This window comes from Octopus sinensis, linkage group LG23 (assembly GCF_006345805.1).
Source record: "Octopus sinensis linkage group LG23, ASM634580v1, whole genome shotgun sequence".
Classification (NCBI taxonomy): Eukaryota; Metazoa; Mollusca; class Cephalopoda; order Octopoda; family Octopodidae; genus Octopus; species Octopus sinensis.
The window spans coordinates 27,195,345-27,339,523 of record NC_043019.1 but is presented as its reverse complement, the minus strand read 5'-3'; the positions used below and the strand labels follow the sequence as shown (position 1 = coordinate 27,339,523).

The following is a 144,179-nucleotide window of genomic DNA, read 5'->3' as shown; positions in this document are numbered from 1 at the left end:
TCCTTCCTCCCTTCTTTCCTTTCTTTCTTTCTTTCTTTCTTTCATTCTTTCCGTTTTTCTTTCTTTCTTCCTGATCATCATTGTCTTTGTTGTCAATGTCTCCGTCATCTTTGTCGCTGTCGTCTTTGTCACCCTGTCTTCATTGCTGTCGTCCTCTCTTCTTCATCGTTGTCATCTTCGTCATTGTCTTTGTCATCTTCGTTGTCTTCTTCATTTTCTCCTTGAGAAGAAGAAAGACACATAAAACTAAAGATTGTTATAATGTTGTTGATGCAGGTTTTTTTTTTTCTTTTTATCCTTTTCACTCAGCATTCTGTATCAGAAATATTGTTTCTCATTTTCATCTTTTTCTCTCTGCAACTGAAAGGTATGTCCCAAACCCAGTGGGATGCTGTCTCCAAGCCGGTCTGTCCTCACATCTACTTCGCCAACGACTATACTGACTCCACCAGATTCGGCACCATCCAGGGGGCGTTTAGATCTGGACTCCGAGCAGCTGAGCACCTCATGCAAGGGTGCCATGGAAATGTCCCACACCCCAAAATGAGATATTTAAAGGAGCCGAAGGGATCAAGAAAAAGGGGTCAAGGAAAGAAGCAGCTCAGAGCAACTGTAAAGGTCAACAGAACCAAGAAAGAAGAACTATGAGCTATTGTTGATATTGTAGTATGAGGTGATGGCCAGAATTGGAACTTACTAGTTCTGTGTTATCTTTGTGAATTATGTTACTGATTATTTGATATGTAAATATCACCAATGTGTGTATATACATATATAGTGAATTTGTATGTGTGTATATATGTATATAAGGTGGCGAGCTGGCAGAATCGTTAGTACGCCGGACGGAATGCTTAGCGGTATTTCGTCTGTCTTCACATTCTAAGTTCAAATTCCACCGAGGTCGACTTTGTCTTTCATCCTTTCGGGGTCGATTAAATAAGTACCAGTTATGCACTGGGGTCGATATAATCGACTTAATCCGTTTGTCTGTCCTTGTTTGTCCTCTCTCCGTTTAGCCCCTTGTGGGTAGTACAGAAATAGGTATATATGTATATATATTAACTTTCTCTCTCTCTCAATATATAATCCTATTTTTGGATGGTGAAATTCAAAGCACATAATACTATAAATAAAAGCATGTAAGTATTGGGTGGAAAATTCCTCTTGGATAGAAAAAGACTAAAGCTGTCCCACGGGCAGCTTCCAACTTTTCTATCCGAAAGGTTTTTAACCCAATATTTATATGTTGTAAGGCGGTGAGCTGGCAGAAATGTTAGCATGCCGGGTGAAATGCTTAGCGGTCTTTATGCTCTGAGTTCAAATTCTTCCAAGGTCGACTTTACCTTTCATCCTTTCGAGGTTGATAAATTAAGTACCAATTGCATACTGGGGTTGATCTAATTGACTGACCCCTTCCCCCAAAATTTTGGGCCTTGTTCCTAGAATAGAAAAGAATATATGGTACCAAGATAAGGCGGTGAGCTGGCAGAAACGTTAGCATGCCAGACGAAATGCTTAGTGGTTTTTCATCTGTCTTTACATTCTGAGATCAAATTCCACTGAGGTCTACTTTACCTTCCATCCTTTTTGGGGTTGAGAAATTAAGTACCAGTTGCATACTGGGGTCAATCTAATTGACTGGCCTCCTCCCCCAAAATTTCGGGCCCTGCGCCTAGAGTAGAAAAGAATATTTATATGATGTTGTTTATAGCTTTCTTGGCTTCGTGTTTCACCATTCCCCAAAAAGACTTAGTTCACACTCTTCGGATTATAAATTCTTATGTCATCAACCACACACACACACACACACACATATATCTAGGATATGAGGACTTTACATGAGGATGACTCAAGCTAACAGGCATGTGTTCAGAGTGCTCAAATAGGTGTTGCACTAAAATTCCAGTTAGAGCAGCAATTGAAGTTGTGGTTGTGTGATTGTCTTGCTCAAGAAACAGCTGATGGTGGTTTCCCTTTGAGTCAGAAGGAATAGGCTAAAGTAGTGAGAAACAGCAATGAGGAAATTGCCTTTCCTCACTACTTTAACCCACATGTGTGTGTGTGTGTGTGTATATATATATATATATATATATATACACACATACAAATGAAAGAGAGTGGCCGGCTGCTGTCAGACCATTCAATCCATGCCGGCATGGAAGGTGGACATTAAATGATGATGATGAATACTTGCCTGAATATTTGCTTCAACAAATTCTGTCTGATGCAGGCAGGTAAGGAAAAAATGGGCATTAGGTGACGAAGATGATTTAAAAAAAAAACTTGTTGGCCTTGGAGGAAGGATCACTGCCCATAGCTTTTGCAGACCCTGCTAGACCAATAAGACAAATGCCATTAATGTTCTTTTTTGAACCTTTCTAACACTAACAGTTGCAAGGAGGAAATTTGAGAGGGTTGGTACTCTGGGAAAGAAGGCTAGGGTGTTGTGGTTAGTGTAGGGCCTGGGAATTTAGACCCAAGAAGGGAGTACCTGAATGGAGATTGTGCAGTCCCAGTTAGCTCTAAGGAGCAGGGGCCATTAGAGTTGTAGAAAAAAGCAGTAAGAGGAGGTAGTGTGTCTGTGAGCCAGAAACGGGGGCATATCATCTGTGAGTGATTTTTATGCCAAGCACTTGGATGACTCTTTTCTGGTTGCAGTTGAAGATATTTGAGTGCACTGTGGCCTCAACACTGTCTCAATATGATTAAGTCTGTTACATAAGTTTGCCTATAAAATAGAATATAAATAAATAAACATTCCAGTATTAAGACTTGTTTACATTCCTTTGTTTATCTAATAGATTGTTTACTACTAAACTGTATCAGGATGTTTTACATTATTTATTTATGTATAAAGACGGCGAGCTGGCAGAATTGTTAGCATGCTGGACGAAATGTTTAGCAGTATTTCATCTGTCCCTGTATTCTGAGTTCAAACTTCATTGAGGTCGACTTTGCCTTTCATCCTTTCGGGGGTTGATAAATTAAGTACCAGTGAAACACTGGGGTTGATGTAATCAATTTACCCCCTCCCCCAAAATTTCAGGCCTTGTGCCTTCAATAGAAAGGATTATGTTTATACCAGTATCCCTTAAACATGTATTGGTATCTGTGTTACATTCCTCAAGTATGTATCAAAATGTGCGTTGCATTCCTTAAATATGAATCACCGTCTGTGTTACATTCTTTAAATAGAATCTATACTTGTGTCACATTCCATAAATATGTATCAAAATCTGTGTTACATTCATTTGCTTGTCTCATACAATGTATCATTTATATTTTTCTAGAAATAAAGAAATCATCGTTTTTAATAAAGCTTCTACACCTATCTCTTGCTACTTTTCGCTTTATATGACATTAACCTTTTAGCTTTTAAACCAAAGTGTCCTGCCTGTTTTGTGTTCGAAGCAGTCAGATCCAGCCTCTCACTCCTACCCTAAAAATAAACTATTACATCATTGAAATTTCAAAGCTATGAGATAATACATAATTAATAAATTCAAAACAATGTGAATTACATAAACATTACATTCGACAGAATAAACTGAATGATAAAGGGTTAACCATTTAACCCTTTTGTTACTATATTTATTTTGAGATGCTCTGTGTTTCTTTCAATTACTTTAAGTATAACAAAGAATTTAGTAAAATAACTTAGTTATCATTCAGCTAGTGTTAGGAACATAAATTGTGACTAAGGTTTGGTGGAAGATTTTAATTCAAAACTTATGAAAACAAGACATTTGTATTCAGCGCCTGGGGTGGTTTCAGGTGGGTTGGTAACAAATGGGTTAAGAATTGTTTGTCTATTATATATTTTAACCCTTTCGTTACCATATTTCTGTTGGGATGTTCTGTGTTTCTTTCAATTAATTTTAAATATAACAAAGAATTTAGTAAAATAACTTAGTTATCATTAAGCTAGTGTTAGGAACATAAATTGTGACTAAGGTTTGGTGGAAGATTTTAATTCAAAACTTATGAAAACAAGACGTATATACTAAAGAGCCTGAGGCAGTTTCAGCCGGGTTGGTATCGAAAGGGTTAACATTTCAAGTGGCCATTTAGACCCAGCTCCAATGTTTTACCTGTTTTATATTCAAAGCAGATCCAGCCTCTCACACCTACCCTAACAATAAACAATCATATCATTGAAATTTTGATACTGTGAGATATTGCATGATTAATTCAGAACAATATGAATAAATAAGTGTTGCATTTGACAGTAAACTGAAAGCTGAAGGCTTAACTCTAGCATTTTAAGTGGCCATCCACATCCAACTCTAATGTTCTGCCTGTTCTATGTTCAAAGTAGTCAGATCCAGCCTTTCATACCTACCCTACATTGTCATTCTAAAAATATACAATTACATCATTGATGTCTTGAATCTACAAGATAATACTCTTTTACTTGTTTCAGTCATTTGACTGTGGCCATACTGGAGCACCGCCTTTAGTTGAGCAAATCGACCCCAGGATTTATTCTTTGTAAGCCTAGTACTTATTTTATCGGTCTCTTTTGCCGAACCGCTAAGTTACGGGGACGTAAACACACCAGCATCGGTTGTCAAGTGATGTTGGGGTGGGGGGGACAAACACACATACATATATATATACATATATACAACGGACTTTCAGTTTGCGTCTACCAAAACCACTCACAAGGCTTTGGTCGGGTCGAGGCTATAGTAGAAGACACTTGCCCAAGGTGCCATGCATTGGGACTGAACCCGGAACCATGTGGTTGGTAAGCAAGCTACTTACAACACAGCCACTCCTACGCCTATTAATGCATGATTAATTCAAAACAATGCGGGTAAATAATAAATATTACAACTGACAGCTAAAGGGTTAAATCAAGAAAAATACTTTTGTGTCTTAGGATTATTAACCTTATCAGGGTATCTTTTTTTCTCCAGAAATGTAAATAAACCCAATCTGTTTCTTAAACGAGGGACATATTCATACGGCACAGAATGTTTTCACCTCAATAAACGTCATTGATTGGTTGAAATTGCAGAAACTGAAGAAGAAAAAAACCAAATATCTTACAAACTATATAGAATTTTCTCAATAAAGCCAAGAAAAAAGATGTTTTATAAACACATTCTACCAGTATACGAAGTTTAAAAGTGTTTAGTTACGTGGAAATTAATTTTAAAAAACTGCCGGTCAAACCGAAAAGATCCCACATTAAAACGCACCACATAATTCTTTTTCAAAATTTCAAGTTTCATTTCGTGGATGCGATGTGTGTGAGGGCATACCTACACAAGTGTGCCCCTGCCGACTTGGTTTCAAAAGTACCAATTAAAAAAAAAAAAAAAATAATAATTATTGTTATTGACTTGGTTTCCTCATAACTCCCACTAAAATGAATATTCTTTAATGAAATATTCTACAGATATGTTCCTGATTATATCGGAATTTCTTGTGAAAAAGTTTTTTGTGGATGGGGAGAGGAGTTTCGAAAATTTACATGAGTCACTTTGTTTCCTCATAACTTTACGTAAAATGGATATTTTTTAATGAAATTGTTCTACAAATACCCTTCATGCGGTGTAGAATCTGATTATATCGGAATTTAATATGAAAAATAAAAAAACAAAATGGTGGGCTCTCACACATACATACTAACAAACATCACACCCCCGTTCGCGAGCATTTTAAAAAATATTCGTTTACTAAAATATTCATCATACAGCTATTACACTCTTTATTATTATTATTTCGGCGATCTTTCGTCTCTAGTAGACCTTTCCGTCGATTTCCGTAAAAAAGTTTTTTTTTTTTTTTTTTACATATGAGCTTGCGGGAACTTTTGAAGTAATATACATACATATACACATACACCGAGTAAAAAATTCCAGTTATCTCTTTCTTTTACACATTACTCTGTCTCTTCACACACACTAACAGAAGCACTTCACTTACACAACATACTGTCTGTCTCCCACACCCCATCAAACACGCACACATGTACATCAATGCTTCACATGCACGGTAACTTCAAAAGAACTTCCCTCGTCATACAATCGCTTTCTCTTAGTCTCTTTCGCTCTCATTACTTCAAAAGTTCCCGCAAGCCCATATGTAAAAAAAAAAAATTTTTTACGGAAAGGTCTACTAGAGACGAAAGATTGCCTGATTTTTTTTTGCTCAGGTCAAACACTAGAGTTTAAAGGTCATGGTCTGACGATGTGAATTTTCCGAGTCCTCTTCCCCACACCCCGTTCGCGAGCGCGCATTTTTTTTTTACATATTCGTTTACAGCAAGTTGTTTTACACCTATTACACTACTTTTTTTTTTTTGCTCAGGTCAAACCCTTTAGTCTGACCGAAAAAAAACACTACGTAGTGTAGTAGTAATACTACTACTACGCTAGGGTACCTGTAGAAAGTTGAATGTGATTTCGGAATATAACGAGGAAAAATTCAGATCTTTTCTAAAAGTTACGAGGGAAAAGCTCGGATCTTGTGAATTTTCCAAGTCCTCTCTCCACCCTCTTAGAAAAGATTTTCCCAACAAATTTCTTCGTAATCGCAATGTATGCCGTTTGAAAGGTATTTCTATAAAATTTAACTGAAAAAAAAAAAAACTCATTTTCCTAAAAGTTACGAGGGAAAACTCGGATCTTGGGAATTTTCCGAAGTCCTCTCGTTGCTTTGCGCGTATACTCTTTTACTTGTTTCAGTCATTTGACTGCGGCCATGCTGGAGCACCGCTTTTAGTCGAGCAAATCGACCCCGGGACTTATTCTTTGTAAGCCCAGTACTTATTCTATCGGTCTCTTTAGCCGAACCGCTAAGTGACGGGGACGTAAACACACCAGCATCGGTTGTCAAGCAATGCTAGGGGGACAAACACACACATATATATATACATATACGACAGGCTTCTTTCAGTTTCCGTCTACCAAATCCACTCACAAGGCATTGGTCGGCCCGGGGCTATAGCAGAAGACACTTGCCCAAGATGCCACGCAGTGGGACTGAACCCGGAACCATGTGGTTGGTTAGCAAGCTACTTACCACACAGCCACTCCTGTGTGGTATATCTATATAAGTATATTTATTTTTTTACATATTTGTTTCCTACACATTGTTTTATACCCATTCCAGTATATTTTTGGGATTTTCATTTCCGGGGCAAGATGTAAACATTAACCTTTTTTTTTCATATTCGTTTACTACATGTTTTACACCTATTACACTATATATATATTTTTTTTTGGTTGGGTCAAACACTTGAGTTTAACCTAAGTGGTCACTCGATATGTTAGAAATAGCTAAATTCAGTCAAATCATATTTACTGTCTAAAGAAAGACACATGTTGGATAATGTAGGTCTGCAAGCCTCTAAAATAAGGAATGGTCAGAGATGGAAGGCCGCTGACCATACATTTAGTCGATCAAGGATTAACCGGAGACAACATAACGATGATCCTGACGATCTGTTAAGAAATAAATTGGAAACGAAATACTGAAGTGTTACCTCCCTTGCAGTTGCTTAGAAACTAACTTACTGATGCTAACACCAGGTGGCGTTAGTAACTAACAACAAAAATATTTGAAAATGGCTTCGTTTGAATTTTCAGAAGAAGAAATAAGAAACGAACTTGCGCGATTTGGGATTAAGGATATCGACCAGAGTACTTTGCGTGAATTTCGAGAAGATATTCTAAATTTGATGAAAGAAAGTAGTTACAATTCACTTCAGAATGTTGATAAATCCACTACAATTTCCCCTTCTTCCAGTAACTCACCGGTCACTTGCCCAAACTTGTCTTCGTCGTCCCCTCCTGCACCCTTTTCTATAACTTCTCCAACGTTCACATCACCAGCTGCCGAGAACGTTGAAGATGCTAAGTCATATCTAACTCACACAGGTAATTATCGTTCTGTTAATTCCATGGAGCCGTCGTCTGTTACCGTTTCTCACAATCGGCCCCAGAATACAGTTGAAAGTTACGAACACGTTGCTTATAGAAGCTGTCAATTGTTCAACAGTGTCAATAAGGTGGATGGTCACTCGGGTATGACACTCAACCATCAATACACATACACTCAACAGCCACTGACTAATGAATCGGAAACGGAACATGAAAAGCAGGAGAATCTCCTTCGAACTTTCACCAGAACAAACGTTCCGCAGCCAAACCAGGTAAATAGTTTTGATCATCCCAAGAACAAAGAAAACGCTTGGTCTCGTCAAGTTGTGCCTTCGTCATCTTCCTCCTCCCTCTCATCACAAGTATCGGTCTCCAAACCATCACAAATCGCCTCCACCGACACCGAAAAACCTCCACTGCTAAACACTTTTGTTACCAAGAGGAAGGTGTCTCGCAAAGGCCCCGATGGTAAACGTTACATCGATGAAAGTGAATCTGTGTGTAGTATCAGTAGCACTAGTAGTAGTGTCTGTGGCAGTTGCTGTAGCAGTATCGCTGACCCCGCTGAGTACCAGAATCGTCTGAGTGAGATAACAAATAGAGACGGCTATTTCTATCCGAGATCTCCAAGTTCCTGCGATAGCCGGCCCAAGTCCACGATTATAGTTACTCCGACACCGCCGAGATTGAAGAAAAACAGGAAGACAGACCCCGTGAGTAGGTTCCATGAATTTCAGAACTACTGGGACCTGCACAAGCCTCCCGGTGAAAATAATCACAACGCCCTTCGGTGGAGCATTAAAGAGAAAATTGCCAAACACGACGTCATAGGAAGCCGTCCACGGAAAACTTTCGTGCCCAATAATTATGTGATACCTTCACAAAACCCGAGACATTCTCTTCGATGGCAGATACGGACTGATCTTGCCTATGGTGTCATGCCAACCGTCGCCAGTTACGACTACTGAGTACATTCTCTGTATGTGTGTAGTTTTACTTTTAATCAGTTCATTATTTTGTATGATTAGCTGTACAAATCAAGTTGTATATATGCTGATGTATGTATAAATTAACTTATGTATGGTCAAATTTTGTAAATGTCTCTAGATGTAGAAATATTATAGTCCTCACTAGAACGGACATACCCCTTCTCGCACTTATTTCAACCTGGTATTTACAGTTCTCTATTTATCAAATGAAATTATGCTTTAGCATTCTGCAACACAACACCATTTTAAACTGGCACACACAAATGTGTATATATATCTCTCTATGCATACACACACATTCTTTTGTTCTTTTACTTGTATCAGTCATCTGACTGCGGCCATGCTAGAGCATTGCCCTGAAGGGTTTTAGTTGTACAAATCGACCCCAGGACTTTGTTTTGAAAGCCTAATACTTATTCTTCTATTGGTCTCCTTCACTGAACCATGGGGATGTAAACACACCAACATTGGTTGTCAAGTAGTGATGGGAGGACAAACACACACACATATATTTACAAAGAGCCTTTTTCCAATTTCTGTCTGCCAACTCCACTCATGAGGCTTTGGTTGACCCGAGACTAGTAGAATACACTTGCCCAAGGTACCACGCAATGGGACTGAACCCAGACCCATGTGGTTGGGAAGCAAGTTTCTTATCACACAGCCAAGCCTATACACATACACACATTCTACTCACAAAGCATAGGCCAACATGAGGTTATTGTAATCAACACATGCCTCAGGTACCATGCAGTGGGACTGAATCTGTCGTGAACCAAGAACATATAATTGGACATTTATTTTATTCTTTGTAATTTGCTAACTTAACCAATTAAACTAATTAATTTCTTTTAATTCCACTTTCTCAATCAATGGTGGTCCTTCTATTTTTAACAACATATGACATTAATAAGCCTATATAAATGAAATGGTTACAGCCGAGGACTGAAACAGGCTGGTGGATTTGATAGTGTGTGTTTGTGTCTTCCCGTCTTAACATTCTGGGATGGTTGTAAATCAATGGTTCTGAACCAGGGGTCCATATGAGATTTTTGAGGGTCCAAGCAAGCAAAATAGTAAATTGAAGAGTCACAGTAATATTTTAAAGGTTCATGAAAAAATTGCTTTAGATAATTTATTGCAAGAAACAAATAAATTTTTTCCTCTGAAATTTTAAATCGTTCAACCTACGCAAGTGAATAACAAATTAAGGAATTTTGAAAGGAGTATCTATAAAATTAGTTTTAAAACATCTAATGGCTATGGGAGTGGAGTGCAGGTCCACCAGAATAAAATACTAATCAAAGGGGTCCATAGGTCAAAAGATGGTTGAGAATCACTGTTATAAATGATTGTCACAGTCATACAAGTAGTGTTACTGGTAATGGGGTAATGTTACCTTGCTTGGTTAACGGGTAATGGTTGGTGACAGGAATGGCATCCTACTGTAAAAGATTTGCCTCAATTAACTCCGTCCGACCCATGCAAGCATGGAAAAGTGGATATTAAAACGAGATGATGCTGATGCATCAATATTCTGGATCTCATATTGCGAAGATGCTGAATTTTGTGTTGGTCTTGATGATGATAATGATGATGACGATGGTAGTGGTGATTTCACTGGCATGTATCTTTCTGATTCTGAAATCATTGGAATCTGAAAAAGAATCCTTTAATATGGTCCTAGAGCTCATCTGTAGAGAGTTTCAAATGTAGCCAATGATTTAAAATTACAACAAGCTATTTTGATTAGTTTTCATAGATTGTTACTTATAAGCATTCCAAATATTTATTTTGTTTTCAACTGTTAATATGTGTGTGTGTGTAAATACGTATGTATGTGCTATTGAGTTGTTTCAACTCTTATTTCTAGCAATATTTGTGCTGATTAGATTCCTTGTTCAATGATGTATATATTTTTGCCTTTAGGTTATATAACTGTGAATTACCCACTCACATTATATTTATATATACATATATACATATGTATGTGGTAACAGAAAAATGAGAAAAATATAAGCTTGCTGTTTCCATCTGGAGAACATTTTTTAGTAACACTTGGATAACAGTTATAAAAGACATCTAATGACCTGAACACTTTCTTGAGAATGGATTAACTACTCTGCTCTTTCCTTATTTAAACTTTTGATTGACTTGGTTTAATAAATTTTTGTTGACTGTTGGACTTGTTTAATTTTTGCTTGTCATTTCATTGCTAATTTTTTTCTCAATGGTCACAGGTCCTATAGACAATTGCAGTGCCAGTCAAATTGATGGGTGTCCCAGACCAAAATTCTTTTCATAAAAGATTCAGTTTCTGTCTACCAAATCCACTCACAAGGATACTTGCTTAAAGTCCCTACACAGTGGGACTGAACCCAGAACCATGTGGTCGGAAAGCAAGCTTCTTATTTCTTTATTGCCCACAAGGGGCTAAACATAGTGGGACAAACAAAGGGGTTAAGTTGATTACATCGAACCCAGTGCGTAACTGGTACTTATTTAATCGACCCCGAAAGGATGAAAGGCAAAGTCAACCTTGGTGGAATTTGTACTCAGAATGTAACGGCAGACGAATACCTATTTCTTTACTACCCACAGAGAGGACAAACAAGAACAGACAAATGGATTAAGTCGATTATATCGACCTCAGTGCGTAACTGGTACTTATTTAATCGACCCTGAATGGATGAAGGGCAAAGTTGACCTCGGCGGAATTTGAACTCAGAACATAGTGGCAGACGAAGTACTGTTAAGCATTTCGCCTGGCATGCTGAAAAATTACTTGGCAGATAAAGGTAGCAGCAGTAAATTGATTTTGTAAAGTTGCAGCAATGGTATATTAGAAGGCCAAAAACAATTTTAAAAAAAAGAAGTTTTTCCTGAGTCATACAGATTCATAGAATTGGTTTCCTGGATTCTGTGGCATATATCTTCACAAGTTCATCACAGGATTACTCAATTTTCCCAGCTGAGTGGACAGGAGCAGTGTGAAATGAAGTGTTTTGCTCAAGAACACAATGTATTGCCTCGTCCAGGAATTGAAACCACAATCTTACACTCATGAGTCCAAGACTGGAACCACTAAGCCATTCACCTCCAAGAACAATGCAGTAAAATCTCCCACAGGGTTATTCTTTATTAAAATATTCTTTTATCTTTTACTTGTTTCATTCGTTAGGCAGTGGCCATGCTGGGGCACCGCCTTGAAGGGTATTGGTCAAACAAATTGACCCCCTGACTTATATTTTTTAAAGCCTGGTACTTATTCTATTGAAATCTTTTGCTGAACCACTAAGTTAAGGGGACATAAACACACCAACAACGGTTGTCAAGCGGTAGAGGTGGTGGTGGGCTGGTAGAATCGTTAGCTCGCCGGGCGAAATGCTTAGCGGTATTTCATCTGCTGTTACGTTCTGAGTTCAAATTCTGCCGAGGTCAACTTTGCCTTTCATCCTTTCTGGGGTTGATGTAATTGACTTAATCCGTTTGTCTGTCCTTGTTTAGCCCCTTGTGGGTAATAAAGAAATAGGTAGAGGTGGTGGTGGGGGACAGACACAAAGACATGCATGCACAGATCACCAGGTTCCAATGTGATTTGGCGTGGTTTCTACAGCTGGATGCCCTTCCTAGCTGTAGAAAAGGGGCATCCAGCAGACGAAACCGTGCCAAATCAGATTGGAACCTGGTGCAGTTCCCAGCTTACCAGTTTTCAGTCAAACCATCCAACTCATGCCAGCATGGAAAGCAGACATTAGATGATAACGATGATGATATATGTATACCTTGTGGTTGGGAAGCAAACTTCCTACTACACATTATTTATATTATTTACATTTGACGGATATTTGTCCTCATCTCCAGCCTTCACCAAGTGTCTTGGGGAAATTTCAAACCTGGGTTCTCATTCCTAAGGTATTTTTCTATGTTACTATTATTATTATTATTCAGTTCAAATTCCGCCAAGGTTGACTTTGCCCTTCATCCTTTTGAGGTCGATAAATAAAGTACCAGTTTCGCACTGGGGTCGATGTAATCAACTTAATCCCTTTGTCTGTCCTTGTTTGTCCCCTCTCTGTTTAGCCCCTTGTGGGCAATAAAGAAATATATTATTATTATTATTATTCAGGTTGCTGCTTGGAATCGAATTCGGAATCTTGGGGTTAGTAGCCCGTGCTCTTAACCACTATGCCATATGCCCATGTTAAGAGCGCGGGCTGCTAACCCCAAGCTTCAGAGTTCAATTCCAAGCAGTGAATTGAATAATAATAAAAATAACATGGAAAAATACCTTAGGAACGAGAACCCAGGTTTGAAATTTCCCCAAGACACCTGACAAAAGCTGGAGGGTATATCAGCCAAAACGTTGTGTTAACAACAAACAAGATGAGGACTGCCGGTGGCACGTAAAAAGCACCCACTACACTCATGGAGTGGTTGGTGTTAGGTAGGGCATCCAGCGGTAGAAACACTGCCAGATCAGACTGGAGCCTGGTGCAGCCCCCTGGCTTCCCAGACCCCGGTCAAACAGTCCAACCCATGCTAGCATGGAAAACAGTTAAACGATGATGATGTACATAATTCCTCATCTCTTAGATATAGAACTGTATTCCTACTACATAGCCACATTTTGTAGTGTTCCTAAAATTTCCACAACCTGTTTGAAAGACCAGGTGATCAAAAGTTCGTCTATTGTGTATGGGGTTATCTTTAGCTAATACTTGAATATTGGAGGCTGATTTAATTAGCCATATCTGTCCCTCATGTCTAAGGTCTTCTGTTTGTTAAAGACTTTAATATTACAAAGTTTTTAGCAATTAAACAATTAAGATGATACAGAAATAAAAACAAAGAGGTTGAGGTGGTGAAGTGGCAGGGAAGGTAATTAATTATTTAATTATTTACAAATAAAAAAGGTTTGTTTTTCTTATTTTGAGGCAGACTTGTTTTTGTTCTTGATGTTCTTTACAGCAGTTAAACCCTGTTTTTGTGACCAGAAAATGTAAGTCCATATGGTATGTATATACATGTGTGTATGAAGGTGTGAGAGTGTATATGTGTAGTGTGAGTGTGTGGTATCTCTTCTACTTGTTTCAGTCATTTGATTGTGGCCATGCTGGAGCATCGCCTCTAGTCGAGCAAATCGACCCCAGGACTTATTCTTTGTAAGCCTAGTACTTATTCTATCGGTCTCTTTTGCCGAACCATTAAGTTACGGGGATGTAAACACACCAGCATCGGTTGTCAAGCAATGTTGGGGGTACAAACACAAATACACAAACATACACACACATACATATATATATATATATATATATACATACGACTGGCTTCTTTCAATTTCTGTCTACCAAATCCACTCACAAGGCTTTGGTTGGCCCGAGGGTATAGTAGAAGACACTTGCCCAAGGTGCTACGCAGTGGGACTGAACCCGGAACCATGTGGTTCATAAGCAAGCTACTTACCACATAGCCACTCCTGCGCCTATGAGTATAGGCATGTGTATAGTTTATTTTTTTGCATTTTACTGTTTTCAGCAGTATTCTTGAGGACCTCACCAACTGTAACATGAATTGAAAGAGGTATACAGATATATACAAGCATACACACACTCACACACAGAGCCATACTCACACACACAGCCATACACGTTCATTCATCATATGTCCATAGAGACTGTACATAAAAAAATACTAAATCCTGATACCTGCAAATGTGCAACATTTGTTGCACACCCAAATTGAAAACGCAAAAGAAAAATAAAAAACAGGACAGTGGCATTGCAAGTGCACTCAGCCGTCCCATGCACACATGCATCAATGTCTTTCGGCTAGCAGGAGTCCAATGAATGTGTGTGTGTGTGTGCAATACAGTCTTACAAGACGTAGAGGTATGAGGTGAACACTAGTGACAGCCACAAGCCTTCACCTTCATACTTCGATATTTCTTGAGAATGACATTGGAATTATCATCAAAGTAGAGCACAGAGATGGCACTCAGTTTGGTAGGGGAACAGCAGGGCTTAGGCATTGTCTGAGATTTCACTGTATGAAGCAGAAGTTGTACAATGGCATGATTTGTGGCGTTCATGTTCAGACCGAGAGGAAATATGCAGTCGCCGTCGCAGTAGAATGCAGAGTAACCCTCAGGTGCAATGATCCAACTCTGCGGGGGAAAAAAAAGGAGAAAATAAAGAAAAAAGCAAATGAAGAAATAATTACGTCTTTTAATTGATTACTTACATAGGAAAGGGGTTATAAATTTGTGACACACACAGATTCGTGTACACTCAGATACACACATAGCTACATAGATGCACACAGCCACATATACACACACAAATACAGACATGCATAGATGCAAACACACACACAAACACACACGCACACAGATACATAGATACACATGCATACAGATATGTACACATATACATGCAGATGCATACATGTACAAACACAGATACATACACATACAGACATGCACACACACACACAGATACGTGCATGTACATATGATGGACTCGTTTAGTTTCTGTCGACCAATTTCACTCACAAAATATTGCTCAACCCATGGTTACGGTTCAGGATGCCAACTTGACAGCATCCATATGGTAGGACTGAACCCCTAAACCACATGGTTCCAAAGCAAAATTCTTAACCAGACAAGGACTTACACAGTATATCTTATATGAAATGTGGCAAGCTGGCAGAAATGTTAACATGCCGGGCGAAATGCTTCGCGGTATTTCGTCTGTTTTTATGTTCTGAGTTAAATTCTGTCGAGGTTGACTTTGCCTTTCATCCTTTTGGGGTCGATAAATTAAGTACCAGTTGCATAATAGGGTTGATCTAATCAACTGGGCCCCTCCCCCAAAATTTTGGGCCTTCTGCTTAGAGTCTTGTCAATGTAAAGCGGGTGAGCTGGCAGAAATGTTAACATGCCAGGCAAAATGCTTAGCAATATTTCATCTGTCTTTACGTTCTGAGTTCAAATTCTGCTGAGGTTGACTTTGCCTTTCATCTTTTTGGGGTTGATAAATTAAGTACCAGTGGCGTATTGGGATAAATCTAATCAACTGGCCCCCTCCCCCAAAATTTTGGGCCTTGTGCCTAGAGTAGAAAAACATATATCTTACCTGAACTGAAACATTCCTAATTTACAACATTACCTAAAGTATCTCTCCCACTAATTCAGGCAAGGAGGAGACGTGACAGAAACAAGAGAAACGAAAATGGTGAGGGACATTGTTCCTTCCCTACACAGACCCAAAATGCAGAGAGAAACAAAAGACTTACCTGCCAACCTAAAGCTTCAAAGTCAACATACATTGTGTTTCTTTGGCAGACTGGTCGTACATAACGTCCTAGAAGAGAACAGAGAGAGTGAAGCATGTAGAACAAAACATCAATATTCTTTTCTACTCTAAGTACAAGGCCTGAAATTTTTGGCAAGTGGGGGTCAGTCGATTACATTGACCCTGGTATGCAACTGGTACTTAATTTATCAACCCCGAAAGAATGAAAGGTAAAGTCGACCTCGGTGGAATTTGAACTCAGAACATAAAGACAGACGAAATACTGCTAAGCATTTCACCCAGCGTAATTAACATTTCTGCCAGTTCGCTGCTTTCGTTTACTCTAGGCACAAGGCCTGAAATTTTCGGGAAGGGGGCCAGTTGATTAGATTGACTCCAGTATGCAACTGGTACTTAATTTATCGACCCTGAAAGGATGAAAGGCAAATTCGACCTTGGTGAAATTTGAACTCAGAATGTAAAGACAGATGAAATACTGCTTAGCATTTCGCCCGGTGTGTAAACGTTTCTGCCAGCTCGCCTTATTATTATTGTCATCATCATCATCATCATTATCATTATTATTATTATTATTATTATTAACATTATTACATATTGCAATCAATCTTTGAATGAAACCTTTGGTACATAATGATTATTAGTGACTGCAGAATATTTTTAGTTCCACTGTAGTACATGTTATCATTGGGCCGCCACCTGACTTTTGTGACATGATTGTAACCGCAAAGCAGAACAGCAAAAGAAAATAAATAACTAACGTGTCCGTCTCCATGTTGATTGAGAATCATCGCGACGTGAAACTGCTGTACGAGTATCCATTTGCCGCCGTGCAGAACGTGTTCGTCGTACATGAAGCTGTCGACTCATCTTGAAAAAGCAGACCAAAAACGCCTGCTTATCGGGGTCTCCTCTATGTCCTACAATACCGATATGGTTGGGTCTTAATTCTTGACCTACAACAATGGAAAGAAAAGAGAAGAAAGTAAATATGGGTCAATAAATGGAACAGTAAATCAAAAGGAGAAATAAAGGGTAAGAGAAAAAGTTAAGGACTTTTAAAGTCCTTAACTGCAGTTAAGGACTTTTAAAGTCCTTAACTGCAGTTAAGGACTTTTAAAGCTCAACACTTTAGCATTTAAACTGGTCATGGCTGGCCTAAATATTCTGTCTGTTTTACATCCATCCCAACCAGATCTGGTCTCTCACACCTACTCTACAATGTCATTCTAAAGATAAACAATCACATCATAGGAATTTCGAAGCTATGAGATAATGCAGGATTAATACAAAATGATGAGAATAAATAAGCATTAGATTTGACAGAGAAATCTGAATGCCAACACATTCAATATAAGCTCTGGGAAAATTATATTTGAAACAAGAAAAGATAAAGATTTAAACGAACAATTTAGAAATATAAAGGAGTGTACAATTATTTTTAACAAACTCCCACACATGTTTAGAAATTGAAAACAGAAACAATTAAATAAAGTTTACCTTTGATTCACTCATGACCATTCTGTCTTTTTCTCTGATATTTTGTATTTAGTACAGTGTTATCCAATGTATCTTTTTTTCTTTTGTAAGATAGGAAGGTGTTATCTGAGGGAAATTTGGTTACTATTTCAAGCAAGTTGAGAGATCATATATAAGCTTGATCATTCGCTTTTATGGACAAATGAAAAAGCTGCGCACGTGTGTGTGTGTGTGTGTGTGTCGGGTGTGTGTGTGTGAGTGTTGTGTGGGTGAGTGTCGTGTGTGTGTGTGTGTGTCTCCCCCTCCATGCACATGTCTACCTCGGTTTCTCTCTCACTCTCTGTCTATGCAGATAGATTTTCAAAATAAAAGAAAGCATTAACTGCCTCTAAATTTAGAAGTGGCTGTGTGGCAAGAAATTTGCTTCTCAAACACAAGTTTCCAGGTTCAGTCCCACAGCATGGTACCTTGGGCAAGTGTTTTCTACTATAGTCCTGAGCCAACCAAAGCCTTGCGAATGGATTTGGTAGATGAAAGAAGCCCACTGTGTGTGTGTGTATTTGTTTGTATCCCACTCACCCATCACTTGACAATTGGTGTTAATTTGTTTATGACCCTGTGACTTGGTGGTTCAACAAAAAGAGAATGATAGAGTAAGTACCAGGCTTAAAAAATCATAAGTGTTGGGGTTGATTTTTTGGCTGAAACCCTTCAAAGGTGGTGCCCCCACCTGAGCAGCAGTTGAAAGATTGAAACATAAAAAATAAAAAGATGAACAAATAGGCACAGGAGTGGCTGTGTGGTAAGTAGCTTGTTTACCAACCACATGGTTCTGGGTTCAGTCCCACTGCGTGGCACCTTGGGTAAGTGTCTTCTACTATAGCCTCGGGCCGACCAAAGACTTGTGAGTGGATTTGGTAGACGGAAACTGAAAAGAAGCCCGTCGTATGTATGTATATATATATATATATGTATGTGTGTGTGTTTGTGTGTCTGTGTTTGTCCCCCTAGCATTGCTTAACAACTGATGCTGGTGTGTTTATGTCCCCGTTACTTAGCGGTTTGGCAAAAGAGACCGATAGAATAATTACTGGGCTTACAAAAAGAATAAGTCCCGGGGTTGAGTTGCTCGATTAAAGGCGGTGCTCCAGCATGGTCGCAGTCAAATGACTGAAACAAGTAAAAGAGAGTAAGGGTAAATAAAAGACCCCCCCCCACAAAAAATTTATGAAAATCCCACCTGTGCTCATGTCAGTGATTCTGAGAAAAAGACCCATATTGGAAGCTGGCATGATGGTCCAAGAGTCTGCAGCATTGGTAACATTCATTAAGATCCAGCCTTCAAAGTCAGAAGACACCAAATGATTGGTTTCAGGAACCAAAGTCTTGTCTCTGAAACAAAATAAAATTCTTTACTAAACACAAATGGTTGGAAGCAACGTTTTAAAGGAAGAACAAATGAGATGCTGTGATGTTCATGCCTTTCTTCTAATGAACAGTATTAGTAACATAAGGATATCAATCGTCTGGAAGCCGTTCAGCGACATGCAACCAAAAGAATACCCTCCATCAGGCATTTGCCATATTCTGAACGCCTTACTTCCCTGGGCATGGACACATTGAAACTCCGACATCTGGCAGCTAACTTGGCAGACACCCATAAAATTATCAACCATCTTACAAACAATAACTCTGAGCACCTTTTTGAACTCCACCCATCTAACACCCGTGGACATATTTACAAAGTCAGAAAACAGCACAGCTCCCATGACTTTAGGAAACATTTTTTCACGCTAAGAGTTGCTGAAGCATGGAACAAACTGCCGGCATCAGTTGTTAGTTGTCGGAGCACTGCATCCTTCAAAACTTCCATGCTTTCTGAGATTCGCCAACACTACACCTGATTTTCTCCCCTCCATACACACAGAGGCATGTATCTGACTCATACACTGTTTGCTTTCCAGACATTTGTACATTACTGCATATGCTTTATACGCACTTTCTGACAAGTTGTGGTGCACCTGAGCACTGTATACAATAATTTCATAAGGGAACTAGCATAAGCATATACATATATATACAACAAGCTTCTTTAAAATTAACTGAAACTCAGAGCATCTCAAAATAAATATGGTAAAGAAAGGGTTAAAGGAGAACCAACATATACACTCATACACTGCTATCATACAGACCTACCACATTATCCCAAATACACACAGCCACATACATACACTAATACTACCCTTCCTTTAGATGATAAGGCTCCACTGCACCCATCCCATTCCTTGTCTTCTAAGGAATCACAGGAGCCACAGGCCATGATATAGAAACTACATCAGCCTCTCTCTTTCACACAGTTACACACAAACATAAATATATGTAGCCAGCCACCCCGACACAGATAAACAAAACTACACACCCACACAGATACACAAAGCTATACACACATACAAACAAAACTACATACACAGATACACAAAGGTACACACACTCACTCACACAGATACACAAAGCTACATATAAACACACACACACATCTACACAGATAAACAAAACTACACACCCACACAGATACACAAAGCTATATACACATACATACACCCCTACACACATACAAACAAAACTACACACCCACACAGATACACAAAGCTATACACACACATACATACACCCCTACACATCCACACAGATAAAAAAGGCTATACACACATACATACACCCCTACACACATACAAACAAAACTACATACTCACACAGATACACAAAGCTACACACACACACACTCACACAGATACACAAAGCTACATACACACACACATCTACACAGATAAACAAAACTACACACCCACACAGATACACAAAGCTACACACACACACACACACTTTATGTTTTCCAATTATAATTTCAGACATGTCTTATTAATTAACATAGACATACTTTTACAGATGGAACTACAACAGCATGAAGCGCTGTCGCCAACACCACTGTCTACACTCACTTATAAAAACAATATCCAGGTTACTTCTGGAATGTACCAAACTTCCCAAGACACACCATTCCACAAGACTTAGTGGAAAATGAGAAAAGAAGAGCGAGGGGGGGACAGAGGATGGGTGGCAGCTGTCTGTCTTCCAAAGCCATATTTCTAATTTACTTTTTATACATTTTAGTTACTGGTTTCAGTCATTTGACTGCGGCCATGCTGAAGCACCGCCTTTAGTCGAGCAAATCGACCCCAGGACTTATTCTTTTTGTAAGCCCAGTACTTATTCTATCGGTCTCTTTTGCCGAACCGCTAAGTGACGGGGACGTAAACACACCAGCATCAGTTGTCAAGCAATGCTAGAGGGACAAACACAGACAAACATATACACACACATACATATATCATCATCATCATCATCATCGTTTAGCATCCGTTTTCCATGCTAGCATGGGTTGGACGGTTCAACTGGGGTCTGTGAAGCCGGAAGGCTTCATCAGGCCCAGTCAGATCTGGCAGTGTTTCTACGGCTGGATGCCCTTCCTAACGCCAACCACTCCGTGAGTGTAGTGGGTACTTTTTACGTGCCACCCGTATATATATATACGACAGGCTTCTTTCAGTTTCTGTCTACCAAATCCACTCACAAGGCTTTGGTCGGCCCGAGGCTATAGCAGAAGACACTTGCCCAAGATGCCACGCAGTGGGACTGAACCCGGAACCATGTGGTTGGTTAGCAAGCTACTTACCACACAGCCACTCCTGCGCCTGTTAGAAAATAATTAAGAATTTGAGGATGTTTGATAAAATAACATTATTATTATTACCTTTGGTGTTCAGGGAGATCATCGACAGTGGGGTTCCTTGATTATCCCTAGGAGTCATCCTGTATCAGGAGAACTACATCTCTATTATTGCCCCGCTTTTTTTTGTTAACCTTTGTATAACAGGTATATTTCCCTTCCTTTTCATTGTGTACTGGGTATACTTACTCTTTTTTGTTTTGCTTATTTATTTATTTTATTTATTTATTTTATCATTTCATTATATGTTAACCCCCGCACTTTGGAGTAAAGATTGTTTGCCAACATAACATGGCAGTCCTGGTTTAGGAGGAATGTTGCTGTAATTTAGCCCCAGGAGACATCGTCTCCAGCTGGCTATACGACACGATCTGTGTCCTTATATTTTTGAACAGATAAAGACACAGATCTATTTCTTTATTGCCCACAAGGGGCTAGACATAGAGGGGACAAACAAGGATAGACAAAGGGATTAAGTCAATTACATCGACCCCGAAAGGATGAAAGGCAAAGTCGACCTTGGCGGAATTTGAACTCAGAATGTAACGACAGACGAAATACAGCTATGCATTTCGCCCGGCGTGCTAACGTTTCTGCCAGCTCGCCGCCTAAGATAAGGACACAGATCGTGTCATATAGCCAGCCGGTGACGATGTCTCCTGGAACTAAATTACAGCAACATTCGTCCTAAACCAGGACTGCCATGTTATGCTGGCAAACAATCTTTACTCCAAAGTACTGTTGCTGAATATCTTACATTGTATTGTCCCCCTCACCCTCCACCCTGGTGCCAAATAAATAAAGCCATTATTATTATTATTATTATTATTATCATCATCATCATTGGTTTCAAATATTGGCACCAGGCCAGCAATTTTAGGGGAGGGGATGAGTCAATTACATTGACCTCAGAGCTTAACAGGTACATATTTTATCGACCCTGAAAGGATGAACAGCAAAGTCGACCACAGCCAAATTTGAACTCAGAACAAAAAGATGGGCGGAATGCCACTAAGCATTTTTCTCAGTGTGCTAACAATTCTGCCAGCTTGTCACCATCATCATTATTATTATTATTCCGTAGTTTTATTTTTATAGTGTGCTTTCACTTCACTACCGAGCGCAGCTCTGTGTGCCTTGGGTATGTGCTGTGATTTGTTGTGATGCTCTGATGGTTATTGTATGGAAAGTGCTCTGCGTAGGATGTGTGCAGTGCCTAGTAGTGCAATTTTCTGTATGATATATGTGTTTGTAAGTCCTGGTGTTTTTATTATTATTATTATTATTATCATCATTATTATCATTATTGTTATTATTATTATTATATTATTGTTATTATTATTATTATTATTATTATTATTGTTATTGTTGTTATTATTATTATTATTGTTATTGTTGTTATTATTATTATTATTATATTATTATTATTATATTATTATTATTATTATTATTATTATTATTATTATTAATTGACTCTGAAAGGACGAAAGGCAAAGTCAACCTCAGTGGAATTTGAACTCAGAATCTGAAACCAATATTAAAAATTTTAAGGCAGTGAGCTAGCAGAATTGTTAGAGCATTGGATAGAATGCTTCTTTTGTCTTTTTATGTTCAGTGTTCAAATTTTGCTAAGGCTTGATAAAATAAGTACAAGTCAAGCGTTAGAGGGTGGGGGGCGTCGATGTATTTGAGTTACCCCTCCCCTAAAAATTGCTGGTTTTGTGCCAAAATTAGAGAGAAATATTACAAATTTTAATCACATTAGCATATGTGAAAAAGTATTTTAAAACTTTGAAGTCATAAATAATTGGAAAGGATTTGTTTGTGGTGCTGCGAGGAAGGCAGAGATATTTTTAGACACAAGAAGAAACGAAAACTTGCATGTTGTGGAGACCGTTCTTAATCCCAGCAATATTAGGAAGGAAATGGTCCTAATTAATAAATTCAAAACTGCGTAATAAAATATTAATTAAAATAATAATAATGAGAATAATCATAATTTCTTTTATTTGCGAAGGATGAAGGGGACAATATAATGACACATGTAAAATGCGGGGGTTTATATATAATGAAATGATTAAGGAAAAAAAAAAAAGAAAGGATCTATACATGGTATACAATAAAACAAAGAAAGTAAGTATACATAGTATACAGCAGTAAAAAGAAAAAAAAAGGAGAAAAGGGGATGATAGTGATCTGGTCCTTTTGATACAGGAAGACCTTTAAGGATAATTGAGGAATCCCCATTGTCCAAGATTTTCCTGAACACTAAGGGCAGGTGCCCTCTTGAATTCCTTTCCTCTGACTCACAGGTTTACATTTAGAGTGGCACCATCCACTCTTAACATTTTCACAACTTTCTCACCCACCTTACACAAAATTCCTTCCAGGACAGCATCTCCTTCTCCACCTACACTTTCCATTTCAAGTGAAACTTGAAAATGTAAACACACCAACATCAAGCCAAATGAAATTGTAGTTGTGGCAGACACTGGTGTTATGCGACTGGCATGTAAAAGTACCCATTACGCTCTTGGAGTGGTTGGTATTGGGAAGGGTTTCCAGCTGTGGAAACCATGCCAAATCAGACTGGAGTCTGGTGCAGCCCCTTCAGTTTACAAGCCCTGGTCAAATCGTCCAACCCATGCCAGCATGGACAACGGACGCTTATTGATGATGATGATAATGATGATGATGATGGCAGGCTTCTTCAATTTCCATCCCAGTAAATACACTCACAAGGCTTTTGGTTGGCCTGAATCTATAATAGAAGACATTTGCCCAAAGTGAAGTGTGGTGAAGAAATTACTAAATCAGAAAAAAAAAAGGAAGCCTAAAAATGCCAAGCAAAAAAGAAAAAAAAAAGGGGGGGGGATAAAATCAAGAGTAAAAACAAAACCAAAAAGAAAAAGAAAAAAAACCCAAAGTAGGTCGTGGTCGGGGTCAGGGAAGAGTTCAGAAGCTTGAAAATGTTCATTGCTGACATCATGTGAAGTTAGTTAATGAATTGTGACAGATCAAAGAGTAAAAGATGGGTGCTGCAAGAAGACGAGAGGGAAGAGAAGGGAGGGAGGGAGGGTACGTGTGTGTGTGTGTGTGTGTGTGTGTGTGTGTGTGTCTGTGTGTGCGTGTGTGTGCATGCGTGTGTGTGTGTGTGTGTGTGTGTGTGTAGCTTGCTGGGGTTGGGTCTTTATGTAGGGGTTTATCTATATAAGTGTGCCTAGACATGTGTGGAAGTGAGGTGATAACAGGAGGAAATGATGAAGAGGAGAGAGGTGAGATAGATAGATAGATAGAGCGAGAGAGAGAGAGAGAGAGAGAGCTGTCTTAATCTATGTATGACATCTTCAAACAACCAAACTAAAAGTATGTACAGACATATCTAAGGAAAATGGTGGTGGTTGTGGTGGTGATGGTGGTGGTAGTAGTGATTATGGTGGTGATGGTGGTGGTTGTGGTAGTGATGGTGGTGGTGGTTGTGGTAGTGATGGTGGTGGTAGTAGTGGTGGTGGTGGTGATGGTGGTGGTGGTTGTGGTGGTGGTTGTGATGGTAATGGTGGTGGTGATGGCTCCAATAGAAATCAATGAAATCCACAAAAAGGGGCTTAGAGGGGGTAAAGATGGTGGGGTGAGGTGGGGATGGTGGAGGATATCAGAGAAGGAAGGAAACCAACTAAAACTGCTGAATATGCATGTGTGTGTGTGACTGTCAAAGTTGCTGAATAAGAGCAAATTTTTGACAAGTCTTGAATCAATAAATCAAATGTTATTATTGTTGTTGTTGTTTAACCCTAGGTTGATACTGGTGGAGCAAATCAATGATCATAGGATTTCCAGCTATGACCATCCTGTTTTAAGGTAAGATGGTCACCACTGGAATACCGATGAAGGAGCTTCTTTGTGGCTTCTAGATCTGCCCAAAACAGTAATCAAATTTCTCTTGCGATGAAATGAGGAAATAAAGAACCTCTCAAGTACTGGGGTACAATGTAATCAGCTGACCCCCCTCCCCTCAAAATTGTTGGTTTTGTGCCAAAATAAGAAACTTATATTGCTGAATTCAGTTTATTGAGAAATATACTTGCAAAGGTCTCCCTGACTGAAGCAGGTAGAGAAACCCCTAAATACTTAATACAACAATAATGATAATAATAATGATAATAATAATGATAACAATAACAATAATAATAATAATAATAATAATAATAATATAATAATAATAATAATAAAAATATTCAGACAAATACATAACAAAAACACCAGGACTTACAAACACATATAGCATACAGAGAATTGCACTACTAGGCACTGCACACATCCTACGCAGACACTTTCCATACAATAACCATCAGAGCATCACAACAAATCACAGCACATACCTAAGGCACACAGAGCTGCGCTCGGTAGTGAAGTGAAAGCACGCTATAAAAATAAAACTACTGAATAATAATAATAATAATAATGATGATGATGATGATGATGACGATGATAATAATACGGAAATTGTTGACAATGCATAGAAGTTGTTGCATTTAGGAACGGTCATTTTGCCAGTTTAGCCAAAAAAAAACACACGCACTATATATTTGGTGTTACTTTGCTTCAGCGTTATTTATTTTTTACATCAATCTTAATCTTATTTCGGCCAGAGTTCTTTCGTCACACTCCTGTGACCGCATCATCAGTGGTCCTTTGCTTTCTTCTTTCTTATTTGTGTGTCTCTCCTTACTAACCGTCAGCCATTTTGTATTTCTATTGTATGTGTCTTCATTTGCGCATGCATATATCTCTATGTGATATGAATAACGCTGAAGCAAAGTAACACCAAATATATAGTGTGTGTGTTTTTATTGGCTAAACTGGCAAAATGACCGTTCCTAAATACAACAATATCTGTTTCAACACACAATTTCACATAAAAAATCTTGCACAACAAATATATAAACGTAAAAATGCATAGAAGGCAAATACATAATGACTTTATCTGCCAAGAAAAGTGGGAGGCCGTGGACTTTTACAACTGGCAATAACAATGAAGATTGCTACAATTGGCCTAGACACCTACCTGAAAAATTCTGAGGACTGGAAGTTAAAACTTGTCTCAAAACATGAAAACAAGAAAGCATCATACTCAGTAACAAAACAGGCAAAGGAATATGTAAGTGAAATCCAAATACAACAAATTCCAGAATTAGATGTACTAGAAACAAGCACAGAAAAAGCTAAGACATTCTTACTGATAAATAGCAAGAAAAACCTCTCAATGACAAGTACCCAAAGAAAGCGAATAATACCGATGTTGGCAAAGCCCTTGCCCGTCAATGGCTAATGGCTTCTGGCTTAAAATCATTTACATTGACCCCAGTGTTCAGCTGGTACTTATTTTATCAAACCTGAACGGATGAAGGGCAAAGTTGACCTTGGTGGAATTTGAACTCAGAACATAAAGACGGACAGAATGCCTCTAAGCCTTTCGCCCAGCATGCCAACGATTTTGCCAGTTTGCAGATTTCAAATTCTGGTAGAAGGCCAGCAATTCTGGAGGAGGGGGTAAGTTGATTACATCAACCCCAGTACTTAACTGGTACCTATTTTATTGACAATAAAAAAATGAAAGGTGAAGTCAACCGTAGCGGAATTTGAACTCAGATGAAATGGACGAAATACTGCTTAGCAATTTGCCCAATTCTGTCAGCTTATGAACAATATTAGCATCTTCCCAACCTTTCAAGTTATCACCAGCCTCTCATGATTCTAGCATCAACAGGTGAAGGTATCTAATGGAATTTGTTGTATTTGGATTTCACTTATATATAAGGTGGTGAGCTGGCAGAAACGTTAGCACGCCGGGCGAAATGCTTAGCGGTATTTCGTCTGCATTACGTTGTGAGTTCAAATTCCGCCGAGGTCGACTTTGCCTTTCATCCTTTCGGGGTCGATAAATTAAGTACTAGTTACACACTGGGGTTGATGTAATCGACTTAATCCGTTTGTCTGTCCTTGTTTGTCCCCTCTGTGTTTAGCCCCTTGTGGGTAATAAAGAAATAGGTATCTAATGGGTTTATTTCCTCCATTTTCTCCCCACGCTTCTGCAAGTATTTTGTCCCTTCCTGGGACCTTTCTACCTGTGACTTGCCTGGTTGCAACCAATATACTTTCTCTACATTTGATGGCTCATTCTTCGATACGTCAACTGTGTGATATATCGCATTTTCCAAAGTTTACCAATTACTGTTTCTTGGTTCACTGATTAATTGCTGGAAGGGATCTGCAAAACGGTTTAATTACTTGTCCCCTTTTCTCAAAACATTGTCGATTCACCAGCTGAGCCACAACCCTCTTATGTACAACCTACAGTGCAACACAGAAGCTAGACACGCAACTGAAATTAGCAACACAATCTCTCTGTTTTCTCACCTTTCATCTTTCATCTTTTGCCTGTTTTGGGCATTAGGCTGTGGCCATGCTGGGATACCACCATGAAGAATTTTACTTGGAGGAGTCATAGTTATTCACACCACATTATGAAAATTTTGACACCACCCACTACTATTTGTAGGAGGTGGTATCAAATTTTAATGACCTTCCCTCCTGATGTAAATTAGAGGATTGCTTCCACACGAGTGAGTGTATATAAAAGTGGTGACATGAATCCAGTTCAAAAGATGATGGGTGTAGAACCGATGTCAATACTTACTGTTCATCAACTCCCTGTTGGATGGTAAACACCTCAATATGATAAGTTGTATGGCGACCACGCCTATCCTTGGCTTTGTACAACCTCAGTTCGGCCCCTGTCACTGTCTCTTGTGGGGACACTTCTCCAAAGTCAAAGAAGAAGGTTCGGTCCCTTTCATGGCGAAGGAAATGGATTTTGTGCACTGCAAATAATAATAATAATAACAATAAGAATGGTTTCAAATTTTGGCACAAAGCTAGCAGTTTTGGGGGAAAGGGGGCAAGGGACAGTCAATAACATTGACCTCCCCCAATGCTCAACTGGTACTTATTTTAATGACCCTGAAAAAAAAAAAAAGCGAAGTTGATCTTGGCAGGATTTGAACTGAGAACATAAAAAGCCAGAAGAAATGCTGTGTCTTCCACAACAGCCTGAAGCTGACCAAAGCTTTGTGACACAAGATTTGATAGAAGCAAATAGAAAGAAGGTTCCTTGTATACAAACACACACACAAACACAAACATGCCTGCTTTTATGTTCAGTTATAATAAAAACAATTTCACATTAATCTAATGGTTACTCTATACTTTTGTTGAGCACAAATTCATTATTCTTAATAAAGAATATGTAAAGTTCTATATATAAGAGATGAGGAATTATGTACATTATTTACATTCGCCGAATATTTGTCCTCATCTTGTTTGTTGTTGAATGTGCAGAATCTAAAATGCCATATCATTTGTCTAAGGTGTAGACAGATGAGATGTTGCGATGCTCATGCCTCTTTTTAGAGTATTAGTGATATTACTGAAATGCGATACCAACTAGAAACTGGAAACTGGACAACAGGTTTAGTTCACCAAGAACTGTGGGCAACAGACAGACACATTGACAGACAGACATACAAGCATCCACAAACACAGACACTTAGAAAGAGAGAGAGAGAGAGAGACTTATAGCTTTATGTATAATTAATTAACCCCATGGTGATATATATCTAACCATCTCTCTCTTTTTCTCTCTCTTTATATATATATATATAAATATAAATATAAATATAAATATATATATATATGAATATATAAATATATATATATATAAATATATATATGAATATAAATATAATATATATATATATAAAAATATACATAATAAATGTGTAAGATAGAGATCAATCAAAATGTACACACTATACACACAAACATGTGTGGGTCAGTGTGTATTCAGCTGTACCTCAGAAGCAGGAGTCATCAAAAGGCACCAAAACACATTTAGACAGACAGCAGGGTAATGAGAAGCATGCATCTTTAAGGGACACACACAACAAAAACAAAACAGAAACACACACACACAAACAACATGTAGATATATGCACATATACACACACAGTTTTATATATATACTAGCAGAATTGCCCGGCGATGCTCGGGGCTGAATTGCTTGAAAGTACTGTTAATGATTGCACTGAATTATGATGATTATTCAGGCAAATATTGATATAAGTTTACGGCGAATGAATGTATTTGTAAGTGTATAGAAAGCCATGTAAAGGGGTTCCTACCCCCTCGTAGAATGGTGTAAGAATTGAATGCGAGGTTGCCCTGAAAAGAGCCATGTTATTGTTCTCATAATTGTAAGAATTTGATAGTCGTGGAAGGCGGTGTAAAACGTTCGCAGGTGAATAGGGTCTCTTCGTTTTCCACGAACGGCAGCGGATGTGCTGTTACAAAACTTCATGCTGTGTTAAAAGAGAATGGATGCCCTATGTAGGCAAGAGGGGAATGAAGCATGGGTAAGTAAATATGGGTAATTTATAAAATATAGAACATGCATGTATATATATGTATGTATGCCTGTATATATGTACAAAATCCACTGAGAAGGCTTTTGTTGGTCTGAAGCTACAGCAGAAGACACATGCCAAGTCACCACACAGTGGGACTGAACGCAGGACCATGTGTTTGGAACGTAGTTTGTTACCACACAGCCACACCTGCCCCTATGTATGTGTGTGTGTGTGTGCGTATGGGTAGATATATTATGCATGTATATATGTGTACATATTACATGTACAACTATATATATACATCTACACATAAAATACAAAATACAAAGTTATATCTTGATATCGCTAGTGATAACAATACTCAAAATATATAACAGACTGGAATTGTAGGCCTGTCTCTTGCAATTTCGATCAATTGGATCTTGTCCTCCCTGTATATTTTAAAGGCAGCGAGCTGGCAGAATTGTTAGTACGTCGGGCGAAATGCTTAGCGGTATTTCGGCTGCCGTTACGTTGTAAGTTCAAATTCCGCCGAGGTCGACTTTGCCTTTCATCCTTTCGGGGTCGATAAATTAAGTACCAGTTACGTACTGAGTCGATATAATCGACTTAATACCTATGTCTGTCCATGTTTGTCTCCTCTATGTTTAGCACCTTGTGGGTAATAAAGAAATAGGTATTTCATTTTTCTTTATGTTCTGAGTTCAATTTCCACTGAGGTTGACTTTGCTTTTGATCCTTTTTAGATGAAACTTTTTTATAGGCTGGTATGGATCTTCTTTTGAAAAGAAACTAGATGGAGTTTGGTGAGAGAGTTTTGTTGTTATATTAAGTAAATCACTTGATAAACAAATGAGTTTTTGTGTGTGAGTGTATGGGGGTTATGAAAACATACAAAAGAGAAAACAAATGACAAAAACATCCAACAGGGTGAGATTTTGGCAAGGGAGATTTGCAAATTACAGTGAGTATATTGTGGAACTGTTTAATAGCATATGTAATTAATAAAAAATTAATTATAACGACATTTGGCAGTAAGCTACACCAAACACTGCTACCAACAGTCATGGCTTAATGATACATGATCACACACACACACGTACACACACACACACGAACACACACACACACACACACAAAGAGTGCGTGTGAAATTTCCTTACAAACTGGCAATATAAATTGGTGTTTATATTTAAAGAATTATAGATCACAGATGTTGAGGCAGTTTTTTGGGGCTTTGACTCTTTCTGGTCTATGTCAACTCCATTTTATTTTCTTAACCATCATCATCATTTAGCAATTGCTTTCCAAGCTGGCATAGGTTAGATGGTTTGGCTGGAACTGGTATGCCAAAGAGTTGCACCAGCCTCCAGTCTGATTTGGCATGGTTTCTATGGCTGGATGCCCTTCCTAACACCAACCACTCCAAGAATGTAATGAATACCTTTTATGTGTCACTGTCACAAGTGCCTTTTACGTGTCATTGGCGCTGTCCATGACAACAATTTCACTTGGCCTGACAAATCTTCTGAAGCACAGCAAACCGCCAGAGGTCTTGATCATTTGTCATTGCCTCTGTGGGACCTAACATCTGAAGGTCATGCTTCACCACTTTGTCCCATGTTTTTCCGGGTCTACAGTCATCCTCAACTATCGATGGTGTTACATTCCAAAACCTCCCACAGAAGTAATTAAAATTAAAAAAACTATAAATACCTATTGGCCACAGAAACCTGGATATACTGAGGAGCCTGTGATATAAATTCACATATATTGACTAGAAAAATCCATGATGTACTGAGGGCATGATAGGTGAACTGCGATGTACTGAGTGTGCTATAGGTGAACCGTGATATGGTGAGGGATTACTGTACCCCTTCCACAGGTTCCCCACACAATTAGTGATTGGCACTTTTTGATGCAGCTCTCCTTGTCCATAATCATTTTGAATATGAAATATTTACATCAGTTGTTTTCAACCTTTTTAAAATCCAGGCCAGGCCAGGTCCAAAACCTGGAATTTTTTTTTTTAGGGGGCTGCACCAAAAAATGTAAGACACAAGTCAAAGAAAAGGTTGCTTGAGAGCCATGAAAAGGTTGCTTGAGAGCCATGAAAAGGTTGCTTGAGGGCCATGAAAAGGTTGCTTGATGGCCATGAAATGGCTGCTAGAGGGCCATGAAAAGGTTGCTTGAGGGCCATGAAAAGGTTGCTTGAGGGCCATGAAAAGGATGCTTGAGGGCCACGAAATGGCTGCTAAGGACCACAAAAAGGATGTTTAAGGGCCATGAAAAGGTTGCTTGAGGGCCATGAAAAGGATGCTTGGGAGCCATGAAAAGGATGCTTGAGGGCCACGAAAAGGATGCTTGAGGGTTATGAAAAGGTTACTTGAGGGCCATGAAAAGGTTGCTTGAGGGCCATGAAAAGGTTGCTTTAGGGCCATATGCACCTTTGTCAGCTGTGATTGAAAACTGTTGATTTAAATATTTAGGTGCAGGCATGGCTGTATGGTAAGAAGTTTGCTTCCCCCCACTTCATGGTATTTTGAGGCAAGTGTCTTGTACAATAGTCCCTGGGCTGACCAAAGCCTTGTGAATAGATTTGGTAGAGGGAAACTGAAAGTAGACCTCTATGCTGACACTTGTTTACAACAATCACATGATGTCAAGGTGAGGATACAGCAATGCATGCACCCCACCCCATCATCATGGAGAACAGACATTAAAATGACGATGATGATGATGATGATGTTGATGGTGTGTGTGTGATGGTGAGCTGCGTAAAAGCACCCAGTACACTCTGTAAGGGGGTTGGCGCTAGGAAGGGCATCCAGCCATAGAAACCATACCAAAACAGACAGGGGGGGGGGGCTGAACAGCCCTTCAACTGGCCAGCTTCTGTCAAACTGTCCAACTCAGGCCAACATGGAAAACTGACATTAAACGATGATGATGATGTTGATGATGATGGTGATGATAATGGTGATGATGATGATGATGTTGATGTAATCCACTCAGAAAGCTTTGGTTAGCCTAGGGCTATATTAGAAAACACTTGCTCAAGGTGTCACTTCAGTGAGACTGAAGTCAGAAGCATGTGAGAAGCAAACTTCTGATCACTCAGTGACCCTTCCGTGTAAATATCATAACATATTTGTCTTTAGTAATCAGAACACGATCCTTAAGTGATATTCTGGCCATGATTATGGTGCCTTGCCTTCTGATATAAAGTGTCTAAGACTACCTTAACCCTTTTACTGTGGAAAGCAGATATCTCCACCCAAAATTTAATTATCCTTAACTGCAGGAAGCAGCTTTATATATCAATCTAAATTTTGTTGAAGAATGTCATATTTGAAACTATTTTCTGCTGAGGTATCCGTGTTAGCGGGGTGCAAAGAGCACCATACGAGTGATCGTTGACAGAGCGGCTAACCGGCTTCCATGCCAGTGGCACAAAAAAGGCACCATTTGAGTGTGATCTTTACTAGAGTCGCCTTATGGACACTTGTGCCCTGTGCTAGTAGGGTGCTAAGAGCACCATCCTAGCATGATCGTTGCCAGAGCGGCTAACTGGCTTCCGTGCCGGTAGCATGTAAAAGGCACCATTCGAGCGTGATTGTTACCAATGTCGCCTTACTGGCACTTGTGCCGGTAGCACGTGTAAAAATATTCGAGCGAGGACGTTGCCAGTACTGCCTGACAGGCCCTCGTGCCGGTGGCATGTAAAAGCACCCACTACACTCTCGGAGTGGTTGGCATTAGGAAGGGCATCCAGCTGTAGAAACTCTGCCAGATCAACATTGGAGCCTGGTGCAGCCATCTGGTTCGCCATTTCTCAGTCAAATTGTCCAACCCATTCTAGCATGGAAAGCAGACGTTAAACGATGATGATGTAAGTCAAGTTTATAGAGGCAATGTGACTTGCAGAAAATAACAATTCTATTTTTGGTAAATTTTTACTGGAATAACGACCATAAAATTTAATCTCACAGTTAAAGAGTTAACTAATATGTCTTCCCTCTTTTAAGCCTTTTGTTGCCATATTTCTGTAAACCCTTTTGATACCAGCCCGGTTGAAACTGGCTCTGGCTTTGTAGTACAAATGTCTTGTTTTCGTAAGTTTTGAATTAAAATCTTCCACCAAACCTTAGTCACAATTTATGTTCCTAACACTAGCTGAGTGATAACTAAGTTATTTTAATAAACTCTTTGTTATATTTAAAGTAATCGAAAGAAACACAGAGCGTCTCAAAATAAATACAGTAATGAAAGGGTTAAAATATGCAACTTCATCGAAAAGAATGAAGAATTTAAGAAAATAACTTTGACACAAATTAACCCGGTATTTGGAACATAAGATAAACATGAAATTTTGATGGAAGGTTTTAATTTGTGTCACGTTCAAACAGGAACTTTTGTATTATGGAACCGGAGCCAGTTTCAGACAGAGTTAGTATCAGAAAGGTTAAGATGACAAAGAGAGACTGGAGGAAAATTTGGCAGTGGCTACATAGAAGTTCTCACTTTGTCTGACAACACATGGCCTCTTTCTCTTGCTCTTGTCTTTGCGCATCAGTAAGTGGCATCCAACCAACCAACCAATATTTATGTTGGCTGTCTGCCTGCTTGATGGCAAATTAACCAAATTTACAGGATATAATTCCTCTACTTAGAGGTAATCTGAGAGAGAGGATATCCTCTACTGATGTTATATATGCAGTATGGGAGTATGTGTGTATGTGTGTGTGTGTGTGTGTGTGTGTATATATATATACTCTTTACTCTTTTACTTGTTTCAGTCATGTGACTGTGGCCATGCTGGAGCACCGCCTTTAGTTGAGCAAATCGACCCCAGGACTTATTCTTTGTAAGCCTAGTACTTATTCTATCGGTCTCTTTTGCTGAACTGCTAAGTGACGGGGACATAAACACACCATCAATTGTCAAGCGATGTTGGGGGGGACAAACACAGACACACAAACATATACACACACACACATACACACACACACACATATATATATATATATATATATATATATATACATGACAGGATTCTTTCAGTTTCCGTCTGCCAAATCCATTCACAAGGCTTTGGTCGGCCCAAGGCTATAGTAGAAGATACTTGCCCAAGGTGCCATCGACCCCAAGTGTTCAACTGGTACTTGTTTTATTGACCCCCAAAAAGACGAAAGGTCAAATCGACCTTGGCGGAATATGAACTCAGAGTGTAGCAACGGGAAAAATACCATTAAGCATCTTGAATAATAATAATAATAATAATAATAATAATGATAATAATAATAATAATAATAATAATAATAATAATAATAATGCTGAGATCCTCCTTGGTCATGACTGACCATGGGATTGCACCTAGAAAGTTAACCTCCCAGGCACAAGTCCATGCAAGGTTGTTTATGGAAGACCAGCAGTAGCCCATGCATACCAGCCTCTCCTCTCTATGCCACCAGTGTTATCAAAGGGAAAGGCAAAGGAGTCGATACAGCTTGGCACCTGTGACATCGCAACTCATTTCTACAGCTGAGTGAACTGGAGCAACATGAAATAAAGTGTCTTGCTCAAGAACACAACATGCAGCCCGGTCTGGGATTCGAACTAGCAATCTCACAATCGTAAGCTCGACGCTCTAACCACTGAGCCACGCACTTTCACTAATAATAATAATAATAATAATGATAATAATAATAATGATAATAATAATGAGTAAATACTCACCATGGTTGACAAAACTCATGATAACATCAGAACTGTTGAGTTTAGGCATTTCATTTTCTAAAGTTCTGCTGAAGAAGTGGGGGTGTTCATCCTCATCGTCGTCTTCAATGGATCCACTGGCACCTGAACCATGCAGCCTATTGTACAGATCGATCATGAAGCGGGGAGCAGAAGTCTCCTTACCGGGAGCCCGCGGTTTCGGTTTGTGGTGTAATCCCATCAAGGTGAGTATTTCTTGTTGAAATTCCTTCTTCACACGATGTGGGATCCGGCTGACCATCACAGACTGTTCCAGGCCATTGTCGGTGTAGAAGCCAGTATCATCCATTCGAGTGGTCCACACACAAGGAGGCCAACACAACAAACACGCCAGCAATACCAGACATAACAAGTGACTGGTATAGGCAAAGATGTCACCTGTCATCTTTTTCTTTTATATCTTGAATTTGGAAGACACCTGAATGAATAAATGATATTCTAATTACTTGCCATTCTTTTACACAGAAACTGTGTGCGCGCACAAACACAACACAATTATAATTATAAAAATAATAATGATAATAATAACAACACGAGCACACGGAGAGTGCAAACCTCCACCAAGGCAACACCAACGTCCTCTTAACGATTAGCCAGAGATGATTTTTAAAATGAGAATATCTGAAATAAACTCGGTTGCTCTTACAAATGAGAATATTAAAAAGGAACCCAACCACTTTCAAAAATTAAGTAAAAAAAACCCCAAAAAGCGGAAAAATAATCCAGAATCCTTGTCCGGTACAGAGTTGATCCCAAAACCTAATCAGTTCATACCAGTCATGAGGTCAAACATCCCTGAAAGTCTCATCCAAATCCACCCAATAGTTCTTGAGATATCTTGTTCACAGACAAACTAACAAACACGACTGAAAACAATACCTCCGCCTTCAGTCAAACTAAAGGATCTTGAATGGAGGTAATCGCTTGGTTAAAATTGCCGAAATGTTCGGACTTTCAGACGAAATATCTTACAAACTATAGAATTTTCTCAATAAAGCCAAGAAAAAAATGATGTTTTATAAACACATTCTACCAGTATACGAAGTTTAAAAGTGTTTAGTTAACTAGAAATTGTGTTGACATCTGCCGTTCAAAAGGAAAAGATCCAAACTAAATATTTTGAAAGCATTTAATATGCACATATGTCTGTATTTTTCCACATATTTAGAAAAGAAAAAATTCTGGAAAAAAATTTTACAAAGATTTTTGAAAATTTTTTCCTGAATCATAATCTCCGTATTTTTCCGCATATTTTGAAAAAAAAAAAAATCTGTAAAAAGTTAAAAATGAAGGAAATAAATGGGGGTGGGTTAGTAATTTAGAAATGTCGATTTTTGCCAATTTTTTTTTGCAGATTCGTATTCCCCATAGCCGAAATGGGGGGTTTGTGTCGAAAAAAAGTTTTAAAGAAGGATGTGGGGGAGGGGGAAACGAAAGTCTTGCCGCGGTCCGCCTCGGGCAGCACTTTTGGGTCTGCTGTAGGCAATGTGTTGTTTGTAGAGCCCAGGGGCGGCAAACTGAAGGGCGGTCACGGGTGGCACACACTCTAACTATGCCACTGCACTGACGAATTCGTTAACCCACCCTCATGAAAGCAACAGGTTGAGCTTTGATTAAAGCCAAAACAATTATTGATTATAAGTCACATAATTATGAATTCGCGAAAGTAGAGTCATTATTTTTATTAGTAAAGATACGTCCCAGCAAGATCCTAACGTATTGTAATTCGGCCCTGTTACTAAAAAGTTTCTCCGCTTAATAGAAAGAAATAGCGTTAAATTTTCAAATTTACCAAAATAAAATATAAACGATTTAAAATAAACATATCTTAATTGTTGTGTGAGAAAGTATATATATTCTGATGATAAAATAAAGTATCTTTCAAAAACATCCTAAATTTATAGACTATATCTTGTGTGTTTACGAAAAAAAACCAAAAACATTTTACAGAAATAAATTTTCCAGAGTGTGAATTACACGGTTCGTTATTAAGTATATCCCCCATCGCCCCCACCTTTTTTTCCGAACCAAAATAAAGGATTTGCAGCATATTAGGAGGTTAGGGTACTTGATTCCACGCAAAAAAAATCCGATTTTTTTTCTTAGTGAAAATCGTGCGGGTGTTAATCTGAAAATTTACCGAAATAGCAGTCGAATTCCTTTAAATCAAATCTTAACAGTCTTATAAAAAAGGAAACACTCGATACAAAACCCCTATTATAAAAGAACAGGGAAGTCGCGACTGGAAGGTTTTTGAGTATGGAGCTGACCTGGAACACCACCACCACCACCACCTTCCTATAAACCGTGAGACCCCTATCTCTTTATATTTAAACATTGTTACCACTCGAGAACTGACAAATTATTCCTAACACAAAGTTAGTCTTAGACTTCCCAAATTAAAACAGAAAAGGGCAGTGAAGTGGCTGAATCGGTGCGGTGAGCTGGCAGAATCGTTAGCACGCTGGACAAAATGCTTAGCAGTATTTCGCCTGTCGCTGCGTTCTGAGTTCAAATTCTGCCGAGGTCGACTTTGCCTTTCATCCTTTCGGGGTCGATTAAATAAGTACCAGTTACGCACTGAGGTCGATATAATCGACTTAATCCCGTGTGTCTGTCCTTGTTTGTCCACTCTATGTTTAGCCCCTTGTGGGTAGTGAAGAAATAAGTATTTCAGTTACGGCTCTTTACGTTCCGAGTTCAAATCCCATCGGTGTTAACTTCGTCTTTCATCGTTATGCGTTGGTCGACAAATAAGTACCAGTGAAGTACCGGCATTGATTATTATCCTACCCCGAAATGTGAGACGTTAGAAACCAACATCAAAAGTAGTTGGCACAAGGCCAACAATATTTTAAAGATGGGACTAAGTCGATTACATCGACTCCAGTATTCGTCTGGTACTTATTATATCGACTCCGAAAGGATGAAAGGAAAAGTCGACTTCGGCGGAATTTGAACTCAGAACATAAAGACGGACGAAATGCCGCTAAGCATTTTGTCCGGCGTGCTTACAATTCTGCTAAGTCGCTGCCATAACTACTTTTGATGTTATGGCAGCGACTTAGCAGAATTGTAAGCACGCCGGACAAAATGCTTAGCGGCATTTCGTCCGTCTTTATGTTCTGAGTTCAAATTCCGCCGAAGTCGACTTTTCCTTTCATCCTTTCGGAGTCGATATAATAAGTACCAGACGAATACTGGAGTCGATGTAATCGACTTAGTCCCATCTTTAAAATATTGTTGGCCTTGTGCCATAAGCTGAAATCAATATTAAAAGTAGCTATGAAGATAACATTTCGGACACCTGTATCTCGCAGTCGTGAGTTCGAATTCAACCCGAGCCATCATGGTAAGTCTTCTCAGTATAATCAAGACTACGTTAGCACGCCGGGCGAAATGCGTAGCCGTATTTCGTCTGCCGTTACGTTCTGAGTTCAAATTCCGCCGAGGTCGACTTTGCCTTTCATCCTTTCGGGGTCGATAAATTAAGTACCAGTTACGCACTGGGGTCGATGTAATCGACTTAATCCGTTTGTCTGTCCTTGTTTGTCCCCTCTGTGTTTAGCCCCTTGTGGGTAGTAAAGAAATAGTTATTGCCTGTCGTGTGTTTGTTTCTCTATAAACTCATTCTCACAGAATCTGACAGTTGTTATTTCTATGTACTCCATCATATTTTAACTACCTTTAATTGTCTTATCAATAAGGTGGTCTTTTAAACATTAGACACGCAAATCTTTCTATTTTTCTCCAATGTTTATCGTTTTAATCGTTGTCTTCTTTGCATAAATCTTTCAAATTATGGCAGAAGGCCAACAATTTTCGGAGAGGAAGTCGATTACTGATCCCAGTGCTTAATAGGTACTTTAGATTAGCGACCCGGACAGGACGAGAAGTAAAGTCTTTTTTACATAATAACCAGTAGGCGCAGGAGTGATTGTGTGGTAAGTAGCTTGCTTACCAACCACATGGTTCTGAGTTCAGTCCCATTGCGTGGCACCTTGGGCAAGTGTCTTCTACTATAGCCTCGGGCCAACCAAAGCCTTGTGAGACGGAAACTGAAAGAAACCCGTCGTATATATATAAGTATGTGTGTATATATGTTTGTCCCTCCAACATCGCTTGACAACCGATGCTTGTGTGTTACGTCCCCGTAACTTAGCGGTTCGGCAAAAGAGACCGATAGAATAAGTACTAGGCTTACAAAGAATAAGTCCTGGGGTCGATTTGCTCGACAAGTAAAAGAGTAAAGAGTATGGTAACCAATCTATATAGCAATCAGTAAATAAATATATATACAATATATATATATATTAAAAAATATATTGTTTTTCGCCAAAAAGTTTTGAGTTAAATCGTACAACTAGAGCGGTGTAGTAAGTAAAGATCTTTGTGGGAGAATAACAAAAGTTCACAGAGTGGAATGAAAATAGATTCATCTTAAATTCCTTAACCAGCAGGATATATATGTGTTGGCGCGTGTGTGCGGATCTCCGCCGTTCGCCGACAAATTACCTGCTCCTGAATTAATTTATAAGTGGCTGAGTATTCCACAGGCACATGTACTCTAATTGCAATTCTCCTATTGAATTAGAGGTATTAATCTACCCGATGGAATTCTATAGTTTCTGTCCATCCAATTTCAATCAGAGTATGAGTGGAGCCGAGGCAATGGAATCGAACCCGATATCTCGTGGTTGTGAAGCGAACTTCTTAACTATTGGGCCACACTGCAGCCTAAAGTTGTGTGTGTGTGTCAAAATATATACAGAGAGAGAGAGAGAGAGAGAGAGAATATATGTTTTTGTGTTTTATTCTTTAAAAAAAGCAACAAGTAAGGATTGTTTCAAGAATTTCCCGGTTCAATGTTTTTTCTTTCCCAGTGAAGTGTGACGAAGTTTCCAACTAAAAGCAACAACGAAATTTCAATGAAGTTGGAAAACAAAGATGATAATAATAACAAACATGATGCGAATGATGACAATTATAGACCGGTGACAGATATTGTTGTTTAGCCGCATAACTTTAAAGTCAGTCCATCCGTGTCCATCGCGTCTTTTTTAAAGCCTACATCATCAGATATGCCGTTGTCTTATTTGAAACAATCAGATTTGATTTGAGGGCGATCTGGCTACTATATTTTAGATCGACAGACCACGAGGGTTGGTTCTGGCTGTTGTTGTCGTTCTTGTGAATGAAAAGACACACATTTGCACAAAGTGTTGCACAAAGACATTTAAAAGATAAACAAATGTATTTAGTAAATATGTAGAAACTTCATACAGACCTACACATACATAAAGTTGTTGCTGTTGGAACACTTGTTATTGCAGCTGCACCTGTACCATCCACCAATGCGTCGTTATGTGATGCACCTTCGCACTTCTATATCAACAACTGAGCAGAACCAGCCTCGATTTCGACTCGGCTTTGATTGATTTACTTGTTTATTATTATTATTATTTAGTTTGTTGATGTTAGTGGTGATTATAATAGAAGGTAATATAGTACAGAGTGGGATGTAGAGGGGGAGGATGTGATATTCGTTCAGAAGAGGGTGCGATGTCGGGGGTAACAGTAATAGTAGTAAGAAGAATAGGAGTAATAGTAGGAGAAGATGTGTTATTAGAGGTGTTTGAAGGGTAACTAGCTTTAAGCGGGGTACCCTTGGTGACGGTAGGAACAGTAAGAGTAGGGGGTTATAACGGGAAGGATACTTAACGTGATGGTGGTGGTAGTGGTCACGAAGAGGCTGATCGGGAGTAGGAGTTAGTAGTCCTGAAATAAGGGGGGGGGGGTTGCAGAGCGGTGTAGTTGATAAAAGAGGTGGGGGGTGTTAATGATGGGTTAGAATAATTGGCGGGAATATACGGATATTTTATAGTAGAATTTTGTTGTTTTGAAAGAGTCATTTCGCCTATAATAACGATAATGGTTTCAATTTTTGATACAGGGCCAACAATTTTAGGGGATGGGTAAGTCGATTGTACATTGACCTCAGTACTCAACTGGTACTTTATTTTATCGACCCCGAAAGGATGAAAGGCAAAATCGACCTCGGCGGAATTTGAACTCAAAACGCTAAGGCGGACGAAATACCTATTTCTTTACTAGCCACAAGGGGCTAAACACAGAGAAGACAAACAAGGACAGACGAACGGATTAAGTCGATTATATCGACCCCCAGCGCGTAGCTGGTACTTATTTAATCGACCCCGAAAGAATGAAAGGCAAAGTCGACCTCGGCGGAATTTGAACTCATAACGTAGCGGCAGACGAAATACCTATTTCTTTATTACCCACAAGGGGCTAAACACAGAGGGGACAAACAAGGACAGACAAACGGATTAAGTCGATTACATGCGTAACTGGTACTTAATTTATCGACCCCCAAAAGGATGAAAGGCAAAGTCGACCTCGGCGGAATTTGAACTCAGAACGTAGCGGCAGACGAAATACCGCTAAGCATTTCACCCGCCGTGCTAACGTTTCTGCCAGCTCGCCGGTAAGCATTTTGGTCGGCGTGCCAATGATTCTGCTAGCTCAACGTCTTAGTAGAAGTTGTGGTGAAGATAAAGAATACGCACACCAGGCGGCCAGGTTTAGGGTTAGGGTTACGCTGAAAACGGGTGGTGTGCTTATTCTTTACCTCTGCCGAAGTTGTTACGTAGAGCTGTACTCCGCAACCTTTTTCCCACTCGCGGTACTCTTATATTCTTTTCAAAATTTGAGAGTACACCTGAACTAAAAATTTTTTCTAAAAGCAATGGCGGACTGGGTCTAAAAGTATTGGTTGCTAGGAGACTAAGCGGGCCCACCTGCAACTACAAGGGGGCCAACCCGCAACTACAATGATTGATTATAGTTTCAGCTCACGAGCTGTGGCCATGCTATCATTTAATTTTTTTTTTTAAGTATTTCAACTGTCTACAAACACAGCCAGGCTGAAATACCAGTGTGCCGCGGAGTACTGATGTTACTTGTTTCAATCATTGGACTGCGGCCATGCTGGGGTACTGCCTCGGTGGATTTTACTCGAACGAGTTAACTCCAGTACATATTATTTTCTTTATGAAGTCTGGTGTTTATTCAATCGCTCTTTTTTTGTCGAACTGGTGTTGGTTTGCTTACGAGGGTATAAACAAACCAACACCCCATTCTACCACTTTAGATATTAAGTCACGGATAATTTCCTTTTGAACGGCACTTTGTAACAATTTCTAGGTAACTAAAAAGTTTTAAACTTCGTATACTGGTAGAATGTGTTTATAAAACACCATTTTCTCTTGGTTTTATTGAGAAAATTCTATAGTTTGTAAGATATTTCGTCTGAAATTTCGAGCATTTCGGCAATTTTAACCAATCGATTACCTCCATTGAGCTAAAATCATTTGCTGCGTCTAAAACTGAGACAGCATCCTGTCACTAACCCTAAACCTAAATTTTTTTTCTTAATTGTTAAATTAATTTAATTGCTACGCGTGTAAAAAAAAAAACGTTTTTTTTACACGCGTAGCAATTAAATTAATTTAACAATTAAGAAAAAAATGTTTAGGGTTAGGGTGAGGTTTAGGGTTAGTGACAGGATGTTGTCTCAATTTTTAGACGCAGCAAATGATTTTAGCTCAATTAGAGGCGATTCATTGGTTAAAATTCGAAAAATTAAACTACGTTAAACAAACGAATTACAATTTTATCAAGAAAGCCAAGAGAAAAAAAATGTTTTATTTTGACACATTCTACTAGCATATGAAGTTTTAAAGTGTTTAGCTAACTAGAAATTGTGTGCCGTTCAAAAGGAAAATGTCCAAATATTAGATTCCAGAACTTGGTGCTCTACTCACCGAATACTTTAATCCCTTACTCTAAAGAGTTTTACTTTGAGATTTGAATGCAATACAGTGAATACACAAAAAAATAAAGACAACTAACATATTTCAGTTCTATATTTAAGAGATGAGGAATTATGTACATTATTTACAATTGACGGATATTTGTCCTCATCATGTTTGTTGTTAACACAACGTTTCGGCTGATATACCCTCCAGCCTTCATCAGGTGTCTTGGGGGAAATTTCGAACCTGGGTCCTCATTCCTAAGGTATTTTCGATGTTGTTGCTATTATTATTATTATTATTATTATTATTATTATTATTCAGGTCACTGCCTGGTATCGAACTCGGAATCTTGGGGTTAGTAGCCCGCGCTCTTAACCACTTAACCACTTCGCCATATGCCGAAACATTAATTTCGTTTTGATTGAGTTTGAGGATTTCGAGTTTAGTTTCATTGCAAAGTCTTTAATTAAATACATAAAAGCCCCTCAGCGCTATTCCACATCGGGTGAACGAGTTTACCAGTTCAATAGGTTAGTAGTCGGTTTCCAGTTGGTTTTCTTTCACTCACTAATCTATGTTTTTACGACGAGTTATAATCCTTTCTACTATAGCCACAAGGCCAGAATTTTTTTGGGTGAAAGAGGTAGTTGGTTATATTAATTCCAGTGTTCAACTGGTACTTATTTTATCGACCCCGAAAGGATGAAAAGCAAAGTCAATCTCGGTGGAATATGAACTATTTTTCTCTTCCTCATGCAAGCACGACGAGGCAAAGATTATGAGAGTTATCTCCCTTTAGCCTTTGATATTACGAATTTCCGGCTCCGTAAAACAGTATTCGAAACCTTTTGCTGTAGAAATCAAATATATCTACTCAAAATTTCATTACCGTTAACTGTGGAAAGCAGTTTTATCTTTTGTTGAGGAATATCATGTTTGAAACTATTTTTTGTTGAAATATGTCAAATCTATTGAAGCAATGTAACTTACACAAAAACCAGCTCTGATTATTTTGGTAGATATTTAGCATCATTTCTAGAATACTTTTGTGGTTAAAGGGTTAATTATTATTTAGTCAGGGAAAGTGGTTTCACACGCCCTTGTAGTCACGAAATCAATATGGCTGATATTTAGGTGGAATAACTGCAGCAGAAGGATAAGGTGGAGATTGCAGTGGATTGAGGGTTTAATATAATAAAATGAAATTATTGTATACAGTGCCCAGGTGCACCACAACTTGTCAGAAAGTGCGTATAAAGTGTATGCAGTAATGTACAAATGTCTGGAAAGCAAACAATGTATGAGTCAGATACATGCTTGTGTGTGTGTATGGAGGGTAGAAATTCAGATGTAGTGTTGGCGAATCTCAGAAAGCATGGAAGTTTTGAAGGATGCAGTGCTCCGACAACTAACAACCGATGCCGGCAGTTTGTTCCATGCTTCAGCAACTCTCAGCGTGAAAAAGAAATTTGAATAGTTTGGATAGAAAGCAGGATTGGAGACAAAATGGACGAAGGAAGGAGACGAGAGTATCAAAGGGAACGAAGGCTATTGTATTTGCGGTAGCAAGGACAAATGGAAGACACAACACATCTGTGGGCCAGAAGTTGCGGTGTGTTGATGGATGACTTCATGCTAAGCAGTTAGGGGGCATCTTTTGGATCTGTTCAAGAAGGTTCATATATGCTAGTGGCATGTAAAAAAACACCCATTACTCCCTTGAAGTGGTTGGCGTTGCAGAGGGAACTATTCATTGGATGAAGCATAGCTGTGACAAGTGTGAGAAGGCGGTGAGCTGGCAGAATCGTTAGCACGCCGGGCGAAATGCTTAGCAGTATTTCGTCTGCTGTTACGTTCTGAGTTCAAATTCCGCCGAGGTCGACTATGCCTTTCATCCTTTCGGGGTCGATAAATTAAGTACCAGTTACGCACTGGGGTCGATGTAATCGACTTAATCCGTTTGTCTGTCCTTGTTGTCCTCTCTGTGTTTAGCCCCTTGTGGGTAGTAAAGAAAAATAGCTGTGACAAGTGTATGCCAACTCTATTGAATGTTTGCCCCTGTGCTTTATTGATTGTCATAGAATAGGACAGACGAACCTGGAAACTGGGTCTGATGCAGAAGGAATGGAATGTTTGCATCTCTTGGAGTAAGTTTTATTCTTGGAATCAGTATTCTCATCTGATGCTTCGATGCTATGCTCATGGAGCTGAAGTACTTCCAAGCGAATTCAATTGCACAGACCTTGAGTTATAGAGACGTTTCTAAGAAGCATAATAATTGCTCCAACTTTTAATTCTGATCAAGGAAACATTCTTAGGTGAGTAAAAGCTTCAATGATATCAGTTTATGCTTTGAAAGATGTAGATAATTGTTTAAGAGATATTATGAATAGTGATAGCAGTTTAATCAGTTCTGGAAGTTCAAATTATTTTTCTTAGAGAATTCCCCAAATACTGGTGGTTGGTTTCCTTCTGCAGTAGTAATGGCAATGCTGCTGGCATTGTCATCAAGATGTGTGTGTGTGTGTGGGGGGGTGGAGAGAACTTCTGATATTTGGGGAGGTAGTAAAAGATGCTGCTGGAAAAGAGAACGAGAAGTTGATGGCTGAAGAAGTTGAACAGTTAAAAAAAAGAAAATAAAGAGAAATAAAACAAATTTTTTTTTTAATAACGACATTTATAAAAATATTTACATATTGGTATTAATTAATCAAACTGGATTTGTGTCGGAACCAGTTGAAAATGATTTCATTTGAAAAACAAAAATGGAAAGATATAACATATATAATCTTTTTTTAAAAAAAATATTTTGAAAATTACAAAAACATACAAAACTTGTGCTGTTGAATATATAATACATATATCTATATTATTATATATTATATATATATATAAAAATATATATATGTTATAATTTATATTATATATATAATATATATGTTATAATTTATATATATATAAAATATATATATGTTATAATTTATAATATATATATATATAGATATATATATATATATACACTTATTATATATAAAAAAATGTATGCTTATATATAATTAGATATAAAAATGTGTGTGTGTGTGTGTGTTTGTGAAGTACTTCTCCAAGTACTGCAAAGGTTCTCTGAGGATCGCCGTGTTGAAATTTCTGGATGCTAGCATGAAATCATAGTACAAGAGAAACTCTGAGCACTATTTTTGTATGTATTTAAAATACATACATACATATATATATATATATACATATACATATATATATATATACATATATATATATTATATATATATACACACACACACACACACATATATATGCGTGTTTGTGCGTGTGTGTAAATATGTATACATGCATATACTATGATGTACAAAGACACATACATTGTTGTGTATATTATATACAGGGTGGGCCAAAAGTCACGCACCAAAACATACATTTTATTTATATTATTATTATTATTATCATTATTCATTTTGCTCACCATTTATAAGTCATCCCTATTCTATTTATGTTATTCAATTTTTTAAAAAATGCGGCATGTCTTTGACAATTCCAGGGTTTTGCATGACTTTTGGCCCACGCTCTATAAACGTATAGTGACTCAAAAACTACCACAACCAATGCTTTCCCTTTTTAATAAAGGGACAGGCAACGAGCCTTTTAATTACTCAAAGATCCCAAAATATGTGTACAGACAATGTTCATAGTAAAAATATATATATCCCCTATTATAGCAGGACTGAAGTACAGTACATTTGCATGAGTATGTGCGTATGGGAATGCATAATAGATGTATGTAGATATATGTTTTTGTGTGTGTGTGTGTAGAAATATATTCTGTTGCCACAAACGTGTTAGGCTAACACTGTATTTGTTAAAATTTCTTCCCTTTGTGCTGTCTTTTTTTATTGTTCATTGTATTTCTGCAAGGTGTGCAAATATATATATATTACTCATACAAACATACATATATATATATGTGTGTGTGCTTGTATATTTACACAATACAAATACAATGAAGAATAGCTGAACAATACCGAAGAATACATATGCACGTATATTTACATAACGTAAATACAATGAACAATCAAAAAGGACATGGAAGATTATATATACATACATACATACATACAAATACACACACACACTGTACACATATAAACATATGTAAATCTTGGAAGTAGTAATGTCTGCTTTTGTGACCAATATTCAAAAATACATTTGTATGTTATATTTTATATATATATATATATATATATCTATATATATATATAATATATATGTATGTTTACACACACACACATACATATATTGTTACATTTTGTGTAGAAAAACTTTTTAATTAAGTTTTGGACGTGAATAAATCTCCACTCACTTCTTGGATTTTCAAATTACATATAATAATTATATAGATATAATTATAATTAAGGGTACTGAGAAACAGCACCTACATGCTAGAGATAGATGTCAAATGACTCTAAAAACCACTTCAAATTATACTCCATTAGCACACGTACCCTTAATTATATCTATATTAATTTTTACCTATGTGGTTTTTATTACATGCTGGCCACTGATAAGATCATTGATTGATTTTATCCTTAATTATGTGTGCATATATATATATATATATATATATGGTATGAGAGGTATTGGTGTCAGGTAACACTGAGTAAGTGCTATGGACAGACCATAATTAAGCTCCAGGTTTGATAATGATGTGAATGAGAAGTCCAACGTGGGTCGTGTATTAGCATGCATATATATAATAATTAACAGAATGAGATAAAAAAACTCAAAGCTGTGAATAGTTTTCAGAACATTTATAAGACTTTCTCTTTATAAATGTTCTGAAAACCATTGATAGCCTTGGTTTTTTTTATCTCATTCTCTTAATTATTATATATATATATATATATATATATGTACTTTATTTAAAAGCAGCAGAAATTCAACAAAACCTGTTACTTGGGAACGTGAAACTCTGAGTAACAGGTTTTGTTGAGTTTCTGCTGCTTTTAAATAAAGCATATTACTCTACCCCTGGTATTTGAGTACTCTTTTTTCCACCTTGTTTCACGTTTATGCGTTTACTCCGGTATATATATATATATATATATTACCAAGTAGTAACTGAATTGCATTGCTTAAAAGTAGACATGCCCCATATGAGGTATGTCTGGTCTATCAGTGTTTCGTCAAATTTAACTAATTGACTACAGACATGTTATGTGTGTGTGTGTGTGTAAGTCATGCAGGACTGAATCATTCACTGTTTAAGTCAAAAATAGAAGCACTGTAGAATGTAACGAGTCTTTTGTTTGTACACATTGTTTGTGTGTATGTGAGTATATATGTGGCCAGCAGGCCAGGTCTAATGAGTTGCCTGTATTGCCAAGTGCAAGACTAGATGCGAAACCAAAGGTAACTTTCTCACCAGCCATAGCCAACGACTACACACTACATAATATATGTGTGTGTGTGTGTGTGTATATATATATATATATATATATATATATATATATATAATAATAATATTAGGGAATAAATCCAAACTTACAGCGAAAAATTAGATTTAGGATTAAATCCAATTTTATAGTATAGATATATTATATTATATTATATTAAATTAGAGATAAAACCACTATTAGGCAAATCAAACAGTGAAAAACATAAGCCAATACATAAAATTAATTTAAAAATATAAAAGTTAAAATTAAAAAAAATTATTTAAATAATTTATACTTATAAATTTTAATAATCTTTTAAATTTTATATTTTTAAATAAATTTTTTGTATTGGCTTATGTTGTTCACTGTTTGATTTGCCTAATAGTGGTTTTATCTCTAATTTAATATAATATAATATAATATATTATATCTATACTATAAAATTGGATTTAATCCTAATCTAATTTTTCCCTGTAAGTTTGTGTGTGTGTGTGTGTGTGTGTAATTATAAGATCCAAGGATCTAAGCAGAGGAAGTTTTTAAGCTTCAAGCAGTCTGTGGTAGGTGTAATAAAATAATGTTCAGGAACATCAGAAATTTATTGGTGTCAATGTCTTTTCCCATATCAAAGTCTGATAAGGTGAAAAAAAAATTTTTATAGCTCACCGTTAGCAACTTTGGTTGCTATGAATGCAAATGAGGATCCATATTGTGGGAGTGGATCAGGTATAAAATTCAGGCTACATATGTCTCCTCACTAGCAGATTCCTCTGATGTAATAATTACTCAATAAGCTATCTCCTCATCAGGTTGAAGTTACCTGAATTGTATGAAGCTTACACTGTCGTTAAGGAATCCCAAGTTAACTCATTGAGGATATAATGTAACAACAATGTAACCTTCTTATAATTAAGGTATCCCTGGCCTGATGATTAGCTAGTGGAGTACCCCTCATTGAGTAATTATTACATCAGAGGATCTCCTAGCTAGGAGACATATGTAGCCTGGATTTTACCTACTCCACTCCCTCAATTTGGATCCTTAAATATATGTAAATACACACATACATGTATGTGAGTATGTATGTATATTTTATATATATATATATATATATAAACAGCAAATTGTTCCTGTGGTTTCTCAGTGAACATACTGGAGTGACTCTTACACTTAGGTATTGGCATTTGTTACACAGATAATATATCTCTCTACACAGCTCTGTGAATATTGAATACTTCAATTACTTTTTTCATCACTGTGTGTATGTCTGTCTGGCTATATATATATATATATATATTTGTGTGTGTATGTGTATATGTGCATGCAATCATTGTTGTTGCACAACTGAAGACTTGGTCTTTTGTGTTACTCTCTTTCTTCTAAATGCAGTTCAATGTTTGCTTATTATTTTTTTTCAATAATAATAATAATAATAATAATTATTATATTATCTTAGTCTATTGTTGCTGTTTGATCTATCAGCTTAGATCAATCAGATGTATGATGAAAAGCATTCCAGCTATGACCATCCTGTTTCATTTTTGGTTATCAATTTTCTCTTTCCCAGATGATATGGTGTGATACGAGGAAGATTGGTTACTGTTTCTAGCAGTTTGTGCAAACACATAGAGGGTCTCATGTTTGTCAAGAGTTTCTTTGATATTGTGTGCACATTGGTATGTGGGGATGTGTGTGATATATATATATACATATATATATTATATATATATATTATATATATGTATGTATGAAATCATGTGTATATGTTCATATGAGCATTTATGTGCTCACATACACATGTGTATATGTGGGTATATATATATATATTATGTATAGATACTAATATGCACACGGATGTTCATGGATGCACATAGATGCATTCATTTTGCATGCATATCTCTTTTTGTCTTTATTCGCTTGATGAAGGAAATTCACCACTGGCTTCAAGATGTTTGTTAAATTCTGGACTCATATTGGCATCGACCACCATGGCTGGGTTATCGGCCATGTAGTGGGCTCCCATGATTTCCTCGTATGAAGGCGGCGGGTCGCAGTAGGGCGGTGGCGATATAACGGATACACTTGGGTCGTGGTTGCTCGTTCGCTCGTCCCGACCGGACGGCATTCGTTTGACACAGTGGTAAGACAAGGCACCGCCGATGCAGAACAAGATGAAGCTGAGACCACAGAGAAATGTCCCCGTGAGGATGCTGCTTGGTGAAGTCTTTATTACCAATATAAGGATTCCTATGTTTATGAATATGGCTGTTGAAATAGAAAAGAAAAAGATTAAATTAGAATGAAATATTTTCAAGTAAGGAATGTTGATTTTTGTAGAAAAAAGGGAAAGAGATATTAGTTCAGTACATTGACCCCTCACCCCAGTACTAGACTGGTACCCTATTTTATTCCCCCCCCCCAAGGTGGTGGTAGGGGCATGAATGGCAAAATTGATGTTAACAGGTTTTAACCCTTTAGCATTTAAACCGTCCATATCCGGCCAAAAGTATTCTGCCTGTTTTATGTTCAAACTGGCCAGATCTGGTCTCTCACACCAACCCTACAATATCGTTTTAAAAATTAACAGAGGTAAGACAAGGCTGTGTGGTAAGTAGCTTGCTACCCAACCACATGGTACTGGGTTCAGTCCCACTGTGTGGCACCTTGGGCAAGTGTCTTCTACTATAGCCTCGGGACGACCAAAGCCTTGTGAGTGATTTGGTAGATGGAAACTGAAAGAAGCCTGTCGCATATATATATATGTACATGGGTGTGTATATGTTTGTGTGTCTGTGTTTGTCCCCCTAGCATTGCTTGATAACCGATGCTGGTGTGTTTATGTCCACGTCACTTAACGGTTCGGCAAAAGAGACCAATAGAATAAGTACTGGGCTTACAAAGAATAAGTCCCGGGGTCGATTTGCTCGACTAAAGGCGGTGCTCCAGCATGGCCGCAGTCAAATGACTGAAACAAGTAAAAGAGTAAAAGAGAGCTACCTCATCAAAATCTCATAGCTACAAGATAATGCATGATTAGTTCAAAACAATGTGAATAAAAAAAGCATTAATTTTGGCAGAATAATGCGAACACTAAAGGGTTAACCCTTCAGTATTCAGATTACTCAGTCAAATGTAATTCTGATTTATTCACATTGATTTCAGTTAATCCTGCCTAATCTTGTAACTGAGATTTCAATGGTGTGATTGCTTATGTTAGCATTTTATTGGCTAGTTTGGATATAAAACAGGTGGATTATTTTGGTTGGGCATGGCTGGTTTAAAGGCTAAAGGGTTAAGGGTTTCTTTGAAATGTAGATCCAGGAATGGCTGTGTGGTAAGAAGTTTGCTTCCCATTTGCATGGTTTCAGGTTCAATCTCACTGTGTTGCACCTTGGTAAAGTGACCAAAACCCTGAGGATAGATTTGGTAGATAGAAACTGAAAGAAGCCTATTGTGTGTGTTGTGAATCATAATCTTCATCATTTAAAATCCGTTTCCATGCTGGCATAGGTTGGATGGTATGACAAGAGCTAGTAAGGTTGGGAGCTGCACCATGTTCCATTGTCTGTTTTGGCGTGATTTCTACAGCTGGATGCCCTTCCTAAATCCAAGTAAGATGACAAAGAAAGAGTTTAGTTCATCTTCAATGATCAGTTACCATCGTTTCTGTAGCACCCTTTTTTAAAACCACTGCATGCCAAAGTTCCAGATGGAAAGTTACATCATATTTGTGGTTTTAAACACTAGAGTGGCATCTCGTCAGACTTGCATGAGAAGGTATGCTCTTATATTGTGCCACTGGCAATACTCTGTCTTTCTACCCTTCCAGGACCTTTGTGTATGTGTGCGTGTGTGTGTGTATGCATTTCTGTCTTCTTGTCTTGACATTGTGTGACAGATCTAAGTGTCACCATGTCTGGTCACGGGGGAATATTACCCTGCTTGGAAACAGATAAGGATTGGCAACAGGAAGAGCATCCAGCAGTAGAAAATCCACCTCAAATTCCCTCTCACCCATGCAAGATAATGATGATGATGATGTAGTTTTGAAATATTTGGTACAGTGTGGATGAGAATCAAGACAATAGAGTACCACAATGTACTCTACAATGTATGAGGGAGTTAAAGTAATAGAGTACCACTTTAGAGCCTCCCTAAGCAATTCCTCTTAATCCTAACTCATCAATTAGTTTCTTCTCTTTCGTTTTATATATATATATATATATATATATATATATATAAAATATTAGAAATATATATATATATATATATATACATAGGCGCAGGAGTGGCTGTGTGGTAAGTAGCTTGCTTACCAACCACATGGTTCCGGGTTCAGTCCCACTGCGTGGCACCTTGGGCAAGTGTCTTCTACTATAGCCTCGGCCGACCAAAGCCTTGTGAGTGGATTTGGTAGACGGAAACTGAAAGAAGCCTGTCGTATATATGTATATATATATATATATGTGTGTGCGTGTATATTTGTGTGTCTGTGTTTGTCCCCCTAGCATTGCTTGACAACCGATGCTGGTGTGTTTATGTCCCCATCACTTAGCGGTTCGGCAAAAGAGACCGATAGAATAAGTACTGGGCTTACAAAGTATAAGTCCTGGGGTCGAGTTGCTTGACTAAAGGCGATGCTCCAGCATGGCCGCAGTCAAATGACTGAAACAAGAAAAAGAGTAAAGAGTATATAATCATACACCTGTAACGGTACAATCCTTGCTGTTGTTTTTTCGTTTAGCCCCAGGTCAGTCCTGGTTGACCAGACTTATTTTACCAAGAATTAAAAAGGACAGTAAATGAACTATTACCACAAGGCAATTTCTCTGCTGTTGAGTGTTTGTCTAATTGAACCAGTCACCTTCAGCTGTGGTGAAGGGTGTGATCTGATGTTGTGCTGACCTACTTTTTGAAACCACAGAGATCGAGGTGGGACAAGGGAATGAGGTGATACAGGTTTTTTTTTTTCTTTCACTTGAGTGATAAAGACACGGCTGCGAGGTAAAATCATAATAATAATATTGATGATGATGATAATAATAATAATAATAATAATAATAATAATAATCATCATCATCATCATCATTCTGCTACATCTAGCACAATCACTCACACACTTATATATAGTAGATATCATAAACTCATAATCATTTGTCATTGCTGCCAAATAGAATATTTATTTTATAGTTTCCCATTAAAGTTACATACTCACATGCTCCACACACACACACACACGCGCGCAATAGTTTGTTATAACATTTAAAAAACAATATGTAAATATTTTTATTGCACTCCTGAATAAAGACAGGATTATCATTGTTACTACTACTACTACTCATAATAATGAGTTTCATATAAGGGGATATTAAAGGACATTTGCATTCATCATTGTCCATTAATTAACATCCTGTTTTCTGTGCTAGCATTGGTTGGACAGTTTGAAAGGAGTCGGCCGGCCAGCCGGAGAGCTGTCCAGAGCCCAGTTGTCTTTTGTGGCATGGTTTCTGCAGCTGGACGCCCTTCCTAACACCAACCACTTTACTCAGTCCCACCTCAATCTCTGTGGTTTCGTCTGGCTTTACGCTCACTCTGAGTTCAAATTCTGTCGAGGTCGACTTTGCCTTTCATCCTTTCGGGGTTGATAAATTAAGTACTAGTTGCATACTGAGGTCAATCTAATCGACTGCCCCCTCCCCAAAAGTCGACCTCAGCAGAATTTGAACTCAGAGCGTAAGCATTCCGGCTGGCATGCTAACGTTTCTGCCAGCTTGCTGCCTTACTAAGGATAAATATTACAAGATAACTCTAGTTTTCCAGACATTGATGGGTCTGGAACCCATTATAATCCACACCAGTTTACAAGCAGGGGCTACAAATTCCCAGTGTGTATGTGTGAGTTTGCTTTGATTTTATGTGACTGTTGTAAACGAATGTCACCATCACGCAAGCAGTGTCGTTTATTTTCAGTCTTCCATGAAAACATGTCTGGCCATGGAGAAACTTTGCCTTACTTAGAAACAGGTGAGGGTTGGCAACAGCAAGGGCATCCGGCTGCAGAAAAAATCCACCTCAACAAATTCCATCCGAACCACGAGTGCAGGGAAAAGTGGACATTAAACAATGACGATGATGAGGATGGTTTATTTATAACCCAGTTTCTTCAGCTCTAGATGGCAAACTAAAAACACTATTCAACATGTCTTCTCTCACCCCCCTCACCTGCTAGTACATCATGGATCCTTTCATAATCACTTTGTGTCATCTTACTGTGCCACATTCACACCCAACATAAACTAGATTAATGATATGACACATTTGAAATCTGTCTCCATTATATATCACAAACTTTCTATTTACCGGTTTGCAGTCATTTGTCTGGTTTAACAAGCTTACGTCAAATCACTTCAGCCCTCACCAACAAAAGCAGTCCACCTCTTCCCTCCCACCACGACCACCACTTCTACCTTTTGATGAATGATTTATACAACAGTTGAGTGGGTTGCTCAAGACATGCTAAGTAGGTAAGACACATTGGCTAATGTAGTCCAAGGTAGCCCTTAAAAGAAAGGATGGTCACAGCTGGAATACTCTCAATCATAGGAATGTTTGATTAAAGCAGTGGTTCCCAACCTTTTCACTACCAAGGACCCCTTTTATTTAAATGAGTTTTCTCATGGATCCCTTTTAAAAAAACCTGTCCTTATATATATATAATATATATATATATATATATATATATATATAGGTGTAGGAGTGGTTGTGTAGTAAGAAGCTTGCTTACCAACCACATGGCTCTGGGTTCAGTCCCACTGCGTGGCACCTTGGGCAAGTGTCTTCTACTATAGCCTTGGGTTGACCAAAGCCTTATGAGTGGATTTGGTCGATGGAAACTGAAACAAGCCTGTCTATATATAAAGCCTTATGAGTGGATTTGGTCGATGGAAACTGAAAGAAGCCTGTCTATATATATATATATATGTTTGTGTATCTATGTTTGTTCCCCGCCCCCCCTACCATCGCTTGACAAACAATGTTGGTGTGTTTATGTCCCCCATAACTTAGCAGTTCAGCAAAAGTTACTGATAGAATAAGTACTAGGCTTACAAAGAATAAGTCCTAGTGTTGATTTCTTCAACAAAAGGCAGTGCTCCAGCGTGACCGCAGTCAAATGACTGAAACAAATAACAGAATAAAAGAAAGAATAGCGGTTCGGCAAAAGAGACCGATAAAATAAGTACTAGGCTTACAAAGAATAAGTCCTGGGGTCGATTTGCTTGACTAAAGGCGGTGCTCCAGCATGGCCACAGTCAAATGACTGAAACAAGTAAAAGAGCATATATATATATATATATATATATATATATAAATAGATGTGTGTATTTTTCCCTTGTTAACAATTAAGCGGGAAAAATATATAAATAATTACCAGGGTAGCAAAAAATTACACAAGTAAAAAGGTTGTAGCTCCTTGTTTTCAAAGGTAGAAACTTCGGGTTTATGTGAAATATTTTATATAATATATATAAATAAATAAATGGAGTTAAACACAGGTGTTATTCAAATTCTTTTACTTCTGACACGTTTCGAAGATATCACTGGTATTATTCCAAAGGAATAAAATGGTGTAAAACAATGTAATCTTCTCTTCAGGGAAGTGAAGAAATGAAACTCGTCAATAAGACATTTTAACAGAAAATGATGGATTTGTATAGTGATTAATTGAACGTCATTAAGATTGTTTCAAAAAAATGTTATAGGATATAACGTCAAAGGTAGCCTATAGAAAGAGGAGGGATAAAGGAAAGAAAAACTAAATAAACGAGAAGTATATAACTATATGTATATTAAATGAAACCATATAGAATTGTGAAAAGAGATATCTAGTGAATGTGAAATGTAAGAAGAAAATTAATGTTTAAATTATATATAATGATAGATATCACTTATATGAACTAAAGGTGTGTTTCTGCCAATGTTACATCGGTATGCACGTTCTATAACCGTGTTTACAAGGGGAGTTTTAGAAAACAGAATAAAAAATACTTCAGAATTACAGAGAAGACAGAATTCCTTGCCTTTGTCATAAGGTATCAAGATTGAGAGAATCAACCAATCTAAATTAAATTGCTTATTGTGGTCTTTTAGTTCCCAAATTAATTTACTAAGCCCTGTACTGTTACGTTTATTCCTATCCCTAAATGTAGAGTAATGATTAGAAATTATTTTTGATAACTGAGATGTGCTTCTAATATTAAAAAAATACTTCATTACTAGTATTTCACTGGTACTTAATTTATTGATCCCGAAAGGATGAAAGGCAAAGTTGAACTCAGAACATAAGGATGGACAAAATGTCGCTAAGCATTTTGCTCAATGTGCTAACAATTCTGCCAGCTCACCCCCTTAATAATAATAATAATCAAGATGAAGAGTGCAATTTGATTGTAAGATATTTTATTAGTTGAACAACATTTCAATAGTATGTCTGTCTTTGTCAAGTTCAAAATAAGAAGTAATAAAAATTTTAAATTTCTATAATTTCACACAATGTAGTAGTTGTTTAGCCCCAGGTCAGTCCCTATCAAACAGGTCTATGATGGAAAGTGACACTCCTGTCTTATGCATATCTAGGACTACACATTCTAATGTGTCCAATTTGTTGTAGACTGAGCTGCCACATAGAAGATCTCTTACTGGCTCATTGTCAGTGTAGTTGGTGATGATTGTGGTGGTGGTGGTGGTGGTGGTGGCAGTAGTGATGGTGATAATGGTAGCGGTGGTGGTAGTAGTTGGTGGTGAGAATTATTGTGATGGTGGTGGCAGTAGTTGTGGTGATAGTAGAGGTGCTAGTGGTAGGTGTTGATTGGTAGCAGTAAACATACAGGTAGCAGTTGAACTAGTGTTGTTGTTGCTGTTGTAGTTATTAAACATTTAGTAAAAGTAACATTTAGGTCAACAGTTCTAATATAACAAGGTGGAAAATGTCATTAGCAAGATGCACACACACACACACACACGCACAGCAGAAGCTGTACACCTTTATTTCTACTTGACATTAGGTAAACCTCCACATGGTTGCTTGATTTGCTAGAAATAACAGCCAAATTTTCCTGCAATCTTAACCTACATTTAACCCTTTTGTTACCATATTTCTGTTGAAATACACTGTCTTTGTTTGAATTGACTTAGAAAATCATGAAGAATTTAGTAAAATAACTCATTAAGCTGGCTGTTGGAACATAAATTAACACAAAATTTTGATGGGAAGTTTTAGTATAGATCACTTTAACCCTTTTGTTACCATATTTCTGTTGAGTACCGATTGGGGCCGATGCCGGACCACCCCTGGCACCTGTGCAGCACCCACTACACTCGCGGAGTTGTTGGCATTAGGAAGGGCATCCAGCCATAGAAACTCTGCCAGATCAGACTGGAGCAGCCTCTGGCTTCCCAGACCCCGGTCGAACCGTCCAACCCGTGCTAGCGCGGAAAACGGACGTTAAACGATGATGATGATGATGATGATGATGATTTCTGTTGAGATACACTGCCTTTGTTTTCAATTAACTTAGAATGCAATCAAGTTAAGTCTTCGACTAGCCATACATATTGGAACAAATATCAGAATTCAGATAGTGACAGTGGGGCGATAGTAAAAACAAAAAGCTTGCGGTCTATACGCGAGGTTTTATGGTTCGCTCTTCCTTTTTCCCTTACAGTTAGAAATTTACCCAAGATGTTCTTTAGGATTCTGAAGGAGAATTTCTCAAAGGATCATAAATATTACAGTATCTGTAATAAGTCTTCTATTAAGTTCTATTTGGCAATGCCTAACTTAGTCTCTATTATTGTGTCCATTAATAGGAACAAATTAAATGGACAATGGCAAAAGAAATATTCCTCTGATATAGAACTGGTTAACTCAAACATGCCTGTAGTGAGTACTACAAACCATTTGCTCCCACTGGTCTCATCAAGCCCTGGTAGTGAAATATATGAAGAAATGCAGGAAGCCAATTAGGTAGTAGTGTCAGTATTAATAATAGGGTTAAGGATGGATCTGGTAAATTGTGCAATTGTAGAGACCCTGACATATGTCCCCTTAAGGGGTTCTGTCTCATGACTAATGTAGTATATAAATGCATGGTTAAAGAGGAGAATGGTTTGGATAAGTTATATAGGTAGTACAATAAATTTTAAGACAAGGTATTAGGACCCATATGAGTTCCTTTTCTAATGAAAGATACCGTTAACTCCATGAAACCATTATTATTTCATTCTTTATTGTCCACAAGGCGCTAAACATAGAGTGGACAAACAAGGACAGACAAAGGGATTAAGTCGATTACATCGACCCCAGTGCATAACTGGTACTTATTTAATCGACCCTGAAAAGATGAAAGGCAAAGTTAACCTTGGTGGAATTTGAACTCAGAACATAGTGGCAGACGAAATACTGTTAAGCATTTCGCCTGGCATGCTAACAATTCTATCAGCTCGCCGCCTTTGAAACCACTATTATTAACAATGTTGTTTTTGTGGTGGATGATAGAATTGGTGTTGTGCCAGAAAACTACTATGCGGTATACATGGTGAATGTTTATTAAGTATTGAGAGGTTAAATGCATTATTTTCTGACAAAACAACTTTCAACAAGACATGCTATCAAGCAACTGACACGAATAACCATTCCACCAACACTATCTACCAACTTACCCTAAAACACAGGCAACAGAAATGTTATATGATATAACTCACCTTACAACATATGTGTTACAAAACATTCTACTAAGTGCTCAATAAAAACAGCATTAAAATGAACTGCAGCTATGTGGAAAAGATGTTTTGTGTCATTATGAATCACAATGCAAAAATATTGCAAGCAAATGGTGCTGGCATGCAACTGCTAAATAAATAAGAATGTCATCTCCTAAAGAGCATCACTAAAAGAAAAGCATTGTATACTACGGTGCTGATGTCTTTCCCCACCATCAGAAACACATCAAGAAATTACAGAGCGCTTGCAGAACACGCTTTCAGAAGTTTCCTGCACTAGCTTAATAACTAATTCAATTATTGCCAACGAGAAAACTCCACAGTAACTTCTAAGTACATTTGGAAATCGAGAAACAAACCATGGACATTTCATGGCAGTTCTTCCCCAAGCCTTTTCTTTGTCTACAGATAAACTTTATAGAGCAATAAAAAAAATTTTTTTTGTCTTTTAAATTTTCAGTGTTAGAAAAGATATAACGATATTGCGGAAGTGAGGTATCAAATATCTCAGTAGACAATAATGGTTGCTAGGTAACAATCTATTCAATATTAAAATCCTTGTGTGCTAAGGAAAAGAAAAGCTGTTGCTGACTCAAGTGAGTTAACCAAGCATAAAATATGTCTGTTATATCAATAAACATCAATATGTATCAATAATTTATCAATAAATAATGAAACAGAGCAGTAACAAGGGCAGTGGAATGGGAGAAATGTAATGATACAAGTCTAAATGGCTTGTGGGTTAGAGAAGCTATTACATTACTTTAGCTACTAAGTTCAAATCCCGCCAAGGCCAACTTCATTCTTTATCCTTCAGTGAAGTACTAGGGTTAAATTAATTGTTTTTTACTCCTAAATTTGTGGCCTTGGCCTAAGACAGAAATAATATTATTTCTGTTAATATCCAAATTATTCATTCTGGTATGGCTGTGTGGTAAGAAGTTTGCTTCCCAACCACATGGTTCTGGGTTCAGTCCCACTATTGTAGCACCTTGAGCCAACCAAAGCCTTGTGAATGGATTTGGTAGAGGAAAACTGGGAAAAGCCCATCATATGTATGTGTGTGTGTATGTATATATATATAAATTTGTATGTGTCTGTGTCCATGTTTAGCCTTCGTCACTGCTTGGCAACCAGTGTTGGCATGTTTATGTCCTTGCAACTTAGTGGTTCAGCAAAAGAGACCAATAGAATAAGTACCAGGATTAAAAAATAGGTACTGGGGTTGATTCATTCAACTAAAAATTCTTCGAGGCAGTGCCCCAGCATGGCCTCAATCTAATGACTGAAACAAGTATACAACAAAAAAATAAAAGATTAAAGTGGGAGGTCATTGTTGGGTAGGCAGAGTTTCACTGTGTAAAAGTTGACTCAGCTCGTGAGGCCAGCATTGCTGCTGATGTTGTTCAGCCTCAGGTCAGCCCTGACCCAGTAGACCTAATACCAAAGGCATTCCAGTTGTGACCATCCCATCTTTTTGTCTATCAGGGACTACATTTTTCCAATGTATACATCCTTGTTTAGGATGTTAAGATTTCTCTGACAAATTCCAGTGACTCTTTTATAGACTCCCTCCACAGGGAATAACTAGCCCCAGTGAGTATACAGAAGTTCACCAACTGGTTTGGTATATTCCCTATTTCTAACCCTTTTGTTGCCATCTACCTGAAACTGTCCCTGGTTCTGATACAAGCTTCCTGTTTTAAAGTGATCTCAAAATTTCTCATTAAAATTTTACACCAATTTACATTCAATGGTATCAGGATGTTTTGCAGGATAATGGATTATCATTCTTTTCTTTTTCTTTTTCTTTTTACTTGTTTCAGTCATTTGACTGCGGCCATGCTGGAGCACCGCCTTTAATCGAGCAACTCGACCCTGGGACTTATTCTTTGAAAGCCCAGTACTTATTCTATCGGTTTCTTTTTGCCGAACCGCTAAGTGACGAGGACATAAACACACCAGCATCGGTTGTCAAGCAATGCTAGGGGGACAAACACAGACACACAAACACACACACATACATATATATATATATACATATATACAACGGGCTTCTTTCAGTTTCCGCCTACCAAATCCACTCACAAGGCTTTGGTAGGCCCGAGGCCATAGTAGAAGACACTTGCCCAAGGTGCCATGCAGTGGGACTGAACCCGGAACCATGTGGTTGGTTAGCAAGCTACTTACCACACAGCCACTCCTGCGCCTATTGGATTTTGTATCAATGACTACTCGGAATTTAGGACATGTTCTGTTGCTTGTATGATTTGGGAATGCCAGCTCAGACAATTTGACCATGTCACTTGATTTTCTGAGTTGGGCCCTGCTTACTGTGTTCTCTTCACTGTGGATCTGGCTGGGTTGACAGCTTGTGTTGGTTGCTCACAAGCTACATGGTCAAAGCAGATGAAGAGGTGTCTCTCAGAGATGGGGACTGATTGGGAATCTGCTTGATGGGTCACCTGGGAGGACCCAAGAAAATACCAACAAATAATGAATGCAGCAATATGCTGAAACAGCATATGCCCCCACCTATGTTAAAAAAAAAATCAGTTCAATAATGACAAATTATTTTACTATATTCTTCAGTATTTTTGAAATTATTTGAAAAAATACAGTAACAGGAGGCGCAGGAGTGGCTGTGTGGTAAGTAGCTTGCTTACCAACCACATAGTTCCAGGTTCAGTCCCACTGTGTGGCATCTTGGGCAAGTGTCTTCTACTATAGCCTCGGGCTGACCAAAGCCTTGTGAGTGGATTTGGTAGACGGAAACTGAAAGAAGCCTGTCGTATATATGTATATATATATGTGTATGTGTGTGTCTTTGTCCCCCTAGCATTGCTTGACAACTGATGCTGGTGTGTTTACGTCGCCGTCACTTAGCAGTTCAGCAAAAGCACCCGATAGAATAAGTACTGGATTTACAAAGAATAAGTCCTGGGGTCGATTTGCTCTACTAAAGGCGGTGCTCCAGCATGGCTGCAGTCAAATGACTGAAACAAGTAAAAGAGTAAAGAGTAGCAAAAGGATAAACCCTTTCGCATTCAGATTATTTTTGTCCAATGTAATGCTTATTTATTCACATTGTTTTGAATCAATCATGCAATGTCTTGTAGCTTTTTCACTAGGGTAAAACATGTTACCAAAAACACCTTATCAGCACGTCAGAACCCTAACTTGTGAGAAATATTACCCTTTAGCATTGAGATTAAATGTAAAGTTTATTCATTCACATTGTCTTGAACCATTCGTCCATTATCTTGTAGCTTCGAGGTTTTGATGATTTGATTATTAATTTTCAGAATGACATTGTAGGGTCAGCACGAGAAGCTAGATCTGGCCAGTTTGAACATAAAACAGACCAGATAGTTGGGTTAGATACAGCCAGGTTAATCTCGGGCCATATATCTCAGCACCTTCTACTGGGCACAATTCCAGCATGGCTCTGTGGCCTTTAGGTATCATTAGGATCTGTTCCTCTATTTTGATGTCCCCTGACAACATGTCACCTTAACCCAGTTTTGACCTCTCTCCTGCATCGCAATAAAATAATGCTAACCATAGCTCTATATCGTTTCTGATGTCTCTTATCCTCACTCTTGTATTTCATTCTCTGACCCATTAACCAGGAAACATGTGTATAGTCACTGATGTGTCGAATAGTTTCAGTAAGTGTTTTGGCTGAGACATCAGATTTAAAGGTACTGCAAATAGTTCCATATAACTTCTGCCTTTTTCTGTTGAGAGGACTCCTCTCAGTAAATTCTGGGAAGTTTGATATACTTCTGACGAAGGAAGACTTTGTCTCCATCCTTTTGTGAGTAGATGTTATACTGTCTTCATCAGTTTCTGCTAGACAAACCAACAGACATAAGTAAGATACATGACTATGTCTATCTCTCTGTCAATCTGTTACTCTCTCTCTCTCCTGTCAGTGTGTGTATTTTATTACACCTATTTTATATTATATAACATTTTTTGACGTTTTTCTTTACACTTAAATAAGATACAAAATCCTATGCAAGCTTGGAAATCTAAGCTGACATGTGCAACCTACACATACTGAATAGCACACAGCCATACACATGCGTTCATTCATTCATGCATGCGCAGCATACAAAAACAACATTGTCCCCATGACACAAAAGACAATATATTTAACCACCTTTACCACTCCTTCCCACACTTACCCACGAGGGCAGTGGCCTAGTTTGAGGAGCACTGGGATGGAACCTCTATTCCACTTAATGAAATTCAGTGAACTGTTAGTAGTTATGAATGCTGTCGGTTTCACATAAAACCACTATGTACTACAATTTACTAACAGGTGTCAAATCACCATTGAAGTCTTCTGAACACTCCTTGCTTTCATTTGTTAACCCAACAAATAATGTAAATCTTTATCTATTGAAATCAGCCTGACTATTCATCGTCATCATCATCATCATCGTTTAACATCTGCTTTCCATGCTAGCATGGGTTGGACGTATGACTGAGGGCTGGCGAACCAGATGGCTGCACCAGGCTTCAATCTTGATCTGGCAGAGTTTCTACAGCTGGATGCCCTTCCTAACGCCAACCACTCCGAGAGTGTAGTGGGTGCTTTTTACGTGCCACCAGCACAGGGCCAGTCAGGCAGCACTGGCAATGACCTCGCTCGAATCATTTACACATGCCACTGGCACGGGTGCCAGTAAGGCGATGCTGGTAACGATCACGCTCGAATGGTGTTTTTTACGTGCCACCAGCACGGAGGCCAGATAGCCGCTCTGGCAACGATCACACTCAGATGGTGCTCTTAATACCCTACTAGCATGGGGCTCGAGTGCCAGTAGTGCGACGCTGGTAACGATCACGCTCAAATGGTGCCTTTTAAGTGCCACTGGCATGGAAGCCGGTTAGCCGCTCTGTCAATGATCACACTCGCATGGTGCTCTTTGCACCCCGCTAGCACGGACGCCAGTCTGAATTTGATTTTGATTTTTGATTTTTGTAATCAAATTTACCCTGACAAACTTCTTGCCACCCTTAATACTTTACCATATCCAGCCAGAATAGTCTACCAGTTTTATGCTCAAACCAGCCGAATCTGGTTACTCACGACCATCGTAATGGTATTGGCATCAAAAACCTAATCACTACATTTATCAGAGTAAAACTTGTCTCAAAGCTGAACTGGAAAAATAAAGTGGAAAGAAAAAACAAAAACTCAGAAAATAAATATCCTTTTCTATTCTTGGCACAAGGCCCGAAATTTTGGGGGAGGGGGCAGTCGATTAGATTGACCTCAGTATGCAACTAGTACTTAATTTATCGACCCCGAAAGGATGAAAGGCAAAATCGACCTCAGCAGAATTTGAAATCAGAACGTAAAGACAGATGAAATACCACTAAGCATTTCACCCATTCTTCCAACATTCACCCATCTTTCAACAAACTTGCTGGGGCACCACTTTGAAGGCTTTAGTTGAACAAATCAACCCCCAGGACACTTTTTTTAAAGTCTGGTATTTATTCTATTGATGTCTTTTTGATGAACCACTAAGTTATGAGGACATAAACAGACCCACACTGGTAGTCAAGTGGTGGTGGGGGATAAACACAAGCACCCACAAATACAGAAAACAGGTGTCTTGCTATAGAAGAGGTACATGGTTACCAGGTGAGAGAGAGAGAGAGATAAAGGGAGAGGAAGAAAGAGATGACAAAACTATGGCTCACAAAACTGCCATTACATAGACAAATCTTGCAGCCAGGAATGAAAGCCCCTCACCCCCACTTGGCAGACAAGTATAGACTAGTGGTCTATTTAAAGCCAAACGCCTGCAACAGCCATTCTGAGTTCATTCAGGTGAGTGAATGATGAACAGGCAGGTGAAACAAGTAGAAAGTGGAGAATGTGGGGGAATCTATGTTAAACAACTTGTAATTAATAAAATAAAATGAGAAAAAGAATCAAACAAACACAGCAACAACCTTGTTGTGTCAATGTAACTTGATTAGGTGTTTGACTTTTAAGTCTGAACTCATGGCAGTCCGGTATCTGTTGGTTCAACGGCTGCCGTTCAAAAGCTCGTGAAAACCATGACAACTATCCTCACCCTTGTAAACTGAAATTAATACGTTCACGACTGATATTAAATCTACAGTTTTATATTTAACCCTTTAGCATTTAAACCAGCCATATCTGGCCCAAATATGCTTCCTGCTTTATGTTCTAACTGTCCAGATCAAGCCTATCACACCTACCCTTCAATGCCATTATAAAATATACAGTCACATCATCAAAATTTCAAAGCTGCAAAATAATGCAGGATTAATTAAAAACAATTTGAATGAAAAAGTGTTACCTTTGACAGAATAATCTGAATGCTAAAGGGTTAAGAGATGAGGAATTATTTACATTTGATGGATATTTGTCCTCATCCTGTCTGTTGTTAACACAATGTTTCGGCTGATATACTTGCAAAGTGGTTGGTGTTAGGAAGGGCATCCAGCTGTAAAAAACCCTACCAAAACACACCCAGGAGCCTGGGGTAGTTATCTACCTGGCCGGCTCCTGTCAACAACAAACAAGATGAGGACAAATGTCTGTCAAATGTAAATAATGTAAATAATGTAAATCTTTTGAAAGGACTCACATATTTTAATCCTTCATCTCGTAGTATAAACCTCCCTCCCACTTTGGGTTTGCAGTCTTGTATGCTGCATGACGACTTCACTAGAGATAGTGGACCCCTCCATGACCACTCCCCAAAATCCTCCAGTAGATGGTGTAAAGTAGTTGGTGTTTGGAAAGGTATCCAGCCATAGAAACCATGCAAAAGGTAGGCACAGGTGTGGCTGTGTGGTAAGAAGCCTGCTTCCCAACTACATGATTCCAGGTTCACTCTCACTGCTTGGCACCTTGGGCAAGTATCTTCTACTATGGCCCTGAGCCAACCAAAGACTTGTGAGTGGATTTGGTAGAGGAAACTGAAAGAAGCCTGTTGTGTATATATGTATGTATATGTGTGTTGTGTAAGTGTGTCTTTATGCATGTGTTAGTCTCCCACCACTGCTTGATAACAGGTGTTGGTTTGTCTACATCCCTGTAACTTAGCAGTTCTGTAAAAGAGGCTGATAGAATAAGTATCAGGCTTAAAAATAAAAAAAAACAGAAGTACTGGGGTAGATTTGTTCAACTAAACCCTTCAGTGTGGTGCCCCAGCATGGCCACAGTCAAATGACTAAAACAGAGATAGAAAAAAAATAATAAAATGAAAAAGAGTATGAAGCAGTTCTTGGACCCATTGGATCCTGCCTAAATCTACAACAGACGCCAGCAAAGAATATGGACATTAAATGAGAATCATGATGGTGATGAAAGAGTTGGAGCTTCTGTTTATTTTGGCGCTAAATCAAATGCTTTTCTTTCTTTTCTTTCTTCTACTTGTTTCAGTCATTTGACTGCGGCCATGCTGGAGCACTGCCTTTAGTCGAACAAATCGACCCCAAGACTTATTCTTTGTAAGCCTAGTACTTATTCTATTGGTCTCTTTTGCCGAACCGCTAAGTTACAGGGCCGTAAACACACCAGCATCGGTTGTCAAGCTATGTTGGGGGGACAAGCACACACACACACACACTATCAATCATCATTATCATCGTTTAGCGTCCGCTTTCCATGCTAGCATGGGTTGGATGGTTCAACTGGGGTCGCCAGAAGGCTGTACCAAGCCCAGTCTAATCTGGCAATGTTTCTATGGCTGGATGCCCTTCCTAACGCCAACCACTCCGTGAGTGTAGTGGGAGCGTTTTACGTGTCAGACGAGGCTGGCAAACGGCCACGATCAGATGGTGCTTTTTACGTGCCATATATACGACGGGCTTCTTTCAGTTTCTGTCTACCAAATCCACTCAAGGCTTTGGTCGGCCCGAAGCTATAGTAGAAGTCACTTGCCCAATGTGCCATGCAGTAGGACTGAACCCGGAACCATGTGGTTGGGAAGCAAGCTACTTACCACACAGCTACTGTTTCTTTTACGTAACACCCAGTGATTATATGTCAAAGACCACAACAGAAACATCAGTTTTCCTTTGAAGTCCTTGGCTAATGACCATCTTAAGATTTCATACTGGCAAACAGTGTACTTAAGATTATTTTCAGGATACAGAGATGAAATTTCATCAAAAGAAATGTAAATATTTGATATTTGCAAGCAGCATTTGGGAAAATGTGTTTTATAAATAAAAAATATTCACATGAATTGTATTAGTATGTTGCCATGTGAAAGCTATAAATACCTCGGTATTGATGAATGGGTATCATACAAAGGTACTGGGAATAAAACTGAAATTGACAAAGACTACAGAAAAAAAATCCACCCCATTAAACTGAAGCCTGAGAGACTGACATGAAATGACAGAGAAAAATTGATGTTGATCATCATCATCATCATCATCATTTAATGTCTGCTTTTGATGCTGGCATGGGTTGGATGGTTTGACTGAAGACTGGTAAGCCGGGGAGCTGCACAAGATTCCAATCTGATCTGGCATGGTTTCGATGGCTGGGTGCCTTTCCTAATGCCGACCACTCCAAGAGTGTAGTGGGTGCTTTTACATGTCACTGGCATGGGTTCCACTGAGGTGACACTGGCATTGGCCATGACTATGATCTCACTTGGTTTGACAGATATTCTCAAGCATGGTACATCACCAAAGGTCTTGGTCACCTGTCACTGCCTCCATGAGGCCCAACATGTGAACGGTGCTTTTTATGTGCCACTGGCATGGGTGCCAATCTCACAGCACTGGTATCAGTCATGACTGTGATTTCACTTGGCCGACATTGGCCACAATAGGCATCAATATTTCTCAGAGGTAGAAAAACTGAAGAAGCTTTAAACCATTTCATACAAACTTTGAGAATTACTTGTACAGTAGCTGCTAACATAGATTTGAGAACAGGAGGTACAGAAGATGCACTTGCACCCCCTAAAATTTTTTGTAGGTGCAGTGAAAATGCTTTGAACTTCCTGGGTTGGATCTGAGTTTCCACCTGCTAAGCAAATTCTGTTGTCACATTTATAACTATTAACCCTCAAGGGTAAAACAAAGTACCATAAACTTCTCCAGAAACATTCAGCACCCGATAATGACTTGGGTAACTAAAGAATTCCAAATCGGTTGGCCAGATCTGCCTTTAACCCTTTCACAGCAGAAATCAGATATATCCACTTGAAATTCCATTCTCCTTTACTGCAGAAAGCAGTTTTGTATACCTATTTCTTCACTACCCATAAGGGGCTAAACACAGAGCGGACAAACAAGGACAGACATAGGTATTAAGTCGATTACATCGACCCCAGTGCGTAACTGGTACTTAATTTATCGACCCCGAAAGGATGAAAGGCAAAGTCGACCTTGGCGGAATTTGAACTCACAACGTAACGCAGACGAAATACCGCTAAGCATTTCGCCCGGCGTACTAACGTTTCTGCCACATCGCCGCAGTTTTGTATACCGTCTTGTCTTTTGTTGAGGAGTGGGGCTATAGTAGAAGGCACTTGCCTATAGTATCACACAGTAGGACTGAACCCAGAACCATGTGACTGGGAAGCAAAATTCTTACGACACAGCCATACCCAAGTCTATATAAATTTCATATAATAATCTCCTGTGTTGAGTACATTGAAAAAAAGAAAACAAAAGGGATCTCAGTAGGAGATCCCCATCCAAATGAGAGGAAGATAGTATAGTTTGAAACATGATATAGATGGAGACAAGAATCATGTGGCAGGAGTCAGTGGCACATTGGATGAGAAGAAGCTGAACACATAACTTGTGTTCAACTCTACACCTGGGAATTAACAAAGATTATAGAGGAAATCAATACCATTAAACTTAAACCTGCTAGAATCGGATCATAAATCTTTACCTCAAAATTGGCACACCTGATTATGATCCTAACTGTTTAAAGTAGCTGTCTTGAAAAGCTAATCTTTTTAGACAAGGAATGCAACCAGCTAACCACAATTCTCAATATTTAATTGTAAGTAGAACTTTCAAAATATGCAAGTGCTGTCATGTTATCTAAATTGCTACATTTCAATGAGATTTATTTCTTAGTTAGAGAAGCAGCTTATATATATATATATATATATTAAAATTATAAGTATGTGAAAGAATGGAGTTGAACGACTAGTTAACAAATATCCTTTATTCTCGACATATGTTTCGAAGGCTGCATATTCCTAATTCCGAAGGAATAAGGAGTACATTATGCAGATTTCTCATCAGGAAAATCAAGGAACTTATGTCGACATCAAAATGCACAAAAAACTTTTAGCTGACTGCTCTCAAGGAGCCCATTCTTTCATATACTTATAATTTTAAAATATACATACAAATTTCCGCACGAAGACATTTGTCTCCCCTTCGTAAATATATAAGGACACAGTAAGTGTGTCGAAGCCGACAGGAAGCATCGATGTTCCCTAGGGCTAAACAGCAGTGGTGTAATCCCCTACTGTCACGTTGAGTTGACAGTATACAACCATTATATCGCCCCACCACCGTACATATCTCTATGAGATATTTAGAAATTTAATATTTCTGACATGTATATATATATATATATAATATATATATATATATATATATATATACACATACATATATATATGCATATACATATGTATGTATATGTATGTGTGTGTGTGTGTATATATATATATGCATATGTATATATATATGCATGTATATATATATATATGTGTGTGTGTGTGTGTGTGTATATAAGTAATAATAACAGGGTAATAAAGATTTTAGAAATTTTTACTACTAGTGGCCTAGCGTATAGAAAAATTAGTCAATAGACTAAATATTATTCATATAGAATACAGTGTACATTTAAACACATTAAGAGGTTTCCATCATAGGAATCCTTTACGCTAGAAAGAACAGCTAAAATCCAAACCACTCATTAGGGATAAATTCTCGAAGGGAATGAAATATAAAAACATTTACCATTTCTTTCCTGGACCATTTTTTCTGACTTATTTTAGTAAATAAAATTTTATTTACTATATATATATGGATAAAGAAAATGAGAAAGAGAGAGGTACTGACCTGTGATAATTTGCAAGAAGGAGGAGACCAGTCCTAGTTTTCTGGCAATTACAAGATGTTTGGTCCTCATCGGTCCCAGCAACACTAACCACATCAGCATGATGGCAATGAGCAGGATACCGAACCCTGCCCCAGCAACTTCAAACAGCCGTGTAAATACTAACCATGTAGGGGTCACTGAAAAATATAAATGGTGGTAGAAGTCAGAAACATAGGCTTGGGTGCAGGAGTCAATGCAGATGCTTTGAATGTCCTCCTGAAAAACTTCATGGTTAAAACCAATGAGCATAGAAACATTTTTGGATTGATTTAAGGCATTACTTTTCCATTATTGGATTTTTTCTGATTTGGTTGATGTACAAATATAATAATAATAATAATAATCATCATCATCATCATCATTTAGCGTCCGCTTTCCATGCTAGCATGGGTTGGACGGCTCAACTGGGGTCTGGGAGGCCAGAAGGCTGCACCAGGCCCAGTCTGATCTGGCAATGTTTCTACGGCTGGATGCCCTTCCTAACGCCAACCACTCCATGAGTGTAGTGGGTGCTTTTTACGTGCCACTGGCACAGGTGCCAGACGGGGCTGGCAAATGGCCACGGTTGGATGGTGCTTTCTACGTGCCACCAGCACGGGGGCCAGGCAAGGCTGGCAATGGCCACGATCGGATGGTGCTTTTTACGTGCCACCGGCACGGAGGCCTGTCGGGGCGGCGCTGGCAACGGCCACATTCGGATGGTTCGCTTACATGCCACCAGCACTGGTATCACAGCTCAATTTCCATTCGATTTCGAAATGATAGTGATAATTATTATTATTATAATTATTATTCCTGTTTGTAGCAAAAGAGATAGTATGGTGGACCCGTTTGAAAGGGTTAAAGACAGACACTTTCCTCTTTGGTCAAACCCTCATCAACTTATTCAAGTTTCACTTGAAAAGGAAGTTGAGAGTAGAGAGGAAAGTGTTGCTTTGTAGCAAGTTTGTTCAAAGGTGGGCGAATATTGGAAGGCTGGCCTGTGTGAAAGGACCAATTCTGAGTGTGCACCTGTAAAAAAAAAAAGAAAAAAAGGAGAAGGATTCTTGCTCTGTTGTTCAGGCACCCATGGCTTTTGTGAGTTTTTCCATGAGGACCTTAAAGTGCCTCCCCTATTGAGAGTTTAATTTATTTAATTTTTAAGTTATTTATATTGTGTACACATGAAAATCCATTGTCTCATCCTGTTTTTAGTCTTTTATGCTGTATGTCTTTTAATGTTTTATATGTCAGCCCTTGCGGCTAATATAAGAATTTATTATTATTATTATTATTATTATTATTATTATACCTGTGTCTAAAACAGCAAGCTGGCAGAATCATAAGTACACCAGGCAAAATGCTTAGCAGCATTTTGTCTGTCTTTACATTCTGAGTTCAAATTCTGCTGAGGCTGACTTTCAGGGTCAATAAATTAAGTACCAGTCAAGTACTGGTGTCAAAGTTATCAACTAGTCCCCTCCCTCAAAATTTCAGGCCTTGTGCTTTTAGTAGATAGGATTATTGTACCTCTGTTTAAGGTGGCGAGCTGGCAGAAAGGTTAGTCCACCGGACAAAATGCTTAGCAGTATTTTGTCTGTCTTTACATTCTGAGTTCAAATTCCACTGAAGTCAACTTTGCCTTTCATCCTTTCGGGGTCAATAAATTAAATACCAGCTGTGTACTGGGGTCGATCTAATCGACTGGGCCCCTTCCCATAAAAAATTTTTGGCCTTGTGATTGGATTTATCTGATTTGATTCATGTACAAATACAATAATAATAATCTTTTCTACTCTAGGAACAAGGCCCAAAATTTTTGGGGAGGGGACCAGTTGATTAGGTCGACCTCAGTATGCAACTGGTACTTTATTGACCACGAAAAGATGAAAGGCAAAGTCGATCTTGGTGGAATTTGAACTCAGAATGTAAAGACAGACAAAATACACCTAAGTATTTCACCTGATGTGCTAACGTTTCTGCCAGATTGCCACCTTACGACAATAATAATCTTTTCTACTCTAGGCACAAGGATGGAAATTTTGGGGGAGGAGGCCAGTCGATTAGATTGATCCCAGTCAACTTTGCCTTTCATCCTTTCGGGGTCGATAAATTAAGTACCAGTTACACACTGGGGTCGATATAATCAACTTAATCTGTTTGTCCTCTCTGTTTAGCCCCTTAAGGGTAGTAAAGAAATTGGTATTTTGTCTGCTGTTGCATTCTGAGTTCAAATTCCGCTGAGGTCAACTTTGCCTTTCATCCTTTCGGGGTGGATAAACTAAGTACTAGTTACGCACTGGGGTCGATGTAATCAACTTAATCCCTTTGTCTGTCTTTGTTTGTTCCCTCTATGTTTAGTCCCTTGTGGGCAATAAAGAAATAAGAAACATTGCCAGATCAGATTGGAGCCTGGTGCGGCCTCTTGGCTTGCCAGTCTTCAGTCAAACTGTCCAACCCATGCCAGCATGGAAAATGAACGTTAAACGATGATGATGGTACAAGAGCTGTATATGCACGCATGTGTATGTGTGTGTGTGTGTGTGTGTGTGTACTCGAGGTCAAAGACAAGGATACAAAAGAAACCGATGGAAGTCATTGTAACCATTCACTTATCACTAAGAACAAAACAAGCAGCATATGGGTTTGTATGGACATGTATGAGCGTATGTATTAATGCGTGTGTGCTTGCATATTTATGAGTATATGTATGTATACACACACACACTTGTCGACATACACACACGAGTGCTTACTAATAAATGTGGATGTATGTGTGTGTTAACCTAACGTGTTTAAGGTCATAAAGTATGACGTCAATGAAGTCTTTGTAATTGTCCACTTAAATTGTATATAATACAAATATATATATCTATATACATACACACATGTGTGTCTTTGTGTGTATGTATAAATGTGTACATATGTGAGTATGTATATATATATATATTTATGTGTATGCATATACATATATGTTTGTGTGTATGCATATATATATATATATATATATATATATATATGTTTGTGTGTGTATATATATATATATGTTTGTGTGTATGCATATATATATATATATATACATGTTTGTGTGTGTGTGTGTGTGAATGTATAAAGTAACCAAGGCGTTACAATGTGGCTCCATTGAAGTTATCTAGCCGACTTTGTGACTTTCTGGCTTAATGAGTTTATGATTAATTGAGAAAACATTAATTATTTGTGGAGACATTTATTTCAACAGTCAAGAACTTCAGACAAACAGGCAGGTGAGTATATAAGTGGAGACACAAATAGAGACACAGGTAGTTAGATAGAGAAATGGGTAGATAAATAGATATGTAGACAGGTAGATATATAGGTAGATAGATAGGTAGGTAGATTGGGAGAGAGAGAGAGATATATAGATAGATAGGTAGACATGTATATATATGTGTGTGTGTGTGTGTATATATATGTATGTATGTAGAGAGAGAGAGAGAGAGATAGATAGGTAAGTAGACACACACACACACACATGTATATATGAGAGAGGGAAAGAAAGAGAGAAGAAAGAGAGAGACTGGCAGGTTATGGAGAAAGAAAGGTAGATAGACAGACACAAATAAAGAGGTATGTAGACAGTATACATAGATATACACACGTACACACATGAGATCTTAGGTTATATATTCATACAAACACAGCTCGGTCACTTTGAATAAAGAATTTAAAGTGCACAGTCTTGGTGGTGTATAGGCACATGGCTCAGTGGTTAGACCATTGAGCTAATGATCGTGAGGTTGTGAGTTTGAATCCCGGACCGGGCTGTGTGTTGTGTTCTTGAGTAAGATACTTTATTTCATGTTGCTTCAGTTCACTCAGCTGTAGAAATGAGTTGCGACGTCACTGGTGCCAAGGTGTATTGGCCTTTGCTTTCCGATGGATAACACTGGTGGCATGGAGAGGGGAGGCCGGTATGCATGGGCGACTGCTGGTCTTCCATAAACAACTTTACCTGGACTTGTGCCTGGGAGGGTAACTTATTAGGTACAATTCCATGGTCAGTGATGACCGAAGGGGGTCTCAGCATGTATATATGTGTGTGTGTGTGTGTGTGTGTGTATATATATATATATTGGGTCCTCCCATAAATAATGTTTTTTATACTTCTTTTATTTTTCAAAATTAGGATTAAAGTTCTTTTTTTAATCTAAAATATACTCATTTTCTTCAGTGCCCTCCCATCTATCTGGTAGACTTGCAAGGCCCTCTTCCAAAATTCACTTGTCCATGATGAAAAATACTCCTCCATGGCCGTGTGGTTAGGGAGCTTGCTTCCTAGCTACATGGTTTCGGGTTCAGTCCCACTGCGTAGCACTTTGGGTAGGTGTCTTCCACTATAGCCTCGAGCCGACCAGAGCTTTGTGATTGAATTTGGTAGGTGGAAGTTACTGCCGTGTGTGTATATGTGCGTGTAGGTGCTTGTGCCTCTCCGAAAGAGAGAGAGAGGGAATACTGTTCTGATATTTACAGGATTCATATTTTTACCATCCAAACGATTTTGAAGACTGCAGAATAAATGATAATCAGATGGGGCAATCAGATGGTGAATACAGTGGATGGAGCCTTGTTTCCCATCCAAACTGCTCCAGCATTTGGAATGTCATCCTCGTTGTATGTGGCCAAGCATTATCCTGATGGAAGAACACCTTTTGTCTTGAAACTAGAGATGGTCATCTTTCTTTTGGTGCTGACTTAAGCTGCTCAAGCTGATCGTAGTAGATCTTTGTTACCGTTTGGTTTGGATTTAACGTTCCAAGTGGACTAAACCTTTCATATCCCACCAAACAGATAGCAACACCTTGCATCGGTGAAGACTTTCTTTTGTCTGAGGTGTTGGTGTTTCTTCTCTCCCTACCTACTGTCCTCAGTGCTTGACATTTTTATAGAGAACACACATCTCATCACAAGTCACTATTTGGTCCCAAGAAAGGTTCATTTGTGAGTTGTGACAGCAAAGAAGAGCACACTTCACTCTCTGCATGCGATTAGACTCGGAAAGTTTGTGAGGAACCCATTGACCCAATTTGCTGATTTTTCAAATGGTACACAGGTATCAATGAATTGTTGAATGACCAAATCCAAGCTTCTCTGCTAGTCCTCAACAGTTAAAATGGGATTTTGTTCCACCAGGGTTTTGCAGGACATCCTTGTTGAGCTCTACATATTTTCCAGGATGAGGCTCATCTAGGTTGTAGTTTCTGGCTTGGAATATCTGGACCCACCATTGCCACTGGCTTACACTTATTGTCCGATCCACATATACTGCATTAATATTCCTCACACTTTCTGTTGCATTGTTGCATTTATTGAACTCATAAAACAAAATATGCCAAATATGGTTCTTTGTCACTTCCATTATAGCTTCGAAAAATTAACTGTTAAAATCAAACTGCACTCTTCAAAACTTCCACTAAGAATAAGGTGAAGGTAAAATTACTACCTGCTTTTATAGAAAGTTGACGAAAGTAGTTTATCCCATTCCCCTCCAACTTTTAGTTCATGTGATTGAAAAAAAATCTGCATCACTTATGGGATGACCTTATATATATATATGTGTGTGTGTATATATATATATATATATATATTATATATATATATATATACTCTTTTACTTGTTTCAGTCATTTGACAGTGGCCATGCTGGAGCACTGCCTTTATTCAAGCAAATCAACCCCAGGTCTTATTCTTTTGTAAGCCTAGTACTTATTCTATCGGTCTCTTTTGCTGAACCTCTAAGTTACGGGGACGCAAACACACCAGTATTGGTTGTCAAGCGATGTTGGGGGGACAAACACAGACACACAAACACATATATATATTTATGTATATATATATATATATATATATATACAATGGGCTTCTTTCAGTTTCCGTCACCAAATCCACTCACATGGCTTTGGTCGGCCCGAGGCTATAGTAGAAGACACTTGCGCAAGGTGCCATGCAATGGGACTGAACCCGGAACCATGTGGTTGGTAAGCAAGCTACTTACCACACAGCCACTCTGCACCTTAATATATATATATATATATATATATATATATATATATATCTTAAGGTCCTAATAATAAGTAATCATAAAAAGCGTCTGAGAGGGTCCATCTGAGTAAACTGAGTAAAATGAAAATCAAAGGGGTCAGTAGGTAAAAAAATAGTTGAAAAACACCGTCTTAGAAGCATAATCTACTTTTCTTTTAGAACTGGCAAAGTGAGGCTGTAACTGCGTTCATTGATTCTTCAAAACATATCAGTTTTACCAAAGATCAATATGTTCTGCCTAGGATCCATCAATCTAGCTTTTGCTCATTGACCTCGTGGGACTTCTAATTTCTTTCACTCTACTGTTATTTCTACCTTCATGCCTGTGATTATACACGGTTATCGTCTTTTAACCTGTTTGTATGAAGTAATTACATTAATTAGGTTTACTCATTGCATTACTGCTGGGCAGCCAAGCCAAACACCCTCCCACATGTCAGATTGACACTGCTAACTTCTATCTTCAGATCCTTCGTTTAAAGCAGTGTTTCTCAACCGTTTTGTTTTGCCCATGGGCCTCATTCATTTTTGTTAGAACACAGAATACTGCATTATTAGCCAGGAGAGATTCTCCCAGATAGTGCTTGCATGAGAGGAGGATCTCTCAAAGCTGATAATGTGGTATTCTTATTTTTTTATGTCATAAAGGGGACAAACAAGGACAGACAAAGTGATTAGGTCGATTACATCGACCCCAGTGTGTAACTGATACTTAATTTATCGACCCCGAAAGGATGAAAGGCAAAGTCGACCTCGGCGGAATTTGAACTCAGAACATAACAGTAGATGAAATACCGATAAGCATTTCGCCCAGCATGCTAACATTTCTGCCATCTCGCCACCTTTGGTAAGTAGCTTTCTTACCAACCACACGGTTCCGGTGGCATGTGCTATAAGCCTTGGGCTGACCAAAGCCTTGAGAGTGGATTTGGTAGACAGAAACTGATAGAAGCCTGTCGTATATGTTTGTGTGTCTGTGTCTGTCCCTCCCCCACCATCACTTGACAACCGATGCTGGTGTGTTTACGTCCCCGTAACTTAGCAGTTCGACAGAAGAGACCAAAAGAATAAGTACTAGGCTTACAAAGAATAAGTCTCAGGGTTTGATTAGTTCGACTAAAGGCAGTGCTCCAGCATGGCCGCAGTCAAATGACTGAAACAAGTAAAAGAATATATATACTGGGTAAAATGCAAAATAGTTTAATGTAAAGTTAGTGAGAAGCATTACAATCAAGTTAAAATGGAAGATATCAATGACAGTAGCCCTGTGACATTTGACTTCTAATGTAGATACTTCACAGCTAGTGACTACAAAACCATCTTCACACATGAACACGTCCAACAATTCTTATACATGAATAGATCAGGTCAGGACAGTTAGTAACTGAAATATTTCTAACCTGATCTAAATTGATACGAATCTTTATGCTCAAGTGAGTTTTTGTTTTCATAAACAGAGTTACGTAGCTGCTCACTTAGCAAAACATCACATTTATTCATTGTCATTCCAGCAGATGACAAATCTAATAATATCTACATTAGTCTCTTTTTACCTAATCACGAAAACCTGATAGTTGTCTTGTTTCACCAACTAACAACGTGGCTATACAGACACGTGTCTACCTCCAGCTGAACCGACACAAAAATCACTGATTTTTATATAAATGTAATTAATACAAAACCCAACCCCAAAGACAAAAGTACAAAAAAACCCCCCCAAACAAACAGTTACAAGCAAAAACAAAGGATAAAGATCCTTTCTGAGTCATATAGATTCATAGGGCCAGTTTCCTGGATTTTTCTGGTGGTTATACTCCTCACTGGAAGGGGTGCCAGTCTGTTGCAGGATAACCTATTTTTGCCAGATGAGGAGATTGGGTTAATGTGAAGTGAAGTGCTTTGCTCAACACAATGCATTTCGCAGTTGAGAAATCAAAACCTCAGTCTTATGACCATGAGTCCAACACCCTAACCCAGTGGTTCCCAACCCTTTATTTAAATGAGTTTTCTCATGGGCCCCTTTTTAATATGCTTATCCTTGGGATGGATGCTTTGATTTTGTTCTGGTGCCTCGCTCTGTCGTATGCCACTATGAGGATTCACATCCCCAACGTAAAACTTATAATGTAATACATCTCCTTGAAGTAGTAATTGTATGCGGCTGAAGAAGGCTATAGACACACATTTACATCAATTATGCATTGTTATAAACCGTCTAATAAAGGCCCGAAACATATGTACCGCTAAATCCTTTGCATCATGTTTTTATTTTGATATATATATATATATATAATATATATATATATATATATATATATATACAGTTGCCATGATAGATCGGTAGCCACTACACACATTTTTTCTCTCTCCTTGTTCCTTTCTGTGGAAGAGCATAGACTCGAAATGTAAAAGACTTTTTTCAATTCCTGAGTGTTATACTAATACATCTGTTTGTTTTCTACACCACCTGTCTTCGTCTTTTTTGTGAATTCTCCCTATATATATATATGCGTAAATATGAAATTTTGAATTTAGTTCATGGACCCCAGTACTACCTTTGTGAACCACCAGGGGTTTGTGGACCCCAGGTTGGAACCCAGTGCCCTAACCTGTATGCCTTGAGTTCCCACCACAAATAAATGGAAAAAAGAATAAAGAAAAACCAACAAACTAACAAACATACCACATGCATTGTTCATACTTCTCAGCCAAATATAATTTTTATCTTAAAAAATTCATGCAATTTAATGATTCTTGCCTGCATGAAACTGCTTGGTATTAATTACATTATTAATAGGCATATGTTTATTACCCTTTATGTGTGCATGTATGTATATATTTTACTTTTTCTTTATATATATATTATCATGTGACCGACCAGACTATCAGATGTTGCTACACATCGCTGGTCACAATGCGTTCGCATTGTTTTTAGCCTTCGAATGACGCCACCCCACTGGCTAAGCAAGCAGGCCAACAGAAGAAAGAGTGAGAGAAAGAGTGGTAAAAGAGTACAGCAGGGATCACCACCCCCTGCAGGAGCCTTGTGGAGCTTTTAGGTGTTTTCACTCAATAAACACACACAACGCCCGGTCTGGGAATCGAAACCGCGATCCTACGACCACGAGTCCGCTGCCCTAACCACTGGGCCATTGCGCCTCCACTTATATATATATATATAAAGTAAAAGAGTCAAAAGGAAGAGTAAGTACGATTAGGCAGCTTTTTAATAACTAGAAATGTTTCGATACATACAGATCCTTGTATATACAGGATTTAAAGTTAAGTTTAAATTAAATTATTTAATGATTTACCTGTATAAGAAGATCTATATGTATCCCCTTTTACTTTTTATTTTCACACACGAGGAATATCTAAGACTAGAATTAGTAGCATACCATAAGAATACTACTGGCTATTTGGGAATTCTAAGGGTGAATGAGCTTTATTTGTACTCTTATATGTTCATAACAGAACACACCTCAACTGATTTTATATATATATATATATTACTGGGTAAAATGCAAAACAGTTACCTTCTCCTCTCCTTAGAGATTCCAGTCTTCATTCTCAATATCATCCCTTCCCACTTTATTTTCCCCTGATCACTCCTTTCTGTGCCACCTGTTATCTCCCCCTCTCCTCTGAGATAAATTTTGTGACTGCTATTATCTTACCTTTAACACCTTCTGTTATATTCCCATCAACATGTCATACCTACCCTCAACAGCCTCCTGCTGCTTTTGTGTCTCACTTACAACAGCCGTCCCTATGTACCTCTGACATCCAGCTCTGTCACTGTAGATCTCTCGTGCTCCCCCTCCTCTGTACATCATCTCTATATTTTCTGATCAATTTACAGATTTATTACACTGCTGCTCTCTTCTCTTCCTGTACGACATTTAATCACCTTCACTCCTTCCTGCACCAATCTTATCCTTTCACCCACTCACCCTGCCAACCATTCTGATATTTACCTTCGACCATGCCTCCACTCTTGTTCTATTGATTACATTTCCTTCTAAAACCATTTCTGCCCATTTGTCGCCCTTCTCTCACATTCTAATAAACTTACCCACATACCCACCCTTCCTGATTTTTTTTCTGTATTCTCTCACCTCATATTTTCAGAGTACATGGGCCAGATTAAGACCCATAGAGAACCTAAGCACTTAAAAGGTTTTGGCGCCCCCATATGTATCTACAGTAATCCCTCGCCATATCGTGGTTCACCTATCATGGTTTATTATTTAAGCTTATGTCGATTACTCCATGGTTTGTTTTGCATTTATAATAAAATAAAAATAATAATAAAAATACAGTACTGTTTCTACTTCATGTGATGGTTATGAATGAGTGTCACTGTTACACAAGTGATGGCCTTTGTGTTTACTCTTCTGTAAAACATGTCTGGTCATCAGGAAATATCACCTTACTTGGAAACAGATGAGAGTTGGTGACAGGAAGGGCATCTGGCCATAGAAAAATCCATCTCTGCAAATTCCATCTGCCTCGTGCAAGCATAAACAAGTAGATGTTGAAAAGGGGATTGATGGTGATATATCTCCCTCTATCATATATATATAAGAGGAATGGCCACTAGGTGGATTCCTAATATGCTAGAAGACACTAAATCGTCAAACCTTGAAGAAAATTTTCTTTGTGGTTAGACGATTTGGTGTCTTCCAGCATATTAGGAATCCACCTGGTGGTCATTCCTCTTATGTATGTCATATAATTTTCTTAATCTTTGGATTTTTTAAATATGCTAGGCCACTGGTTTAAATTGATATTTAACTAATAGTAATTTCTACTCTCATTATTTAACTTTTATCTATATATTTCTTTACTACCCACAAGGGGCTAAACACAGCAGAGACAAACAAGGACAGACAAATGGATTAAGTCGATTACATTGACCCCAGTGCGTAACTGGCACTTAATTTATCGACCCCGGAAGGATGAAAGGCAAAGTCGACCTCGGCGGAATTTGAACTCGGAACGTAACGGCAGACGAAATACGGCAACGCATTTCGCCTGGCGTGCTAACGTTTCTGCCACCTCTGTATATATATATATATATATATATATATATATATACACACACACACACACACAAATACACGAGGAGGTACCCAAAAGTAACCCATTGTGATTCAGGCTTCTGCTGCTAGAATCACTTGATGTGCCCCTCAGGCGTCAGTCTTCTGACCAGTGCCATTGACGGAGGGCACACTGCTACATGGTGCATTTTTGTTTTGCTGTGCTTCTCCACTGTTTGTCAATTTTTGTGATGGATGAAATAAAAGAACAGCGTGCTTCAGTGAAATTCTGTTTTCTGCTGGTGAAAACGGCAGCTGAGAGAGTTGTCATGCTTCAGACAGATAACAAGGGTGCTGCCATGAGAAAAACACAAGTTTACGAGTGCTTTTCATGCTTTAGAATGGTCACTTGTTGCTTGGAGACCTACCTCGTTCAGGATGATCCTGAACGAATGAAAACATCATGAAAATTCAAGAATTCAATAGGTGCAGGAGTGGCTGTGTGGTAAGTAGCTTGCTAACTAACCACATGGTTCCGGGTTCAGTCCCACTGCGTGGCATCTTGGGCAAGTGTCTTCTGCTATAGCCCTGGGACGACCAATGCCTTGTGAGTGGATTTGGTAGACAGAAACTGAAAGAAGCCTGTCGTATATATGTATGTATATATATATATATATGTATGTGTGTGTGTGTGTGTTCGTGTGTCTGTGTTTGTCCCCCTAGCATTGCTTGACAACCGATGCTGGCGTGCTTACGTCCCCGTCACTTAGCGGTTCAACAAAAGAGACCGATAAAATAAGTACTGGGCTTACAAAGAATAAGTCCCGGGGTCGATTTGCTCGACTAAAAGCGGTGCTCCAGCATAGCCGCAGTCAAATGACCGAAACAAGTAAAAGAGAGTAATTGATCTTGAAGGACCATCACCGAACAACTGACGAATTTGATGATATGACTGGTGTACCTCAAAGCCCCTGCAAAGGAATTGTGAATGAAAAAAGTTGCAGCAAAATTAGTGCCTTGCTTTGCTCATGGAATATCAAAAGCAGTCGTGACTGAATGTGTGTTGTGAACTGAAAGAACAGCTGGAAGTTGATGCAGACCCTTTTTTTCGAAGGTCATCACTGGAAACAGAAGCTGGTGCTATGGAATTTGCAGATGCGGAAGAGGTGAAGAAAGAAGAAAAACAGCAGAGGCATTAAAAGGCATCACTTTGCAAGAGTTCCAGCACTGCTTTGAACAGTGGAAAACGTGTCTAGGTTGATGCATTGCTTCAAATGGAGAATACTCTGAAGCTGATAAAAGTGTAAACATGTAAAACTAAGTGAATAAAATAATATTGCAAAATTCTAGTTTCTTTTGGGTACCTCTTCGAGTGTGTGTGTGCGCGTATATATATTATATATATATCTATATATATATATATATATAATATATATATATATAATATATATATATATATTATATATTATATATATATGTATATATATATATATCATCATCATCGTTTAACATCCGTTTTCCATGCTAGCATGGATTGGCCAGTTCGACCGGGGTCTGGGAAGCCAGGAGGCTGCACCAGGCTCCAGTCTGATCTGGCAGTGTTTCTACAGCTGGATGCCCTTCCTAACACCAACCACTCCATGAGTGTAGTGGGTGCTTTTTGCGTGCCACCGGCACAGATGTCAGGGGAGGCTGGCAACGGCCACGATCGGTTGGTGCTTTTTACGTGCCACCGGCACTGAAGCCACTCAAGGTGGTGCTGGCATCGACCACGTACGGATGGTGCTTTTTACGTGCCACCGGCTCAGGTACCAGGGGAGGCTGGAAATGGCCACGATCTGTTGCTGCTTTTTATGTGCCACCAGCACAGAAGCTAGTCAAGGTGGTGCTGGTATCGACCACGTATGGATGGTGCTTTTTACGTGCCAAGGGAGGCTGGCAATAGCCACGATCAGTTGGTGGTTTTTACGTGCCACCGACATGGAAGCCAGTCAAGGCGGCACTGGTATCGGCCACATACGGACGGTGCTTTTTATGTATCACCGGCATGGAAGCCAGTCAGGGCGGCACTGGTATCGGCCACATACAGACGGTGCTTTTTAGGTGCCAGAGTAGGCTGGCAACGGCCACAATCGGTTGGTGCTCTTTATGTGCCACCAGCACGGAAGCCAGTCAAGGCAGATATATATATATATAACTGGCACTTTATCAGTTATGATGATGAGGGTTTCAGTTGATCCGATCAATGGAACAGCTTGTTCATGAAATTGAAGTGCAAGTGGTTGAGTACACCACAAATATGCATACCCTTAATGTAGTTCTCAAGGAGATTCAGCGTGACACAGAATGTGACAAATCTGGCCCTTTGAAATACAGGTACAGCTTATTATTGCCAGTTGAGTGGATTGGAGCAACGTAAAATAAAGTGTCTTGCTCAAGGACAGAATGCACCTTCTGGAATCGAACTTACTCCCTTACGAGTGTGAGCTGAATGCCCTAACCACTAAGCCACATGGTTTCATATATATTTATGTGTGTGTGTGTGTGTGTGTTTTGGTTGTCTGAAGAAGGTTATGAAAGTTAAGAAAAAGCACACCTTTGATAAACTCGAAATTACAGCAGGTATATTATATAATTAAGTCTCTGCCTGTCCTGTTGCCTTATATGGAGTTTGCTGTTTTCTATGATTTATGGACCCTCCTCAGGTAACTTCCTTATCCCTGCATGACGCAGAGTATATTGCAATCGTCTGCCATATGAATTGCGCTTTATGGCTGCTCTCTTTGGCAGGGCCAGTTCTACAGCAATAAAATAATATAATATTACCTAAGTTACCCACTATGGTTCTCTGTAACCTTGGTTGCATAATATTATACATTCATACAGACATACTTATACACACACACAAGTGTATATATATGTATATATATATATGTATGTATGTGTATATATATATATATATATATACATACACACACATAGACACAAATATATATATACAGACACACATATACACACACATATATACATACAGACACAAATATATATACACACACACACACACATACAAATATATATATATATACATACACACACACATACAAATATATATATATACATACATACACACACACATACAAATATATATATATACATACATACACAAACATATATACACATACACACACAGACACAAATGTATACACACACACACACACACAAATATACACACACACATACACACACACAACATACACACACACACACATATATATATATATATATATATATTATATATATATATATACAGAGAGAGAGATAGATAGCATAGTTATATATGAACTAGCAGTATCGCCCGGCGTTGCTCAGGTTTGTAAGGGAAATAACTATAAAGCATTTTTAGAGAGTTATAGCCAAAAAATAGCAAAAAGATGGAAAAAAATGATGGTAAATTTTTTTTGAGATTTAAAAAAGGTGGAGTTGCGTCCCCTAGACAGTTTGCGGTTTGTGTTTCTAATTCTCGACCCCATGTCGAATTTATCGATTTTTTTCAGAACTGGGGGAACTTTTCAAAATTTTCGCTGCGTTAGTTTTGAATTATGACATTGGGCTATGTGTGTGTCAAGTTTCATCAGAATCGGTTGAAAGCCGTGGTCAGGGTGAGGGTACAAGCAAACAGACACACAGAAACACGCACAGACAAACTGCCGTTTATATATAGAGAGATAAGATAAAGCAACAGTCTGAAGGCCACCTTTTTAAAAGAAATAACATCGATCTTTTGGAGGTCAAACAAAGTCGAGAGACTCATGGACAGTTAAAGGAACTTGGCTAAATCTATTTTACTGGACACACTGACCTTCCTTATGAATCACACATCAAAGCACCCATCTCCATACCTTCAATGTTTCTCCTATTTTCTTTCATGTGTGTACATGTGCGTGTGTGTGTGTGTCTCTATCTCTCTCTCTCTTTCTCTCTCACAACCTAACAGGGGGAAAAGCAGAAATGCTAAGTTCTGAGTAGCAACTGAAGGAAGTCTCAACTATGAATAAATATATAAACTGCATTATATATATATATATAATATATATATATATATAATATATATATATACACATACATACACACACACACACACACACATACATACATACATAGAGTTCGTTTCCTCTTAGTAAATTCATCCACACACACACACACACACACACACACACACACACACAATCATAATTATCATCGTTGTTGTTTGACATTTGCTTTCCATGCTGGCATGGGTTGGACGGTTTGACATCGAGGTGGCTAGCAGGGAGTTGTCCAGACTTCAACTGTCTGTTGTAGCATGATTTCAACAGCTGGATGCCTTTCCTAATGCCATCCACTTAGCAGAGTGCGCTGGGTACCTTCCACATGCCACTGACAAGGGTGCATTAATACTGCACCAGCATGAGTGTGCATTAACACGGCAGTGGAACGCATGCATTAACACAGCAGTGGCACGCATGCATTAACACAGCATTGGCACAGCTGCTCTTTAAGTGGCACTGGCACCTGAAAGAACAAGCCTGTAAGAGTGGAAGACAGGGATTTTACTGAATCATACATACATTATCATCGTTTAACATCTGCTTTCCATGCTGGCATGGGTTGGACGGTTTAACTGAGGACTGGCAAGCCAGAAGGCTGCACCAGGCTCTAATCTGATCTGGCACAGTTTCTACAGCTAGATGCCCTTCCTAATGTGCGTGTGTTAGGCTTTCACTTAATACCCGCCAGCTCAATTTGATTCGTTCTCAGTCGAAAGACACCTGTTGTTGTTTCTTGTTGTTTGTATTCGTAATTGTGTACCATGTTCTCCGTTTTTTTGTCTTTGCTGTCGTACACATTCACTAGCTTTCTTACAAAGGGATCTAATGCTCTTAGCTTAGACTTTTTTGGGAGCAACCAGATCGAACCATCTTAAGTGTAACTGCCTAAAATGGTTATGACTTCTGGAACTTGACTGAGGAAAGAAAGCCCTGAATGACATGTCTATTTTTTTTGCCTATCCTTCTAATTGTTGTTTCTTTCTTGTCCGCCTTTGTAGTGTCTATCTGTTCTCTAATGCATTTTTGTCCCATTTTTATATTTGTATATATATAAATTTTATTTCATAATGAGATAAAAAACCAAGGCTGTGTAGATTTCAGAACATCCTCTCATGTCCGATGAAGGGAGATAATAAATATCCTGGAAACAGCTGTAAGACCTATCTATTATTGTTCTAAAATCTACAAAGCCTTGGTTTTTTATCTCTTTACAAAATAAAATTTTTATATACACACGTTGACATATGACCAATGTTGAACCTCTTATTCGCATAATCAAATCTGGAACTTAACTGCAGTCCATCTATAGCACTTATTCAGCATTACCTGAACCTTTGGCTCTCAACGACACCATTACCTCTCATAACCTATATATATATTGCCTTCGAAACACACTATGTCTGCTAGTGACAGCTGATGAAGGGGATTTTTCCTTGTGTAGCATGTCCTGTACCTCGTTTTTCTGCTGTACATAATGTTTTTCCCGTTTTCGTTTTCGTCCTCTTCCACGTCTCTGTCCTTCTGTTGTAACAAAATGGCTTTTCCGTTTTCGTTTCTGTTGATTTTTACGTCTTTTTGTGGTGTCCTGTACGTATATATATTTATATATGCATGTATATATACATGTAGATGTCGGTACGTACATATATGTTTGTATGTATGCATATATTTTATTTATTACACTATTGTCTGACAGCGCTTCGCGTCGGGTTTGTTTGAATTTTTCGATTTTTCGAATTTTCACTTCGTTCCGTCCCTTTCCTCCATGTTTGTTTTTTAGTTATAAATATATATATATATATATATATATATATATATATATATATATATATGTTAAGAAGGCGCATGGCTCAGTGGTTAGAGCGTCGAGCTTACGATCGTGAGGTTGTGAGCTCGAATCCCGGACCGGGCTGCGTGTTGTGTTCTTGAGCAAGACACTTTATTTCACGTTGCTCCAGTTCACTCAGCTGTAGAAATGAGTTGCGACGTCACAGGTGCCAAGCTGTATCGACCTTTGTCTTTCCCTTGGATAACACTGGTGACGTGGAGAGGGGAGGCTGGTATGAATGGGCGACTGCTGGTCTTCCATAAACAACCTTGCCCGGACTTGTGCCTCAGAGGGTAACTCTCTAGGTGCAAACCCATGGTCACTCATGACCGAAGGGGGTCTTTACCCTTTATATATATATATATATGAACACATACATGCATAAATTGTATATATATATGTTTTATCTTTTACTTGTTGCAGACATTAGGCTGCAGCCATGCTGGAGCACCATCTAAAAGAATTTTAGTCGAATGAATCAACCCCCGGACACATTTAAAAAAAAAAAATCCTGGCACTTATTTTCTTGGTTACTTTGCTGAACTGCTAAGTTACAGCAAAGCAAATACACCAACACCTCACGTGAAGCAGTAGGGGTTGGACAAACACCGACACACACACACACACATGATGGGCTTCTTTCAGTTTCCATTTACCAAATCCACTCACAAGGCTTTGATAGACACAAGGCTATAGTAGAAGACACTTGTTGAAGGTATTTCACAGTGGGGCTGAACCCGGAACCATGTGGTTGGGAAGCAAGCTTCTTACCACACATCCAACTATCAAAATTACTTACTCTTTTACTTGTTTCAGTCATCTGACTGCTGCCATGCTGGAGCACTGCCTTTAATCGAGTAACTCGACCCCAGGACTTATTCTTTGTAAGCCCAGTACTTATTCTATCGGTCTCTTTTGCTGAACCGCTAAGTAACGGAGACATAAACACACCAGCATCGGTTGTCAAGCAATGCTAGGGGGACAAACACACACACGCATATATAAATATACATATATATGACGGGCTTCTATCAGTTTCCGTCTACCAAATTCACTCACAAGACTTTGGTCGGCCCGAGGCTATAGTAGAAGGCACATGCCCAAGGTGCCACGCAGTGGGACTGAACCCGGAAATATGTGGTTGGTAAACAAGCTGCTTACCACACAGCCACTCCTGCACCTATAATACTCTTTATATAATTTCCTTCTTTCTTAACCACCCCCACCTTTCTAACCGGACTTCTCTTACGTTCTTGTATGCATCAATATGCATGCATACACACATTTCAAAAGTAAATAGACACCTCTCATTAGACTGTTTTATCTGTGTGGACACTACTCATTAGTATGACGACAAAATGGGTTAGATGCCAGTACCTCCTGACTGGCTCCTGTGCGGTGGCACATGAAAAGCACTATCTGAATGTGATTGATGCCAGGGCCACCTGACTGGCTCCTGTGCCAGTGCCACGTAAAAAGCACCATCCGAATGTGGACAATGCCAGGGCTGTCTGACTGGCCCTGTGCTGATGGTACATAAAAAGCACCATCCAAATGTGGCTGATGCCAGTGCTCCCTCATCGGCTCCTGTACCGGTGGCATGTAAAAAGCACCCACTACACTCTCAGAGTGGTTGGTGTCAAGAAGGGCATCCAGCTCTACAAAACCTTGCCAGATCAAGATTGGAGCCTGGTGCAGCCTCCTGGCTTGCTAGTCCTCAGTCAAACCGTCCAACCCATGCCAGCATGGAAAACAGACGTTAAATGATGATGATGATGATAGATTTTCATTAACCCGTTTCCTCGTGTTACTTAAAGTTCCATGGCCATGAAGAAACATGATCAGTTAATCAGACATATTGAGTCAAACTGCTCCCATTTAATAGTTTTCGCTCTCTCTCTCACACACACACATGTACACAGGCTCATGTATATAAACATACTCATGCATACACAGCAACAACAACATGCACACCAACCATGCTAAGACACCTTTCTTCCCTGTTCACCAAGTTATATAACCCAAGCATTTTTTTCTAATTGAAAGCCTTTAACAACATTTCAAAGGAACAAAGGTGTGAAGCGTGTGTGAATGTGTGTGCGAAGTGTGTGTAAGGTGTGTGGGGTTGAGAATAAAAGGAAACATCGAACAAGAAGAAAAATGTGAAACATCAATAAACAGTTTTTCCATGTGGTTTACCTTTTGGTGACACTTCCCACCCTAACACTACCCTTTCCACTGCTGCCACCTCCACCACCACTACCATCATCAGCCCCCCCACCAGTATCAGCTGTGCCACCACCACCACCACCATATTTATATATATTTATTATTAATAATAATAATAATAACAACAACTACAACTACAACAACATCGAAAAATACCTTAGGAATGAGAACCCAGGTTTGAAATCTCCCTAAGACACCAAGACATTCTAATCCCATGTCCGTAGTACCGGAACAGTGGCATCCCAATGCAGAGAAGTAATAGCTCAATCTGGAGAGACACCCTGATGTCCAAGCTATGCACCCAGTCAAGTAACATTACACCAGATGTCCTTCAAAGGATCCCCATTTCGGCTGCTTGTATTCATGATCATTCTCTTTCAGTCATTAATCAACTATTCATGGCCACAGGTAAGGATATGCACAAAAACCAAACTGAAGCTTGCAAGTTTGACTTTTTTTGTTTTGTTTTATGTTTAGGAGTGGTTGTGTGGTAAGTAGTTTGCTTACCAACCACATGGTTCTGGGTTCAGTCCCACTGCATGGCACCTTGGGCAAGTGTCTTCTATAGCCTCCGGCCGACCAAAGACTTGTGAGTAGATTTGGTAGACGGAAACTGAAAGAAGCCTGTCATATATATGTGTGTGTGTGTGTGCATGTATATGTTTGTCTTCCCTAACATCGCTTGACAACTGATGCTCGTGTGTTTACGTCCCTGTAACTTAGCAGTTCGGCAAAAGAGACCGATAGAATAAGTACTAGGCTTACAAAGAATAAGTCCTGGGGTAGATTTGCTCGACTAAAGGCGGTGCTCCAGCATGGCCACAGTCAAATGACTGAAACAAGTAAAAGAGTAAAAGAGGGTAACCTTTCCTTTTCTGAGGATCAAATATTGGAGATTAATAATTATTTGTTTTTTCTTGCAAATGTGTGTCTCTTAATTAGTTAATCTCTTAAATGACCTGTCAGCACAAATGACTCACCAACTCATCTCGTTTCATATAAAGTGGTACAAGGCTTGCTTTCTTTAAATCTTATATTTTTAGGAAGGTGCAAATAAGTTAATCAGGCAATGTGCTTTTATGTTCTGAGATCAAATCTCATGAAGGTATTATCATAAGAATGGATTATGGAGAAATCATTAATTGTTAAAGAATGGAGGATAATCCAACTATTTGATAATTATACTCAGTAGCTTTGGACTGGATTCTCTCTGGTTCTCATATCTTTTGCTTGTTATATATTTGTATGTAAGGCAGTGAACCGGCAGAATCATTAGCATGCTGGGCAAAATGCTTAGTGATTTTTTTCATCCGTCTTTATGTTCTGAGTTCAAATTCCACTGAGGTCAACTTTGCCTTTCATCCTTTCAACAGAGGTCGAACTAATCGACTGACCCCCACCTCCAAAATTTCAGGCCTTGTGCCTAGAGTAAAAAAGATGTTTGCATATGAGGGAAGAGTGTGTGTATGTCTGTGTGTGTGTGTGTGTGTGTGTATATATATGGCTTAGTGGTTAATGTGTTGCACTCAAGATTGTGAGGTCATGGTTTCAATTCTCAGACTGGGAATTGCATAGTGTTCTTGAGCAAAGCACTTAGTTTCATGTTGCTCTGCAGTCATTTTGTCATCTGACACATGGTGCACCTGTACCAGTAACATCGATTTGATGGAAGGGGTGAGCTTATGTGAAAACAAACATTTGATCACCATAAACATATCATCTGATCTGTGTAGTTGTCTTACCTCTAGGAAGAACATTATAAAAATGGACAACCAGATATGTATATATATATATTTATATAGCTTTCTATATATCTATCTCTACATACCTATCTCTCTCTCTCTCTCTCTCTCTCTCTCTATATATATATATATATATAATATATATATATATATTATTTAAAACAGTTTGATTCAGTTCTGTGCTACTTCAAGTTTCACAGACCCCTTATGGGAGCCCAACTCCTTCAGGTTTTTGGAATACCAAATGGGAGACATCCCAGAAGTCCAAAGTGGCTTCATGGATCTCTCCATTTGGCATTCCAGAAGCTTGAAGGAGTTGGGCTCTCATTGGAGGACTGCAAAACTTGATATAGCCTGAAACCAAATCAAACTGCTTTAAATAAACACATGTATTGAGTGCCTTTTTCTTTCATTTGATCATTCACTCGTATGTGTATATGTTCTTTTATTTGTGTATTTGTTTCAGTCATTTGACTGTAGCCATGCTGGAGCACTGCCTTTAGTCGAACAAATTGACACCAGGACCTTTTCTTTGTAAGCCTAGTACTTATTCTATTGGTCTCTTTTGCTGAACCACTATGTGACAGGAATGTAAACACGCTAATGTCGCTTGTCAAGCAATGGTGGTGGGGAACAAACACAGATACACAAACACACACACACATATATACACAAACACACATGACAGGCTTCTTTCAGTTTCCATCTATCAAATCCACTCACAAGGCTTTGGTCAGCCCGAGGCTATAGCAGAAGATACTTGCCCAAGGTGCCGCACAGTGAGACGAGAACCTGGAACCATGTGGTTGGTAAGCAAGCTACTTACCACACAGCCACTCTTATATGTGTGTGTGTGTGTGTGTGCACGTGTACGCATAAGGATGGATGTGTATGTGCACCTGTGTATGTAGATTGTGACTGGTGTGTGTAATCGGTGACTATAACTGTATAATTGAATCTAAATAAATGACATCAATTACTTTAGTAAAGTGAAACAATTGAATCCAATTGAGTTAACGACTTAAGAAGCTTTACCTGTGTGAATGGAGGGTGGCTTAATTCATTGTCTGACCTATGACACACACACTCACACACAAAACTGTTATTACAGCTCAGTGGTTGCTTTTTCTTAATCTGTAATTGTCAGGTATACTACACATGTACACATACACACATGCAAGCATACACATATACATACCTACGTAGTCATACACACACACACACGTACATATATATATATATATATATAATATATATATATATATATATATATGGAAGTGTATAAATATACATGCATGCATACATATATCCACATGCACAAATATGCACACACACATACTTTACACATGCAAGCAAACTTGCATATATATACATACATACACGCACGCACACACACATGTGCATATATATACACACACGCGTACTAAAGTACTTATTCATTGTGACTATGACACACTTAAAACCCATCAACACACATACACAAATGCATGTATTCACATATACACAAGCATTAATAGACATGTTCACTCACATCTACACACACACACACACACATTAATAGACATGCTCACTCCTATCTAAAAACACACACACATATATAAACACACACACCCACTCACTCGCGCGCACACACACATACACACACACACAATGTCAAAATTGTCCTGATAGCTATGTAAAGTATGACCTGCTCTGTCTAACAACCAAATCTCTCCCAGCAATTTCTCCACACACCTGAAATTAGGGGCCAATGCCAGACATAGATAACCTATTTTTTTTTGAGAAGCAGGTCACATAAGATTTAGCTCATTATCAACCAAACGTCACTACTAAACAAAGAAAAAAAAAACAAACAAAACAAATTCAAGGTAATTTTTTTTAAAGGTGTGCCATTCACAAAGCCCCATGGGCCACCGTTTGCCTTGGTGGGTCCAGGTCCGTACATTTTCAGATTTTTATGTTGCAGTACAACATATCACGATGACAAAAGCTGAATCACCATGGTTACAAACTAGATGCATCATTTTATCAGCACTCCCACCCCCACCCCACTATTAGTCTTTGCAGCCTTCTATAGTTGCTTACAAATATCGCATGAACATATATTGATTACAAAATACTTATTAGTTTCTTTGTTAATTAACAGCAATAACGTTATAGATTACTTAGCTTCTATAAACTGGTCTGTTTATTATTTTACCCTTTCGTTAGTGTATTTATTTTGAGATGCTCTGTGTTTCTTTCAATTATTTTAAATATAACAAAGTATCTAGTAAAAGAACTTAGTTATCATTCAGCTAGTGTTAGGAACATAAATTGTGAATAAGGTTTGGTGGAAGATTTTAATTCAGAACTTTGGAAAACAAAACATTTGTACTCAGAGCCAGAGGTGGTTTCAGGTGGGTTGGTATCAAAAGGGTTAATTTGCAGATTTTGTTTCACACAGTTGTTTGGACTTGTTAGAAATAGCAGTCAACTCTTGTAGAAATTGAAAACACATTTGACTGAATATCTTTAATCCTTTTGTTACCATATTTCTGTTGAGATGCGCTGTGTTTCTTTCAATTATTTTAAATATAAGAAAGAATTTAGTAAAAGAACTTAGTTATCATTCAGCTAGTGTTAGGAACATAAATTGTGACTAAGGTTTGGTGGAAGATTTTAATTCAGAACTTTTGAAAACAAAACATTTGCACTACATAGCCAGAGGTGGTTTCAGCTGGGCTGGTATTGAAAGGATTAATATGGCACCAACATGAGTGCTTTTAACCCTTTTGTTACCATATTTCTGTAGAGATGTTCTGTGTTTCTTTCTATTAATTTTGAATTTAACAAAGAATTTAGTAAAAAAACTTAGTTATCCTTAAGCTAGTGTTAGGAACATAAATTGTGACTAAGGTTTGGTGGAAGATTTTAATTCAAAACTTATGAAAACAAGACATTTGTACTCAGAGCCAGAGCCAGTTTCTGTCGGGTTCGTAATGAAAAGGTTAAAGGACAATTCTTTTATTAAAAAAAGATAAGGGAAGAATAATTTTAGAATAATTACAATTTAGGTTATATTTTTTAATGAATTTCTAGAATATGCAAGAGAGACCAAATTTGTTCTTAGATCAACTTACATGTGTAAATAACATGATTTAATGTCCATGTTACACAAAGGCATGGGTTGGACATATCTCTTTCTACTTCTCTCTTAATACACACAGATATAATATATAAACATACATTTATTTATACATAAACATATATACATATGCACGTATATGTTTGTGTATAGATATGAGTGTGTGTGTATATATATATATATATATGAACATATAACTGTGCATATGTGTATGCCTATACATACATACAATAATGTATAATATATATATACATACATGCATATATGTATAATATGTATATACACACACACACACACATATATACACTCACATATACATACATATAAATACACATATACCACACATATACATACAGGTACTTTTTGGTTATCTCACCCCCCATTAAAAAATTGGGTAACCCCCCCCCCATTTTATGAAAAATATCAGTACTTTTGGTTATTTCCCTCAGCTAAAAGAATTGTTTAACCCTTAATAAAACAAAGAAAGAAAAATTAATGAATTAACAAACATGAAAACAGAAAAAAAAAATAAAAAAGGAAAACTGAAAAGATTAAACATCTTATTGAATCTAACAACATTTTTATAAATCATACCATGCCTATTGAGGGGAACTAAAATCAACTATGTGTTGTAGTTTTGAATCAAAAGGATCTAACACATATACTCTCTTTTACTCTTTTACTTGTATCAGGTGTTTGACTGCGGCCATGCTGGAGCACCGCCTTTTAGTCGAGCAAATCGACCCTGGGAATTATTCTTTGTAAGCCCAGTACTTATTCTATCAGTCTCTTTTGCTGAACCGCTAAGTGACGGGGACGTAAACACACCAGCATCGGTTGTCAAGCAATGCTAGGGGGACAAACACAAACACACACACATACTCTTTTTTTACTTGTTTCAGTCAGTTGACTGCGGCCATGCTGGAGCACCGCCTTTTAGTCGAGCAAATCGACCCTGGGAATTATTCTTTGTAAGCCCAGTACTTATTCTATCAGTCTTTTTTGCCGAACTGCTAAGTGACGGGGACGTAAACACACCAGCATCGGTTGTCAAGCAATGCTAGGGGGACAAACACAAACACACACACATATATATATATATATATACATATATACGACAGGCTTCTTTCAGTTTCCGTCTACCAAATCCACTCACATGGCATTGGTCGGTCCGAGGCTATAGCAGAAGACACTTGCCCAAGATGCCACGCAGTAGGACTGAACCCGATACCATGTGGTTGGTTAGCAAGCTACTTACCACACAGCCACTCCTGCGCCTACGTATATATGTATCTATTATATAAAATCCTTTCTGTGTGTATGTGTGTGTGTCTTCTAGGATCTCGGGCATCCTCCATCCGATTGCGCTCAAATTTGACATGTAGATACCGAAGGTATCAGGGCATGTATATGTCTTGAAAAAATTACAAAAATTGATTCCAGGTGAGAATGCGATAGATAAAGCCGTGGGAACGTGCATTTGTAAACCAAGTACATCAGCTGTTGTGATCGATACTATGCGTACATGGGAAAAATGCATGTGCAGTTTGCGTAAAAAAAAGCCGGCTGGCTTGAAATAATGCCACAAAATGGGACGGTTGGACAAGTTGTTTTGAGAAAATTTGGTTTAAATGTTTGCCAACTCAGCACCATCCATTGGATGGGGTGGGGGTGGGGGGTTTGCTCGTATATATACATATATATATATATTTCTGTGAGAGTATATGTGTATGTGTATATATGTATATATATTTATGTGTATGTGTATATATATTTATGCATATGTGTATATATATATTTATGTGTATGTGTATATATGTATATATATTTATGTATCCTTCTTGTGACACTTGTGAAGACCTGTTGAGACAAGTGAAAATCAAAATCAAAACAAATCAAAATAGATGAACATTAATGGAATTTGTATCTTTGTGGTACCAGTGCCGGTGGCACACAAGAAAACCATCCGAACGTGGCCGTAGCCAGTACCGCATCGACTGGCCTCCGTGCTGTGGGCACGTAACAAACACCATCCGATCGTGGCCGTTCGCCAGCCTCATCTGGCACCTGTGTTGGTGGCACATAAAAACACCATCCGAGCGTGGCCGTCTGCCAGCCTCGTCTGGCACCTGTGTCGGTGGCACATAAAAAACACCATCCGAGCGTGGCCGTTCGCCAGCCTCGTCTGGCACCTGTGTCGGTGGCACATAAAATCACCCACTACACTCTCAAAGTGGTTGGCGTTAGGAAGGGCATCCAGCTGTAGAAACACTGCCAGATCTGACTGGCCTGGTGCAGCCTTCGGGCTCCCCAGACCCCAGTTGAACCGTCTAACCCATGCTAGCATGGAAAGCGGACGTTAAATGATGATGATGATGATGTATATGTGTATGAAGGAATTGTTGGACTGTAAAAAAATTAATTCAAGTGTTTATGTGTTATGAGCATTAGCCATTCAACTATATATCAATTACATTAAAAATTAAAAAAAAAACAACAAAATTATAATTATCAAAATAATTAAATAGAATTTACAACTATCGAAATATATTTCTATACACCTCAAATAATATCAATCCAAACTCGTTTATGTCTAAGACAATCTTTCGCTATTATAATAACATACAACAACAATATATATGTATATAATTAAGTATCAGGATCTTACTTAAACTAGAAATTGTAATAAAACATGTAAAAAGATATAAATGATAATTATACATTTAATATATAATAATTCTTATTTAAGTAACTTCTAATCTCATTACGTCTAAAAAAACTAGTAATATTTTGATATCCATTATTATAGCCTAAATCAATATCTATGGGTTATTTTTGTAGAAGTGTAGCTCTAAATTTATCTTCATATTTATTATGGAATTCTCCTTACGATAAATTAAATAAACAAAGAATTTTTTTTAAAGTTCTATTCATATTTATTGCAGAATTCTCCCTCCAATAAACAATAAATATAGAATACTTTTTATTAGTTACTATAAACAACTTTTTTTGTATCAATAACTTTAAATAAATAGAAGGGTTATATATTAAAAATATAATTATCATTTATATATAGTTTTAAAAGGGTTACTGTATTTTCTGACATACAAGTAGAATTTTTCAGACTAAAATTTACAACCAAAAAGAAGTAGGTCAACTTATAAACCAAGACAACTTTGGAGGACCAAAAATTCCATGTAAAATACAGGATTTAGAAAGATAATGACAATATTTGAACGTTTACACTATATACTGCCTTGACTTGTTTTCTGGAAAATACTGTACGCATGCATGAGCCAATGCAGGAAACCTCTAGACCAGTGGTTCTCAAACTGGGATCTGTGGTCCCCTAGGACCCTGCAAAGTGATTTTAGGGGATCACAACGGGACACTGAAGGATCATGAAACTGGGGTGACTCAAGACAGTTAAGTTTTAAAATTTCAAAACTTTACATTTTTTGCATGCTATTATACAATTTTTGCCATTGGCCTCAAAAACCCACACCACAACTACACATCTACTAATCACACTTGTTGTACAACAAGTGTGACTGGCTGATCAGAAATATGTGGATATAATGACTGATAGTATATGTGCTGTTGGTAGTTTTCGTTTCTCATTTGTTTTGTAACCAATTGATCAATTGATTTCCCATATTTTCATGTGCATTTATTGTATCCTAATAGGGCATCACCTGGATCAAGTTGTGGTTTTTGGGGTTGTGGGTCTATGGGCAGTGTGGTTCACAGTCCAGAAATTATGGTACACATGTAATTTTTTTCCATGTTGATTATCCTACATTTTATAGGGGCCTATGAATCATCAAAAAACTGTAAGGGGACCAGCATGTAAAATTTTTTGACAAGTTTGAGAACCACTGCTCTAGAGACAGTTGATAGACCTGATAGAAATGACCAAATAAGGCGGTGAGCTGGCAGAAACATTAGCACGCTAGGTGAAATGCTTAGCGGTATTTTGTCTACCGTTACATTCTGAGTTCAAATTCCGCTGAGGTCGACTTTGCCTTTCATCCTTTTGGGGTCAATAAATTAAGTACCAGTTACACACTGGGCTCGATGTAATCGACTTTATCCGTTTGTCTGTCCTTGTTTGTCCCTTCTATGTTTAGCCCCTTGTGGGCAATAAAGAAATAAGAAATGGCCAAATCTCTTTCAGATTGCCCGCCTTCAGTATTATATATATGTACATATAGTATTTTCTGGTATACAAGTCGAGTTTTGGCAGACTGAAATTTACAACCAAAAATGGTAGGTTAACTTTATATACAAAGACAACTTTGGAGGAGCAAAAATTCCATGTGAGACGCAGCATGTGGAAAGATAGAGACAATGTTTGAATGTTTACATTATAATTATTACATTAGCTTGTATGCAGGAAAATATAGCATGGACTGACAAAGGAAACATCTACATGGCCACTAGCCTTGTTAGAAATAGTAGCTAAATCTCTTCCAAATTACACCCTTCTGTCTCCACATATCTACATACTAATTTTTAGTCAGATTTTTCTGACCAAAATTTACAACCAAAAAAGGTAGATTCCTTGTGAAATGCATCAGGATTTGGAGAGACAGTGATGATGGTTGAATGTTTACAATACAAACTACATCAACTTGTATGCCAGAAAATATGAAGACAAGATCGCCTTTGCTGGAATGCCTTTGATGATGGGTGCACTGGATTGGAGCTGACCCATGGTTTAACAACAACTTTATTTAAAAGGAAAAAACAAAACAAAACAGAAACTTACTGAGGGTTGTATATGGAACTTCATGGCACTTATCCTCCTGGCATACTTCTGCTTTCCATGGATATTTCCAGATTCCGTAGTAATAATAAATCTGCAAGTTGTGGTTCTCTTTTATTGATCGCCACCAGGTTGGCAGGAAAAGTCCAACAAATTGCAAACCTGTGGCTACCACTGTCAAAATAGCTGAGGCCGAAATATACACAATCATGTTTTTATGTTTTATTTTACCTTTTTTTAAAAATATCAATTAATATTGGGGGCCTCTATATATACATTCGTACATATCTATATATGTAAGGTTTGGTCTTTATTTAATATAACAATGAGGGTGCTATGTAGGGTTGTGTAGGGTATGTATGTGTGTTATGGAGAGGTAATTTTTAGTATAGATGGAAATAGATAATTATGAATATGCATAATATATAGGTTGTTGTGATTATATATATGTGTATTTATATGTGTGTGTGTGTGTAATGTTAGATTTGTATTTATGCAGATCTTACAAGATCTATCCTTATGTTGTTTGTGCATACGTTTTCCTTTGATATTAAACAGTTTGAACAGCAGGTATTTGCAAGTAGATTATATGCTGATTATCACTGCTAGATTAGGATCATTATCTGTGGAGTTTTAAGCTCTTTCAAACGATTTAGATTTTTTTCCTGCAAAACAAAAAAGAAAAAAAATGACGTTAATAAAAATGGTTTCACATTTTGGTACAAGGCAAACAATTTTGTGGCAGGGGTTAAGTTGAGTACATCAGCTCCAGTGATTGTTCCTTTCTTGAGCCATACCAGGCTCATGAATACTGGTTGCCTGGTTTCAATGGCGTAAATATTCCCCACCTGGACGGGATGCTGGTCCATCACAAGTTTGCTCATTTTCACCAGCTGAATGGACTGAAGCAATGTGAAATGAAGTGTTTTGCTCAAGAACACAACTCATCACCCAGTCCAGGAATCGAAACCACAATCTTACAATCATGATTCTGACACCCTAACCACAAAGCCACATGCCTCTACACAGCTCCAGTGATTAACTGGTAATTTATTTAATCAACCCTGAAAGAATGAAAAGAGGCAAAGTCAACCTTGGCAGAATTTGAACTCAGAATGCAATGACATGAAATGCTGCAAAGAATTTTGCCTGGAATTTTAATGATTCTGCCAGCTCGTCACCTTATATGATGATGATGATGATGATGATAATAATAACTGCCCTGATGCAGTAACAGGCAGTGGCTCTCATGGCTTCTGATCTTAACTGATTGGAGGTGTTATCATGTACATTATTTTGTCTTGGTATAAAAGATGGGCTACAGCAAATATTCTGCTCCATACCACAGATTTGCTAGTCATTTGTTTGACCTTAACCAGTTGAGCATGTCCCATAGAGGCTGACGATATGTGCATCTCTGATCACGAGCAGAAGTAGTGGGGGAGCATCATAGCCATGTGTTGAGAGGAATTCTTTGGTGTTTGATAATTCATTTCTGGAAACGTGTGTTTCATTCAACATCCTTAAACAACTCTTATTCAAAGACCTTTTGAGCAGGATGGGTTACTACCCGCTGAAGAAAATTCTAACTGGTCCTATCTGCAAGGTCATGCACTGTTTATCTTGGTATGAGATCACCATGTTGCGCACATATGATTGTGACGCATGTGTCTAGTGCACCCTTATCAGACAAGTAGTCATGATAGGTATATTGGGCTTTGTATATTGTACCCCAGTATCACTTTGATGGCATGTGCTGCTCTCTCATTAATAATAATGGTTTCAAATTTTGCCACAAGGACAACAACTTTGGGGGAGAGGACTAGTCAATTACATCGACTCCAGTATTTCACTGGTACTTAATTTATCAACCCTGAAAGGATGAAAGGCAAAGTCAACCTTGGCAGAATTTGAACTATGACGTTGCGGTAGACAAAATACCACTAAGCATTTCACCTGGCATGCTAATGATTGTGCCAGCTTGCCACCTTGATGATAATTATGAAATGTTTTCTTCATTATATATGATAACAATAACAATTATAATTTTTATCAGATTAGCTTTTTATATTTACAAAACATGTTATAGAACAAGCAGTGATGTTATACAAAATACGTTTTTTTTTAATTCCTTTCAGTCATTTGACTGTGGCCATGCTGGAGCACCACCTTCAGTTGAACAAATCGATCTCAGGACTTATTTTTTTGTAAGCCTAGTACTTATTCATATTGGTCTCTATTGCCGAATTGCTAAGTTATGGGGATGTAAACACAGCGACATCAGTTGTGAAGCAATGGTGGGGGGGACAAACACAGTGACATCAGTTGTCAAGCAATGGTGGGTGGGGGACAAACACAGACAGACACAGACACACACACACACACATATATGACAGGATTCTTTCAGTTTCCGTCTACCAAATCCACTCACAAAGCTTTGGTCAGCTCGAGGCTATAGTAGAAGACACTTGCCTGAGGTGCCACACAGTGGGACTGAACCTGGAACCATGTGGTTGGTAATCAAGCTACTTACCCCACAGCCACTCCTACACATATGTATATAAATTTGATATAATTACATTGACTAATACCCGGACCAACACAAATATAAGTAAATGAATCATCACCATCATCATTCTTTAATGCCTGTTTTCCATGTTGGCATAAATTGGTTGGTTTGATAGGATTTGGTAAACTGCAGACACGTACTGAGCTCCAGTGTCAGATTTGACATGGTTTCTACAGCTGGATGCTCTTCCAACAGCCAACAACTTTACGGTGTGTACTGCGTGCTTTTTTTTTTTTGGTGGCACCAGCACCAGTGAGGTTGCTGAGTCAGTTGCAAGACAGAAGAGTGGTATGGAGACGAACCAGAAACCTTGATAGAAAATATAAATTATAGATTGTATGGAATTTGCTTCATTAAGAGGAAGCAAGAAAACCAAATATTTTTGTTGAGGATAAAATTAACAAGGCAGATAGCAAAGAAAAGGGGGAAAAAATTGAGAACTATCACAATGCAGTCAAAGAAGTGAAGTGGCTGTACCCCTGGTAGGGTGGCTGAATGGGTGCTATGCCTTGCCAAAAGGCAACTTTCAACTAGGCAGGGAATGGACACAGAAATGGATTAGCTAGTAAGCAAAATAAGTATGTGCTTAGGGCATCTAGGGGCACCACAGAAATGGTAGATGGTTTATGGCACAGAGCAGGAACCAAAATCGTTTAAGTGCATAGGACCTCTATGGGTCTTAATCCGGACCTGCATACTCATCAAACTGCGAGGTATTTTCGAAATACCTGCATACCTGTATTTTCAAAATACCTGCATCCGGTATTACAGAGATGATAATACCCATGTTTGGAGACATGTGGGTTAGTGGTTAGGGTGCTTCGCTCACAATCACAAGGTTGCGAGTTCAATTCCTGGTGGCTATTTGTGTCCTTGAGCAAGACCCTTTATTTTACATACCTCCAGTTCCAGTCCACTCAGTGTTATTGTCTGTCTGTCTGTCCCCCACCTTTGCTTGACAACCAAAGTTGGTGTGTTAATCTCTCCATAACTAAGCAGTTCAGCACAAGAGGCCGATAGAATAAGTACTGGGCTTACAAATAATAAGTCCTGGGGGTCAATTTCTTTGAATAGAAAACCTTTCAAATCGGTACTCCAGCTTGGCTGCTATCAAAAAAATACAGATTTACAGTTTATATATATATATATATATATATATTACACTGAATCATTTGCCAGGAAATGCCATAAGTAAATAAAAAATAACAATTGGAGGAGTTTGGAGTAGTTACAAAAGTAACAGGTGCCTGGTGCATGTGTGAGGTGAGTGCATACATATTAGACCTATACTCACGCACACACATAAAACTCAATAGGAAATTGTATGTTATGTGAAATACATAGGAGCGGTGCGAAAGAACTGGTTTCCTTATGACTAGTATTTCATTTATTCCTTGTCGATATAGGTGCAAACAAACATAGCCCTGTACACACACCAAACCACACTATGCAATCACGTACGTAAATATGTACATACATACATATATATATATACACGCATACATACATGTACATATATATATATATATATATATATATGTGTGTACATATATGTATGTGTGTTCTTTTATTTGTCATTTGACTGCAGACATGCTGGAGCACCGCCTTTAGTCGAACAAATTGACCCCAGGACCTATTCTTTGTAAGCCTAGTACTTATTCTATCTGCCTCTTTTGCCGAACCACTAAGTGACGGGGATGTAAACACACCAGCATCGGTTGTCAAGTGATGGTGGGGGACAAACACACACACACACCTATATATATATATGATGGGCTTCTTTCAGTTTCTGTTTTCCGAATCCACTCAAGGCTTTGGTCGGCCCAAGGCTATAGTAGAAGACACTTGCGCAAGGTGTCATGCAGTGTGACTGAACCCAGAACCATGTGGTTGATAAGCACTCTTCTTACCATACAGCCACTCCTGTGCCTATACACACACACACACACACACACACAAGCACTAAACGTTTTGTAGCTGGGAACAAACTAGTGGGAAGAGTGAAACGGAGAAAAAGATATAAGGTGAAAGAAAAAAATTTGGCTGAGTGGTAGGAAATTTGCTTCCCACCCACATGGTTCCGGGTTCATCACCATGTGACACTTTGGATACGTGTCTTCTACTATAGCCTCAGGCCAACCAAAAGCCTTGTGAGTGGATTTGGCAGACGGGACCTGAAAGAAGCCTGTCATATGATGTGTGTATGCATGTATATATGTATGTGTGTGTGTGTGTGTTTGTGTGTGCGTGTGTGTTTGTGTGTGTGTGTGTGTGCTCCACCACCATTTGACAACCGGTGTTGATGTGTTTATGTTCCTGCAACCTGGCGGTTCAGCAAAAGGGACTGATAGAATAAGTGCCAGGATTATGAAAAATAAGTCCTGGGGTTGATACATTCGATTAAACATTCAATGCGGTGCCTCAGCATGGCCACAGTCAAATGACTAAAACAAGGAAAAGACAAAAGATATATGTGTGTGTGTGTTTGGATACTATAGCGTAGGGCTGACCAAAGCCCTGAGTGGATTTGGTAGACTGAAACTGAAAGAAGCACATTGGCACGTAAAAAGCACCATCTGATCGTGGCCATTTGCCAGCCACGTCTGGCACCTGTGCCGGTGGCATGTAAAAAGCACCCACTACACTCATGGAGTGGTTGGCGTTAGGAAGGGCATCCAGCCGTAGAAACATTGCCAGATCAGACTGGGCTGGGTGCAGCCTTCTGGCTTCCCAAACCCCAATTGAACTGTCCAACCCATGCTAGCATGGAAAGCGGACGCTAAATGATGATATATATATATATATATATATATATATATATATTATATTATGTGCTCTTTGTTATTGTCCTCAAAAGGTTGGATCATTATAAAGTCCACCCAGCATTGCAGTGTAATTTCTTTATCAGTACAGACACAACTATCAATACAATCTACACATACTCTCAACCTTCTTCTGTCAACTGGCTACTGGTCTATTTATAATGGCTGGATACTACCACTTTTTACTGGGAGGGTGTACAGTTTCACTATACAACAGCCTGAAGATCGGTAACTCGGGGAGTTGCACCAAGTTCCAAATTAGACTGGAACCTCGTACAACTCCTTGGCTTACCAGTTTTCAGTCAAACCATCCAGCATGGAAAGGAAACGTTAAACGATGATGATGATTTATATATACAAAGTAGAAATCGAAAATTAATTTCTTAACATTATCTATAATTAGTATGCCAACATTTACATATTGTGTTACACAAAAAAATCGTAATATTTTAACATAGTTATATATCTAGCCATTGTTTATATATATATATATATATATATATATATATATATATAAAGAGAGAAAGAGAGAGAGAGAAATATTTTGTGATATATATCTATTAATATTTTGGATTATGCATAATGAAAAATTCAGTACCTGAGTGAATCAGCATTCCAGTGAACAGATAATTATATATATATAAATACATATATACATAATGTGTGTGTGAATGTGTATATAAATAAATGTTAGTAGTTAAGGTGATGTCACTAGTTGTACTAATTCTAAACCGGTTTCAACAGTAAATTGCTACAAAGTGACTCGCTACGTTTTAACAATCACCGTGGCAAACAAAGAGCAAATGTTCTATAATTATATTGACATTAACAATTTATTAAGTTTGTTCATTGCTGAAGTGGCTGAATAACATCTTAGACGTTAGCAACAGTTCACGACATTGTCTTGTAGATAACAACCATCTTCCATAATATGGTGGTTGTAGGGCTGATCTGATGGGTGGCTGATCCGATGTGGTTGCCCCACAACCAGTTAAACTCTGTGTGTGTTTGGTCCTGTAGTTTCTGTTTTATCATAAAGTAATTAATAGCAATAGAAACAGTTTCAATACCAAACGGTAATGTCGTGTTAGAACGCAGAATATTGCAATAGCTATCCTGGTTCAGTGGTTAGAGTGTCAAACACGCAATCATGGGGTAATGAGTTCGATTCCTGGACCAGCTGTGTGTTGTGTAATTTCTTGAATGGTGTGTTATAAAAACCTATCCTCTCATTCACTCTTTCAGCTTATACTGGTATGACCTCCCCACACGGTCACAAAACATGCAGGCAGCTTTAAATGTTGGTGACATCAAATTCACACTTTCTCTCACTTGTCACCTGACTCTTCTTGTGCAACGACTTTGACCCACCAATTAAATTGCTAGGAAACCTGGCGCCTCGGTGATAAACTTCAAGTAATACCTACCAAACCTATCGTCTCCCTTCTTACCACCAACACTGGCAGACAACGCTGGCGACAAGGAGGTAGTTGGTTACTAATGAGAACTTGACACATTCAGAACACACAAAGAAGATATCATAAGGAAGATAAAACAATGCACAAACAATGTGAAATCAAAGTTTCCACATTTGGCCAACAGAAAATGATTAGTGGTATTTCGTCTGCCAAAGGCAGCGAGCTGGCAGAAACGTTAGCACGCCGGGCAAAATGCGTAGCCGTATTTCGTCTGCCTGGTACGTTCTGAGTTCAAATTCCGCTGAGGTTGACTTTGCCTTTCATCCTTTTGGGGTTGATAAATTAAGTATCAGTTATGCACTGGGGTCGATATAATCGACTTAATCCATTTGTCCTCTCTGTGTTTAGCCCCTTGTGAGTAGTAAAGAAATAGATATTTCGTCTGCCGTTACATTCTGAGTTCAGATTCCGCTGAGGTCAACTTTGCCTTTCATCCTTTTGGGGTTGATAAATTAAGTACCAGTTACGCACTGGGGTCGATATAATCGACTTAATCCATTTGTCTGTCCTTGTTTGTCCTCTCTGTGTTTAGCCCCTTGTGGGTAGTAAAGAAATAGGTATTTCGTCTGCCATTACATTCTGACTTCAGATTTCACTGAGGTTGACTTTGCCTTTCATCCTTTTGGGGTCAATAAATTAAGTACCAGTTATGCACCGGGGTCGATGTAATCGAGTTAATCCCTTTGTTTGTCCCCTCTATGTTTAGCCCCTTGTGGGCAATAAAGAAATAAGAAAGCAATACTAACAAGACACAGAGAAACCTTGGTTAATGAATTTAATATGTTTCTGAAGGCCTGTTGATACCTGAAATGTTTGTAAACCAAAACTATTTTCCCCCAGAGGAAATCCAAGAGAAAGCACGGTGAATATGAGCAGGGATGTGCACTGAGTGAAAGCTAAACAGCAACTCATGTTCTCCCTGTGATACTCCCAGCTTGTTGCCAGATTGTGTGTTTGTTACTTGAGATGTTTTGTTTGGGAAAAAAAAATGTTCATTAACTAATTTGGTAGTGATGAGAGGCATTCATAAACTAACATTCCACTGTACAGTAGATCCATCATGGGTTAGGCTACTTGTGCCTGGGCCCTCAATATCTGCTAAACAATCCACGATCTCTTGGGGCTATAAAGCTACAGTAACACCCCCTCCCCAATGTGGTTAGCCATGATAAGATGGCTTCTATACTTTACATTATCGAGCGATTACTGTTTCAATCTCATTCTGAAATTTAATAATCCTAAATAAACGGCAAAGAACACAAAACAATTCCCTATGCATCATTAGTAGTTTGTTAATATTTACTGTATATTCCAGCTTACAAGTCAACATAGTATATAGCCTAAACAATGGAACATCATTGCTATCTTCCCAGATCCTGCTGCATTTCACATGGAGTTTCTGATCCTCCAAAATTGTTTTGGTGTATAAGTCGACCAACCTTTTTTGGGCTATAAATTTTGGTCTGAAAACTAATTTATATGCTGGAAGATACAGTATGTACACATATAAAACCAAAGAGTGCAATCTAAAAGACATTTAGTTGCTATTTCTAACAGGTGTAGCTACCATACAGAGGTTTCCTTCATTAGTTCATACATGCAGAGACCCCCTTCAGTCAAGACTGACCATGGGATTGCACCTAGAAAGTTACCATCCCAGGCCTAAGTCTGGGCAAGGTTGTTTATGGAAGACCAGCAGTCACTCATGCATACCGGCCTCCCCTCTTCATGCCACCGGTGTTATCCAAGGGAAAGGTAAAAGCTGACACAGCTTGGCACCTGTGACGTCGCAACTCATTTCTACAGCTGAGTGAATTGGAGAAATGTGAAATAAAGTGTCTTGCTCAAGAACACAACACATAGCCCGGTCCGGGATTCAAACTCACAACCTCACAATTATAAGCTCGATGCTCTAACCACTGAGCCATGCACCATCATACATGCAGTATATTCCAGCATCCAAGTTAACATAGCATGTAGCGTAAAGATGAAATATAAGTAAACCAACCTCTTTTAGTTGTAAACTTAGGTCTGAAAATCTCCACTTGTCTGCAAGAAAATACAGCATGATTCAACGCTTGATGATGGAGTTGTATTGAATGGTTCTCAGACAAACACGAAATGAAACGAGGAAGATAGATGTCGGAGTTGCACCTCGTTATTTGATCAACTACTTGCATGGTAGCAGACTGCTGATTTAGGACTACGTAACAACAACAACAACACAGAGGATCACAGGAGGGTATCCTTTACATGATTTCTAAATGTGACAGCCAAATCTCCCTCAAATCATTACTGAACTCTCTTTGAATGTTCACATTGGATACTCTTTACTCTTTTAATTGTTTCAGTCATTTGACTGCGGCCATGCTGGAGCACCGCCTTTAATCGAGCAATTCGACCCCGGGACTTATTCTTTTGTAAGCCCAGTACTTATTCTATTGGTCTCTTTTGCTGAACCGCTAAGTAACGGGGACATAAACACACCAGCATCGGTTGTCAAGCAATGCTAGGGGGACAAACACAGACACACAAACACGCATATATATACATACATATATCCGACGCGCTTCTTTCAGTTTCCGTCTACCAAATCCACTCACATGGCTTTGGTCGGCCTGAGGCTATAGTAGAAGACACTTGCCCAAGGTGCCACGCAGTGGGACTGAACCCGGAACCATGTGGTTGGTAAACAAGCTACTTACCACACAGCCACTCCTGAATGAGGTCTTATATGTCAAAGAGCAAAAAATGTTGTCAATGGAAGGTCTTTGGTTAAGGCTCAGTCTACCCGGCTAGGGCTGGTTTGGGAGTGGACAATGACACTTAGATACACAACATAAACATCCTACCTTTAATTGTATTTTAATATCCCACTTGGTTATGAAGCTTACTACAAGCATCTGTAGTATCATCATCATCATCGTTTAATGTCCGCTTTCCGCGCTAGCACGAGTTGGACGGTTCGACCGGGGTCTGGGAAGCCAGGGGCTGCTCCAGGCTCCAGTCTGATCTGGCAGAGTTTCTACGGCTGGATGCCCTTCCTAACGCCAACCACTCCGTGAGTGTAGTGGGTGCTTTTTACGTGCCACCTGCACAGGTGCCAGTGGGGGTCCGGCATCGGCCACGTTCGGATGGTGCTTTTTATGTGCCACCGGCACAGAAGCCAGTCGGGGCGACGCTGGCATCGGCCACGTTCAGATGGTGCTTTTTATGTGCCACCGGCACAGAAGCCAGTCGGGGCGGCGCTGGCATCGGCCACGTTCAGATGGTGCTTTTTATGTGCCACCGGCACAGAAGCCAGTTGGGGCGGCGCTGGCATCGGCCACGTTCGGATGGTGCTTTTTATGTGCCACCGGCACAGAAGCCAGTCGGGGTGGCGCTGGCATCGGCCACGTTCAGATGGTGCTTTTTATGTGCCACCGGCACAGAAGCCAGTCGGGGCGGCGCTGGCATCGGCCACGTTTGGATGGTGCTTTATATGTGCCACCGGCACAGGTATCACAACTACTGTTTCCATTGATATTTATTTCGATGTTCATACACACACACAACCACCACAACATAGCACTCCCTCTCATACAAATGCACTACTCACAACCCTAACAATCACATGCATACATACACGTATACACAAATTCACACAGGCCAATTATGCACACATCTGCCACTGAAAAACCATGTGCTTTTCTCCTCACTGTTCATTCCTTCCTCTTTCTCCTCTTCTCTGAACTTTCTCACACTATCCAACAAAGAGCAAAGCTCAAAAATGTCATATTATGCTTTTAATTTCTTCTCTAAACCTTTCGCTGAGCGCCAAACTAACAGATTCACCATGTATATCTACTGTCCTTTTGACCTTTGTCGGTTTTTTTTGCTTTTGAACACACCATTTGTTACAGATTTACAATTGTATTACACACATACACACACACACACACATTTACACAATGTTTGTTTTTATGTCAAGTTATAATAAAAACAATTTTACATTAAACTGAAGGATTACACAATACTTTCTGGAGATTACAAATTTCTTCTTCCCTAAGAGTACTCTTGACAGAGACTTCAACATTTAAGTCTGCTCAGCCTATATAAATATATATGTGTGGGTGTGTGTGTATTCTCTTTCTCTTTTACTTGTTTCAGTCATTTGACTGCGGCCATGCTGGAGCACCGCCTTTAATCGAATTTAAAGTGGAATTGTGAGTGGATTTGGTAGACGGAAACTGAAAGAAGCCTGTCGTATATATGTATATATATATATATATATATATATATATATATATATATATATATGTGTGTGTGTGTATATGTTTGTGTGTTTGTGTTTGTCCCTCTAGCATTGCTTGACAACCGATGCTGGTGTGTTTACGTCCCCGTCACTTAGCGGTTCGGCAAAAGAGACCGATAGAATAAGTACTGGGCTTACAAAGAATAAGTACCGGGGTCGATTTGCTCGATTAAAAGGCGGTGCTCCAGCATGGCCGCAGTCAAATGACTGAAACAAGTAAAAGAATAAAAGAGTATACATAAATGTAAATATACATAAAAGTACATGTAAATAAAACCCAGGACATGAACTCTGGAAATGGCTGTAGAAACTGTATTATATATCTTGTATACAATTTATATATTCTTAAAATACACATCGAATTTTATGGATCTTTTAATTGAAGCTCTTAACCTCTCCTAATTTTAGTACAGAAAACTTTTTATCAGTTTTCTTTTTCTCACACTTCCTTCCATATGTATCCCACATTAATTATATTTGTATGTATTTTTATGCAGATCTATATATATTCTTTTATTCTTTTACTTGTTTCAGTCATTTGACTGTGGCCATGCTGGAGCACCACCTTTAGTCGATTGAGCAAATCGACCCCAGGACTTATTCTTTGTAAGCCTAGTACTTATTCTATCGGTCTCTCTTGCCAAACTGCTAAGGTATGGGGAAGTATACACACCAGCATCGGTTGTAAAGTGATGTTGGACACACACACATATATATATATACACACACACACACACAATGTTAAAGAATAACAAGTACTCTACAAATGTATTGATAATTCTTCAGTTTAATATAAATTTGTAATAATACATACAAATGTATGTGTGTATGTGTACATATGTATGTATATATATATATATGTGTGTGTATATATATGTATGTGTATGTTAGCTCCTGCACGCATTTTTTTTCTCCTTGTTTCTTTTCTGTGTATCTTTCTGTTGAAGAGCGTAGGCTCGAAGCGTAAAATACTTGTTTTATTTCTATTCCTGAGCGCCATACTAATACAATTGTTTGTTTGTACTCCACCTGCCTTCGTCTTTTGTTTATTTTCGTAAACCTTCCCGTTCGTCCAACCCATGCTAGCATGGAAAACGGACGCTAAATGATGATGATGATATGGCTGTGTGGTAAGTAGCTTGCTTACCAACCACATGGTACTGGGTTCAGTCCCACTGCGTGGCACCTTGGGCAAGTGTTTTCTACTATAGCCTTGGGCCGACCAAAGCCATAAGAGTGGATTTGGTAGATGGAAACTGGAAAAACCCAGCGTATATGTGTATATATATATATATATATATATATATATATATATATATGTGTGTGTGTGTGTGTGTATGCTGGTGTATCTGTATTTTTCCCCACAACATCACCTGACAATTGATGCTGGTGTGTTTACGTCCCAGTAACTTAGTGGTTTGTCAAAAGAAACCGATGGAGTAAGTACCAGGCTTACAAAGAATAAGCTCTGGGGCTGGTTTGCTCGACTAAATGTGGTGCTCCAGCATGGTCGCAGTCAGATGACTGAAACAAGTAAAAGAATAAAAGAATATGTATGTATATGTTTGTTTCTTTGTTGAGTTATAATAAAACTGATGTTACATTAAACTGAAGGGTCACTCAATACTTTTTGTGGAGGTGGTATGTAAAAAGCATCCTTTGAACGCTGAGCATCATGAAGGTAATGACAAGTGACCGAGACCCTTGGTGATATACTGTGCTTGAGAAGACCTGTCCAGCTAAGTGAAACCCTAGTTGTGCCCGATGCCGATGTTAACATAAAAGGCACCCATGCCGGTGGCATGTAAAAAGCACCTACTGCACTTGGAGTTAAAGTTAATTTTTTGGCTCAAAAAGCAAAGGGCAAGGCCATGTAGGGGGACATGGAGTTATGTACAGGGAGGGTGTTCATGCAAAGAGTTCAGGCCATTTCTGGTCAAGAGATACTTTGAACCGTGTGGCCGTTGGCATCTTCACCATCTTGTTCAGCAGCTTATTCCACAGATCCGCAACCCAGACGGAGAAAGCCCCTCTCCTTCGATTGAGATGAAATCGTCGCAAATAGAGCTTTTTGGAGTGACCCCGCAGCCGATGCTCTGAGTTGGCATTAGGAAGGGCATCCAGCTGTAAAAACCATGCCAAATCAGATTGGGACCAAGTTCAGCTTCCCGGCTTACCAGTTTTCAGTCAAACTGTCCAACCCATGTCAATATTGAAAATGGACATTAAATGATGATGATACACCACAAAAGCCTTGTGAAAAAGGAAATGAGAAATCTCATGACCGATGTATACACTTTATTGTGGCTGTGTAATAATGTAATGAATAAAGTCAAGGACAATTGTTAATTCTATTTGTATGCTGCCTATCTGTGGTTTAACACTCCTGTGTAGCTGTGCCCAACGGTTTTTACACCAAGAATTGGTTTCATACAAAACCATCTTTCCATGAACTGCAGATTCATGTGCATGACAAAACAACAAGTGCAAAATACTTTCTTTTACTTGTTTCAGTCTTTTACTTGTTTCAGTGGCCATGCTGGAGCACCGCCTTTAGTCGAACAAATCGACCCCAGGACTTATTTTTTGTAAGCCTAGTACTTATTCTATCAGACTCTTTTGCTGAACTGCTAAGTTACGGGGAGGTAAACACACCACCATCGGTTGTCAAGCTATGTTGGGGAGACAAGCACACACACACATTATATATACTCACACACACACACATATATATATATACACATATATACACATATACACAATGGGCTTCTTTCAGTTTCCGTCTACCAAATCTACTCACAAGACTTTGGTTGGCCCGAGGCTATAGTAGAAGACACTTGCCCAAGGTGCCACACAGTGGGACTGAACCTGGAACCATGTGGTTTGTAAGCAAGCTACTTACCACGCAGCCACTCCTACGCCTATATAATTTAATTCATATATGCCCATAAAAGAAAATGAAGTCTTAAAATTTCAATGTATATAAATTAAACATTATGGTATAAGCATTCACAATCTGGAAGAGAAGGACATTATGCAACTGTTAGGTACAGGTGTCGACTCCCTACTGAACATTTCGTATGCTCGGCTAGGTGCTTCCTGGTGAGTTCATGTCTAAACAAGTAGAAACCAGCAATATATATGGGTTAAATATTGCAGATCATCATAATTTAACATCCGGTTTCCATGATGATATGATTATGTGCATAATACGTAGGCACAGGAGTGACTGTGTGAAAAGAAGCTTACTTCCTAACCACATGGTTCCGGGTTTAGTCCCATTGCATGGCACTTTGAGCAAGTGTCTACTAGAGTCTCACACAACAGGCTTCTTACAGTTTCTCTCTGCCAAATCCACTCTCGAGGCTTTGGTCGGCCCGAAACTCTAGTAGACACTTATATATATATATAAGTTCATCAAAAATTTAGATTCAAATGAATATGGTACTTAATTTAGATGCACCAGAATTCTGTATGGTGTTATCCATAAAAAACCGTGGGGTGATTATAATCAAAATAAGCAACAAGAATGATTCCGGTAATTTGGTACGATCGTTTCGTTCTACATCATTTTATTAAATGTTGTAAGTATTACAACAGTTTTAAAATGCTGAGCACTCATCAGCCAATTATAGAGGTTTTCCATTAATACAAAAATTTTCATATCAAGTGGCAAAATTTTTGTATTAATGGAAAACCTCTATAATTGGCTGATGAGTGCTCAGCATTTTAAAACTGTTGTAATACCTACAACATTTAATAAAATGATGTAGTACGAAATGATCGTACCAAATTACCCAGTCATTCTTGTTGCTTATTTTGATTATATATATATATATATTATATATATATATATTATATATATATATATATATATATATAATTATAATTAGGGTTCAGCTAACTGCTTCACCACATTCCGAAATTAGAAATGGGAGTTAAAAATTCCCTTTCTGCTACTATAACAATCTCCATGATGGTAAACATACTTTTTTACGAAGGCAAAGAGAAAAACAATGAATCAACACGACCAGGATTAATTATATACGCGTTTCAAGATTAAAGTAATTTAAATTTTACTTACTTATCTTTTCAGTATAATATTTCCAATTTTTATAAAATTTGAAAGTGCTATGGCTGAATATGCACACAATCAAGTGTCATCATGTAACAGATATCCAACCAACACTTCCAAAATTTACAGAGTCGAATGTGAATACACTATTCAAACTCTATACCCACATGTATGCTACGAGTAATATCACAGAAAACTGCAGCATTCTATTAATTTAATATATACATATACACACACACACACATATATATATATATATATAATATATATATATAGGGTTATCCCATAAATATTGTAGCTTTTACATAGTAATTTTACTTTGTACTTATTCTTAGTGCAAGTTTTGAAGAGTGCAGTTCGATTTTAACAGTTATTTTTGCAAAGCTATAATGGAAGTGACAAAGGTGCATATTCAGCATATTTTGCTTTATGAGTTCAATAATGGAAAGTGCAAGAAATATTAATGCAGTATATGGAAGCCAGCATCAATGGTTGTTCTTGAAATTCTGAGCCAGAAACTACAGCCTAGAAGATAAGCCTCATCCTGGAAGATCTGCAGAGCTCGATGAAGATGTCCTACAAACCTTGGTGGAACAAAATCCCATTGTAACTGTTGAGGAAGTAGCAGAGAAGCTTGGATTTGGTCATTCAACCATTCATTGACACCTCTGTGCCTTCAGAAAAGTCAGCAAATTGGGTAAATGGGTTCCTCACGAAAGTTTCCGAGTCTAATCATGTGCAGAGAGTGAATGTGTGTTCTTCTTTGCTCACATGTCTCACAAATGAACCTTTTTTGGGATATTGATAGTGACTTTTGATGAGAAATGGGTTCTTTATAAAAATGTCAAGTGCCAAAGACAAGTGGGAAGGGAAAGGAGAAACACCGGCACCCCAGGGTAAAGAAGGTCTTCACTCATGTAAGGCGTTGTTATCTGTTTGATGGGATATGAAAGGGTTAGTCCAGCTATAATGCCAAGAGGTTTCTTAAAAGTTCTTCAGACTTTTGATGATGTTTTCAACAAGCCATTTCTGGACAAAGTCAGGAAACATTTTATAATTTGAAACAGAGGTCATCCGATGAAGGACAAAGAAGAAACAGTAAGAAGTAGTAAAAAAAAAAAAAAAGCCTGGCCTTGATACTGTCAGTTCATCAGTTAAAGTATAAGACTGGAATGTTATATTTGAACAGATGGTGCCAAACACATTTTTAAAGACTGGCTAATTTGATGGAATGAAAGATAACCTTCAGTGGAATGCTGTTTGTTTGGGTTTGGTTTTTAGAGGCTGGATTGTTTCAATGTACAGTAGTATCTATTTAGTGGTTTTAACCACTTAACTCGTGTGATTGGGCCATCCCTTTATTACTCCTCCTGTCTCCCAAGCCACTTCAGTGGAAACTGGAGGGGCTGGGAGGAATTACATTCAAGAAGGCTGAGGGTGTCTTGGCATCACTCACCAAATCCTTTGTGAGCCGCTCTCCGGCTATCTATCTGCGGCTTTATATAGCTATGGTAAGACCTCACCTGGAATTTGCATCACCGGTCTGGAACCCCTATCTTGCCCAGGATATCAATCGTCTGGAAGCTGTTCAGCGACGTGCAACCAAAAGAATACCCTCCATCAGGCATTTGCCATATCCTGAACGCCTTACTTCCCTGGGCATGGACACGTTGAAACTCCGACATCTGGCAGCTGACTTGGTAGACACCCATAAAATTATCAACCATCGTACAAACAATAACTCTGAGCACCTTTTCAAACTCCACCCATCTAACACCCGTGGACATATTTACAAAGTAAGAAAACAGCACAGCTCCCATGACTTCAGGAAACATTTTTTCACGCTGAGAGTTGCTGAAGCATGGAACAAACTGCCAGCATCGGTTGTTAGTTGTCGGAGCACTGCATCCTTCAAAACTTCCATGCTTCCTGAGCACTGTATACAATAATCTCATTATTATTATTATTATTATAAATTAGAACACAGAAGAACTGTGTAAGTATAGGTGGAGAATGTCAAGGCGGCGAGCTGGCAGAAATGTTAGCACGCCGGGTGAAATGCGTAGCCGTATTTCGTCTTGTCAATATGTTCCGAGTTCAAATTCCATCGAGGTCGACTTTGCCTTTCATCCTTTTGGGGTTAATTAATTAAGTACCAGTTACGCACTGGGTTCGATGTAATTGACTTAATCCCTTTGTCTGTCCTTGTTTGTCCCCTCAGTGTTTAGCCCCTTGTGGGTAGTAAAGAAATATATATGTGGAGAACGTCATTGTAATGATGTTGGATACCATGGAAGATGTGCTGTTCTAGTGGAATATGAGGCAGCGATAGGGGCAAAGATTAGCCTGGAGCAATCAATTGTTTTCAAACTAAATACCTAGAGAGGTAAGTCCATGCTAAGCAACAACGTTATGAACCTCGGGGTTGCTTTTGGTCAGAACATCTAGGTGGCAAAAACTGGGATAAGATTATGAACAGGGTGGCCAACCTTACGAAATGCACTGAGAGGAAGCTATCACTGAAAGGTTGAGCAAACATAGCTAACACATACATTATACTTTACTGCCAGACTATGGTGTCTTGTCTGGACCAAATTGGAACACCTGCTCTTCTGCTTGTGATGGGAGAAATGCATGCAGCTGGTCAGGTAGTTCAGCATTCAGTTTTTCTTGACCCCTCCCTTCTTTGATTCACTTCTTATCTATCATCATCATCATCATCATCATTATTGGTTGGTGTTAGGAAGGGCATCCAGCTGTAAAAATCCTGCCAAAAATGACCTCGGCTGTGCTTGTGCCTCGTAAAAAGCACTAAGTCCACTCTGCTGAGTGGTTGGTGTTAGGAAGGGCGTCCAGCTGTAAAAATCCTGCCAAAACAGTCACAGAAGTCTGGTGCAGGGTTATGCCAAGCCGGCTCCTGTCAAACCATGCCACTCATGCCAGCATAGAAGGCGGATGTGTGATGATGATGTTGATGATGATTGAAAGTAGCAAGCTCGCAGAATAGTTCGGACACTGGACAAAATGTTTAGTGGTATTTCGTTCATCTTTATGTTCTGAGCTCGACTTTGACTTTCATCCTTTTGGGGTTGATAAATTAAGTACCAGTTTTGTACCGGTGTCGATGTGCTCAACTAGTTACCTTTCCCACAAATTTCAGGCCTTGTGCCTTTAGTAGAAAGAATCCTTATCATTATTGTTGTTGTTACTAATATTTATGCATGTGTGTGTGTGTATATATACATACACACACATATATATATATATGTGTGTGTATGTGTGTATATATTCTTTTTTTATTCTTTTATTTGTTTCAATCATTTGACTGTGGCCATGCTGGAGCACCGCCTTTAATCGAACAAATCGATTCCAGGAATTATTTTTTGTAAGCCTAGTACTTATTCTATCAGTCTCTTTTGCCGAACCACTAAGTTACGGAGACGTAAACACACCAACATCAGTTGTCAAGTGATGGTTGAGGGGAGGCCCCAGACACACAAACATACACACACACACATATATGTATATATACGACAGGCTTCTTTCAGTTTCCATCTACCAAATCCACTAACAAGGCTTTGGTCGGCCTGAGCTATAGTAGAAGACACTTGCCCAAGGTGCCACACAGTGGGACTGAACCTGGAACCATGTGGTTGGTAAGTGAGCTATCTACCACACAACCACTCCTGCACCTATATATACATATATATATATATATATATATATATATATATATATATTCACAATTTAGGTTAGTTGAAATATGTTTGTCACATATTTCAACTGTTAAAGAGAAATACACTGCAGTTACCATGGAGAAAAAAAATCTCTCTTATGGTAAAAAGGTGTGAAAACACCCAATTCATTCAGTGTCGTCCTCTCTCAGGAATCTGAGACATCGATGTTTTGAGTTTATTGACTCTTGTCAATGAGATGTATCTAAGAGAGGCAACTCTGAATCAACTGATAAAGCATATAGCATTATATAGAATTCAGTCAACACATTGATTTGTGCTAGTAGATTGCCCAATCGAGAAAAATATTACTCCGATATATACATATATATATTTATAGTATTTGTGTGCAGGCACAATGGCCCAGTGGTTAGGGCAGCAGACTCACGATCATAGGATCACGGTTTCGATTCCCAGACCGAGTGTTTATTGAGCGAAAACACCTGAAGCTCCATGAGGCTCCGGCAGGGGGTGGTGGCGATCCTTGCTGTACTCTTTCACCACAACTTTCTCTTAATCTTCCTTCTGTTGGCCTGCTCGCTTAGCCAGTGGGGTGGCATCATTTGAAGTCTAAAACAATGCGAAGGACACAGAACGCTTGTGTCACATAGCCAACTGGAAATAATGTTTCCCGGAGCTAAATAACAGTAGTATTCTTCCCTTTCCTGGGAATGCCACATTAAGTTGGCAACAAACCATCACTTTATCGTGCTGCTACTGTATAAATCTCTCTGAAAGATTTAGAAATGCACTATTTCTAATTAAATACAGGGTTATTCAAAAAGAATGAACAGATTTCATTACGCAATATTTTAATAAGGAAACTCAATAGTAAACTCCAGCTAAGTCACAAGTATTTACTCACAATCAACTTTTATTTCCTGTCCTACAAGTGTTCAATGGGGTCACCACTTGCAGCACAGATAATTCATCCCAGACAGCATATCACATATCACAATCCACTGTGTTGATCGCTATTGTTATTTGATGTTTAAGGTCATTGAGGTTAGTGAGTAGCGGTGGAACATAAACGAGATCTTTTATATATCCCCACAAGCAAAAATCACATGTGGTGAGGTCTGGGGATCTTTCAGGCCAAGCACAAAGAGCGTCTGAGAGGAATTCTCTTATCGCTTTGAATTTGCCTGTACTGAAGGTACCCACATTGTATACTTATAATACAGGAAATAAAAGTTGATTGTGAGTAAATACTTATGACTTAACTGGAGTTTTTATTTGCTTTTCCTTATTAAAAGATTGTGTAATGAAATCAGTTCATTCTTTTTGAATAACCATGTACATTTAATACAAAAAATGTACATATGTATGGATATAAAAAAGTCTGACTATCATTTCTATCATTATTCCAGACCTTCAAGTCCCCAGAAATAGCTGTTGGACTCATAAAACTCATGCCCTTTAATTCCTGACATCATTTATATTCTGTGTAAGTCGGAACTTTTTTATATCCGTACATCTGTACATTATTTGTATTAAATGTATTTAATGACACGTAAAAAGCACCAACCAATCGTGGTCATTTGCCAGCCTCCTCTGGCCCCTGTGCCGGTGGCACGTAAAAAGCACCCACTACACTCACGGAGTGGTTGGCGTTAGGAAGGGCATCCAGCTGTAGAAACACTGCCAGATCAGACTGGAGCTTGATGCAGCCTCCTGGCTTCCCAGAACCCGGTTGAACCGTCCAACCCATGCTAGCATGGAAAATGGACGTTAAATGATGGTGATGTATATCTACTTGCTTAACTTGTTTGTTCTTACATTTACTCCTAGATCTATCTATTTATGTGGTAAGTAGCTTGCTAACCAACAACATGGTTCCGGGTTCAGTCCCTCTGCGTGGCATCTTGGGCAAGTGTCTTCTGCTATAGCCCCGGGCCGACCAATGCCTTGTGAGTGGACTTGGTAGACGGAAACTGAAAGAAGCCTGTCGTATATATGTATATATATATATATGTATGTGTGTGTTTGTGTGTCTGTGTTTGTCCCCCTAGCATTGCTTGACAACCGATGCTGATGTGTTTACGTCCCCGTCACTTAACGGTTCGGCAAAAAAGAGACCGATAGAATAAGTACTGGGCTTACAAAGAATAAATCCCGGGTTGATTTGCTCGACTAAAGGCGGTGCTCCAGCATGGCCGCAGTCAAATGACTGAAACAAGTAAAAGAGAGTAAAGAGAGTATATATATATATATATATATATATATATATATATATATGAAAATATATATATGTGAATTTTTTGCGTAATGAGATAAAAAAACCCAAGGCTGTATAGATATTAGAGCATTTATAGATAGAAGGTCTTACAGCTGTATCTAGAATATTAATTAATAATAATATCCCTTCATCGGAGATGGTGTGAGCAGAAAAGTGGTCTGTCTATAGCACTTATTCAGCATTACCTGACACTTTTGGGTCTCATCGACACCATTATCTCATATAACCTAAATATAAATATATATATATATATATATACACACACATGTATATATCAAGCCAAGTGAGATTGTAGTCATGGCTGATGCCAGTGCTGGATAACTGGCATGTAAAAAGCACCCATTGCACTCTTGAAGTGCTTGGTGTTAGGAAGGGCATCCAGCTATAGAAACCTTAGCAAATCAGACTGGAACCTGGTGCAGCTCCCTGGCTTACCAGTTTTCAGTTAAACCATCCAAACCATGCCAGCAGGGAAAACAGATGTTTAATGAAGATGATGATGAAGGTCACACACAAATATACATACATAGATGTATTTTATACGCACACACACACACACATTTTAATCAAGTTTTCCTACATTCCTATGACAATTTTACAGTTTCAAAGGTGAATAGATTTAGAAAGGTGTGTGTAATTTTATTTAATTTACACACATGTTGGACAGGTGGTGTGAAAGTTAAATAAATGTCATTAAAAGTGAGAAGGCAGCAATAGCAGTTTGTTTTGATAGTTGCATGAGGTGAATAATAATGATAATAATAATAATACTCTTTTACTTGTTTCAGTCATTTGACTGTGGCCATGCTGGAGCACCGCCTTTAGTTGAACAAATCGACCCCAGGACTTATTCTTTGTAAGCCCAGTACTTATTCTATCAGTCTCTTTTGCTGAACCGCTAAGTTACGGGGACGTAAACACACCAGCATCAGTTGTCAAGCGATGTTGGGGAGACAAACACAGACACACAAACATACACACACACACATATATATATATACATATATACGATGGGCTTCTTTCAGTTTCCATCTACCAAATCCACTCACAAGGCTTTGGTCGGCCCGAGGCTATAGTAGAAGACACTTGCCAAAGGTGCCACACAGTGGGACTGAACCTGGAACCATGTGGTTGGTAAGCAAGCTACTTACCACACAGCAACTTCTACGCCTATAATAATAATAATCCTTTCTGCTCAAGGTACAAGGCCTGAAATTTTGGGGGAGGGGCTAGTCGATTACATCAACCCCAGTGCATAACTGGTACTTATTTTATAGACCCCGAAAAAGATGAAAGATAAAGTCAACCTTGGAGGAATTTGACTTCAGAGCATGAAGAGAGATGTAATGGTAATTTCTAATGCTGGCACACACCCATGAATTCATTTTGTGAAAGTAATATAATCCAGTCATCCCCAACCTTTCTTGTGCTACAGACTGGTTTTATGTAAGACAATTCTTTCACAGACCAGGGGATCATGCAAATAATTGTTCTTCGATAAGGGACTGAAACATGGACACTCACTAAAGCCTTGAAGCAGCAGTTGGACGGTTGTTGTACGAGGATGCTTAGAATGGCACTCAATGTCTCCTGGAAGAGTCATACAACAAACGCCGACTTGTACCAGGGACTACCAAAAGTAACATCAAAGATACAGCATAGAAGGGTGAGGCTAGCTGGACACTGCATCAGACACACCGATGAAATTGCTAACAAGCTTAGTGCTCTGGCAACCAATGGAAGGAAGAAGACGACCTATATCGACAACTTGCTGGAGGATACTGGTATGGAAGGGGTACAGGAGATGAGGACCATTATGGAAGATCAAGATGAATGGGGAAAATGTGTGGAAACAGTCTTGGGGCATCCTGTGGGACAAGATAGATGAGATAAACACATCGTAAAATATATAATTTAATTATTACATATATATATATTTCTTTACTACCCACAAGGGGCTAAACAAGAACAGACAAAGGGATTAAGTCGATTACATCGACCCCAGTGCGAAACTGGTACTTTATTTATCGACCCCGAAAGGATGAAACGCAAAGTCGACCTCGGTGGAATTTGAACTCAGAACGTAACGACAGACGAAATACCACTAAGCATTTCGCCCAGCGCGCTAACGTTTCTGCCAGCTCGCCGCAGACATAATGCAAAGACATCCTGCAGACTGCAATAGTCAATAAAATAGAAATGAAATTTGTAAATTTATTCTTTCTGTGTGGCCTGATACCAAATGATCTATGGTGGGGTACTAGTCCATGGCCTAGCGGTTGGGGACCCTTGCTATAGTTGATCAGATCAAGCTTGTACTTCGCTGTTTCATTCAGAGTACAGAAAGAAATGCTTTTTTTCAGAATCATAATTTCCATTGAGAATTTAAAAAAAACAAAAACAAAAAAAAAACAAACAAATAACAACAACAATCTACCTTTGTTATTTTATGATTCCCATAAAATAAGGGACATTGAGGGGCAGCTGTTTTGAAAACTCAACCATTTGTTTTATTGATCTGAAAGAGCTTAAAAAGTCGTGACCTGGATGAGAGAGATTGCAACGTAAATAGATATAACCAATAATAATTTTGGTGCCTCCTACTTCCTCTCCGTAATCATGGTGATGATAATTAGGACAGAGGTAAGGGTTGAAATTCCTGTACTCGACTGGGATTTTATTTGTGGAAATCAAAATAAATGAACAGTATTAAGAAGACTTGCTTATGCCTTGAAGGTAGTACAAATAGAGAGTGAGCATAAATGAATTCCAAATACCAATCATCATCATCATTTAACGTCCGTTCTCCATGCTAGCATGGGTTGGACGGTTTGACCGGGGATCTGGGAAGCCAGAAGGCTGCACCAGGCTCCAGTCTTATCTGGCAGTGTTTCTACAGTTGGATGCCCTTCCTAATGCCAACCACTCTGTGAGTGTAGTGGGTGCTTTTTACGTGCCACCTGCACAGGTGCCAGGCGAGGCTGGCAACGGCCACAGTCGGATTGGTGCATTTTACGTGCCACCGGCAATGAAGCCAGTCGAGGTGGCACTGGCATCGGCCACGATTCGGATGGTGCTAATGGCTTCAAATTTTAGCACAAGGCCTGAAATTTTGGGGGAGAAGGTAATTACATCAACCCCAGTGTTCAACTGGTACTTACTTTATCAACTCCCAAAAGGATGACTGGCAAAGTCGACCTCGGTGGAATTTGAACTCAGGAAGTAAAGTCAGATGAAATGCAGCTAAACATTTTGTCTGATGTGCTAACGATTCTGCCAGCTCATTGCCTTTTTACTAATAATAATAACACTCAGTGAGCGCAAACCTCTGCCAAGGCAACAACAACATCCTCTCAATGATTAGCTGGAGATGATTTTTAAAATGAGAATATCTGAAATAAAACTTGACGGCTCTCACAAACGAGAATACTAAAAACGAACCTCTCAAAAATTAAGTAAAAAAACTGAAAAAATAATCCAGAATCCCTGCCTGGTACTGGGTTGATCCCATAATCAAATCGGTTTGTTCCAGTCACAAGGTCAAACATCCCTGAAAGTTTCATCCAAATCAATACAGCGATTCTTGAGATATCTTGTCCATGGACAAACAAACAAACAAACAAACACAACTAAAAACAATACCTCCGCTTTCGCTAAGGTGGAGGTAATACTAAGTTTCTTTTATTTGCCACCAGGGCAACGATACAACAAACAGACTTAAAGTGTGAGTATTTACATAAGATGGAATTATTGATTAATGAAAAAAATATACATAGCGCAGGAGTGGCTGTGTGGTAAGTAGCTTGCTAATCAACCACATGATTCCGGGTTCAGTCCCACTGCGTGGCATCTTGGGCAAGTGTCTTCTACTATAGCCTCAGGCCGACCAAAGCCTTGAGAGTGGATTTGGTAGACGGAAACTGAAAGAAGCCTGTCGTATATATGCATATATATCTATATATGTGTATGTGTGTGTTTGTCTCCCCAACATAGCTTGACAACCGATGGTGGTGTGTTTACGTACCCGTCATTTAGCGGTTCGGCAAAAGAGACCGATAGAATAAGTAATGGGCTTACAAAGAATAAGTCCCGGGGTCGATTTGCTCGACTAAAGGCGGTGCTCCAGCATGGCCGCAGTCAAATGACTGAAACAAGTAACAGAGATAGCATACAATATTAAACCCATGCTAGCGCGGAAAACGGACGTTAAACGATGATGATGATGATGAGGATAATGGATACAAGAGGTCTTCTAAGGCATTGAAGGAACCCCAAAGATCCCATGTCATCCTGCTCATCAGGAGCACCAAGGCACCTGGTTTCTCTCTCTTTTGTAATTTTCTGCCTACAGGTGCATCCTTACAGCAGGTTCATTCACATGTGCCATTTTCGTTACATTCACCTACGTTTTTGCAAATTAAGTGGGGCTGGGTGGTGGTGGGGGCATATGCCTACGTATACACATATATATACACATATGTATAGATATACATATGTATTGATGCAAATATACATATGTATAGATACACACACACATACGAATACACATATGTATAGATATACTTGCATATGTATACAAATATACATGTGTGTAGATATACATACATGCACAGATATACATATGTATAGATATATACACTTGCATAGATATACATACATACACAAATATACACATGTATAGATATACATACATACACAAATATACACATGTATAAATATACATACATACACACACATATATATAAATATACACATATACATACACACACATATATACCTACAAATACAAATGTGTCTGTGTGTGTATATATGTGAATGCATACACACACAAACACATATATATATGTGGAGGTGCAATGGCCCAGTGGTTAGTGGCAGCGGGCCCACAGTCATAGGATCTCGGTTTCGATTCCCAGACCAGGTATTGTGTTTATTGAACGAAAACACCTGAAGCTCCTCGAGGCTTCGGCAGGGGGTGGTGGCAAACCGTGCTGTACTCTTTCTTCCTGTTTCTGTTGTACCTGTATTTCAAAGGGGCCAGCCTTGTCACATTCTGTGTCATGCTGAATCTCCCTGAGAACTACATTAAGGGTACCCATGTCTGCGGAGTGCTCAGCCACTTGCATGTTAATTTCATGAGCAGGCTGTTCCGTTGATCGGATCAACTGGAACCCTCGTCATCACAACTGACAGAGTACCACGGAATATATATATATATATATATATACACACACACACACATATTCATTATATTCATTGCACATATGCAAAGAAAGGTGAGGTGAGGATGTGATACACTATACTGGTACATCAAAGCGATTGTAAAAACGTGAAGACAAGTAAATCATGCACAATAGATCATCATCATTGTTTAACGTCTGCTTTCCATGCTAGCATGGGTTGGACGATTTGACTGAGGACTGGCAAACCAGATGGTTACACTATGCTCCAATCTGATCTGGTAGAGTTTCTATGCCAACCACTCCAAGAGTGTAGTGGGTGCTTTTACGTGCCACTGACATGAGGGCCAGTCAGGCGGTACTGGCAATGGCCACACTCAAATGGTGTTTTTTATGTGCCACTTGCACAGGAGCTAGTCCAGCAGCATTGGCAATGACCTCGTTCAAATGTTTTTTCACATGCCACCGGCACGGAAGCCAGTAAGGCGATACTGGTAACGATCACACTCGAATGGTGCTTTTTACGTGCCACCGGCATGGAAGCCAGTCAGCTGTTCTGGCAATGATCATGCTCGGATGGTACTCTTAGCGCTCCACTAGCACAGATACCAGTCATTGAATTTGATCTTGATTTCACTTGCCTCAACAGGTCTTCGCAAGCAGAGTTTAGTATCCAATGAAGGAAAGGTACGCATAAGTGAGCTGGTTACACCCCTGACATAAGCCATGAGGTTATGGTCTCACTTGGCTTGGCGGGGCATAGGTCACGAGGTTATGGTCTCATTTGGCTTGCTGAGTCATATAAATACATAGAAATATGCAAGTAGCCCATCCCTACATGGGTGAGTAACCATTATCTGGACACACCTTAACCCAGACTCTCTTCTGCAGCCATGCTTAGCAGTAAAGCATACAAAGAATCGTTTGAGGACCAGATGTGGTTAAGAAAGTGCCAAACATTTTAGAACAATTGATTGAATTGCTATCAGTATTTGATTTCTATCTTTTGTTTGTTTCAGCCAGTGGACTATGGCCATGCTGGGGTACTGCCTTGAAGAATTTTTTGTTGAATGAATTGACCCCAGGACTTGGTATTTATTCTATTGGTGTCTTTTGCTGAACTGGTTAGTAACTGGGATGTAAACATACCAACACTGGTTGTCAAGTGGTGGTGGAGGACAAACACAGACACACACATGCTTATATACACGATGGGCCTCTTACAGCTTCCATCTACCAAATCCACTCACTTTGGTTGGCCCAATGCTACGGTAGAAGATACTTGTCCAAGGTGCCATGCAATGGGACTGAACCGAAAACATGTGGTTGGAAAGCAAGTTTCTTACCACACAGCCACACCTGCACCTATATTAATTTTATTAACCCCAGGGAAGATGAAAGGTTGTAAGTAACCCAAGCAGTATTTGAACTCACAATGTAAATATAGTATTTGAACTCACAACCTCTTCTCCAAAATTCAATTCTATCAACCGGAGACACAAGGCTTGACATTATGCCAGGAGGGGCTAGTCAACCACCAGAACTCAACTGAAACATGCTATAAATCTGCAAAGGAAGGAAGTGTAGTCGACCTCAGTGGAATTTGAACACTGAATGTAAAGATGGAAGAAATGCTGCTAAGCATTGTGTCTGGTGAGTTAATTCTGACTGCTCATCACCTTCCTTCATCATCATCATCATTTAGCATCTGTTGATGCTAAATGGTTTGACGGAAATTGGTAAGTCAAATGGTTTGACGGAAATTGGTAAGTCAAATGGTTTGACGGAAATTGGTAAGTCAAATGGTTTGACGGAAATAGGTAAGTCAAATAGTTTGACGGAAATTGGTAAGTCAAATGGTTTGACGGGAATTGGTAAGTCAAATGGTTTGACGGAAATTGGTAAGTCAAATGGTTTGACGGAAATTGGTAAGTCAAATGGTTTGACGGAAATTGGTAAGTCAAATGGTTTGATGGAAATTGGTAAGTCAAATGGTTTGACGGAAATTGGTAAGTCAAATGGTTTGACGGAAACTGGTAAGTCAAAGAGCTGTACCAAGTTCCAGTGTAATATTGGCATGGTACCTGCAGCTGGATGCCCTTCCTAGTGTCAACCACTCCATGAGTGTAGCGGGTGCCTTTTACGTGCCACCGCCACGGGTGCCCTTTACGCATCACTGCCATGGGTGCCCTTAACATGTCACCGTCACAGATGCCCTTTACACGTCGCCATCATGGGTGCCCTTTAAGCGTCACTGCCACAAGTACCATTTAATCGTCGCCATCACGGGTGCCCTTTACGCATTGCTGTCATGGGTAGATTTTACGCATTGCTGTCATGGGTGGCCTTTATGCATCGCCATTATGGGTGCCCTTTACGTGTCGTCATCATGGGTGCCCTTTACGTGTCGTCATCATGGGTGCCCTTTACGTCACTGTCACGGGTGCCCTTTACATGTCACTGTCACGGGTGCCCTTTACACGTCACCATCATGGGTGCCCTTTACATGTCACCACCATGGGTACCCTTTGTGTGTTGCCGTCACATGTACCCTTTATGCGTCGTTGTCAGGGTGCCTTTTATGTGTCACCATCACAGCTGCCTGTTATGTGTTGCCATGACAGGTGTCTTTTACACGTCACTAGCACAGTCCACGAATATTTTGTTTTCAAATTTTGGCACAAGGCCAGAAAGTTTGGGGGTGGGGATAAGTCAATTACATCGACCCTAGTATCCAACTGGTACACTCTGAAAGGATGAAAGGCAAAGTCAACCTCAGAACATGAAGATGACCAAAATGTTGCTAAGCACTTTACCTAGCCTACTAACCTGTCTGTCACCTCACCACTTAAATAAGGCAATTTTGCATTTCCAGGGCCTTACGAAAATATAGTGTTCATTTACCTTGTCAAAAACATGAAGGTAATTTTGTGAGCAAGTGTTATCTAAATACTTAATACAAATAATAAATGGATGTCAAGTCTTAAAATAGTTGTACCAACCTATCATTAACCTTTTAATAATGGGTTTGCACAAATAATTGTCCACATCCATCATTAACCACAACCAGTACAAAGGGTGAAATGAGATGGATAAAGCTATAATTCAGAAGAAAATTAATTGTATTTCGTTTATTTTTGCCATTAATAACTCTAGTAATTACTTCTATAAACATAAAGCAAACTTGGCTAATTAACAGCCATGTTAATCAGGAATGAAAACTGATGCTTTAAGGAAACTTATATTTTGTATGCAACTTGTTGGAAATAATAATCCAAACACCTCAAAGAAATTCTCCTTACTTTATTTACATTTGATAGATATTTGTCCTCATCTTGAGCCCTGAGCTGGTAGGGTACTAAGAGGACCATCTGAGTGTGATCATTGCCAGAGTGGCTAACTGGCTTCCGTGCCGGTGGCACGTAAAAGGCACCATTCGAGCGTGATCGTTACCAGCATTGCCTTACTGGCACCTGTGCCGGTGGCATGTGTAAAAAGATTCGAGCGAGGTCGTTGCCAGTACTGCCTGACTGGCCCCCCGTGCTGGTGGCATGTAAAAGCACCCACTAAACTCTTGGAGTGGTTGGCGTTAGGAAGGGCATCCAGCTGTAGAAACTCTGCCAGATCGAGATTGGAGCCTGGTGCAGCCATCTGGTTTGCCAGTCCTCAGTCAAATCATCCAACCCATGCTAGCATGGAAAGCGGACGTTAAACAATGATGATGATAATGATGACAATATTTCAGCTGATATACCCTCCAGCCTTCATCAGGTGTCTTGGGGACATTTTGAACCTGGGTTCTCATTCCTAAAGTATTATTCGATGTTATTAATAGTAGCGACAGGCGAAATACTGCTAAGCATTTTGTCCAGCGTGCAAACGATTCTGCCAGCTCGCCGACTTTTTAATCATAATCGCTTCAATTAAGATTACAAAGCCTGGGACTAGTCAGTTACATCGACCCCAGTGCATAACTGGTACTTAATTTCTTGACCCCAAAAGGATGAAAAGTGAAGTCGAATTTGAACTCTGAAAGTATTTTGCCTAGTGTTCTAATGATTCTGCCAGCTTGTTGCCTTAATAATAATAATAATGATAATCCTTTCTACTAGAGGAACAAGGCTTGAAATTTGAAGGGAGGGGACTAGTCAATTACATAGACCCCAGTGTTTCACTGGTACTTATTTCATTGACTCCTGGAAGGATGAAAGGCAAAGTTGACCTCGGCAGAATTTTGCACTCAGGATGTAAAGTCAGATGAAATGCTGCTAAGCATTTTGCCTCGCATGCTAACAATTCTGCCAGCTTGCTGCCTTAATAATAATTATAATAAACGGATATTACATCAGTGGAAAATTTTCGAACATACAAAAATTAAAAAAAAAAATTTTTTTTTAAATAATCAAGCTATTGACGCAGCATGGCTGAAGTCCAATGATTGAAACAAGCAAAAGATAAAATAATATTGCAAGATAAACCAAGGAGGATCTTAACTGTGAAAAGACTTCCTTTTGTACCCCCGACCCCATAAAATCTTTAAAAAAATATTAGACATGGTGGAAAATTGACTTCCAACAATGTCTTATAATGATAATGATGAGAAAGTCATAAAAATTTAAAATTTCTATTTGCCTAACTTTAATTCTGTATTACGTATATTTATGTCCCAATTTGCCTAACGTTAAGGCCTAAATTGCCTAACTTTATAAAATTTGCCTTTCCAGATGGGCAAGACTTCTGTCTGTCCCCTGCAAAAACCATCCTTTAAAAAAAATTTTTTCGACACAAATCCCCCTTTTCGGCTATGGGGAATATGAATCTGCAAAAAAATTGGCAAAAATTGACATTTCTAAATTAACCCCCCCACCACCATTTCCTTCATTTAAAACTTTTTACACCATTTTTTTTTTCAAAATATGCGGAAAAATATGGACATCATGATTTGGACAAAAATTTCAAAACATTCCTGTACTTACGGTTATGGTTTTAGGGTTAGGGTTTTAGCGTTAGGGTGTTAGGGTTGGTGTTGGGGGAAAAAAAAGGCAAAATCGAAAATGTTGGGGGGAAATTTCATAATGCCGATTTTTTGCAATTTTCCGGTACCTCCGTATCTGAAAACGGGGATTTTTGGCAAAATACAAAAACAAAAATAAATAAATTTGGGAGAAAATGGTGGGGTGGGGTGGGGTGGAGAGGTGAAAGTCTTTCCCAGAAATGAAGTTTTTTTAATAGAGATTCTTAATTTTCTCATAATTATTATTATAGGACACGGCAGGAAATCAATTTTCCACCATGTGTAATATTTAAAAGAAAATTTTATGGTGGGGCACAAAAGGAAGTCTTTCCAAAAAACATTAGAAAAACCAGGATTTTTGTTATTGTATAGGTGTGTATATAAACACACACACACAAAGGCGTGGCTGTTTGGTTAGAAACTTTGCTAATCACGTGGTCTGGGTTCAGTCCTGTTGTGTGGCACCTTGGGCAAGTGTCTTCTACTATAGCTTTGGGCCAACCAAAGCCTTGTGAGTGGATTTGGTTGACGGAAACTGAAAGAAACCCATCGTGTATATGTGTGTCCCTCACCACCGCTTGACAATCGGTGTTCGTGTGTTTACATCCCTGTAACTTAGCAGTCGGTTCGGCGAAAGAGACCGATAGAGTAAGTACCAGGCTCAAAGAAAAAAAAAAAAGTACAGGGATCGAAATAAAAATGTTCCAGACGGTGCCCTAAAATGGCCCCAGTCTAACAAGATAAAATATTGTTACTAATTTTGGTCGATGCAGACATTAAAAGTTATAAAAGAAGACGAGAAAAAACAAACAAAAGAACCAACAGTGGTCGCTTACCTGGATTATTGTTACAGTACAGGTGTGCATAACACACACGCGCACACACACACACACATATATATATAAAGTGATCCATTTGGTCGACGCAGACATTAAAAGTTGTAAAAGTTTAAAAAATATTTTTAAAAAACACACAACTATGAACGGTTACTTACCAGGATTTTTATAACAGTACAGGTGTACATATAAACACACATACGCATATATGTTGTTATATACGTACAGTTATATAATATATATACGATACATATTTATATATATGATGTATATATCTGTGATACAATATATATTGTATATTATTTATCCTTTGGTTGGTTAATTAAACTCCAGATATACAGGTCTCCGTATCTAAAATATTCTTAAGTTTCATATCCACAACGATTAGAATAATATTAAGTTCGATATTTCTTTTATATACAGTATGTATATATTACATATATATATATATTTATATATATACACACATGTGTGTATATATATATATAAATATATATCTCGCTCTTGCAACGGCGGTTTATCACCGTCGTGAAAGAAAGAAAAGACGCTCAACTTTTGTCTTTACCTGAAGTCGATGTTGCACCTGAGACACCCCCTTCCTTCGTCCCATTCTCCCCCATTTGCTTGCGATCCACTTCCGTCTAGGTGGCTTATGGCTTGCTTTCTCTCTATCTCTCTCTCTCCCTGTCTTTCTTCCCTTCTCGCTTGCTCTTCCCCACTCTCTCTCTGTCTCTCTTCCCTTCTCGCTTGCTCTTCCCCCCACTCTCTCTCTGTTTCTCTCTTCCCTTCTCGCTTGCTCTTTCCCCACTCTCTCTCTGTCTCTCTTCCCTTCTCGCTTGCTCTTCCCCCCACTCTCTCTCTGTTTCTCTCTTCCCTTCTCGCTTGCTCTTTCCCCCTCTCTCTCTGTTTCTCTCTTGCTCTTTCCCCCTCTCTCTCTGTCTCTCTTCCCTTCTCGCTTGCTCTTTCCCCCCTCTATCTCTGTGTCTCTCTTCCCTTCTCGCTTGCTTTCCCCCCTCTCTCTCTGTCTCTCTTCCCTTCTCGCTTGCTCTTTCCCCCTCTATCTCTGTGTCTCTCTTCCCTTCTCGCTTGCTCTTTCCCCCTCTATCTCTGTGTCTCTCTTCCCTTCTCTCTGTGTGTCTTTCTTCCCTTCTCGCTTGCTCTTTTCTCCCCCTCTCTCTCTCACATACACAAACAAACACACTATATCTCTCTTACGCATATAGACTTTTTCTCTCTCCCTCTCTCACATACATGCTTTCTCTCTCTTCTCACATGCACGCGCGCACAAACACACTTAGACAAACACAAATACACACGCACACACACACACTTTTTGAACACAACGCCCTTCGCATTGTTTTTATTACCTGTACGTTACATCTCCCTTGGTTCCCACTCTCTCTCTCTACCTTCATATATACATACTTATATACTTATACATACATATACATATATATTTATATACATACATACATACACACATACATATATATATATTTATATACATACATACATGTATGTATGTATGTATGTATATAAATATACATACATACATATATATATATATATTTATATACATACATACACACATATATATATATATTTATATACATACATACATGTATGTATGTATGTATATAAATATACATACATACATATATATATATTTATATACATACATACACACATACATATATATATATATATATATAGTTATATACATACATACACACATATATATATGTATGTAACATACATATACACATACATATAAATATAGAGATACACACACACACACACCTGTCTACTCGTCTGGTCTATATTTTCTCTTGGTTTATTTTTCTCTTTCATTAAAACTACAGGACAGCAGGTGTAAACATACAGCAGAACAAGTCTGACGCATGCGTATGAAGGCTGTTTTGGATTTGTGTTTTTTTTCCCCCCTTTTTGTTATCCTCGTCACCAACTTGTTATCGCGCACACTTTTAGGTTCACACACGCACGCACACACACGTGGGGAATTACAGTTCGCCAGTTTACAAGTGTGTTCTCAAACGTAGACAATTCCGACTCACACACACACACACACACACTAGCAGAATACCCGGCGTTGCACAAGGCAAACCGTTTTTGATAAACGACCCGGCGTCGTTCTTATCTGGTTTAATAAAGCCTTATTTGATTTCTATTGGAAAATTTTAATGGGATCTTTTCGATTTTAATGGGATCTTTTCGGTTTGAACGGCAGTTTTTAACATAATTTCTAGGTAACTAAAAAGTTTTAAACTTTGTATACTGGTAGAATGTGTTTATAAAACATCTTTTTCTCCTGGCTTTATTGAGAAAATTCTATAGTTTGTAAGATATTTGTTGTTTGTTTTCTTCAATTTCTGCAATTTCAACCAATCAGTGATGTCTTTTGAGTTAAAAAGCATTCTGTGTCGTATGAATATGTCCCTCGTTTAAGAAACAGATTGGGTTTATTTACATTTATGAAGAAAAAAAGATACCCTTCTCCCCACCCCTAACCCTAACCCTAACCCTAAAAGAGATTGAAATTCAATAGATCGATTCTAGGGTCATAATTATGGGTGGAAATTTCATATAACACAGCTAGAAAAAACTGCCGTTCAAACCGAAAAGATCATTAATTTCTTGCAGGAACATTAAAAGGATCTTTTCGGTTTGAACGGCAGTTTTTAACATAATTTCTAGGTAACTAAAAAGTTTTAAACTTCATATACTGGTAGAATGTGTTTATAAAACATCTTTTTCTATTGGCTTTATTGAGAAAATTCTATAGTTTGTAAGATATTTGTTGTTTTTTTTTCTTCAATTTCTGCAATTTCAACCAATCACTGACGTCTACTGATGTAAAAAAACCCCATTCTGTGCCGTATGAATATGTCCCTCGTTTAAGAAATAGATTGGGTTTATTTACATTTGTGAAGAAAAAAAGATACCCTTCTCCCCACCCCTAACCCTAACCCTAAATCAGATTGAAATGCAATAGATCGATACTAGGGTTATAATTATGGGTGATAATTTCATATGACACCGCTAGAAAAAACTGCCGTTCAAACCGAAAAGATCCACCAAAACTAATGTTAAGATGGAAAATGTTTACTTTTGTAGACTTTCATTTTATATTTGAAAAGTTTACTACCTTTTGCTAATTGCAAAGCCATTGACCAGATCCTTACTTTGACACCATTAACGCTTCGAAACTATATTTCCAATCATATGAACCACTTCAAACATTATTTTAGCAAGTTTTAAATGATTTCTTTTGTGCCGTAAACCATTTACCATTTCTGTGGCGCCTCTTTCCTCTGATGTCCTACGCAGGTGCTTATTTTGCAAAGTGGTTAATCCAACGCTGATGTAAGATTATTATGGATTAGGCCGGTTGAGTGTATTGCAGACAGGAACAAAATTCGAGAACACATTATGATATATTTATTTAAGGAAAGGATGTATACACACACACACGTATATTATTTACAATAATATATTCTCCATTTAAAGCGACTAAACCTAAACAACTGACCGAAAAAGATGGTCCTAACCACTGGGAATTGAACACGACATCAATGCTTTAATGGCTCCGTACGCACCTAATTCACCCACAGCCCACACACCAATTTCCCGTAATTTTAATTTGAGTATATATTTATAAATTTGCAAACAAACCCGAAGGTTGTCAATTATGGAGAAGAGCGACACACAAAGATCCTTTTTAATAATAACTATAATTATATATTATTTACAATATTGTATGCTCCATTTAAAGTGGTTGGGCCGAACGTTTTGAGTTCAAATGCCGCCGAGGTCAACTTTGCCTTTCATCCTTTCGGGGTCGATAACATGAGTACCAGCTGAACGCTTGGGATCGATGTAACTGACTTACCCTTTCCCTAAAAATTGCTAGCCTTGTGCTAGAATTTGAAACCAGTATCTCTGAAAGTTGTGGAGGTACATGGCCTAGTGGTTAGACCAGCGAACTCGCAGTCGAGGGATCGCGGGTTCGAATCTCAGAGCGGGAGATGTGTGTGTTTATGAGCGAAACACCTAAGCTCCACGAGGCTCCGGCAGAAGGCAATGGCGAACTTCTGCTGACTCTTTCGCCACAACTTTCTCTCACTCTTTCCTCCTGCGTCCCGTCCAGTTGGGGAACCTATACACAAAGGAAACCGGGAAACGGCCCTATGAGCCAGGCATGGCTTGAGAAGGAACAAACAATCTCTGAAAGTTAAGGCAGAGAGCTGGTAGAATCGTTAGCACGCCGGATAAAATGCTAAGCGGTATTTCGTCCGCATTTACGTTTTGAGTTCAAATTCCGTCGAGGTCGACTTTGCATTTCCTCCCTTCGGGGTCGATAAAATTACCAGTTGAACACTGGGATCGATGTAATGAACTTACCCCTTCCCTAAAAATTGCTGGCCTTGTGCCAAAATTTGAAACTAATTCTTTCAGATTTGAACGCAAATATACCTATTTCTTTATTACCCACAAAGGGCTAAACATAGAGGGGACAAACATAGGTATTAAGTCGATTACATCGACCCCAGTGCGTAACTGATACTTAATTTATCGACCCCGAAAGGATGAAAGGCAAAGTCGACCTCGGCGGAATTTGAACTCACAACGTTACGGCAGCCGAAATACCGCTAAGCATTTCGCCCGACGTGCTAACGATTCTGCCAGCTCTCGCTGCTCTGTTGGTCAGAAGTGAACAACTCCTTTACTACATCCATGTACACATAACACATTCGATTCATTAGTACATAGGATTCTAGAACACCAATGTTTCGACATGGTGTGCATCGTTTACCAGAAGTGTTCGGACCTATTAATCTAAACAAGAGCCGATAGCCTTGTTTATAATTTCAGTGAACAAACAGTTCACCGATCCACGCTGTTATCTGCCAACCGATAATAATAATTCGTCATACGCATGGCGAACAGCGTGACTCGAAACGGTGAATTGTATCGTTATTCTTAATACGTTCTGGTACAATCAAACGCAAATATGCGAATCGCTGTTGTGTTGGTCACAGGAGAACAGTTTCTCCTTTAAGATCACTTTGTTCTCATAACGTTCGATCCATTAATGATTTTGGTAAATTTCATTTTGAGGCCCCCGTACTAAACAGAATTGTGGTCTGTTGACAGGTCTACAAAGACGGGATCTGTTTACTGTTTTTACTCATATTTTCACTTAACACATGAACGACAGCAAACGTTTTAATGTATTACGCATTGATCTAAAACCGACATGTTCAGTGAGTATGACGGCTTCGGAAATTGGTGTGTTAGTCGTTTGAGCATGATTCGCTCCAGTGGTTCGAAAAGATAGTGCAGTAGAGATCTAGGTTGACAGTTGACTAGGTTGTCTGCAGTGAACTATTTGTGAAGTTGTAGTGGATGTGTGTGTGCGTAAATAAATACATAAACTGTTTCATGATTAAACAGGGATTTATTTACATGGGTTATAAGTCCACTACATAAAAATGTAAGCAAATGCTACGCATTGCTTGTACAGAACACATATTAAAGATGAATATGTTTGTGTGTGTGTGGGTATGTGCGTGAATCATTCAGAACAGTAACCTGTAGGCATTTCTCTAGTCGTCTCCAAAACGCGGGATGTCTGCTGCTGTGTCAGCTCCGATTGTGTGTTTCTCTGTTTTTCCCTTTGTATTTATAATATTTGAGACAGCTAGAAAGATAGCTATACTGCAACAGAGTTACTACTTAAGTAGGTCATCGTTTGTCCAGTTGAACATCGCCTGACATGGCTCAGGTCGTAGGTCAAAGGGAGATGATCAATCACTTTTTGACAGAACAAATGGATTCTTAATTTCGCGCCTATACATGCATTGGTATTTGACGACCGATGATTCTTGGATTCGATTTCGAATCCAAGCTTAGAGAAGGAAGTGCTAACTCTTACAAAGTCATTCAGGACTTTCTCCTGGAAGACGGTTCTGGTTTTCATGTTTTCTTAAGAAATCAAGATCAGTAGTGGATTCATGTTGTTACCTTGCTGAGGAGAAAGTTCCTTTTTACTTGATTTGTATATTGAGGTTCGGTGGCTGGTAGATGATTTAAATTGGGCACAGGTAATGATTAACCCAGGTAGTGATGAACTCAGGTAAAAATAGAACCAGGTAAAGATTAGCTCAGGTTCTGATTGTTTCCCCGGAGGCCTTTTTCTGTTGTAGTCGCTGTCATTTTGGTGGCCATGGAAGTTTCCAGCTGTTATTGGATACTGGAAAAATTGCAGGCAGGTGTTTAACTGTTTCTAGAGGAAAGATTTATGAACATTTCCTATTGTATTATCTCACACCCACCGCTTCTTTCATGGCGAATTCTGTAACTGTCATCAGGCTAAAGTCCTTTTCATTGTGCTGTATTTTTTGTCCTTTTGTCTGGCTTCAAGAGTATAATTGGGGACTGTACATCTGGAGGAAATCAAAGCAAGAGGTACCGAGTATTTTAGGCGTAGGCGTGGCTGTGTGGTAAGAGGTTTACTTCCTAACAACATGGTTTGGGGTTCAGTCCCACTGCGTGGCACCTTGTGTCTTCTACTACAGCCTCATGCCTACCAAAGCCAAGTAAGTGGATTTGGTAGACGGAAACTGATAGAAGCCCGTCGTATATATGTGCATATATATCTATGCGTGTGTGACTTTGTGTCTGTGTTAGTGTCCCCCCACTGCTTGACAACCGGTGCTGGTGTGTTTACGTCCCTGTAACTTGGTGGTTCGGTAAAAGAGACTGATAGAATAAGTACCAAGCTTTTACAAAATAAGTATTGGGGTCAATACATTCGACTAAAATTCTTCAAGGCGGTGCCCCAGCATGGCTGCAGTCTCATGGCTGAAACAAACGATAAAAGATTTTTTTGAAGGGGTTTCCCGAAGGACAAGAATGTCAACTTCATTTTTTAGTCATTAATTTACATTAACTGGTTGCTCCAGCTAGGCATTGAACAACAGCACCACGATTTAATAAGAACAAAGAGAGATTTTTCTGAGTTTAGAGGTTATGGTAAATAAGTTTGGTAGAATTAAAATAGTCTGTGACTTGGAATTTTAATGAGTTTGGGGATGATTATGAACACGGCAGGGAATGAAGGGACAAATACCTATTTCTTTACTACCTACAAGGGGCTAAACACAGAGAGGACAAACAAGGACAGACAAACGGATTAAGTCGATTATATCGACTCCAGTGCGTAACTGGTACTTATTCAATCGACCCTGAAAGGATGAAAGGCAAAGTCGACCTCGGCGGAATTTGAACTCAGAACGTAACGGCAGACGAAATACCACTAAGCATTTCGCCCGGCGTGCTAACGATTCTGCCAGCTCGCCGCCTAACAAAATAGTTATTTTGAACAACACGGTGATGTAGTGGCTACAGATGGTGGTTGTGTTGGTGGAGTGGTGGTCATGTATGGGGTGTCTACTATGGCAGATGACACTCGCATTCCACCTACTACTCTCTCTTTCTCCCTTTCTTTATCTCTCGTTCATTTTGACATAACAACAGAATCAGTTTACATCACGCTAGTATATGAAAAGAACTTCCTTTCGCTTCTCCTGTTGACGGGTCCCAGTATACATATTTGATTGATTGCTTTATATATATACACAGGAGTGGCTGTGTGGTAAGTAGCTTGTTTACCAACCACATGGTTCCGGGTTCAGTCCCACTGCGTGGCACCTTGGGCAAGTGTCTTCTGCTATAGCCTCGGGTCGACCAAAGCCTTGTGAGTAGATTTGGTAGACGGAAACTGAAAGAAGCCCGTCGTATATATGTATATATATATGCGTTTGTGTGTCTGTGTTTGTCCCCCTAGCATTGCTTGACAACCGATGCTGGTGTGTTTATGTCCCCGTTACTTAGCGGTTCGGCAAAAGAGACCGATAGAATAAGTACTGGGCTTACAAAAGAATAAGTCCCGGGGCCGAGTTGCTCGATTAAAGGCGGTGCTCCAGCATGGCCGCAGTCAAATGACTGAAACAAGTAAAAGAGTAAAGAGTATATATATATATGTATGTATATATATATATATATATATATATATATATATATATAATATATATATATATATTATATATATATATATATATATATATATGCGCGGCACGAATATTTATATATATATATATTCGGGGTCGATAAATTAAGTACCAGTTGCATTCTAGAGTCGATCTAATCAACTGACGTCTGACCCCAAATTTCGGGCCTTTTTGCCTAGAGTAGAAAAGAATATTTAAAAACATTTCTCAGTTACTTCCCCTGAGATTAACCACAAGTGGGGAGCAGAATATAGTTTAAAGGGGGAGTTCTCAACCATTTTTTATCTATGGACCCCCTTTGATTTCTATTTTATTCTGGTGGCCCCCCATTTTATGTTTAAAACTAATTTTATAGAAACTTCTTAATTTTTTTTCTCACATTAACTTGTGTAGGTTGGACTATGTAAGGCGCTAGTATAGTATGCGATCTACCACGTTGTCAAACAGTATTGCCAGGGTTATCTACCTTAAACGATCAGTTAATAAAGGAATCCAATTTTCCCATTATACGGACACTAACAACAAATTAAACTGCAAGCTGAGCTTCAGAGAAATTTTAGAACTAATATTTTTCTTTATCATGGATAGACCCATGACCGCAGTAGTAACTCTAACAGGAAATTTTAAAAATACAATAACTGACTGGTATGATATGTGCCGCGAGGTGTGTGGTGCCATAGTTTATCATGAAATACGAGGGAAGATGGTTGGAACAGACGATAACCCCAATCAAATCAACGAAACAAGGTTTGCTGTTTGACGAAAATACAATTGAGGAAGAGTGCTGAATGGTGACAACGCCCCTCTCTTCGAAGACAGTGATGCAGAACAACGAAACAAAACAGATACCATGGACGTAGAATTGATGGGCCGTGGGTTTTTGGTCTCAAACAGCTCAGGCTGTCGATACTTGTGTGTGGAACGGCGTGACGGGAATAGTCTGATCCCAATTATTGAAAGAGAATGTGAAAAAGGTTCGCAGGAGTGGCTGTGTGGTATGTAGCTTGTTTACCAACCACATGGTTCCGGGTTCAGTCCCACTGCGTGGCACCTTGGGCAAGTGTCTTCTACTATAACCTCGGGCCGACCAAAGCCTTGTGAGTGGATTTGGTAGACAGAGACTGAAAGAAGCCCGTCGTATATATGTATATATATATATATATATATATATATATATATATATATATATATATATATATATATATATATATATATATATATATGCGTGTGTGTGTTTGTGTGTCTGTGTTTGTCCCCCTAGCATTGCTTGACAACCGATGCTGGTGTGTTTATGTCCCCGTTACTTAGCGGTTCGGCAAAAGAGACCGATAGAATAAGTACTGGGCTTACAAAAGAATAAGTCCTGGGATCGAGTTGCTGGACTAAAGGCGGTGCTCCAGCATGGCTGCAGTCAAATGACTGGAACAAGTAAAAGAGTAAAGAGAATTCATTCAGATGAGTGGCCCGCTTATAATAACCTAAATGCCATAGGTTATCACCATCTGACAGTGAACCATCAACGACATTATGTGGGTTCAGTGACCGGAGCATACACTCATGCCATTGAGTGATCATGGTTAGATGCTAAAACTCTGATTCTGAAAAAACAAAAAAAAATAAACGATCTCTGAAATATCTGAAGTTTTTTAATCTCTGAAATATCTGAAAGACAGTGTAGACAACCCTGTTTGAAACCGTGATAGACCGCATACTATACAAGCACCGAAAGAAAGTCGTTTCTTGCAATGCATAGCAATACATACATCTAAGGCAAAATCTTTTCAGGGACCCATAAAATGTTATTGTGGACCCCCTAACTTATTATTTTGTTGCACGGACCTTCAAAAATCTTGTTATAGACCCTCAGGGGCCGTATGGACTCCGGTTGAGAACCTCTGGTTTAAAGGATTATGGCCAGATCGAAGCCAACAAAATCTTTATTGGTCCTGCTTGATATCCATTATGATTTATTTGCGGAAAGAGCTGGCCGAGATGAGAGTGGATAAGAACGATTAATCGGGGAGCAAAGTTTAATGGTTTATTTCTTAATTTTTACCAATATTTTGTTTTCCCACCGTTGACATATTTTGTTTTTGGTTTCGTTCGTTTATGCTCTGAGTTTAAATCTTGTCGATGTTCATTTTGCGTTCCACGTTTCAGGAGTCGATTAACTAATGGTTAGTTAACTCAATGTCGTTCAAGTAAAAAATACTCAAATAATTATTTGGTGATGGAGTCGGTTCCTTTGTTTCTTCGCTTCACCAAAATGTCCGACTCCTATAAAACTAATAGACCTAGACTTCCCTTACTCGTACAGGTTTAACACTTGCAGTTTCCAACATACAGTTACGGATCTATTATTCGGGAATACCGCGCAAAATCATGCAGTATAGGGTCTCATCTCCGTATTGAGTAAACAGACCCTGTTTTTGAAGTTGGTTAATTTGCATACAGTGTATTAAAGATTGTTTTGTCCTTTACTTTTCTAAGTGGATTGATAAAGTTTAAACATACTTCATATTTGTTATAAAAATCATGTTATTTATTTTCTTCATCTAATTTTCATCCTATAAACATTGTACTGTATGATACAGTATGATAAATTTTATGAGTTTTAAGAGGATTAACAAATATCAAACAGACCTTGCTTTAGAAGTGTATTAATTTGAATCTGTTTAATACAATTTAGTTCTTTAATTTTCATTGTTTATTTTATAATTTAGGTGTATATTTGGGCTGTCTTTAGAAAACAGGAAAATCCAGAGATTTTGGGCACTTCTGGTTCCAATCTTGCTCGATGATTGGTCCAGTACAGTATATGTGGACAGCGATGTCATTCTCTACATGTTAGCTACGTAATTCTATACAAGTGACCAAGACGGCAACGGTTGGACAGAAAACAAACGTTGTATCGGAGCCGTGGGAGGAAAATTGAAATCTACCTTTCGAAATTCAGGCTCTGTTGATAAGAGACATTCAACGACCCTTTCGGCTTTTGTCTGGAAACTCAAAGACAAAGGGAGAAATTTCGATATCAAATGGAAAATCCTCTTCAAAACCAGACGTTATATCAACGGGTCACAAAAATGTTCAGTAAGTTTTCTTGAAAAACTATTGACTTAAATTCTGGTACAAGGCCAATTGCTGGCGGAATTTGAGCTCAGAAGATAAAGACGAGTGAAATGCCGCTAAGCATTTTGTCCAGTATGCTAATGATTCTGTCAGCTCGCCGCCTTAACAATACTCAACATATTTGTATAGACAGTATCTAAAGATCGCAGGGCACAAAACTCGAGTAGCGGTGAGATCTTTAACTTGGCATGTATCAAGGAATCAACACAGTGGTACATCATAATACTGATGGTAACAAATTGGACCCACTTCGGTCATGAATGACCATGGAATTGCACCAAGAAAGTTCCCCTCCGACGCACAAGTTCGGACATAGTTGTTTATGGGAGACCAGCAGTCACCCATGCATACCAGCTTCCTCTCTCCATGTCACCGATGGTATCCAAGGGAAAGGCAAAGGGGCCGATACAGCTTGGCACTAGTGACGTCGTAACTCATTTCTACAGCTGAGTGAATTGCAGTAACATGTAAAGAATGCAATACACATCTCGGTCCGGGAATCGAAATTAAATAATTGTTGAAATGAATCAGAAAATTATGTGTGGACTTCTTCCAATTTAACAAATTGCTCTTATTACTATGTCACTAAAGTGGCAAGCTGGCAAAATGATTACCGCGCCGAGCAAAATGTTCGGCGACATTTCGACGTCTTCGTGTTCTGAGCTCAAATTCACCGACGTCGACTTTGTCTTCCTTCCTTTGGGGTTCGATAAAATAAGTTCCAGTTGAGCAGTGGGGCAATGTAAATGATTTACCTCGTCTTCCTAAATTGCTGGCTTTGTGTCAAAATTCGAAACTAATTATTGGGTTGTCCGGAAAGTTCGTGCCGATTTATAGTAGCTTACCTTTCGACGTATTTTAGAACATGGTTGAGTCCATAAAATAGGATTTGACTACATCACGA

The 144,179-nt window shown here is 38.7% G+C and overlaps 4 protein-coding genes across 9 annotated transcripts in view; 2 read left to right on the top strand and 2 right to left on the bottom strand.

Annotated features, from left to right (window-relative positions):
* Positions 1-1,300, top strand: part of LOC115223386 (lysine-specific histone demethylase 1 homolog 3) — a 15,554-nt gene extending 14,254 nt beyond the window's left edge. The window contains exons 7-8 of one of the 2 annotated variants that reach the window (XR_005003597.1): positions 368-793; positions 1,042-1,300. Coding sequence is in view for 1 of the 2 variants with exons in the window: in XM_029793897.2 (XP_029649757.1) it covers positions 368-648 (281 nt within the window). In the remaining variant the exon portion in view is untranslated. Of the gene's footprint in view, positions 1-367; positions 796-1,041 lie in introns of those variants that run through there. The other variant, XM_029793897.2, reaches the window with a different exon arrangement.
* Positions 1,301-2,051: 751 nt separating this feature from the next.
* Positions 2,052-41,164, bottom strand: LOC115223387 (bone morphogenetic protein 7-like). 4 transcript variants are annotated; one of them, XR_005003598.1, is made up of 8 exons: positions 40,994-41,164; positions 35,668-36,124; positions 28,161-28,344; positions 18,917-19,068; positions 16,959-17,153; positions 16,181-16,248; positions 14,736-15,050; positions 2,052-2,073 (listed from the first exon to the last, which is right to left on the bottom strand). XR_005003598.1 is itself a non-coding variant. In XM_036512664.1 (7 exons), the coding sequence occupies exons 2-7, from the start codon at positions 36,089-36,091 to the stop codon at positions 14,790-14,792; spliced, it is 1,284 nt and encodes a 427-aa protein (XP_036368557.1). In that variant the 5' UTR covers positions 36,092-36,124; positions 40,994-41,163; the 3' UTR covers positions 14,532-14,789. The 4 variants fall into 4 exon arrangements, 1 of the variants encoding a protein (XP_036368557.1); XR_005003599.1 differs by having other exon boundaries at positions 2,052-2,067; XR_003882805.2 differs by lacking the exon at positions 2,052-2,073 and adding an exon at positions 10,697-10,708.
* Positions 7,512-11,077, top strand: LOC115223389 (hydrolethalus syndrome protein 1 homolog). Its single transcript, XM_029793901.2, has 2 exons — positions 7,512-8,874; positions 10,814-11,077. The coding sequence occupies exon 1, from the start codon at positions 7,580-7,582 to the stop codon at positions 8,861-8,863; it is 1,284 nt and encodes a 427-aa protein (XP_029649761.1). The 5' UTR covers positions 7,512-7,579; the 3' UTR covers positions 8,864-8,874; positions 10,814-11,077.
* A 9,626-nt stretch (positions 41,165-50,790) lies between the features above and the next one.
* LOC115223388 lies at positions 50,791-132,714 on the bottom strand. 2 transcript variants are annotated; one of them, XM_029793900.2, is made up of 4 exons: positions 132,616-132,714; positions 99,813-100,474; positions 70,889-71,065; positions 50,791-51,256 (listed from the first exon to the last, which is right to left on the bottom strand). In XM_029793900.2, the coding sequence occupies exons 2-4, from the start codon at positions 100,018-100,020 to the stop codon at positions 50,901-50,903; spliced, it is 741 nt and encodes a 246-aa protein (XP_029649760.1). In that variant the 5' UTR covers positions 100,021-100,474; positions 132,616-132,714; the 3' UTR covers positions 50,791-50,900. The 2 variants fall into 2 exon arrangements, with proteins under 2 accessions (XP_029649760.1, XP_029649759.1); XM_029793899.2 differs by having other exon boundaries at positions 132,209-132,698.
* Between the last annotated feature and the right edge of the window lie 11,465 nt (positions 132,715-144,179).

Excerpts from the sequence above, each read along its gene's own strand:
- LOC115223389 (XM_029793901.2), top strand. The coding sequence starts at position 7,580 with ATGGCTTCGTTTGAATTTTCAGAAGAAGAAATAAGAAACGAACTTGCG.
- LOC115223387 (XM_036512664.1), bottom strand. The coding sequence starts at position 36,091 with ATGACAGGTGACATCTTTGCCTATACCAGTCACTTGTTATGTCTGGTA. Across the intron at positions 17,154-18,916 it reads AATCACTGACATGAGCACAG|GTCAAGAATTAAGACCCAAC; the intron begins GTGGGATTTTCA and ends CCATTGTTGTAG. Across the intron at positions 15,051-16,180 it reads TTGAAGCTTTAGGTTGGCAG|AGTTGGATCATTGCACCTGA; the intron begins GTAAGTCTTTTG and ends TTTCCCCCGCAG.
- LOC115223388 (XM_029793900.2), bottom strand. The coding sequence starts at position 100,020 with ATGATTGTGTATATTTCGGCCTCAGCTATTTTGACAGTGGTAGCCACA. Across the intron at positions 71,066-99,812 it reads AGTTCCATATACAACCCTCA|TGACCCCTACATGGTTAGTA; the intron begins GTAAGTTTCTGT and ends TATATTTTTCAG. Across the intron at positions 51,257-70,888 it reads CTTCTTGCAAATTATCACAG|CCATATTCATAAACATAGGA; the intron begins GTCAGTACCTCT and ends CTATTTCAACAG.